A 133527-nucleotide genomic window follows, 5' to 3' on the forward strand; every position below is an offset into this window, starting at 1 on the left:
TCTGTAACTTTCTCACTCACCATTATTCATGATTAATTCAGGATTATCTGTAATCATGGTAGCATCAACATTCATGTAGAAGTGTTAAGAAACATATTCTATTCTTAATTGCAATAAAAGTGACTCCAAAATGACACAATACATTTTCTACCATTCATTTCTATCGGGCACAAATTGATTTAAAACGCAACCAAACAAACAGCAAATGCATCCAAAAAGTTTGTGGAGTCACAAGCTTGATGTAATCATTGCGTGTAAGGAATATGGGACCAAATACTACACATTTTACTACTTTCATTCACATCTAAGTGAATTTGTCCCAATACCTTTGGTCCCCTAAAATGGGGTGTGACTATGGACAAAAAGTGCTGTAATTTCGAAACGGTTCACCCGATATGGATGAAAATACCCTCAAATTAAGGTTTACATTTTGCCCCTGAACCCCAGTCATTGGGTGAGTTCAAATCAAACGGGCTGGAGTACAGAACCAATAACAACAACAAAAAGCAAGAGAACCAGTAATACCACAGAGAGAGAAACATTGAGGAGAGATGACATGAATGATAGTAGGATGATATAATAAGATGGCCTATTAGGTTGATATAGTTGTTATCAATGTGGACCAGCCTTGATGTTATGCTGTACCATCCTCTAGTCATCACAGGTACTTAACCCGGTCGTTACCGAACAACTCTCAGCCCTCCACTAAGAGATGTCATCTACCCAGCTCACCTAATGCCAAGATACCCAATCAGATATCTGGGTTAACAAAACTCCACAAAGCTTCTACATTATGCCTACAGCAGCCTGGTATAACTCAATTACCCCCCAGTACAACATTTAAACCAGCCTAACCCTATCACCGTCCTGTCAGAGTCTGGCAGTAGCAGAATAGCAGTGACACCCCACAGACAGAGGTAGTCTTAAGAGGCAGAACACATGCCTGAACAAAGGAGGCCACTTGAGTTGAGTGTGTCTCTAAGTGGAGGGGGATATTGCTATAATGTGATCCTCCAAATAGAGTCAGACGTGACAGGTAGTGATTCACCATCTTCCTTCCCTCCCAGGTAGAATCCAACTCCCAAGGATGGAGGGAGGGGGAGGAATGGGCCTCGATCTCTGTTCTTACCTGTCCGTTCCTGCAGTCGACCACCTCGGTTTGGGATCAGCTTAAACGTTCTCTCATCTCCCCTCTATCTGTCAGGCTCCAGCATACGGTCTATGGGCTCCAGACATCACCACTCAGTTCAGCTCTGAACAAACAAATCGGACTTCGACCGACAGTTAACATGACAACGCATCTCTTGCTGATAGCAAGTCAGTGAAGCTACGACTGGTTGGCTGAATTGTTTGCATATTTCTACTCTGTGGTCTGGTGACAGTTGAAAATATAAGAAAAAAAAGCATATGCCTTCATAATCTCCTTTTTGAGTTCAGTTTTTTTGACCAATGTAGCTGTCTGCAGGGGTAGACCATCAATGATGACATTTGTCATGTTGGCCATGATGTCGGCCCCATTTATTGTATGATGTGCATTACATAGAGCACCCAAAAAAACAGGAGAAAAACCAGAGAGAAACTGGACACTTGAAAAGAGATAAAAGTCAGAGTTTCCCTGCAGCTCTCCATCTCTTTGAGAGCACGACAGCCATTGCTGCCAAAGCAGTTGATCCCTGCCCAAACTGGACGGATACACAACACATGTACAGAGCATATGTAGGGAGATGCATGGAGCCATTATGTACTGATAGGCTAGCGATCACATGAAAAAAAAAACTAAGATCTTAGATGAAGCCTATTACCGTACTTGCTGGACCTTGAATAGTGCTTAGCAGATAACCAGCTGGCAATGTATGGCTCGTGTGTCTGTGTGTGTGTGTGTGTGTACCGCGGTGAAACAAAAACTTTTGATGCCTGCATCACAGCTCACTTTATGGACTGAGTTCATTGTCAGCTAGTCATTTTCTGACACTTTAACAGGAGAGTTGTAAGATGATGCACTGCCAAGCCACTGCCAGGTGAAAAGTGTGATGATTGGTTGTTGGCAGTCGCCGCGGCATCACAAGAGCTGGCCACAGACCAGAGCTCCATGTAAAGCCATTCCTCATGAGGTGTGTGTGTGTGTGTGTGTGTGTGTGTGTGTGTGTGTGTGTGTGTGTGTGTGTGTGTGTGTGTGTGTGTGTGTGTGTGTGTGTGTATACGCATGCGTGCGTGTCCATGCATGTGTGGGTGTTCATGGATGTTTTCCAATATACTGTTCTGAAATTTGCCAGTCAGAACTTCCTTCCCGGTAGGAGTGTGATATGAAAGCTGAACTAACAGTATGGTAGTCCTCCACTCCCTCCAACCCATACTAACACATACCCAGAGCTACAACTGTGTTGCAAACATCGATTAAATCGCAAACATCGACTAAATCCCAAACATCGACTAAATGGAGATTTCAACAAGTTGGTGTTACATAAATAAACCCGTATGTTTGAATTAGATTGAAGATGAGTGTGTGTCCCCACAACATGTTTCTGACATTTGAAGAGTAATGTTGCCAGGCACTACAAAGTGAGGTGTCACCCAGAGATATTGCTTCAGATCACGGAGGACTGACAGAGGGAGAGCAACCTACAAGCTGTCCTAGATATTCATCCGCTCAGGTTAACAGGGCTCAGTGTGTTCTTGCTTTGAGATGCACAGGAATCAGCGAAGCAAACAAAACCCTGCCAACATGAAGCACCAGACAAATAGCCTGTTAACCCATTTATCTCTGTAGATGGCTACATTGGAGAGAGGTTGAGATATCAAAATAGTTTGAAATTGGAGTTCTCAGTTATTCTATAGATACACAACATGACCGAAGGTATGTGGAAATCTGCTTGTCGAACATCTCCTTCCAAAATCATGAGCATTGATATGGAGTTGGTCCCCCCTTTGCTGCTATAACAGCCTCCACTCTTCTGGGAAGGCTTTCTGCTAAATGTTGGGACATTGTGAGGGGGCTTGCTTCCATTCAGCCACAAGAGCATTAGTGAAGTCGGGCACTGATGTTGGGCGATTAGGCCTGGCTCGGCATTCCAATTCATCCTAAAGGTGTTCAATGGGGTTGAGGTCAAAGCTCTGTGCAAGCCAGTCAAGTTCTTCCACACTGATCTCAACAAACCATCTGTATGGGCCCCGCTTTGTGCACGGGGGCATTGTCATGCTTAAACAGGAAAGGGCCTGCTCCAAACTGTTGCCACAAAGTTGGAAGCACAGAATCATCTAGAATATCATTGCTTGCTGTAACATTAAGATTTCCCTTCACTGGAACTAAGGGGCCTAGCCCGAATCATGAAAAACAGCCCCAGACCCTTATTCCTCCTCCACCAAACTTTACAGTCGGCACTATGCATTCGGACAGGTAGCGTTCTCCTAGCATACGCCAAACCCAGATTCGTCCGTTGGCCTGCCAGATGGTGAAGCGTGATTCATCACTCCAGAGAAAGCTTTTCCACTCAGTCCGATGGGGGCGAGCTTTACACCACTCCAACCGACGGTTGGCATTGCGCATGGTGATCTTAGGCTTGTGTGAGGCTGCTTGGCCATGGAAACCCATTCCATGAAGCACCCGACAAACAGTTCTTGTGTTGACGTTACTTCCAGGGGCAGTTTGGAACGCTTAGAGTTGACCGGGGCAGCTCTACCAGGGCAGAAATTTGACAAACTAGCATGTTGAAAGTCACTTCAGCAATGCCATTCTACTGTCAATGTGTGTCTATTGAGATTGCATGGCCGTGTGCTCAGTTTTACACTCCTGTCAGCAACAGGTGTGGTTGACATAGCTGAATCCACTCATTTGTAGGGCTGTCCACATACTTTTGTATGTATAGTGTGATTGTATGATGGACACGCTCCATTTTAATGTTCTGCGCTTGGTCTTTTAACGCAAACAGAGAGGACTGTGTGTAGTTCTAATGAGCTGTCTGGGAGTCTATTTTCCGTTGACAATTACACCAATCTCCATTTAATCTGCTTAGAGAGCAACCAAATCAAACAATAGGCGTGCTCTACCGAGACCTTTTTATCGATTTAGTTTCCATTTTAAGTTTCAAGTTACATTTGTCACATGCACAAGTACAGTGAAATGCTTAACTTGGAAGCCCTAACCAACAGTTCAGTATTCAACATCGAATAGTATTACTAATATTTGTATTGTTGAAAAAAGAAAAACAGGATAAATAAGAAATGAGAGAGTACGCTAAACACAGAGTCAGTACCACATGTACAATGTGCAAGGATACTGGAGTACTGAGGTAGGTATGTACACGTAGGCAGGGATTAGGAGATAGTAACTGGTAGCAGGATAAAAAGTATTACAAATAGAAAACAGTATGGCAGCAGCGTAAGTGGTGGGTGAGTGTGTGTAAGTGTGTCAGTGTAGGCGGATATACAGTGCATTCGGAAAGTACCCCGACCCCTTCAATTTTTCCACATTTTGTTATGTTACAGCCTTGTTCTAAAATGGATTCAATTGATGAGGAAAACAATGAATCTACACAGAATAACCCATAATGACAATGTGAAAGCAGTTTTTTTTTATGTTTGCCATTTTTTTTAAAGAAATACCTTATTTACATAAGTATTCAGACCATTTGTTATGAGACTCGAAATTGATCTCAGGTGCATCCTGTTTCCATTGATCATTCTTGAGATGTTTCCACAACTTGACTGGAGCCTACCTGTGGTAAATTCAACTGATTGGACATGATTTGGAAAGGCACACAGTTGACAGTGCATGTGGGGAGCATCTGGGGAGCACAAAAAAAATTCTGCAGCATTGAAGGTCCCAAAGAACACAGTGTCCTCAATCATTCTTAAATGAAAGAAGTTTGGAACCACCAAGACTCTTCCTAGAGCTGGCCACCCGGCCAAACTGAGCAATCAGGGGAGAAGGGCCTTGTCAGGGAGGTGACCAAGAACCTGATGGTCACTCTGACAGAGTTCTTCTGTGGAGATGGGAGAACCTTCCAGATGGACAACCATCTCTACAGCACCCCACCAATCAGGCCTTTATGGTAGAGTGGCCAGAAGGAAGCCACTCCTCAGTAAAAGGCACATGAAAGCCCGCTTGGCACCTAAAAGACTCTCAGACCATGAGAAGCAAGATTCTCTGGTCTGATGAAACCAAGATTGAACTCTTTGACCTGAATGCCAAACGTCACGTCTGGAGGAAACCAGACATCATTCCTATGGTGAAGCATGGTGGTGGCAGCAGCATCATGCTGTGAACAGATGAGCAGAGAAAAGTACAGAGAGATCCTTGATGAAAACCTGCTCCATAGCACTCAGGACCTCAGACTGGGGGCGAAGGTTCACCTTTCAACAGGACAACGATCCTAAGCACACAGCCAAGACAACGCAGGAGTGGCTTTGGGACAAGTCTCTGAATGTCCATGAGTGGCCCAGCCAGAGCCCGGACTTGAACCCGATCAAACATCTTTTATTTATTTTTATTTTACCTTTAGATTTTCTGGATTTTTGTTTTAGATTCCGTCTCTCACAGTTGAAGTGTACCTATGATAAAAATGACAGACCTCTACATGCTTTGTAAGTAGGAAAACCTGCAAAATCGGCAGTGTATCAAATACTTGCTCTCCCCACTGTAGATACTAATAGTAATGGCAATCAATAGTCAATGAACAGCAGCGTAATGGTAAGCATTTCAGTGTTAGTCTACACCTGTTATTTACGAATCGTGACAAATACAATTTGATTTGGTAATAATGAACCTAATCAATAATCATTTTAGCAGCAGCATAGGTGTGAGGGGGAGCAGTAGTTGTTAATCATTTACTAGTCTTATAGCCAGGGGATAGAAGCTGTTTAGGGGTCTGTTGGTCTGAGCCTTGATGCACCGGTACCATCTGCCAGACGGGAGCATGGAGAACAGTCCATGTCTCAGGAGGCTGGATCCTTCTGCAATTTTTCGGTCCTTTCACAGACACCGACTGGCATGTATGGGGCGACAGGTAATAATAATACATTTTAGTACGCCTTTCAGGGTACTCAAGGACATCTTGCATTAAAAGATGGCCTATATAAAAGCAAGTGCAGCACATAAGATCATAAAATCAATTGCATCAATCAAAGTAACATTTCAATCAAAGGACAAGACGAAACAGGACAGATAAAAAGAGGATGGAGGGGTTGGGTAGAGTAGAGTATACAAACCTGGTTTAGGGTAAGGTTGTGGGTTCACATAGGTATACTGAGACTGCACAGAGGGGGGGGGGGGTAGGAAAGAGTCAATTATAGAACACGGGCTATAGGTTTTCGGCATCCTTGAAGAAGTCTGTTTTTAGGAGGTTTTTGAAAGTGTCTGCATGTTGTATGTGTGGGGAGAGTGCATTCCAGAGCCTGGCTGGGCACCTATGGTGGAGAGGCGTAATGGGGGGGGGGGGGGGGGGGGGGGGGGGGGGACAAGGAGACCATCGTCGGAGGAGCGGAGGGAGAGGGAAGCTGCTTAGACAGGGAGAAGGTCTGAGAGGTAGGAGGGTGCCAGGTTGTGAAGGGCTTTGTAGGTGAGGAGTGTCTTAAAGTTAATAAGGGATTGCACATGGAGCTATTGTAGATTGATGAGGATTAGTGTGATGTGTAGGTGTGGGTGAAGATTCTGGCAGCAGAGGTCTGGACCAGTTGAAGTCTGTTGGTGAGTTTGGTGGGGATACCAGTGAGCAGTGTTGCAATAGTCCAAACAGGAAGTGACGAGGGCATGGATGAGGGTTTTGGTGCTGGAGTGTGAAGGTGAGGTGCAGAGCCTGGAGATATTGCAGAGATGAAAGAACGCTGTCCTGGTGATGGTTTTTATGTGGGGTTCGAACGAGAGGGAACTGTACAGGAAGAAACAGCAGCTTGTGTTGACAGAGAGACTGGAAACTATCTATGGTGATGTTGAGCTGTTTGGAGAGAGGGGTAGCCTAGCGGTTAAGAGTGTAGGGCCAGTAACCAAAAGGTCGCTGGAATGAATCCCCGAGCTGACTATGCTATACATCAGAGTGCTGCGCTTCACAGTGCTGTATGGGTTTTGTTGCCTCTACCCCTCCCTAAATGTTTTGTTGTCTGAGTGAGGGAAATGCTACAGATTAAGATTACTATGCATTTTTAAAGAGGAGACGTCGAGGAATATTATAAGCAAGCCAAACACCTGCGAGTCCAAATGTGCACTTCACATTTCCAAATCATAAAACTCAAGTCGGCTTTGACAGAGCCAACGTTCATGATCACTATGTTTGGTAAACAGTTCCAAGATGACGTAGCGTCAAACCCTGGATTGTTCTGAACAGAAGAAAATTTGCTGCTGAACATGCACCTGACTACACTCATGACTCCTTTCGGTTCCGAACCCAAAATCTCTCTGAATTGCCTTGTGAAAGCCTAACAATGTAGGATCGTATTTTATAACTTAACTAGTCATGTTGGCAATAGAACAAGCTTTCAAATGATGCCCGCCTGACCCAGTTTGCGATTTATAATAGACCGTTTTTGGATTGCGTAAACAACAACAGTAATTGTTCCAAACGACACAACTACAAGTGGTGTGCTTGCTGTTGTTCCTCAACGGCACAACTAGGAGAGGCTCAAAAAAGTACCGTATTAGTTGAAGACTATTCTTTGAGTCATTAAAAGTGCATTGAAATTGCTTAGGAACTGTGCACACTTTGGAGAGGTGTGTGGCCACTTGAGACACCAGTTAGTCCTCTCTCACTCAAACGCTTGTAATTTTTGTTGTCTTATGTTGCACCTACCCCACATTTTCCAGGAATAGTCTTATCATGTTGCTGACTGTAGGCAGAGTATTTTCAGATTACGTTATCAAAATATGAGGCAAAAAAGTACAGTGAATGTAAAATGCACATAAAATCAACAGTTGAAATGTTTGGATTCAGTCTTGTGAACTGTTGTGTCTTCACCATTGGTCTGATCCTTTCTCCATCATCTCCAAACGGTTCCTTTTCACTTGCTACCTTATAGGCCAATTCCCGAGTGTAAAGGGTTAAGCACTTAACACTAATTGCTGCGAGTCGCTCTGTAGATACCCTTACAGGAAAAACCACATTAATTACACGTGGTCACGTGATCTTGCGTCAAGGTAACATGTTACAACCTGTAAAAGCAACGTGACAACATGAAACCGCGCATGTGAAAACATGGACTGGTCAAATAAATGTGTCAAAAATGGGGGTGCAACATTTGAACGTTTTTCACATGTAAAACTGCTAATTCAATTTTCACATGCAAATGTTTTTCAATTGAAAATACAATTCCACATGTGAGAGTTAGATTTTTACTGAAAAGTTTTTCACAAGTGCAAATTAGATTTCAACATGCCACAGAAGGTGGTGTTAACATAACAACTGACCTCACATGTGTCTCTTTTGTTTTCACATTTCAGCTCAAGATGTGAAAACAGCTATTTCACGGGTTCTTAAGGATCGGAGGGGCCATGCCAAATCATTTTAGCCTCCTGAGGGAGAAGAGGCACTGCCGTGCCTTCTTCGTGACTGTTCTGGTGTGAGAGGAGCATGCTGCTTCCTCAGGTGATGTGGACATCGAGGAACTTAAAGTTCTTGACCCTCTCCACAGAGGCCCCGACGTTGTGGATGGGAGTGTGCAACCGCCCCTGTTGAAGTCCAAATGGTGTTTGTTGTTACTATTATTTTTTTAATCTTTCTTGGTTTTTTTCTTTTCAGTGCAGCCTCTGAAAACCCTTAAGGTTTTTCTTCTTTTGGTCTTTTTGTTAGGCTTGATTGGTCCACCTGTCTGAAGAGCAGAGGAGACTCAAGACAGACCATTTTAGAGAGGTGCACATAGAGAGAGAAGAGATGGAGAGATGGAGGGATGGGAAGAGGTGGAGCGTGCAGAGCCTCAATTTGGAATTTTTCTTTTAGAGCTAATCTGATAAATGAATAATCTAGACATCAATGTGAAGCTATGGAGAACATGCCCACTCCTTGTATCGCCACCTAACCTCGACACAACCTCACCACTTTAACTCACCCTTTTGTCTTACCACCCTTCATACCCCTACTCTCTCCCCTAACCCCCCCCCCCCCCTACTTTACCCCCTGGTCTATCCTCACATCCACCTCCTCAGAGACAGAGAGAGACATGGAGACAGGGTCAGGCCCCTCCCTCTCTAAGGAAATCCCTTTTTTTTTGCCCGTTGTAAGTGGGTAGCTGCCCGACTGACAGACGTGACGTCTAGCTGGCCTGTCACTGCGAGTGTGTGTGTATATTTGTGTGTGATTTCTGACATGAATTACACTGTTAATATAAACATGGCTGCTTTCTAGTCGCTGGCGAAAGGAGGGCAAGATTTTAAGAGATTACACGCCAGGTGCTGAACAGGAGGACAAGACAGAGCCAGTTACAGCCAGGGCAGAGCTCTCCTGTCAGTGTTGAAGTTAGTTAAAGTGGATGTAACTGATATATGAAATGAAAATATAAGGACATGTCTCATGTCTGGATGAGTCCCATTTCACGAGTCAGTTGTCATACAATGTTAGCCTACCATGTTAGCCTACGGATTAGCTTGGCAAATGAGATATGCTCACTAACAGGGATGTAAACACATTTTTAGAGCAATAAGCTTTTTATGCGTATGGAAAATGTTTGGGATTTTTTTTTTTATAGCTCATGACACATGGGATCGACACTTTACATGTTGCGTTTATATTTTTTTCAGTGTATATAATATAGATTGAATTAATCATATCCCCATGAACATCAATCTCCAGCTTCCTTTCAAAGTCTGCTATCCAGAGCCTGTTTTCAGCCTTTCACTAAGGGCAGTGTATTGAGTCATGAAGTGTCCTCTTCACTCCCAGTGATGTGACCTTTGGGTCATTTTATGATCTGCCTCTGCTCTCTCGTTCTCTCTCTCTCTGCCCTGTCCCTCTCCTCTATGCCTGCAGTGACCTGTGACCTCTGGGATGAGTTCTGCTGTCATGACTTCCTGTCACCTGTGAGGTATGCCAGGGGACGTGGTCAGGTTAGGGCATGGCCCCACAGGTGGATCCCCTTCCTGAACAAAGATCACTCTGCTCTTGTCAGGAATGTGACATGGAGGACGACCCGGTCTCTTCTGCCATCCCTCTCTCAACAGCAGTACCATTCAGAAGAGGTGAGGCATGGTGAGCCGTGGACACTGCGCTGGTGTCATTAGCCCTGAGCTAAACGCAGGTTAGCATTTATTGTCATGAATCTTGCCCTGAAGGCAGCTCTGCAGAGTGGTCACTAGCTAGCACAGCCACAAAGTCGTAACATCTGATTTTAAACCTTAACCACACCGCTAACCCTAATGCCGAACCCTAAATTATTTTTTGTTTTCATGAATTTTTACAATATAACCAACTTTTTCTTTGCAGCCTCCAGGGCAAGATTTGTGACAACAAATGTCAACCTGCGCGCTAAGCTGTCCTGCTATGACAACAAAAATATGAAATTGATTTGTCTCCCTCAGGCAGCCTTTATTGGATATGAATTCATTTGGTTAATGTTACATCAAACATATTTAATAAGGTAGGATATGCCTCCAACCCATTTCCACTTGTTGAATTTAAGACTTCAAGGCATCGGCGTAGTTAGGTGTGGGCTTCTAGGGCTGCAGCCCTGAGTGTTTTCAGTCCAGCCCCTAACCTTTTGATGGTCAAATAATTGTGAAATTGCGGCCTGTAAAAAATACCATGCAAACGCCTCGGAACAGGCAGGCAGGCTGTTTGACTCTGCACACAGCGGTTTCTAAAGCCAGCATGGCATGTTGTATCTGTTTTCTTCCTAGAAATTTGGCTCTAGCGTGTGAACGGCTTAGGCTCTTAGCTGTTATGACCCCAAAAATGAAAGCTAAGACCCCTAGGAACATACAGTATGTGTGCCTTCTGTTTCCCTCCACAATGTTCACAGGCTGTGCGAAAGTCGTTAGAAGGGACTTTGACAAAACCACAGAATGACTGGAGTAAATTCATTAAATTGTGATAATCTTCCTATAAATTTGGCTCCAGCCTTGGAGCGGATCGGGCTATTTGCAATTATGACCCCATTCCTGAAAGTAAAGACATATCTTGTGTTCTAAGAAAGATGAACTACACAATGATTGCCTGATGATCTTCCTTCTGCTTTCCTGAATATTCCAATACTTGTACGATGCATGTTAAGGCATACTTAATTCAGACTTAAATTTGGCATTACCTGATTTGACATATCTTTGTGTTTTTTATAAGGCCAGATTCAAAAGTGTCATCATTTTTCCTTCACAGCTTTGTTTCAGGGTCCTAACATAAAAAATAAAAAAAATGTGATGGTCCATTCTATCACTATTTGAAAAACAAATATATGTTAACAGTGCAGTAAATATAGTACAGAAAATGCACATATTAAGAGGGATGGACTGTACTTTCGGCATTGTAAAGGTCTGCCGATCTCTCCTTTGAAAGAAAACCGACATTGGATTATGATGATTTGTCTGACAACAATTGTAAGCGTGCTATTTTATTTGACTGAACTGTACACTCACCATACAGTTTATTAGGTACACCACTCCATTCACGAAACTGGATCGCTTGAGTCGCGTGGCCTGGCTTGCTATATAAATCAGGCAGACAGGTATCCAGTTACTCTTTGATTAAATGCGAGACTGGGCAACATGAGTGACCTAAGCGACTGAGTGTGGTAGGATCGTTAGATCCAGTATCTCAGAAACAGCCACCCTCCTGGGGCTTTTCACGAATGGTAGTGTCCAGGGTTTACCGAGAACGGTGGGACAAACAAAGACATCCAGCCAGCGGCAGTCCTGTGGGAGAAAACAGCTCATTGATGAGAGAGAGGTCGAAGGAGAATGGTAAGAATCATGCAAGCTAACAGGCGGGTCACAGACAGACACATAACGGCGCCGTGGGTGTGCAGAATGGCATCTTGAAACGCACACAAATCATCAATCCTTGACACGGATGGGCTATTGCAGCACACGACCACTCCAGGTTCCACTCCTATCAACTTAAAACAAGAAGGCGGCGGCTCCAGTGGGAACAATATCACCAACAACGGACAATCGAGGAGTGGAAAACAGCCTGGTCCAAAGAATCCCGGTTCCAGTTGCATCATTCTGATGGCAGAGTAAAGGATTTGGAGTAAACAGCATGAGTTCATGGACCCATCCTGCCTGGTGTCAAAGGTACAGGCTTGTGGTGGTGGCGTACTTCTGTCCAATCTGCAGCAACTGTGTGATGCCATTGCGACAGCAAGGACCAATATCCCTGTGGAACGTTTCCGACTTGTAGAATCAATGCCCCTGAGAATTCAAGCTGTTCTGGGGACAAAGGGGATCCGACCCAGTACTAGATGGGTGTACCTAATAAACTGGCCAGTGATTGTATATGAGAGAGAGAGAAAGCGAGCTTGGGTAAGAGTGTGATTCTTGAAGCAGTTTGGCTCATTGGACATGTCAGAAGCCCCGTTTATACCTGGTTCTAACATGTGTCCTTTGTCCTAATCTTGTCCCATTCTGATTGTGCTCAATTTTTTGGACATGATGATTAAATGACACATCGTGATTTGATTGTGATCAGACCTTCCTGACCACCTCCGGACGTAGTCAGTCACACATTGTTCCTGGATCTGCATAGTGAATCCATTTAAATCACAATTATCCTGTCCTCTACAATCATTGACAGGTTACGCCATTGACTTATGGCATCAATATGTGTCTTAAAATATATATATATGATTAAAATAAATAAATATGATGACTATTGATGACCATTTAGGATGTTGAAATTCCTTTTTTTCTGGGTGAGACCCCCAGACCCCCCTGCTAAGGTTCCCCATCTTTGGGCTAAGCCCCCAATTTCCTTAAATCCTAGCAATGCCGTTAACCGAATCAATGGGGTGTTCAGCAGACAAACACACTCACCCGAGGGTGCCCCGTCTCTCCGCCTCTCTCCTCTAATGCCTCTAGCTAATCAGCTCTGTTAGCAAACAAGGCAGAGAGAGAATCACCAGCCTCCACGCTCCCTGTCTCACTCCAGGCCAGTGATATTAATGAAGATGAGCTAGTGTAGTGAGGAGGGCAAATAGGAGGACAAATTAGATTAAAACACGACTACATAGCGGAGGGCAGAGGATCGCCATAGATGAGTGAGCTCACATCACCCACTACTGCAACCCAGTGGAGAAACCATGCAACTGCCTGAGACAAGAAGAGAGCAGAAAGCATACAACACTTATGAAAGTGCCTCTTGCCTTTGTGGCCAAAAAAAAAAGATACCACAGTCTGCAGGGAAGGGTAGACTATAAAGTAACTTTGGTCAGATATCTATTCTACAACAAGGTGTATTCTAATCTGTGCAGCTCTAATCGGCTGCGCTCAATCAGTGAGAAAGTCTACTGAGAAAGTCTACTACTGGAGGCACAACAGGGAGATTTGAGAAAGGAGTAATGATGACATAACAGTGAGATCTGATCTGAGGACGGCTTTCCCGCGACTGGGGTGTCTCCACTGCACCTCACATAAACAAATCAAAAGCATCAGCTCTCTGTCTCTGTCTGTCTGTGTGTGTCTGTCTCCAGATAAACGTTCCCCTGCTATCACCTGTCCTGCTGGCTCCATTGTGAGTGTAGTATGTATACATGGCTAGACTGCATGGCACTGAATGTGTGGGCAGTGGTGCCTGCCCTGCTCCACCAAACACAAGCGGAGAGGGGAGACTGGAAAAACACCATCTCACTCAGCAGCTACACACACAGAGTCAGCCAGTCCTTTCCTTGATGTCGTACCACAGTAGTGTACAGTATGTGTAGCTGTGTGTGGGCATTATCTTAATGTGTGTGGAGACAATAGGCCATAAGAGGAGGGCTGTGTTGAGAGTTGTGTTCAAAATGGAGTGGTGGATGCCTGGCAGTCACAGACTGCACTAGGCTCAGGGGCTCCAGGTACAAACCCCCAGAGAAATCATTTTCTCACGGTCTTAGGTCTTCACTGGAGATAGCAAAGTCTATGTACAACACTGTCTTCTATGGGCTCTCTTCTGTACTGGCTGATGAGCAGGGTTAGTTGGGATTCGTCACTACCGTAACATCATCTCTAAGGTAGTCTTGTTTTCTTGTTCATGTGATAAAAATATAGCCATTTATTTTTTCTATCGCTATTTGATTTGGTTAGAATAAATTCCAAAGAACATTTTTTTAAATGTCAAATTCCTTTTCTGGAGTCTTTCAATTAAAAAAAAAATCTCCCCACCGATTCCATGAATCCCTAAGGAGTCTGGTGCACAACACGCTCCCTATTTCATAAAAACATCAGTTTATGACAAATAAAATACATTTAGTTTCAAAGTGCTATTTGATGAGACATTTCTACGGTTCCCTTTGATTCTCATCGACAACCACTCGTGTTCCAAAGGTCATGTTCAGTAAATGAAAAGCTACCCAGGAAGTTCATTAAAATTACAGTTCTAAATTCCCCCACCAGTGTGTTGTTCTTTCCCCTTAGTAAGTAAATATCAGTGGAGTTCATTAGTGGTCATAACTAAGTGGATTAGAGAGTGTGAAGGAATAAAACGCAGGCTCTTGTTAGTTCTGTGTTGGATTAATCAGGGAGAAAATGGCTGTATTATACTGCACATTACATCATGTTTAATTAGCAGGCTAGTTGGAGGGCAATTTGTAATTAGAACATGGCCTCGTCAGGAAAGGTCAAAAGCTGTTGATTGCCATGGCGCAGAGTTGGACAGTCTACTATGGAAAGGGTTGTGAATATTGAGCCGTTATTGGCTTTGATACTGAGCCATGTTCTGGGGCACAAACTCTCGATCTCTCTCTACTTTGCACACACATTAGTTCTAAAAGACATTATATGGGGTATACAGTTGCCATAAAATCTAATGTTCTTTTCCATGGCCTTTCTAAATAATAGGTATATTCAAACAAGGGGAAATAGTTACAAATTCTTCCATTATGGCCTGAGGATGTGAACTACATCAAAATGCCAACCTGACAATCTAGAAATTTGCCCTCTCTCTGTTCTCTGATCCAGAATGCAAAGGGAGAGAAAGTGACTGACTTGACATTAACATGGATGGACATTGTGACAGGGGACAGAGGGATGTGCTTGACATGACACACCCCGAGTCCCTCACACACACAGAGAAATATCACAAACACGAGACACAAACTCTCTCTCACACACACACACCTACTAATTTGCCTCTAGATCTTCCCAATAACAAAGCTGCACTATAACACAAGCTGATTCTCCAACTCCCTGGGAAGCTAGTCCATTTTTCCTGTTATTACTTACTATATTTTTCATTATTTTCCGGAGACAACAATAACCCTTAAATCAGGTTACGACAATGGAAGGGAGAACAGCAGAGGATCTCTGACTTTATTAACCTGTCTCTTTCCATGAGGGAAGCAGTGACACAGAACCAACCAGCAGAGACACACACTGCTCAGAAACCCTCAGAAGGGGAGGGGGGACAATAATGATTGTCTCAGAACAGGAGGAAGGAATGAGGAAGGGACTAAGGAAGACTGGAGGAAGGGAAATGAAATAAAAGGCCTTATGTGATGGGACAAGTGCAGGCGCTTCAAAGCCGTGAGATTGTCATCGCTGCTTTGCAAATATACCAGTGATCCTGAGGGACCCATCCAACCAAATGCTCCATTTACAAGAGGAAGTGTGTGTGCCTTTGTAAATGTGCATGTGTGTGTGAGAAGCCCTGATCGTGACACTACAGATGGTAGACTAACTCAAGCGTAGTTCTGCACAATCTGAAAACCTCAATTCGGTTTCCAAGCATTGTGCAGTCAGTCACTAGACTGTACTTTCTCCCATTACTGTTAAATATTCATAACAGTTAACCCAGTAGGCTACGTACAGTACCTCAGAAACACAGAGACGTTAACAGATGGAGATGGGGAAAGAGCAGCTGAACACTAAAGAGCTCCAAGTATCTTCTGCCAGTGTCTGCATGACAAAGACTATTTCCCAAATTGCACCCTTTTCCCTATATAGTGGGCTACTTCTGTCCAGGGCCCATAGGGCTCTGGTCAAAAGAAGTGTGCCGTGTAGCGAATAAGATGCCATTTGGGACAGTGTACATCTAAAACATTCTGATTGGTGAGATTGTGGGGGGGGGGGGGGGGGAGAGAGAGAGAGAAATAAAATCAAGAATTGATAGCCACTCGCAAAACCTAGTAAGCTTACAACATAAACCAAAGACAAGACAAATGGGTCTCTGTGAAAACTCGGAATCAATATCAAACACAACGGTCTTTGAAATTAAATCAACAGCAGTCTGAAAAACAAAAACTCACAGACTGACCAAGCAATAATCTCAGGTTATATTAATTACGAATTATTTATTTATATATATATATATATATATATATATATATATATATATATATATATATATAAATAATTCGTCGAGCCTATCAGATATAAATATAGCCTTAGAGACGAGGTCGGCCGAGGACAACCAAGGTCTTGTATTGGAACTGGACACCACCTCTGGCAGGGTTATATAGAGGGAGACCGGGGATCCTCATGTCAATACAGCTATGACCTTGTCATCACATTCTACTCATGCAGCCAGGCCTAAATATATATATTTTTAAAACACGTACTGAACGGAGAAGCTCGTGTAAAGGTTTAAAGCACCTAGCGTTTGATATAGCATCTCTAGATATCAAACAAGCTAACTTGGCATGCATTTTACAATATTTTCTTTGATGTTTTTCAATTGCCAACGTTGAAGTAAATTGATTTAATGGTGGCCTACAAGACAGAATGTACTCTCTTCACTAGCAGGGCAAGAGCACAGTAGACTACAGCCCCTGTAGCTCTGAACAGAAATACATTTTTAATTTCATCCACGGCTGACTGAAAGAAAATGTGTACTGTGTGCCCTCGTGTGGCCACTAAATACTTGCACATTCTGAGATTCTGTTTACTGTTGCTAGGCAACGAGAGAACTCAAGAAGACTTGTTGCGATTGAATATTAGTTTGTATTTCGAAGGCTGGCTTGCTACGAAGTTGCACACTACGTGGTGTCTCCCGTTTTCTCTCTGGATTGCGTCCGAATTTACACGAACCACGATGGCAGCGGCTAAGCAACCAAAAGAAAAGCACCCTGTGGATATTGTTCATCAGAACGCAATTCACGTCGAGACCATAAAGAAGGAGAATAGGAGCCAACGATTGTACACGCTATTTAGCATAAACCCGTACAAAAGACGTAAGCACATTCGACCGCCGTAGAAAGGTTTGTGTATTAATGTGAACGATGAGGAATTTCATGATGAACAACTACTGTAATTGATTTTGTCCAATCTCTCCTACTGTGTCATAAACTGGTCACAAACAAGTATCACAGGAATGAAACCACTTCGAAAGCTTTAGCTATATACAAACTCAAAGTACTGGACCAATAAAATAATAATAACACCTAGCTATCACCACACTCCAATTATGAAATACAACCTCCTGAGTTGACAGCCTTTTATGCTTTACCGACACCTATCTGCTGTTTAAGATCACTCAGTTAGTAACATACTGCAAGCAAGGACAATACCAGGACGACAAGAGCTTCAACCAGAGGAGTCTGCTCAACTCAGTTTAGGGCCACCAAACTTGTCCCGAAAGTTTTTTCAGTCAGAGCGTCTGGATTATGGAACACCCTGCCAACCAGTGAGAGAGTATTTTTGCTAGCTTCAAGGTAGACCTGAAAAAGTGTCTAGTGTAAAACCAGTCATGTGAAGATTAAGGCATTATGTTACTTAAAATGTCAGATACTGTAGGACCAAAGGAATTTCAACTCTGAACTGGTATCATTATATTGTATATTTTTGCCTGTTTTGATTTGTTTTACATATAGGTATCTTAAGCGTTATATTGTAATGATGTATTGAAGTATATAGTTCTGTCCGGAACTACATATATCAGCTATCTAGCTAAATCTCTGACAAATAAACCAATAGTCATCTTTTATTTCACAGTTCATGTTTTGACTGACAAGCCTATGGCCATCCCCACCCACGACAACATAGAGGAGGATCGTAAGTATAATGGCTAGCTTTTCAATATTATCAGAGATGTTGGCCAGTCTCTTAGATTATGTCTTCCTCCCCAGCTGCTTTCCTGAAGATCATCCACAGGGCTTGTTTGGAACCAACCAAGAAATACACTCACCCCCAAACAGAGAGCCAAGAGATAGGCTGGACATCCAGACCTCTGGTAAGAACTCCCACTCTGTGAGTGATTATGAGAATATGTTTCAAAGTTGTGTCCCCTTATTTAGTGTCCTTAGCCTGCTCTGGCATTCTTACAATCAAATTTTTCCTAAAATAGCTTCTTTTTTTTTTTTTGCCCTGTCAAGATTGTTTCAGATCGCAGTGATAGGAGACTGAACTGGCCACGGCAGAACTCTGAGATCACCAAGTACATGGACGCAGCATGGCGTCTGAAAGAACAGACACAGAACCTGGGCTAGATCTCCGGCCTTACTATACAAGCCTCAATTTGGATAAACGACTGGATCATTGGCCTCTGCTGGATATCGATTGAGAAATATTAAATGGAAACATGGCTATGAAGAATATTGCTTTACTGTCCCAAGCAAACAACTGGTTGCAGACAGACCTACTGTATAATGTCAAACACCATAACGTCATTCAGAAAATAAATATTGAACTAGTACAAATCATTTGTCAAAAAGAAACAGGAGCAGGTATAGCCTGGTCCCAGGTCTGGTTTGTGCCCTTGCCATCTCCATTGTGGTCATTATTGTCAAGCCAAACATGACACCGCATGACAATGAGTGACAAGGAGTTTGTATCATACCACAGAAAGGCACTCAAATCAAATTTTATTTGTCACATGCACTGAATACAACAGGTGTAGGTAGACCTTACCATGAAATGCTTACTTACAAGCCCTTTACCAACAATGCAGTTCAAGAAAGCTTTAAGAAAATATTTACTAAATAAACAAAAGTTTAAAAAATCTTTACAAAAATCAAGAAACTTACATAAATGGCAAGGCTATATACAGGGGGTATGCATCGTTAATAGACAGTGTAAAAACAAATATAAATGGTCTGGGTAGTATTTGATTTTTTTTGTTCAGCAATCGTATGGCTTAGGGGTAGAAGCTGTTAAGGAACCTTTTGGTCCTAGATTTGGCACTCTGTTACCGCTTGCCATGCAGTAGTCTGACAATCTTTGGGGATTTCCTCTGGCACCGCCTAGTATATAGGTCCTGGATGTCAGGAAGCTTGGGCCCAGTGATGTTCTGGGCCTTACGGTCAGATGCCGAGCAGTTGCCATACCAGGCGGTGATGCAACCGGTCAGGATGCTCTCGCTGTAGCCGTAAAACTTCTTGAGGATCTGGGGACCCATGCCAAATCTTTTCAGTCTCCTGAGGGGGAAAAGTTGTTGCCGTGCCCTCTTCACAACTGTCTTAGTGTGTTTGGACCACGATAGTTTGTTTGTGATATGGACACCAAAAAACTTGAACTCCACCTGCTCCACTTCAGCCCTGTCGACGTTAATGAGGCCCTGTTCGGACCTCCTTTTCCTATTGTCCACGATCATCTCCTTGGTCTTACTGCCAGTGAGGGAGGGACTGTTGTCCTGGCACCACAATGCCAGATCTCTGACCTGTTGGTGATCAGGCCTACCATTGTTGTGTCGTCAGCAAACTTAATGATGGTGTTGGAGTTGTGCTTGGCCTCACAGTCGTGGGTGAACAGGGAGTACAGAAGGGGCCCCAGTGTTCAGGATCAGCGTGGGGACGATCCGTCAGGAAGTCCAGGATCTAGTTGCAGATGGAGGTGTTTAGTCCCAGAGACCTTAGTTTAGTGATGAGCTTTGTGGGTACTATGGTATTGAACACTGAGCTGTAGTCAATGAACAGCATTCTCACATAGGTGTTCCTTTTGTCCAGGTGGGAAAGCGCAGTGTGGAGTGCGATTGAGATTGCATCATCTGTGGATCTGTTGTGGCGGTATGCGAATTGGGTCTAAGGTTTCCGGCATGATGGTGTTGATGTGAGCCATGACCAGCCTTTCAAAGCACTTCATGGCTACCGACGTGAGTGCTACGGGGCGGTAATCATTCAGGCAGGTTATCTTCGCTTTCTGGGGCACAGGGAATATGGTGGTCTGTGTGAAACATGTAGGTATTACAGACACCGTCAGGGGAGGTTGAAAATGGCAGAGAAGACACTTGCCTGCCAGTGCATCCTTTGAGTACATATCCTGGTAATCCGTCTGGCTCCGTGACTTTGTGAATGCCGACCTGTTTATAAGGATCGGACCCTTTTTTTCAATTTTCACCTAAAAAATGACAACACACACCGATCCCATAGAGGTTGAATGTTTTCCTCACATCGGCTACGGAGAGCGTGATCACAGTCATTCGGAACAGCTGGTGCTCTCATGCATGCTTCAGTGTTTCTTGCCTAGAAGCGAGCATAAAAAGGCATTTAGCTCATCTGGAAGGCTCACTGGGCAGCTCGTGGCTGAGTTTCCCTTTATAGTCCGTATTAGTTTTCTAGCCCTACCACATCCGACGAGCATCTGACCTGGTGTCGTAGGATTCAATCTTAGTCCTGTATTGACACTTTGCCTGTTTGAGGGCACAGTGGGATTTTTTCTAAGCGTCCAGATTAGTGTCCCCTTCCTTGAAAGCGGCAGCTCTAGCCTTTAGCTCGGTGCGGATGTTGCTTCTAATCCATGGCTTCTGGTCAGGATATATACATACGGTCACGGTGAAAATCTATAAGTATTAACAAAAACTAAATGACAGCATATATTTATTGAAGTGGCTTGATCATTTTAATCAACATCAGAAAATAGCATCACAAACTTACATGCGATACAACAATGTATAAAGATTTATTTTAAAACTTTTTTTTTTTTACAGGCGGTAATAAAAGAAACAAAATGTAATTGTCTTTTAATGTCCAAATTCATGTTCGGGGTTTTAAACCACCCCTCTGCAGAGGGAGTGTAGCAGGGCAGCTATTGAATTTGGCGTATATGGTACGGTTCCGCTCAGTCAGGTTGTGCACAAGGTGACATTCCAAAGCTCACATGCAGCCAAGTCCGCATCTAGCCTCAGCGATATTCTAGGAAAGATCATTCTGAGGGCAGGATGCAAGTGGACATCTTGGGTCATAGTGACACAAATTCCTTAATATCAGTCCACTGCCCCAAGGGCTCAATAACAGTTGGTGTGTGTGATTAAGTATAGAAAGAGAGCACTTCTCTTTAATATATGCGCTGGGATGCAATGTGTGTAACCCAAGACTGATGACGAGGTGCAAACCTGGCTGATGTCATAGACCGAGGGACCAATCAAACTGCAGGACCTTCAGCACTCAACTCCTTAGGAGCGACCCTTCATCTTCTTGCGTGCATTCTTGCCCGGTCGTTTCTGAAGAATCACAAAACATATTAGAAAAGGAGCAAAATTACAAAATAACTACAATTTCAAATAACATAACAGGGAAAAATGTAATTAAACAATCAATTATTTTTTACTTTATTTCAAAATGTGATCAATGACATCTGTCAGTCACTTACAGTCCCTCCTTTGGAGGGGCCCCTTCCTCCTTTTCCTCCAGGTCCCGCTTTGCCTCCTTTCCCTCCCTTTCCTCCTTTCCCATGAGCCACCTTGGCACGAAACCCTGACACATCATTGTGACTGTCCTTGGTGTTCCACTTGGTTCCACTCTTCTTTCCGCCAAAGCCAAACCTCTGGTCCTTATACTTCCTCTTAGCATTGGGGCTGTCAAGTCAGAGGTTTGAGTCAAGGTACAGTACACACAAATGTGTTGTAAAAAGTACTGAATACAAATGAGTATAGGTAGGTAGTCGAGAATAAGCATTGGTGCACGACATTCACATCTGTGTGTGGCGTCTTACCCTTTTTTGTTCATGGCTTTTTTATCAGGTGTTTGGCCTCCTGCTGTTTTCCCTGATCCTCCTTTAGCTGGAGCTCCTCCTTTAGCCGGAGCTCCTCCTTTAGCCGTCTTCTGATCTCCTTCCAGGAAGTCCAGTTTGTCAGTCATGCCTACGAGAGAGGAGGGTGTTTAAACGTCATGAATCACATTGGGCAGTTTAAGCAGATGCTGTCAACCAGAGCAACTTACCAACGACAAGTGGGAACAAGTTGGGTCTTAGGCCACAACACGTACAACTGAGGACCTACCTTTTTGATACTTCTTCACAGCATACATCATGGCCTTCTTCTCCTTCTGTCTCTTCTGAATAACCTCCACTTGCACCTACAGGACAGATTTCATATGACCACTTGTACCAAGATGACATAATAAAAAGTTACGTGCCAGTGAGACCACCACTGCTGTCCTTTAAGGAAAAAGAGATGGGAGGAGAGGATACAGACCTTCTTGCCATACTTCCTCTGTTCTCTTAGTTTCTTGGCCTTTTCTGACTTCTCCATCATTGTCTGCTTCATGATGAGTTTCTTCCTGATCTGTGGGAAAAGACAACGGATCGCATTATTCATGTTCACACCAGTGTTTCAGTGCCAGTAAAATGTCAGAATTTGCTGGACAAATGTGAGATTCAACAGCCATACCAATAGAAACCCATTTGAATGCCTCCACGTGTAAGATAATGTTTTATTAGGAGTGCCCGCCGGTGATTTATTGACACAACACCACTATGGAAGCGATTGCACTAATAATGCATGAATGATAGCCCACCAAGGGTACGTTAGCGCCTTGCATAAAGTACGTCTCGTTCTGTCTATCTGGCTAGTCAATATCCGCTGTTTCAGTGTCAATTTATTTTTTCAACTTGTGCCTTTATCCTTGTGAAAGTAGCTAGTTAGCTTGATTTGCATTTCTTACATGTTTTCTTCTTCTTTTAAACGGCCAACTACTCGACCAGACATTAGATTAGTGGAAGAGGAGGAAATCAAAATGACTTCATCATAATACTCCTTCTTGGTGGACTTGTATGACACGTCTCACCTGTGTGCATACAGTTATGTCAGTCATAGTCTCACTGGTGCAGGAAACTTTGTGGGCCAGTACCATGATACAATGCTGCTAGTTGGCAAGCGAGAGCTCAAGACAGACTGGCAGATTAGAGATTATGCGATAACAAGACAACCTGAATCAACCTCCATGCATAACCAATGTGATTTAAAAAGGATATTGATTTTTGTCAGGATACTTTGTCAAATAATGTTTTTAAGCATTAAAATGATTATATATCTGCCATAAACAGGCAATTACGGAAAAGTAAAACAACTCTTTTTATAACAGTTTTGGTGTCAGAGATCTACCCATACCTGATGCAATTAAGTCACATAAACATGGCAACATGGATATCTCTGGGTCTAATGCTACGTCAGGACATCCTACCTTCTGCATTTGCTGGTCCGACTTGGCCATCTCTGCAAAGTAGTCCTCAGGTCTCTTGGTGGCTATCTTAAGCTTCAGGAGCCGGGGCATCGCCTCCAGAACAGCGGCTTGAGCTTGGCGGTAGCTGGAGGACATCACCATAAGAGAGGATGTGTTACAATTGCCATAGCTTAAAGAGCATATTATTACACCAAAGTCTCTCTTCAGTAAGATACGAATAGATTTTGTAATTTATTTAACTTGGCAAGTCAGTTAAGAACAAATTCTTAATTACAATGACTGCCTACACTCGCCAAACCCTAACCAGGACGACGCTGGGCCAATTGTGCACCGCCCTATGGGACTCCCGATCACGGATGGTTGTGATACAGCCCGGGATCGTACCAGGGTCTGTAGTGACGGCTCTAGCACTGTGATGCTGCGTCACTCGGGAGCCCCACACCCATGTATTCAACACCCATGTATCGGGGCAATACACTCACAAGAACATCTCTCTCTGGAAGTCGTCATCCGGGTTGAGGTCTCCACTAGCCTTGTTGTCAAGTCTGCCCTCGGACTTGGCAACGATGTCATCAGCTGGGAGATTGACCATGTCCAGCCTCTCTACCCAGGGTAGTGTGTTCTTACGGAAGTCGGCGAGGCACTGTTTCAAACCCTCCTGTACACAACCATGAAGAAAATAAGTATTAGAAAAGCCACCTGTGATTCACATACTAGACAGGGCAACACCAATTTGGTGACTTCTGGTAGATTAACAAAAATCGCAGCACGTTTTTGGACTCATTCAGCAGTTTTACCTTATTAAGTACAATACCATTGGAAACTAATGTTGGAAGTTACTTATATTCCTAAAACTTACAACAATACTAATCACGTTTTTTTTAAAGACAGTGCTGCATTTTGATTATAGTGGGTCGCCAACGCAGTAAGTGTAACACTTTTGTTAATCACTAGGGTTTCTGTTAGCCAGTAATAGCCGGCTTTTGGCAACAACAAAAAAGCCCCTAAACAAAATAAGAACTGTCGCAGGTCAATTGTCAGGGAGAAGGGAGAAAAAAATCCCATTGCAAAATAAAGCTTTTTGGCCTATTCATTGATGGAAACACCAGTCGATTAGGAGTGTAACGGTACATACAGTGGGGCAAAAAAGTATTTAGTCAGCCACCAATTGTGCAAGTTCTCCCACTTAAAAAGATGAGAGAGTCCTGTAATTTTCATCATAGGTACACTTCAACTATGACACTCATAGTAGGATTTTAATGAATTTATTTGCAAATTATGGTGGAAAATAAGTATTTGGTCACCTACAAACAAGCAAGATTTCTGGCTCTCACAGGCCTTCTTTAAGAGGCTCTTGTCCTCCACTCGTTACCTGTATTAAATGGCACCTGTTTGAACTTATCAGTATAAAAGACACCTGTACACAACCTCAAACAGTCACACTCCAAACTCCACTATGGCCAAGACCAAAGAGCTGTCAAAGGACACCAGAAACAAAATTGTAGACCTGCACCAGGCTGGGAATACTGAATCTGCAATAGGTAAGCCGCTTGGTTTGAAGAAATCCACTGTGGGAGCAATTATTAGGAAATGGAAGACATACAAGACCACAGATAATCTCCCTCGATCTGGGGCTCCACGCAAGATCTCACCCCGTGGGGTCACAATGATCACAAGAACGGTGAGCAAAAATCCCAGAATCACACGGGGGGACCTAGTGAATGACCTGCAGAAAGCCTACCATCAGTAACACACTACGCCGCCAGGGACTCAAATCCTGCAGTGCCAGACGTGTCACCCTGCTTAAGCCAGTACATGTCCAGGCCCGTCTGAAGTTTGCTAGAGAGCATTTGGATGATCCAGAAGAATGTTATATGGTCAGATGAAACCAAAATAGAACTTTTTGGTAAAAACTCAACTCGTCGTGTTTGGAGGACAAAGAATGCGCAGTTGCATCCAAAGAACACCATACCTACTGTGAAGCATGGGGGTGGAAACATCATGCTTTGGGGCTGTTTTTCTGCAAATGGACCAGGACGACTGATCCGTGTAAAGGAAAGAATGGATGGGGCCATGTATCGTGAGATTTTGAGTGAAAACCTCCTTCCATCAGCAAGGGCATTGAAGATGAAACATGGCTGGGTCTTTCAGCATGACAATGATCCCAAACACACCGCCCGGGCAACGAAGGAGTGGCTTCGTAAGAAGCATTTCAAGGTCCTGGAGTGGCCCAGCCAGTCTCCAGATCTCAACCGCATAGAAAATCTTTGGGGGGAGTTGAAAGTCCGTGTTGCCCAGCAACAGCCCCAAAACATCACTGCTCTAGAGGAGATCTGCATGGAGGAATGGGCCAAAATACCAGCAACAGTGTGTGAAAACCTTGTGATGACTTACAGAAAACTTTTGACCTCTGTCATTGCCAACAAAGGGTATATAACAAAGCATAGAGATAAACTTTTGTTATTGACCAAATACTCATTTTCCACCATAATTTGCAAATAAATTAATAAAAAAATCCTGCAATGTGATTTTCTGGAATTTCTTTTCTCATTTTGTCTGTCATAGTTGAAGTGTACCTATGATGAAAGTTACAGGCCTCTCATCTTTTTAAGTGGGAGAGCTTGCACAATTGGTGGCTGACTAAATACTTTTTGCCCCACTGTAGTTAAAGGGTCACATGATCTGTCACATTATCTCAGTATATATATATATACACACCTGTTCTGAAAGGCCCCAGAGTTTGCAACACCACTAAGCAAGAGGCACCATGAAGCAAACGACACCATGAAGATCAAGGAGTGGAGGAACCTCTTAAAGAAGAAGTTAAAGGTCTGCGAGAGCCAGAAATCTTGCTTGTTTGTAGGTGACCAAATACTTATTTTCCACCATAATTTGCCAATAAATTCATTAAAAATCCTACAATGTGATTTTCTGGATTTTTTTCTCATTTTGTCTGTCATAGTTGAAGTGTACCTATGATGAAAGTTACAGGCCTCTTTCATCTTTTTAAGTGGGAGAACTTGCACAATTGGTGGCTGACTAAATACTTTTTTGCCCCACTGTATATATAAGAACAAATACTTATTTACAATGACGGCCTACCCCGGCCAAACCCTAATGACGCTGGGCCAATTGTGCACCGCCCTATGGGACTCCCAATCACGTCCGGTTGTGATACCGCCTGGAATCGAACCAGGGTCTGTAGTGATGCCTCTAGCACTGAGATGCAGTGCCTTAGACAGCTGCACCACTTGGGAGCCCCAAAAGTAACCATAATCTCTATGGGGGTGCCACAGGGTTCAATTCTCGGGACGACTCTTTTCTCTGTATATATCAATGATGTCGCCCTTGCTGCGGGTGATTCTTTGATTTACTTCTACACAGACGACACCATTCTGTATACATCTGGCCCTTCTTTATGTTATCTTCTCGGTGTTATCAAACCTCCAAACGAGCTTCAATGCCATACAACTCTCCTTCCATGGCCTCCAACTGCTCTTAAATGCTAGTAAAACGAAATGCATGCTCTTTAACCAATTGCTGCCTGCACCCACCCGCCTAGCATCACTACTCTGGACGGTTCTGACTTAGAATATGTTGACAACTATAAATACCTAACTCTCCTTCCAGACTCACATTAAACCTGTTTAGGATAGGGAGAATTTTCACATTTGGATGAAAAGCGTGCCCAGAGTAAACTGCATGCTACTCAGTCCCAGTTGCTAATATATGCATATTATTAGTAGATTTGGACAGAAAACACTCTGAAGTTTCTAAAACTGTTTGAATGATGTATGTGAGTAAAACAGAACTCATGTCAGGCAAAAACCGGAGAAAAATCCAACCAGGAAGTGGGGAATCTGAGGTTTGTAGTTTTTCAAAGCTTGGCCTATCGAAAACACAATGTCTATGGGGTCAAATTGCACTTCCTAAGGCTTCCACTAGATGTCAAACGTCTTTAGAAACTTGAGGCTTCTCCTGTAAAGGAGGGGCTCATAAGGGCTCATTGAGTCAGTGGTCTGCAAGAGAGCCACATACTCGTGATGCTCGTTCACGTGAGAGGTAGCCCTCGTTCCATTGCTTTTCTACAGACAAAGGAATTCTCCGGTTGGAACATTATTGAACATTTATGTAAAAACATCCTAAAGATTGATTCTATACATCGTTTGACATGTTTCTACGGACTCAAATGGAACTTTTGGACTTTGTCTGGACCTAGTGCTCGCGTCTCATGAAGATGGATTACTGGGCTGAACGCGCTAACAACAAGGAGGAATTTGGATATAAATGATCCATTTTATTGAACAAATCAAGCATTTATTGTGGAACTGGGATTCCTGGGAGTGCATCATGATGAATATCAAAGGTAAGTGAATATTTATAATGCTATTTCTGACTAATGTTGACTACAACATGGTGGAGATTTCTTTGGCTGATTTGGTCTCTGAGCACCGTACTCAGATTATTGCATGGTGTGGTTTTTCCGTAAAGTTTTTTTGAAATCTGACAGTGGTTGCATTAAGGAGAAGTCTATCTTTAATTCTGTGAATAACACTTCTATCTTTTATTAATGTTTTATGAGTATTTCTGGAAATTGATGTGGCTCGCTGCAAAATCACAGGATGTTTTGGAAGCCAAACATTACTGAACGTAACGTGCCAATGTAAACTGAGATTTTTGGATAAAAATATGCATTTTATTGAACAAAACATACATGTATTGTGTAACATTATGTCCTTTGAGTGTAATCCGATGAAGATCATCAAAGGTTAGTGATTCATTTTATCTATATTTCTGCTTTTTGTGACTCCTATCTTTGTCTGGAAAAATGGCTGTGTGTGTTTTTGTGACTTGACTCTGACCTAACATAATCATATGTTGTGCTTTCACTGTAAAGCCTTTTTGAAATCGGACACGATGGGTAGATTAACAAGAAGTTTCTTTCATTTGGTGTATTGCACTTGTTAAGCATCTCCAATCCCAAATTAAATCTAGAATCGTCTTCCTATTTCCCAACAAAGCCTCCTTCACCCATGCTGCCAAACATACCCTCGTAAAACTGCCTATCCTACCGATCCTTGACTTTGGCAATGTCATTTACAAAATAGCCTCCAACACTCTACTCACAAACTGGGTGAAGTGTATCACAGTGCCATCCGTTTTGGCACCAAAGCCCCATATACTACCCACCACTGCGACCTGTATGCTCTCATTGGCTGGCCCTCGCTACATATCCGTCGCCAAACCCACTGGTTCCAGGTCATCTATAAGTCTTTGCTAGGTAAAGCTCCGCCTTATCTCAGCTCACTGTTCACCATAGCAACACACACCCGTAGCACACGCTCCAGCAGGTATATCTCACTGGTCATCTCCAAAGCACAAACCTAATTTGGCCACCTTTCCTTTACAGTTCTCTGCTGCCAATGACGAACGTGTGTGTATATATATATATATATATATATATATTTTAAATCACTTTAGTTGGGGACTTGTATCTCCCTCACTAACTTTAAGCGTCAGCCATCAGAGCAGCTTACTGATCACTGCAGCTGTACACAGCCATCATCCAACCAACTACCTACCTCATCCCCATATTTGTTCTTGTTTTTCTGCTCTTTTGCACACCAGTATTTCTACTTGCACATCCTCATCTGCACATATATCACTCCAGTGTAAATTGCTAAATTGTGATTACTTCACCACTATTGGCCTATTTATTGCCTTACCTTCTTAATTTCCTCACACTGTATACATGTTTTTCTATTGTGTTATTGACTGTATGTTTGTTTATCCCATGTGTAACTGCGTTGTTGTTTTTGTCACACTGTTTTGCTTTATCTTGGCCAGGTCGCAATTGTAAATGAGAACTTGTTCTCAACTGGCCTACCTGGTTAAAATAATGGTGAAATAAATAAAAAATAGAATACAAACAGTGACAACGGTTGGCTGTTATCAAAGTGATACATTTGACAGTCAAATTTGTGTATTGGTGTGTGGCAAATTTTATGGAGAGACCTACCCGAATTATTCGCGCCATTTGAGAAAGAAAATTATAGCTGCATTCTAAGTCCTGCAACCCCAGGGGTGTATGACACAAATCAAAGACATTTATCCGTTTAAGCAATTGATGTTAAACCTATAAACCTCTATAATAATAGTATGTAATCCCCCCCCCCCCCCCCCCCCCATATAAACGAGACAGTAAAACAATTCAATAACTTAAATTAGGATGATAGTAAAAATGAAGCAAACTCAGACTTTTCCAATAATCGTATATCTCACTAGTTTAACCATTTAGAGAAAGAAAAAATTATCCCGAACAGTTTAACCAGGCTTAACGATTATAGCCTACATAGGACGTAAGTCTTTGGAAACAATGTTGGGTTGCGCATGTCAACACTCACCACACTGTTGACAATCTTCTTCGGTTCTTGTGTTGTAAAGTTCAATCCAGGCTTTAACAAACCCTTTGCAAATGCATCTTGAAGCTAATGAAAAAGAAACACAGCAAATGAAAGCTTTTTATAACCTAGCTAAAGTCAAGTTAGCAAAGACATCGCTAACTAACGTTAACTACTATTTAACTTCGCTAATGTTAGCTAGCTACCAAGCACCACGCTATAGAATATCCAGTTACCTCTCCGTCAGATAATTCGCTGTCATCCTCCTCAGACGTCTCACCTAATTGCTCGTCATCTTCGTTAATATCCATGGTATTGTTAACGAGAATCATTGGATACAAACAGTTATTTGATGTAAAAGCGGTGCTCACATGGAGCGGTTCACGTGGGAAGGAAGTGGCGGCTTTAACAGTCCTCCGAAAATATCTTCCGGGGAAACACTCAGCCCGAATAGATCAAAGGTTCCTACGCGACGTTTTTTTTTGCAGTATTTACAGTTTTCCTGGATTACAACTCGTGGAGAAAAAAAAGACCAGAAGAGTCAGGACAAAAAAAACATATTCAATTTATATTGATATGGGTGTATATGCTTTAATCATTTATATTCTTTGTTTATTATGTAATTACGCATTGTATGAATGCTTTTCCATAGTGATAGAATGTAACAATAACATTCTATTCATATTATATTATATCCCACGCCTCGGAAAAAACATAGAATGTTAGTCTCTGAATGTATCAATGATTTAAAAATAAATAATGAATAAGGAGTTGTGAGGAATCAACCATTTTTCCCCCAATAAAGGTAAGTAGTTTAGTTAAATAAGAATAATTACTTTTCAAAGTTGAATGTATGGTTCCAGGTAAGGCTATAAAAATGTGCCTATTGTAGATAAGGAGTTGTAAATGTACAGGTCCAATAGCGCAATTTCAGATCAAAGTGAAAAGGATCAATATGGTCTTAAATAATTTAATTAGTTAATGAGTTTTGCTTGCCATATTTTAAAGATCAAAACCCTTCTGAATTAGTTTTTTCTTCTTCTGTCCTTTCACTGGCAGATTTTAGTCTGCAGCTTTGATTTGACAACACTCTGATGTCTGCAGTGGTGGCCCAGTGCCACTACAGCTTTGGTTTGCAGAGGGGCGTGGCCAATAACCTGTTCTACTTTGATGAGCAGACTGTCATCTTCCCATCTGGGAACAACTGTGTTCGTTATAACATTGATCAGAAATGGCAGAGGTTCATCCCAGGTATCTGCATGCTCACATCTCAGGAGTACAACAATATGGCTAGGGTCAGGGTGTGTTATAGTTGTTTAGTGTCTCTGACACTACATCACCTTCTCTGAAATCTATTCATAGACAAATTTAAACCTGGCATACTTTTTGTTGTTGTTGCTGTTAACAACCTGTTAAAGATATCCAACTTCCAGTTATGTTGTCTTTGTGATTAATCTTTGATTTTGCTCCTTAGGTTTGGAGAGGAGTCAGGGAATGTATGCCCTGGCTATCAGCTCAAACCGCCGCTACCTGGCGGTGTCGGAGCGTGGAGAGAGGGCCACCATTACGGTGTACGACCTGCAGCACGAGCAGAGCCGGAAGAGGAAGGTGCTGAATGGAGGGGATATCCATGTCCAGGAGTTTGTCTCCATGGCCTTCTCCACCGACTCCAAGTACTTCATTGGCCAATCAGGAGCGCCAGACTACACCCTCTTCTACTGGATGTGGGAGAAGCAGAAGGTCATGGCCATGGTGAAGACCACTGTGGCCACTAATCCAGTCAACCAGGTGATGTCGGACTGCTCTCTTGTTATTGGGGCCAGGGAAGAGTCCTTGGCAAGGAAATGGTGATGTGGAATGATCCGCGTGTTCATTCAAAATTGCAGTGTTATTTTTCCATAGATAAGGCAGGGTTTCCCAACATGCATTTTTTTTCTCCCCTAGCACTGCACAGCTGATTCAAATAACAAACTTATTGTCGAGCTTTGATTATTTGAATCAGATGTGTAGTGCTAGGGCAAAAAACAAAACGTGCACCCAGGGAGGGCCCCAGCACCGACATTGGGAAACCCTAAGGTAAGGCAACAAATCACATTCCGGGTCCTTGCTCCTTACTCTGTTATAGTATTCACTCTGTAGCTGATCACACACATACTTATTTACTTTCAAAAGCTATATTATGATGGCACTGTCTCACACTCAACACTCTTAGAAATGAGGGTGAAGGTGCTATGGAAACATAATACACTCTTTGGAAAAAGGGTTCCTAAAGGGTTCCTACCTGGAACCAAAACGGGTTCTACCTGGAACCAAAAAGGGTTCTCCCATGGGGGCAGCCGATGAACCCTTTTTTAACCCTTTTTTCAAAGAGTGTATTATGTTTCCAGGTCAGCTTGAACCCATACGACAACACCCAGATCTGTGTAAGTGGGAATGGGGTCTTCAAGCTGTTCCGCTATGCAGAGGGGGTTCTGAAGCAGTCCACCTTTCATAAGCAAGAGACCCATAACTTCCTATCCCATGCCTGGATGTCTGAGGAGAGGGTGATTGCAGGGACAGAAGCTGGGAGGCTGATGGTGTTTGAGTCTGGAGACCTCCGATGGGACATGAGTGTGACCACCAAGACCACCATGTCACAGGACCCAGACAGGTGGGCATAAGGAGAGAGGCTTGTGCTGACACAGTAATAACCTACTTATCTACCATGAAATATAATGTTACCAAATTAGCTGTTTTGGAAAGTTAGACCAATCTAAAGTGCTCTTGGATATCATACCACAGAGGCAGTTAGAGTCCAGTTTGAGCAACTTCTTTCATTGCACAGGGCACAGAACAGATGTCACACAATTTCCATGCCTGCTTCTGTTTCTTTTTACCTGCACACCTAAGAAGGTGAAAGCTGAAACGTCTTTGTATGTTACCATCCTAATGCCGTAATAATAATAATACAAATAAAATGTTTTACAGTGCAGAGGGAAATGATGAAGAGACCCCTCAGTTGCCACGGGTTACAGTCATCACAGCTTACTCGAAAGGCTTTGCCTGCTCGGCCGGTCCTGGGACTGTGTATCTGTTTGAGAGAACCGACGACAAGGACAACTACAGGAAGACCAGGGAGATCAGGGTGACAGAATTTATTTCACCACACTATAACAATCACTCAAGCGAGCTGTATACTGCAAATCTACGCACGTTCTGTACAAATATACTATTTGTAAAGAGGTTTCTGATAAGGTCTCTGCCTTTGTACTTATGCTTGTGTGTTTTGTATTAATGTAACTGTGTTGGGTGTGCATGTATATGTGTGTGTGTGTTCATGTATGTGTTCCATTCAGATCCCCCCAGACCAGTGCAGTCACGAGCCCAGCCATGCAGAGCAGCAGCAGATCGTCTCTCTGGTCATCAGTCCATCAGAGGAGACAGTAGTGACCAGCACAGATCGTGGTCAGCTCTACAGTATCACCCTGTCCTCTGCTGAGATGAGCAAGGGGGAGCAGGTCCAGTTTGAGTTCCTGTCCCACTCTTTCCACTCTGGGCCTATCACCGGCCTGTCCGTCTGCATCCGCAAGCCCATCATCGCCACCTGCTCCCTGGACCAGTCTGTACGCATTTGGAACGTTGAGACCAAGTAAGAGCTGCGGGTTTGACAATCCCTTTTAATACAGATTTTCTGGAGTTTATGTCAAGTCTATACAGTGTCCCAGCCTGTGATGATTAACTCAGCTCCTTTGTTGTTTTAGACACTGAATGGTAGTTACAGTATGTCTGAGAAAAAATAATATTGGCTGGCTGTTATTAGAGCCTATATTAGGTCTGTTTTTAGAGCCTATATTAGGTCTGTTTTTAGAGCCTATATTAGGTCTGTTTTTAGAGCCTATATTAGGTCTGTTTTTTAAAGCCTATATTAGGTCTGTTTTTTTTAAGCCTATATTAGCTCTGTTTTTAGAGCCTATATTAGATCTGTTTTTAGAGTCTATATTAGGTCTGTTTTTTAAAGCCTATATTAGGTCTGTTTTTAGAGTATATTAGGTCTGTTTTTAGAGTATATTAGGTCTGTTTTTTAAAAGTCTATATTAGCCCTGTTTTTAGAGTATATTAGGTCTGTTTTTAGAGTCTATATTATATCTGTTTTTAGAGTCTATATTAGATCTGTTTTTAGAGTCTATATTAGGTCTGTTTTTTAAAGCCTATATTAGGTCTGTTTTTTAAAGCCTATATTATGTCTGTTTTTTAAAGCCTATATTAGGTTTGTTTTTTAAAGCCTTTATTAGGTCTGTTTTTTAAAGCCTATATTAGGTTTGTTTTTTAAAGCCTTTATTAGCTCTGTTTTTAGAGCCTATATTAGATCTGTTTTTAGAGTCTATATTAGGTCTGTTTTTTAAAGCCTATATTAGGTCTGTTTTTTAAAGCCTATATTATGTCTGTTTTTTAAAGCCTATATTAGGTTTGTTTTTTAAAGCCTTTATTAGGTCTGTTTTTTAAAGCCTATATTAGGTCTGTTCTTTAAAGCCTATATTAGGTCTGTTCTTTAAAGCCTATATTAGGTCTGTTCTTTAAAGCCTATATTAGGTCTGTTTTTTAAAGCCTATATTAGGTCTGTTTTTTAAAGCCTTTATTAGGTCTGTTTTTTAAAGCCTTTATTAGGTTTGTTTTTTAAAGCCTTTATTAGGTCTGTTTTTTAAAGCCTATATTAGGTCTGTTCTTTAAAGCCTTTATTAGGTTTGTTTTTTAAAGCCTTTATTAGGTCTGTTTTTTAAAGCCTTTATTAGGTTTGTTTTTTAAAGCCTTTATTAGGTCTGTTTTTTAAAGCCTTTGTTAGGTCTGTCTCCTTTCCGTTCCCCCCCAGCACCCTCGAGCTGTATAAGGAGTTCCAGGAGGAGGCGTTCAGCATCGCCCTCCACCCGTTTGGCCTGTTTGTCATGGTGGGCTTCTCTGACAAGCTGCGACTCATGAACCTACTCATAGACGACATCAGGACCTTCAAGGAGTTCACCGTGCGAGCCTGTAGAGAGGTCAGAATGAAGAGTTCTCAGTGCCAACAGTGCCTCATTGTCGATAGCTGAACATCACTTGTACTCAAACATTGATTTCTAGCTATTCCAGCTCTTGCAGTGTACTGTATGCTTTTTCCTTTTAGTGTGCCTTCAGTCACGGAGGACACCTGTTTGCTGCGGTCAATGGAAACATCATCCACATCTACTCCACCACCACGTTCGAGAACGTCCTCAACCTCAAAGGACACAATGGGAAGGTTAGGAATGGTACACCGTGGGAGGGCACTGATGGTTTACCGTGTGATTCATCATCAGAGAGTAAGACCCTAGCTAGCAAGCTCCAACTAGCCCACTAGCAGCATATTGTCTCGCCCACATCTGGCAGCCGCTTGACCAACCACAGTTCCAGTAGGCCTCGCCTCAGGCCAACAGTTCCTGGCCATGTGACCTGACCAGGAAGAACATTTTGGCCCTAGTTATAGCTTTAGGGTCGCAGAGATAACGTGACCGCAAGTGGGTATTTTGTCTGAGGCTCGCCTGTCTCCATCTACAGGTGCGCTCCATAGCCTGGAGTGGTGATGACAGCAGGCTGGTGTCGTGTGGTATGGAGGGGGCTGTGTACGAGTGGAACACCCTGACCAGCAAGCGGGAGTCGGAGAGCGTCCTCAAGTCCTGCAGCTACAACAGCGTCACCATCTCTCCTGACGCCAAGACTATCTTCGCCGTGGGGACCGACTGTACCCTGAAAGAGATCCAGGCCTGTCATGTGAGACCCCCAAAAAAGTTACATGCTTCTTCCCTCTAGGGAGTTTTTCCTGCATGTTGCTTCTGCTTTGCTTGCTCTTTGGGGTCTAGGCTGGGTTACTGTAAAGCTTCTCTTGACAACTGCTGATGTAAAACATTAGATTTAAATTGATTTGAAATGTCAGATACTCTGACAACTGCGTATTAGTTTTGAGATATAGTCAGTTATAATGATGCTATAAAATTATATCAGGTTTGTCTTGTAATCAAATCAACAACTAAAAAATTCACATGCGCCGAATACGACAGGTGTACTCCTGATCTACTTACCGTGAAATGCTTACTTACAAGCCCTTATCCAACAATGCAGTTCAAGAAATAGAGTTAAGAAAATATTTATTAAATAACCTAAAGTAAAAATAAAAAAAAGAATCAAGAAGTAACACAAGAAAATTAAATAACAATAACAAGGCTATATACAGGGGGTACCGGTACCGAGTCAATGTGCAGGGGTACAGGTTAGTCGAGGTAATTTGTAAAGTGACTGCGTAGATAATAAACAGTGAGTAGTAGCAGTGTAAAAACAAAGGTGGGGTGGGGGGTGGGGGTGGGGGTTGTCAATGTAAATAGTCCAGGTGGCCATTTGATACATTTTTCAGCAGTCTTATGGCTTGGGGGTAGAAGCTGTTAAGGAGCCTTTTGTTCCTAGACTTGGCGCTCCAGTACCGCTTGCCGGGACTGGAGTCTTTGACTTTTTTGGGGGCCTTTCTCTGACACCACCAGGTATATAGGTCCTGGATGTCTGTAGCGCCTTTACGGTCAGATGCCAAGCAGTTGCCATACCAGGCGGTGATGCAACCAGTCAGGATGCTCTCGATGGTGCAGCTGTAGAACATTTTGAGGATCTGGCTATAATAATAGCTATAAGATGGTTTTAATAATTGAGGGGTGCAGTTACAACTTATTAGCCAGTTCTTATTCTTAGTATGCAGAAGTTTCCTTCGAGAGCGGTACTATGCTGACTGTTTTGAGTTCATATTTTATTTCCCTTAACTCTTCATTACATTGTTTTGATGGTGTCAGTTTCCAGCTGTGTGAAGTGAAGTTCTGAAAGGGAAATAAATAGTGTTTCCCTCTCCGTCATAATGACTGGGGCCAGCGAGTTGACGGCCATCTTTCTGACAGTCTGTGAAAATAATCAGGGAAGAGGATACAGTCCGTCAAATAGAGGCCCTTTGAGTTATTCTGGGCTGCTGGAGCTTGGAGAGAAGAACCCACAACAATCATAAACATCTCAATTTGGAAGAGTTTTATCCAGTCCTGAATAGATCAGTGGTTTTGTTGGATGTTGGATGCCTTCATCCTTCCCCATTAGGCTATTTGCATTCCAAGTGTTGGTGAAGTAAACAACTTTCACTGACAGAATATCCACTTCAATAAATGAGTCCCTCGGGGTAACTTAGTTCTACTTAAAAATGTACATGTACACTCCTGGGTGAGGCTGGCATAATAACGCTAATGTTATGCATGAATGTTCACAACACTTTACCTCTGCTGCATTTGTTTCTCGCCATCCCTTGATAGTACCCTTTATATGGTAGTCTTTATATGGTAGCCTTTATATGGGCTTTTCCTGGTTAAATAAAGGTTAAATAAATACAAAATTGGTAGCCTTTATATGCACATCCACTGTGTCCTCATCCCCTGGCTGTCCCTTCTTTCTCTCTGTCAGATCCTACGTGAAGTGCCCGCTGAAGATGTGGCTTACACCACCATCGCTATGTCCCGTTCTGGGCGCACGCTCTTCACTGGGACCTCCATCGGAACCATCAGGGCCATCAAGTACCCCCTGTCCAACCAGAAGGACTGGATCGAGTACCAGGCCCACTCTTCACCTGTCACCAAGGTAAGACTTGCAATACTTTCACAAAACAGTAAAATACTGTGCATTGCAATGGAACACTACACAACGCATCACAATTTGAGCGATTACAGTGTAATGAACCCACAACAACACAAAAACAGACACAACCTGTTTTACAAGCATTTCGCTACACCCGCAATAACATCTGCTAAATAGGTGTATGTGACCAATAAAATTTGACTTGATTTGATTTTTGATGACGCGCTGAATTCAAGATTGATGACAAAGGCCATTGATTTGAGTGCATTCGGGAAACTATTCAGACGCCTTGACTTTGTCCACATTTTGTTACGTTACAGCCTTATTCTAAAAATGATTCTAATAGTTTTTCCCTCATCAATCTACACACAATACCCCATCATGACAAAGCAAAAACTGTTTTTTTGAATTTTTTGCAAGTGTATAAAAAATGTAACACTGAAATATCACAGTTACGTAAGTATTCAGACCCTTTACTCAGTACTTTGTTGAAACACCTTTAGCAGCGATTCCAGCCTTGAGTCTTCTTGGGTATGACCCTACAAGCTTGGCACACCTGTATTTGGCGAGTTTCTCCCATTCTTCTCTCATTCTTCTTCTCAAGCTCTGTCAGGTTGGATGGGGCGCGTAGCGACACAGCTATTTTTAGGTCTTTCCAGAAATGTTACAACGTTTTCAAATCCGGGCTCTAACTGGGCCATTCAAGGACATTCAGAGACTTGTCCCGAAGCCACTCCTGCGTTGTCTTGGCTGTGTGCTTAGGGTCATTGTCCTGTTGGAAGGTGAACCTTCACTCCAGTCTGAGGTCCTGAGCGCTCTGGAGTAGGTTTTCATTAAAGATCTCTCTGTACTTAGCTCTGTTCATCTTTCCCTCGATCCTGACTAGTCTCCCAGTCCCTGCCGCTGAAAAACATCCCCACAGCATGATGCTGCCACCACCATGCTTCACCCTAGGGATGGTGCCAGGTTTCCTCCAGATGTGACGCTTGGCATTCAGTTCAAAGAGTTCAGTCTTGGTTTCATCAGACCAGAGAATCTTGTTTCTCACGGTCTGAAAGTCTTTAGGTGCCTTTTGGCAAACTCTAAGCGGGCTGTCATGTACATTTTCCTGAGGAGTGGCTTCCGTCTGGCTACTCTACCATAAAGACCTGATTGGTGGAGTGCTGCAGAGATGGTTGTCCTTCTGGAAGGTTCTCCCATCTTCACAGAGGAACTCTGGAGCTCTGTTGGTTCTTGGTCACCTACCTGACCAAGACCCTTCTCCCCTGATTGCTCAGTTTGGCCGGGCGGCCAGCTCTAGGATGAGTCTTGGTGGTTCCAAACTTCTTCCATTTAAGAATGATGGAGACCACTGTGTTCTTGGGGACCTTCAATGCTGTAAAAATGTTTTGGTACCCTTCCCCAGATCTGTGCCTCGAAACAATCCTGTCTCGGAGCTCTATTGACAATTACTTCAATCTCATGGCTAGGTTTTTGCTCTGACATGCACTGTCTACTGTGGGACCTTATATAGACAGATGTGTGCCTTTTCCAAATATTGTCAAATCAATTGAATTTACTACAGGTGGACTTCAATCAAGTTGTAGAAACATCTTAAGGATGATCAATGGAAACAAGATTTTCCTGAGCTCAATTTCAGCTTTGTCATAATGAGGTATTGTGTGTAGACTGATGAGGAAAAGTTGTATTTAGTCCATTTAAGAATAAGGCTGTAACGTAACATAATGTGGAAAAAGTCAAGGTGTCTGAATACTTTCCGAATGCACTGAACGGAGGTGTTGAAGTGTGTGTCCTCTCTGTGTTCAGATGGTGATCACTTTTGATGACCAGTACCTACTGACGGTTTCTGAGGACGGCTGTCTGCTCATCTGGAAGATCATAGACAAGGAGGGCCGCGGCCTGAAGAGAGACAAGGAGATCACCTACGCTGAGGAGATCCTCATCACCAAGTCAGACCTGGAGGAGAAGGTAGCCCACCATGGGGATTTTTGTAGCATTAAACTGACTTGATACATGGGTTGGGTGTGTTCCATTATTGTAGGTTTGCGAGGGCCATGGTCACTCCTACTCTAACCTGATTAATCACATTATCCCTGTCCTCCTGTCCTCTCGTCCTCTCCTCTTCCTCCCCCTCTCCTCCCCTGCTCTCATGACTCCTTTTCTCTCTTCTCCCACTCACTTCACTTCACTTCACTGCTACTACTCTTCTTCTCTCTCTACCTTGTCCCTCGCTCATTCTCTCCCTCACTACCACCTCTCCTCCTATAACAGAACCAGGTGATGTTAGAGCTGAAGACACGTGTGGAGGAGCTGAAGATGGAGAATGAGTACCAGCTCCGTCTGAAGGACATGAACTACAACGAAAAGACCAAGGAGCTGTCAACTACGTTTGTTCGGCAGATGGAGTCGCTCAAGACCGACATACAGGTGAGACAGACAGGGCTTCAAACATAATCAGTTACCTACCTCAAACAACTTAACTAAATAAAGTACTTCATTTTAATAAATAACCGACATGAAACAAACAAGGACAGCGTCTGGACAGGGGAAACATAACGAAAGTAATGCTGACACCGCAATCAAACTGACAGATATAGGATGTGGCATTCAACAAAGTAATGGTGTACAGATGAGTCCAAAGAAGTGCTGATCAAACTATCGTCATTTTCATCACTATATGTTGGCTAAACATTGACATTGAAATGTTTGACATGTCACTATTGTTGTCCCTTGCTAGGCACATGAGATTTTGTCATTGCTACTGGGTTGGTGGCAATTGTAATGCAGTGTTAAAATAAACCCTAGCCAAGCAGCCAATGATGAAAAAAGGTTATATTAACTTTAGGATTGTACCAATTACACATTAATTATATGTGACGATTGTCTGAAGAAGTAGACCAAGGTGAAGCGTGGTAAGTGTTCATGATCTTCAATACTCAGAACACCAAACAAAAACATGGCGGCTCCGGGCCATGGATTATCACTGGAGGCTTTCGTGCCATGGATCATCACTGGAGGCTTCGTGCCATGGATCATCACTGGAGGCTTTGTGCCATGGATCATCACTGGAGGCTTCGTGCCATGGATCATCACTGGAGGCTTCGTGCCATGGATCATCACTGGAGGCTTCGTGCCATGGATCATCACTGGAGGCTTCGTGCCATGGATCATCACTGGAGGCTTCGTGCCATGGATCATCACTGGAGGCGTCGGGCCATGGATCATCACTGGAGGCTTCGGGCCATGGATCATCATTGGAGGCTTCGTGCCTCGGATCATCACTGGAGGTTGGGTTCGTGGAGCTGGCACAGGATATACTGGGCCGTGGAGCCGCACTGGAGGTCTGGAGCGCAGAGATGGCGCAGAGATGCTCACCCTAGCCCCGCAACTGTGGGGCGCTGGCACAGGACGTACTGGGCTGTGGAGACGCACCGGAAACACAGTGTGCAGAGCCCGCGCAGGATATCCTGGACCGAAGAGACGCACTGGAGGCTAGATGCACTGAGCCGGCACCATCCGTCCTGGCTGAATGCCCACTCTAGCTCGACAAATGCAAGGAGCTGGCACAGAGCACACCGGGCTGTGCATGCAAACCTGTGACACACGGCGCAGAGCCGCATAACATGGTGCCGGTCTAGTCACTCTCTCCCCACGGCATTCATGATGAGTTGGCTCAGGTCTATAACCTGACTCCGCCAATCTCCCCGTGTGCCTCCCCCAAAAGATTGCCTTTGCCTCTCGTGCATGCTTTGTTGTGCCAACTGCTCGTATCTTCACCGTTCCGCCTTTGCTGCTTCTAGCTCCTCCTTAGGACGGCGATATTCTCCAGCCTGTGCCCAGGGTCCCTTGCCTTCCAGTATCTCCTCCCATGTCCATTCCTCCAGATAACGCTGCTTGGTCTTTTTGTGGTGGGATCTTCTGTGACGATCGTCTGAAGAAGTAGACGAAGGTGCAGCGTGGAAAGTGTTCATGATCTCTAATACTCAGAACACCAAACAAAAACAACAAACGGAATAATGAACGTCACGTTCTGCTGGCTTCACAGAGCTAAAAAAAAACAAGATCCCACAACATAGGTGGGAAAACAGGCTACCTAAGTATGATTCCCAATCAGAGACAACGATAGACAGCTGCCTCTGATTGGGAACCACACTCGGCCAAAACCAAAGAAATACAAAACATAGAATGCCCACCCCACATCACACCCTCACCAAATAGAGAAATAAAACGTCTCTCTAAGGTCTGGGCGTGACATTAAATAAATAAATAAACTTTAAATAGCCTTGGAGTACTATAGATTGCCAAAGAGGTGATAAACATATATTTCCATTTAACCAGGCAAGTCAGTTAAGAACAAATTCTTATTTTCATTGACAGTCTACAGCGGCCAAACCTGGGCCAATTGTGCACCGCCCTATGGGACTCCCTATCACAGCCGGATGTGATACAGCTTGGATTCGAACCAGGGTGTCTGTAGTGACACTTCTAGCACTGACATGCAGTGCCTTAGACTGCTGTGCCACTTGAGAGCCCAATATCAGTTGGGCACCATCAGACTATTCAAATGTTTTGAGAGGAACAGAATGACCATGCGGAAATAAGGATGTTACTGTAAATATTGGTTACACTCACATGAAAAAAATACTATAGTATATTATGGTATAAATACTATAGTATTCACTGTTTTTATAGTCCCGTGCCTCAACCTCCAGCTGCGTACCCCCTCTAGCACCAGGGTCAGCACACTCTCAAATGTTGTTTTTTGCCATCATTGTAAGCCTGCCACACACACACACACTATACGATACATTTATTAAATATAAGAATGAGTGTAAGTTTCTCCTCAAGGAGAAAGCCTCCACTTCTATGTCGAAGATAATATAACAAAAATACTATTGTAAATACTACAGTAATGTCTGCAAAAACGCTACAGTAAATAGTACAGTAATATTATAATAATAATAAATAATTTTGCTCTTTATTTAGCCATCTTACATCTAAAACCATATTTGTTAATCAAAAATTGTGAATAACTCACCACAGGTTAATGAGAGGGGTGTGCTTGAGAGGATGCACATAACTCGTAACTGGTGGCAGGGAAGTCAGATGCAGGAGAGCAGAACTAGGTATAGCCGGAGCAGTTTAGTTCCAAAACCAACAGCATCAAGAAAATAACAGCTTGGGTACAAAACCTGACGCGCACCAGTCAACATGTGCACAAGTACTTACAAACAAACAATACCACACAAAGACATGGGGGGAACAGAGAGTTAAATACACAACACGTAATGTGGGAAATGAAAACCAGGTGTGTGGGAAAACAAGACAAAACAAATGGAAAAGTGGATCGGCGATGGCTAGAAGACCGGTGACGTCTACCGCCGAACACTGCCCGAACAAGGAGAGGAACTGACTTTGGTAGAAGTCGTGACAGTACCCCCCCTTGACGCGCGGCTCCAGCAGCGCACTGACATCGGCCTCGGGGACGACCCGGAGGGTGAGGCGCAGGGGCGATCCGGACGGAGACGGTGGAACTCCCGCAGCATTGAAGGGTCCAACACGTCCTCCACCGGAACCCAGCATCTCTCCTCCGGACCATACCCCTCCCAGTCCACAAGGTACTGAAGTCCCCTTGCCCGACGCCTCAAATCCAGTATGGAACGAACGGAGTACGCCGGGGCCCCCTCAGAGAAACCTCCCGCACCTCAGACTCCTGGAGCGGGCCAGCCACCAGGAGGGGGGAGGGGGGGGGGCTGTAACCTGTAACTCACCTCACCACCTCAGGACTTTAAATGGCCCCACAAACCGCGGACCCAGTTTCGGGCAGGACAGGCGGAGGGGCAGGTTTCGGGTCGAGAGCCAGACCCGGTCCCCCGGTGTGAATACTTAGCCAAAGTGAGCCACCAGTACTTCCCACTCAGACGAAGGTGAGGGTGGTATCCCTGTAGGCCAACTCCCGACAGACATCCTCGCGCAGACTGCAACGGCAGTGGTCGATAAGGGCCCTGTCGTTCCATCCCGCTCCGGCAGCCAGGGTCCGAAATTCCAGGGCGAACTCCTGTGCGCTCCTCGTCCCCTGCCTCAGGTGGAAAATAAGTTCACCTGCCGCTCTACCCTCGGGCGGGTGGTCGAAGACTGCCCGGAAGTGGCGGGTGGACTCCGTGAAGTCGTCCAACACCGCATCTCCTTCTCCCCACACGATGTTAGCCCACTCCAACAGAAAAGAGCTCCAACTTCTCAATCATAGCCTCAATTTTGTCCCGCACATTGAATATAGTTGCGGAGAGTCCCTGTAATCCTAGATTCAGATCATTCAGGTGAGAAAAAACATCACTCAGATAGGTCAGTCATGTGAGAAACTCATCATCATGCAAGCGGTCAGACAAGTGAAAATTATAGTCAGGAAAGAAAACTTTCATCTCGTCTCTCAATAAAAAAAAAACATGTCAATACTTTGCCCCTTGATAACCAGCGCAATTCTGTATGTTGTAAAAACATGGTTGCTGCCCATATCATTGCATAATGCAGAAAATACACGAGAGTGCAGGTGCCTTGCTTTAACAAAGTTAACCATTTTCACTGTAGTGTCCAAAACATCTTTCAAGCTGTCAGGCATTCCCTTGGCAGCAAGAGCCTTTCAGTGGATGCTGCCGCGTCAGGAGCAACTGCTTGCACGTGCGTTACCACTCCACTATGTCTCCCTGTGAAGGCTTTTGAACCATCAGTACAGATACCAACACATCTTGACCACCAATGTCCATTTGATGTCACAAAGGTGTCCAGTACTTAAAAAATATCCTATCATGTTGTCTTGATTTCCAGAAGAGGATGTCTTCCTTAATTGAGCCCCCATGAATGCAACGAACATATACCAGGAGCTGTACCAGGCCCGCCGTCTGTTGACTCATCCAGCTGTAACGCATATAATTCACTGGCTCATATAATTCACTGGCTCGTTTACGAAGCAGTAATTGTTTCAAAACATCTCCTGCCATATCACTGATGCATTGTGAAACAGTGTTGTTTGATGAAGGCATTGTCTGTATAGTTTTTTTGGGCCTTTTTCCCCCAGCATTGTTCCAGCTATATCCGTGGTAGCAGGAAGAATTAAGTTCTCCACAATAGTATGGGGCTTGCCTGTCCTAGCCACTCGGTAGCTCACCATATAAGACGCTTCTAACCCCTTCTTATTAATGGTATCTGTTGCTTTTATACATGTCTTACTATTCAAAAAACTCCCGTGTCTTATTTTTCAAATTGTCATGTTTCGTTTCTAAATTTCTGCGAAAGAGTAACGGTTAATGTGATTGGATGTTAATTATTTGACTTGGCTTCCTGTATTTGACATTGTGTTGTTATTTCGCTGAACACTTGATGGTTTCATTTGATTTTTGGCAGTGAAACGAGGCTACTCTGGCAAGAAAAATAACTCACCCAAATGTATAGCCCTGTTGGAAAGTGTAAATGTACTCCCCAGTTTGGGAATACCTGCTCTACAGTATACTACAACATTCTGTTGTTAGTACTACACATGATCCACAGGAGGTTGGTGGTAACTTAATTGGGGAGAACGGGCTCGTGGTAACGACTGGAGAGTTATCAGTGGAATGGTATCAAATACTGTACATCAAACACATGGTTTCCAGATGTTTGATGCCATTCCGTTTGCTCCATTCCGGACATTATTATGAGCTGTTGTCCACTCAGCACCCTCCACTTACATGATTGAGGGATATTGCAGGGTGTAGTATATTATTCTACAGTTTACTAAAGATTTCTATTGTAAGTACTGTAGTATTCTATAGTAAACTGTAGTATTTTTGTGGGCGTATATATAAATAATAATATTTATTTCAAAAGCATTACTTATGTCTATGATAATTCATAAACATTATTTTTTTTTTTAAGTTAAGTGAATGTATTTGGTTTATTTTTTAGGAGTTACATTTGACCCCAGCTACTGTTACTGAAACAGATGTATTGTACGTTCCTTATATATATATATATTTTTTTTAAGTGATCGGCCTAGTTCAAGTGGTCTCAATTGCCCCTGGTCTCCCCAACATTTGATTTACCTTGTACCAAATAACTCTGAGTCTGTTTACTGTACTGTACTGTCTTCGAAAAAAAAGGGTCCCAAAAGGGTTCTTTGTTGGGGGATAGGGTTCTACCTAGAACCTTTAACATCTTTGTAAGGCATATATTTCACAGCATGCGCTAATGAAGGGTGATTTTCAGAATAGTTTGTTTAAATATCTATGTTTTTCCATGTACAATGATTGGTTGATTATAAAGAACATTCTAGGTAGAACCTTCTGCAAATGGTTCTACCTAGCACCAAAAAGGAACAAAACGAAGAACCCTTTATGGTTCTACTTAGCACCTTTTTTTCTAAGCGTGTAGCTCAGTATAATACTTTTAACACGGTTTAACTTTCAAAAGTGTTCTACTCTCATTATGGTATGCACTGAGTGTACTTTGCCTTGTAAGAGTCGGCCTTGATAAGAGCTACTGCTAGATCGATACATGGAAATGAGAATTGAAAGTGGCTCTGGCTGGGCTGGCGTAAGGTGAACACCTCAGTGAGGTGCATGTGCAGAGGTATCCCTCTCCACCTTTCTTCATCCCTCTCTCCATCTCTCCCGTCAGATCCTGAAGACAGAGAGAGACAATATGGAGGTAGTTAATCAGGAGACCATGTTCGAGGTCATGGAGAAACACTCCAAAGAGCTGCAGGATATGGGTAAGTTCTGTTCTATTCTGTTCTATTCTATGCTATTCTCAGTTCTTGTCCATCTTTCAGAAGAAAACAAAAGTGACCTTTAAGTTTGTAGTTAAGAGACTTGAATGAGACTTGAATGACTCCCATTGCAGTGTGTACATTGACAGCAGCACATGATAGCATTGACTGTGTTTGATCCAGGGTCCTCATTGGATATCCTCTCTGTCTCTCTCTGCGTTCCCTTAGAATCGGCCAACAGTCAGAAGCTGATGCTGGAATATGAGAAGTACCAGGAGCTGCAGTTCAAGTCTCAGCAGATGCAGCAGGACTACGAAAAGCAGCTGCAGCAGATGGACGAGAGCAGGACTGCTGCCCTGGAGGAGCTCACCCTCTACTACGAGGGAAAGATGCAGGAGAAACTACTGGTGCTGGAGCAGGTAGTGGATACTAGGATGTCAAGGGGTTGTATGGGGACGTTTGGAGGTGGGATTTGCGGCTTTATATAGAGTCCTCACAGATAGGGTCCTGTTTTTTCCCCTCACCAGGAATAACCTGGGGTTTAGCGCCTAGAGTTCTCCCTGGTCAGATCATGTGGTCCGGAAAAACTCCTGGCTTTACTTCAAGGCGATGTAGTCTAGTCAGGCATTTAGCGGCAACCTTCACCCTCCTTTCTGTCCTCCCTTTCTCCTCTCCTCCCTGCTGTGACACTGATTGGAAGCGAAGAGACAAATGAATATCGGAGCACCAGGTTCTCCAATCGAGGATGTCTACGGAATCTTTAAGGAAATATGACGTCAACTCCCATCCTTGCTAATGGGGATGTGAGTGGTGGGGTGGGGTATGTGGGGGGCGCAACACTGGGCCTACATAACCACCTCATTATTTCATTCTGAGAGAGAGAGAGAGAGAGAGAGAGAGAGAGAGAGAGAGAGAGAGAGAGAATATTTTAAGATCCCCTTTATTGGGTAAAGACCCCACACTACAATACATCACATTACCATTTAGCCCTCAGATGTCATACTCAAGAAATAACCACGAAAGCACAGCAAGTTGACAAGACACTGGAAGAGAACCCTCCTGGAAGGATTCACAGAACACTTCATTCCCCCCCCACCCAATACATTCCCAGAAACGTTTGTAAAAAGTCTGATGGCAAACCATGAATACCAGGGAGGCCAGAGGAGATCTGTATAACTGCAGTGGACAGCTCCTGCAGAGTAATGTCCGAGTCCAAAGCAGCTCTCTGCTCAGGGCCCAGTTTAGGAAGTCCTTGTAGGAACTGTGCAGTGCACACAGAGTCACAGTCTTCCGCCCTGTAGAGAGCAGAATAGAAATCCCCGGCATGGATTTGCGCTGAGATACCGACCACTCTAGATTAAAAAAGAAAGTGCAAAGATAGGCCATATCCCCGAGAGAGAGTAGCAAAACGGGACTTCTCATGTAAGAATGACCCCAGTTAATGTATTTCCCCCAGTAAAGTTATGTCTAGAACAGAGCCATTCTGAGTGAGCAGTTTCAGTTCAATAGTTTATATTCTGCTCAAGTACTTTTGTCCATCATCCCTTGTGGCTCAGTTGGTAGGGCACAGCGTTTGCAATTCCCACGGGGGGGCAGTATAGAAATGTATGGCCTCACTCTATACTGTAAATCACTCTGGATAAGAGCATCTGCTGAAATGTACAAAAAAAGAATCTAAATAGTACATGGAGAAGTATACTGTTGACGAAACACACATAATTGGGCCTTCCCAACCTTCCACCATTGACTCTAAGTTCCCCTTTGTAGCTCTCCACAGGGCCTGCATAATCACCTTAATATTTAACTCTGTAGAGAGAGAGAGAGGCACACATGGAAAGCAGAGCATCTCAGTAGCCTAGTCCTGACTGGGGTAATTGAGGATGTACTAAAGGTGCATAAACAAACACCCAACAATGGGATTATCCATCTTCACAGATGCCATGCTAGGATGGCCTAACCTCTGTCTGTGTTGTGAGGCAGAGCTCCCGTTCCTACCATCTTTATCGCTCTCTCCTTCTGCCCTTCGATCTCGTGCCCCCTCGGTCTCTTTTTCTTATCCTCACTCTCTGTCCTTTCACCTCTCTCTTTCTCTGTGTCTCATTCCTTCTCTTCCACTTAACTCTTCCCATTATACCTTGCCTTGTTATTTGCTACCTCTTTCACCTTCCCTTTTTCTTTCTCGATCACATTTTTCTTTTTAAATACAGAGCGACTAACTGTTAGTGCGTTCATCTTAAGATACACCACATGAACAAAAGTATGTGGACACTTGCTCGTCAAAAGATCTCTTTCCAAAATCATGGGCATTAATATAGAGTTGGTCCCCCCCTTTGCTGCTATAACAGCCTTCACTCTTCTGGGAAGCATTTGAACTAGATGTTGGAACATTGCAGCTGGGGCTTGCTTCCATTCAGCTACAAGAGCATTAGTGAGGTCGGGCACTGATTGTTGGGAGATTAGGCCTGGCTCGCAGTCGGCGTTCCAATTCATCCCAAAGGTGTTCGATGGGGTTGTGGTCAGGGCTCTGTGCAGGCCAGTCTTCCACACCGATCTCTACAAACCATTTCGGTATGGACCTCGCTTTGTGCACGGGGGCATTGTCATGTTTAAACAGGAAAGGGCCTTTCCCAAACTGTTGCCACATAGTTGGAAGCACAGAACCGTTGAATGTCATTGTATGCTGTAGCGTTAAGATTTCCATTCACTGGACCTAAGGTGCCTAGCCTGAACCATAAAAACAGCCACAGACCATTATTCGTCCTCCACCAAACTTTACATTTGGCACTATGCATTAGGGCAGTTAGCGTTCTCCTGGCATCTGCCAAACCCAGATTCGCCCGTCGGACTGCCAGAAGATTCATCACTGCAGATTCATCACTGCAGAGAATGTGTCTCCACTGCTCCAGAGTCTAATGGAGGCGAGCTTTACACCACTCCAGCCAACGCTTGGCATTGCGCATGGTGATCTTAGGGTTGTGTGTGGCTGCTCGGCCATGGAAACCCATTTCATGAAGCTCCCGACGAACAGTTTTTGTGCTGATATTGCTTCCAGTGGCAGTTTTGAACTCGGTAGTGAGTGTTGCAACCAAGGACAGACGAGGTACACACTACACGCTTCAGCACTCAGCGGTCCCATCCTGTGAGCTTGTGTTACCACTTCGCTTCGTTTCTCCTAGATGTTTCCACTTCACAATAACAGCACTTACAGTTGACGGGGGCAGCTCTAGCAGGGCAGAAATTTGACGAACTGACTTGTTGGAAAGGTGGCATCCTATGACGGTGCCACGTTGAAATTCACTGAGCTCTTCAGTAAGACCATTATACTGCCACTGTTTGTCTATGGAGATTGCATGGCTGTGTGCTCAATTTTATACACCTATCAGCAGCGGGTGTGGCTGAAATAGCCAAATCCACTAATTTGAAGCGGTGTCTACATGCGTGTATATATACTGTATAGTGTAGCTAGGTGAGACATCCACATCTCAGTATTTTTTTTAAATAAAGTAGCTATCAGCAAAACCAGTACTGCTGGAACAAAGTTAAGTATTAGTACACGAAAGGGTGTTGTTTATTTTTTGTGGGGGGTGAGGGGTGGTTGCTGTGGGAATATTTAAGTTACTCTTTGAAGAGGGTAGGGTTTCAGATGTTTTCGAAAGATGGACAGGGACTCTGCTGTCCTAGTGTCAGAGGGAAGCTTGTTCTACCATCTCCCACTTATTTCTCGCTCCCTCCCTACCCTCTGTAGTGCCAGGAGGAGTCTCGTATCCAGGCGAGGGAGTTTGAGGAGAGCAGGAAGCAGATGGAGGAGGATGGGGACAGGGAGATCCAGGACATCAGGGTCCGCTACGAGAGGTGGCTGAGGGACGAGAGGGAGACCAACATGCGCATGAAGAGAGACACCGGCATCATGAAGAAGAAGGTAGAGACATGATCTTCTCGCTCCCACTCCTCCAATCTCTCTCAAAAGTTTCCTTGATTCCTTTTGTCCTTTTGTCCTCTTGCCTTCTTCTCAGAACATCAGAGGGATAAGAGGAGAGCAATTGGAGGAGAAGATCAGAGGCTCCTCTCCAATGCTCTCCTCGCTTTCCTCTGATAATTTGAGAAGGAAGTGGGGAGAGAACGGGAGGATGCAAGATTCACCCCTACTTTGCTTCCAAGTCCCATCCCATCCTACACACCCCACTCAACCCTCTCCCACCTAGCCCCTGCCTGCCTTTTCATCACACCTCCCAGTCAGCTCTTCTCTCCCAGCCTGCAGTGTGGTAGATCATAATTACAGCCAATCAGACTGCAAGCAGGGCATGGCCGTCTGTCCACAGTTAGGCTCTAATGCGCTCCCTCTGCATGCTCACTCAATATCACAGGGATCACTTTAATGGAAAGGGATGACGTTGAATCAGATCCTCTGCACATTCAGCCGTCCTATACACCCGGTCCCACTCTGTCTATATGTTGTCTTTTCTCGTCTTCTCTCTGTCTTTTTTTGTCTCCTTCTCTTTCTTCCTAGATCAAGTCTGGCCATGTTTACTATCCAATATGGTTTTGGATGTGGAGGCCTTGTTATGGGTTATGGAAGCTAAAAAGAATATGACCGTTGTGTAAGGGACAATGAGTTATGAGGACTGGTGACTGATGACATTTTCCTCCTCTACCCCTCCCTCCCTCCCTCACACACACACACACACACACACACACTGCAGTTCAGCAGCCTCCAGAAGGATATAGACAACAGCAACGTGGAGATGGAGAGGATGAAGTTGGAGCAGCAGAAGCTTCAGGCCATCGTCAAGTCCTTGGAAAAGGACATCCTGGCTCTGAAGAAAGCGATCCAGGAGAGGGACGAGACCATCCAAGACAAGGTGAGTGAGTGGCTGGGGTGAGGGGTTCAAGAGGTGCAGGGGGTACAGCAAGATGCCGAGGAAAGGAGAGGGTTAGTTTTGTTCCAAAAGCAGCGAGGCAGAAATGATTGGTTTGCCTCCAAGGTATGCAGAAACATGGAAGGTATAGGTGACTGGACGTCACTGAAACTGTCAAAACACTGAGGAAGGAACAACAGTCCGTTTTGTATAATGGAGATCTACTCGTATGATTGTGTTCCAGTTCAATTTGTTCTAATGCCCCTCTCTCAGAATCAAACACAGTCAACTCATACTCTGTTATAGATTGTCCATCAAAACGTTTCCTCTCCCCCAGCCAGCCATTCATCCTGACTGAGTCCCAGTGCCATGCATCACACCAGGCGAGGTGACTGTAAGACTCCCCCCCCCCCCCGGCGCAAAACAGCACTGAGCCTTGAGAAGTGAAGGTCCACTAATGACTAAACCCACTCAGACACCTGCTCTGTGAGCACGAACTCACATACGCACACACGCGTACGTGCATAGGTGCACACACGTGCACGCAGGCATGCACAACATGTGCCAACGCGTAAAACCTCCTTGACAACACGCATGCTGCTGTTAGCGCTATTGATGTGTGAGACACTGTAGCGTGTTATTTCCCTTAAAGAGCATGTACATATTTTACCATCAGTGTTATGAGGGGTAGACAGGGGAGAAAGGCATTTGCATCTCTCTCTGTTGGCTCTTTGTGCATACAGGGAAACTTAATTAGTGTGTAAATGTCACAGATGCTGTCCTATGAAAAGATCACCCCCCCCCCCTACACGCACGCACACACACACACACACACAAGATTAAACGGTTTCAAACAGCTAATTGGACAGGGAGTAAATTCAAACAAAATGGTTCTGCATCAAAAGAGGATCCCCTCAGTTCATTTGAAACACCTTCCTCTTCATGAATAAAGATTCACACTCAGCAGCAATAACCTTGGCATCTGTTGTTCCTATGCTCTCTTGTCTGGTTTGCTTGCTTGTCTCTAACGATAATACATTTGAACATTAAGAGGCGCTGCCCAGAAGTTAAGCCGAACATTTAGATTTGGATCAGGGCTTTTATTGTTGAACTACCTATACAAAATTACATTTCCTATCAATTTCATGGGATCAAAGTTTGGAAGAGGACCATGAACATAATTGAACTTGAAAAAAGTGACTATAAAAACCTCATGGCTGTTAAATGTGTAGTCTGTTAGTGTGAATACAAACTTAACTTTATACAGAGATCTGAAGTCTATTTATGCTTTCTTACCAACTCCTATTGTTGTTTCGTGACAATGAGTTTGCAAGACAGCACAAACAGATCTGGGACCAGGCTAAAGTCTTGTCCTGTTCCTGTGTTCTGTAGGAGAAACGCATCTATGATCTGAAGAAGAAGAACCAGGAGCTGGAGAAGTTTAAATTTGTCCTGGACTACAAGATCAAAGAGCTGAAGAAACAAATAGAGCCCAGAGAGAATGATATCAAGGAGATGAAGGAGCAGATCCACGAGGTGAAACAAGATGGCTTCTCTTCTTCCTCCTTTATCAGCTCTTTAACGGTTGAAAACCGGTTGAAAACCATCACTGAAATGTCCCTTGAATACATGCATTCTATCGGCGGTTGTCCACAGTAGGCTAACTGAAAGGTCTCTTTGATTAGAATGAGAATTCAATATTCACAGAAAAAAAAAATCTGTTCCTACTTTTGCACTTGTCACCATTGATATTTTTTGAAAGAGCCTTTCAGGCCCTTTTCATCAACATGGAAATGAGCACTGGGGTCCATATCGATTTAGGGTTGATCAGGGTTTAGATGAGTCCTATAGATCAGTTGTGTGAGATAGAGGGAGGTGGGAGAGAGTGGAGAATATGGAGATCAAAGCTATGCCCCCCTGCCCCCCCCCCCCCCACACACACACTCTATCTACACTCACACTTGTATTTTCCTACTAGCACTGACTTCACACATAACTACTTAATGCGAAAAAAAAAAAAACTTACCATGACTGTGATAATGTGGCTGTCTCGCCTAGCTGTCATTAGATGACTGCACTAACTGAGTTGCTCTGGATAAGAGTGTCTGCTAAATGTATTTTTAAAAACGATGTAAAAAGTCTATTGGCTTCCGGTGACTTGTAGATGGAGGAGGAGCTGGATACCTTCCACAAGAAGAACACTCAGGGGGAGCTGGACATCGCTGAGCTGAAGCTCAAACTCACCACCACTGACAAGGAAATGCACAAGGGCCTGCAGAAGGTGTGTACTATATATGTAGCAAGAGAGAGAGAGAGAGAGAGAGAGGTCCATACGTTTATATTTGTGCCTTTATCTTTGTCTGAAGATCAGTGTCACCCAATGTGTCTGACAAGTTCACGATCTTCACCCACAGTCTCACCTCCATCCCTCACTTTTCCTCTCTTCTCCACAATCTTCACCCACAGTCTCACCTCCATCCCTCACTTTTCCTTTCTTCTCCTTCTCAGGTGAGAGATGTGGAGGCCCTGGTACGCAGGTTCAAGACGGACCTCCATAACTGTGTGGGGTTCATCCAAGAGCCCAAGAGGCTGAAGGAGAGCATCAGAGACCTGTACGACCGCTACGCACAGCAGAGTGATGTGGTGAGACAGCGTTGGCTACTGTGTGTTCCTGTTAAGAAGTAGTGAATGAATACACATCTTTAAATGGCTGCTCTTCATGTCTCTCAGCTGGATAAAGTTAGTGTGGACCCAAACGTCCAGAGGGAGTACGCTAGGCAAAGGGACCACCTGGAGAGGAACGTGGCGTCCCTGAAGAGGAAGCTGGCCCAAGACAGCGTGGTCCACCATGCTGACAACGTCAAGATCATGCAGGTGACAGAGACGAGACTTCTCAGAAAGGACTATTGGGTTAGGTGGATAAGTGTGTCTGTGTTCCCAAAACTATTTTCATATGATTTGTGGATTTGGTTTCATTCCCATTTATAATGACACCCTAAAGCTAGGCTTGTCGTTTTAATGTCGTAGTCCTTGACTGGCTGTCAGACAGACGGACGGACGGACTAATTGACTGACTGGATTACTTGATTGCTTAATTGGATAATTGATTGGTTGCTACAGGAGAACGTGACTCTGATCAGTGAGGTCAACGACCTGCGGCGGCAGCTGCATCTGGCGCGCTCCCAGGTCCATGACTACAAGAGTCTGATGGGAAAGAAGGGCCTGAAGCAGACCAACACACTCAAAGGTGACCTCTTTCTCTTCTCATCTCTCTGATCTACAGGAAAGAGAATAGAGTGCAGCTTTCTACTCATTGGAAAGATTGGTTGAGTTAAGTTCCCTGAACTTTTCTTTGAAGTAAGAGCGTTCATATTTCAAGCCACTGTGTGTCACTGTGTGTATAGTCTGTATAATAACTTTTATATTCATATACAGTTGAATCCAGAAGTTTACATAGTCATTAAAACTAGTTCTTCAACCACTCCACAGATTTCTTGTTAACAAACTACAGTTTTGGCAACTCGGTTGGACATCTACTTTGTGCATGATACAAGTCATTTTTCCAACAATTGTTTACAGACAGATTTATTTCACTTATAATTCACTGTATCACAATTCCAGTGGGTCAGAAGTTTACATACATTAAGTTGACTGTGCCTTTAAACATCTTGGAAAATTCCAGATAATTATGTCATGGCTTTAGAAGCTTCTGATAGGCTAATTGACATAATTGAGTCAATTGGAGGTGTACCTGTGGATGTATTCCAAGGCCTACCTCAGTGCATCTTTGCTTGACATCATGGGAAAATCAAAAGAAATCAGCCAACACCCCAGAAAGACAATTGTATACCTTCACAAGTCTGGTTCATCCTTGGGAGCAATTTCCAAACGCCTGACGGTACCACGTTCATCTGTACAAACAATAGTTTGCAAGTATAAACACCATGGGAACACGCAGCCGTCATACTGCTCAGGAAGGAGACGCGTTCTGTCTCCTAGAGATTACTTTGGTGCGAAAAGTGCAAACCAATCCCAGAACAACAGCAAAGGACCTTGTGAAGATGCTAGAGGAAAGGGGTACAAAAGTATCGATATCCACAGTAAAACGAGTCCTATATCGACATAACCTGAAAGGCTGCTCAGCAAGGAAGAAGCCACTGCTCCAAAACCGCCATAAAAAAGCCAGACGGTTGCAACTGCACGTGAGGACAAAGATCATACTTTTTGGAGAAATGTCCTCTGGTCTGATGAAACAAAAATAGAACTGTTTGGCCATAATGACCATTGTTATGTTTGGAGGAAAAAGGGGGAGGCTTGCAAGCTGAAGAACACCATCCCAACTGTGAAGCACAGGGGTGGCAGCATCATGTTGTGGGGGTGCTTTGCTGCAGGAGCGACATGTGCACTTCACAAAATAGAAGGCATCATGAGGTATTATTGTGGGAAGCTTGTGGAAGGCTACCTGAAACGTTTGACCCAAGTTAAACAATTTAAAGGCAATGCTACCAAATACTAATTGAGTGTATGTAAACTTCTGACCCACTGGGAATGTGATGAAAGAAATAAAAGCTGAAATAAATCATTCTCTCTACTATTATTCTGACATTTCACACTCTTAAAATAAAGTGGTGATCCTAACTGACCTAAGACAGGGAATTTGTACGAAGATAAAATGTCAGGAATTGTGAAAAACTGAGTTTAAAATGTATTTGGCCAAAGTGTATGTAAACTTCCGACTTGGGTGTATGTAACTTCCAACTGTAAGTGCTTAAGAAATGGGTGTCTGGTCACTGTTTCATCCCAAGAAGGCATACGTTGTCCTATTGGTCTACTTCTACTTCCCAATAAAGTAACTCCTGCATGATCTCACTCTGTATTTGGTCCCTATACCCAGCCCTGCTGTCTCCCAGGGCCAACCCCAGTAACATGGTGGTCCGTCTGAATGAGGAGGACGAAGGGGACCGCATCATCCAGCTGCAGCGCCTAGAGATCCAGAGACTGAGAGAGGAGATACAGGTCCTGATGAAGATACACCCCTACAGACCCCCCTCCACCGCCAAGCTACCCTCCCTCCAAACCAACACATAACCACCACCACCCCTACAGACCCCCCTCCACCGCCAAGCTACCCTCCCTCCAAACCAACACATAACCACCACCACCCCTACAGACCCACCTCCACCGCCAAGCTACCCTCCCTCCAAACCAACACATAACCACCACCACCCCTACAGACCCACCTCCATTGCCAAGCTACCCTCCCTCCAAACCAACACATAACCACCACCACCCCTACAGACCCCCCTCCACTGCCAAGCTACCCTCCCTCCAAACCAACACATAACCACCACCACCCCTACAGACCCCACTCCACTGCCAAGCTACCCTCCCTCCAAACCAACACATAACCACCACCACCACCCCTACAGACCCCACTCCACTGCCAAGCTACCCTCCAAACCAACACAACCACCATCACCACCCCTACAGACCCCATCCACTGCCAAGCTACCCTCCCTCCAAACCAATACATAACCACCACCACCACCCTCTCTCCAAACCAATACATAACCTCCTCACCACCACTCCCCCAACACACAGACCCATGCAGTATAAGACCTCCACATCATAGTAAAAATAATTTAAAGAAAATGTTTACATATTTAAAGTGCCTTTTAGCAGAAGTAATCATTAATGGCATTTTTTTTTAAAGCAACTTGGAAATAAAAAGTAGAACAATTCCTATTTGAGTTTTTATATATATATTTTTTTAATGAGATGGGGCCCATTGGAATTTTCAAAAGTGAATGGAGGCTTTTCTTGTCAGGGTGGATCAAATCAATAAGCCATTGTGTCTGACTGGAAATGATGAACGTTTTATGACAAGCTATTCATTAACAAGAACATTGACATTGTTGGGTATTGTTCATCAAAAAACGTTTTCACCATATTGATTCTATATTTTATAGGCTTGTCAGTAGCCTTTTTGTGTTTTGATTGATGCATGTGGTGTGCATATTTAACGGGTCTGCTCGGTGAAAGGGTATTCCTTTTTACGTTACTGTAAAAATCAACACATAACCACCCCTACAGATTCCCCTCCACCGCCAACCTACCTTCCCTCCAAACCAACACATACCCACCACCACCCCTACAGACCCCCGTCCCCCGCCAAGATACCCTCTCTCCAAAGCAATACATAACCTCCTCACCACCACTACCACTCACCCAACACACAGACCCATGCAGTATAAGACCTCCACATCATAATAAACAGAATATAAAGAACAATATAACAGAATAAAAAGAACAATATGAACGTTTTTATGACAAACGATTCATTAACAAGACCAATTGACATGGTTGTTTATTGTTAATCCCAAACAGTCTACACCATATTGATTCAATATTTTATAGGCTTGTCAGTAGCCTATTTGTGTTTTGATTGATGCATGTGGTGTGCATATTTAACGGGGCTGCCCGGTGAAATGGTATTCCTTCTTATTACAGCCATAATAATGGGATATGGCAAAAACGATATGCCTGTCATTCTCTGGCCCTGAAAAAGTATTGGGAAAATCCTATTTTGTCTGTTTGCTCCGTGCTATCTCAACCGTGCACACCCCCCTTCATGAGATGTGGTTATAATTCCAGCCTAGAGCGCGGGCTTTCCTCGTGGGACGTCGGCGAAAGGTCGCGCGCTGCACTGTAGCCCAACTGCATACGTGGAGTGTGTCTGAAAGTGTAGCCCGATCAGCTCTCGCCTCCCAAACGGAGTCGCTGCGGCGTCTTGTGACCAGACCTGCAACAGGGATAGTCCACTCAACCTGAGCACTGTTCCGGGAGCGAGAGGCACACACTTTCATCACCCTCAGTGGCTCCACAACGCAGAAAGGTAGTCTAGTCAGAGTTGTGCGTTGATTATCGAGACGAGACGGTTTCAAACAGTTTCGGCACGCACCAGATTAGCCGCGGCATATGGTTGGGAATTGGAAATAGCTCCCGGCGCACGAGCGCAGATCTGTGTGTGGAGCGGTTCCGTTTCACGCCACTGAGAAACGGGGATTAAGAGCGACAGGGAACGTGTCAGCAGCACGGACAGGTAAATAACGTACTGAATATAAATGCCAGACAGACGGTGAATGAATCGCACAGTCGTTTAGATCAAATTACCAGTCAAATTACCAAAAGCACGCTGTAACTTTCTATTATAATATGAATCCATCCACCTCTTTTTAGTTTCTTTCTGGGCTACTTAATTGAAGTAGGTAGTCAGACCACTGCATAGACGAGCCTATTTCCCATTTTTAAAATGTCCAGTTAGAGGTGAAGGAGTTCATCATTTGACTGTTATTTAGCTTTAATGACAGCCTAAGGAAATGTGTTACTGTATGTTTATTGAAATGTCTACCATGTCACCATTCTCATGAGACAATTATCACAGAGTCGGCTACATCGGAGAGTTGGCTCACTGCAGTTGCAACACATTGAATTCAAATAACCCGAACCCCCCCCCCCCCCATAAAGGTATTTCTAAAATATTTCATCATGGTTATTGGCTGTTTGATATAAGGTTTAATTATTAGTACATTAACAAATATGCCAGACTGGAATAGCTGAATAAATATGAACCTTTTTATTGACCGGGTGGAACAGGACTGAATTGTCTTGTGTGTTTTGACTTAAGTGAACCAGGAAGTAGCCTATACTGTAACTTGTTTCTGTCAATATCACATCCCACCCTAACCTTTGGACCACAGTGTTAGTGTTGTCCTCCAACCTCTGAACACTGTTATGATGTAGCTGTGTCATGGATGATGACTCCACTTTTATAAAGCTACCATACAAAGCAAAGGTCAATGCGTGCTTGTGTATGGCAGGGAGAAACAGAGAGAATGAGAGAGAGAATAGTAAGTGAACGGGTGATGTTTAAGAAGAGTGCGGGTCCATGTACAGTGGATGTCGGAAGTTTACGTACACCTCGGCCAAATACATTTAAACTCTGTTTTTCACAATTCCTGACATTTTATCCTAGTAAAAATTCCCTGTCTTAGGTCAGTTAGGATCACCACTTTATTTTAAGAATGTGAAATGTCAGAATAATAGTAGAGTGATTTATTTCCGCTTTTATTTCTTTCATCACATTCCCAGTGGGTCAGAAGTTTACATACACTCAATTAGTATTTGGTAGCATTGCCTTTAAATGGTTTAACTTGGGTCAAATGTTTTGGGTAGCCTTCCACAAGCTTCCCACAATAAGTTGGGTGAATTTTGGCCCATTCCTCCTGACAGAGCTGGTGTAACTGAGTCAGGTTTGTGGGCCTCCTTGCTCATGTTTTTTCAGTTCTGCCCACAAATTTTCTATGGGATTGAGGTCAGGGCTTTGTGATGGCCACTCCAATACTTTGACTTTGTTGTCCATAAGCCATTTTGCCACGACTTTGGAAGTATGCTTGGGGTCATTGTTTGGGGTCATTTTGAAGACCCATTTGTGAGCAAGCTTTAACTTCCTGACTAATGTCTTGAGATGTTGCTTCAATATATCCACATAATTTTCCTTCTCATGATGCCATCTATTTTGTGAAGTGCACCAGGTCCTCCTGCAGCAAAGCACCCCCACAACATGATGCTGCCACCCCCGCGCTTCACAATTGGGATGGTGTTTTTCGGCTTGCAAGCCTCCCCTTTTTCCTCCAAACATAACAATGGTCATTATGGCCAAACAGTTCTATTTTTGTTTCATCAGACCAGAGGACATTTCTCCAAAAAGTACGATCTTTGTCCCCATGTGCAGTTACAAACCGTAGTCTGTCTTTTTTAATGGCGGTTTTGGAGCAGTGGCTTCTTCCTTGCTGAACGGCCTTTCAGGTTAAGTCGATATAGGACTTGTTTTACTGTGGCTAAAGATACTTTTGTACCTCTTTTGCACTTTTCGCAACAAAGTACGTTCATCTCTAGGAGACAGAACGCGTCTCCTTCCTGAGCGGTATAGTGGCTGTGTGGTCCCATGGTGTTTATACTTGCGTACTATTGTTTGTACAGATGAACGTGGTACTTTCAGGTGTTTGGAAATTGCTCCCAAGGATGAACCAGACTTGTGGAGGTCTACACATTTTTTTCTGATGTGTTGGCTGATTTCTTTTTATTTTCCCATGATGTCAAGCAAAGAGGCACTGAGTTTGAAGGTAGGCCTTGGAATACATCCACAGGTACACCTCCAATTGACTCAGTTATGTCAATTAGCCTATCAGAAGCTTCTAAAGCCATGACATAATTATCTGGAATTTTCCAAGCTGTTCAAAGGTACAGTCAACTTAGTGTATGTGAACTTCTGACCCACTGGAATTGTGATACAGTGAATTATAAGTGAAATAATATGTCTGTAAACAAAAAATTACTTGTGTCATGCACAAAGTAAATGTCCTAACCGACTTGCCAAAACTATAGTTTGTTAACAAGAAATTTGTGGAGTGGTTGAAAAACAAATTTTAATGACTCCAACCTAAGTGTATGTAAACTTCCGACTTCAACTGTATGTGTGCGTGTCACAGATGTACAGTACCAGATTTGCACACTCTTGGCATTCTCCAGGTTCATGAGGCAATCACCTGGAATGTATTTCAATTAACAGGTGTGCCTTGTTAAAAGTTCATTTGTGGAATTTCTTTCCTTCTTAATGTGTTTGAGCCAATCAGTGGTACTTTGAAGAATCTCAAATATATAATACATTTATTTGTTTAACACTTTTTTTAGTTAACACATTTTGAATCATGTAGTATTTCATAGTTTTGATGTCGTCACTATAATAAAATGTAGAAAATAGTTAAAATGAACGAAAAACCCTTGAATGAGTAGGTGTGTCCAAACCGACTGGTACTATATGTGTATGACACAGATTGTGTTCTGGCTTGTGCTGTGTTAGGTAGGTTGCAGCCTGGAACCCTGTGAGGATCAGGTTGTAGGTTAGTCTCCTGTTTCCCAGAGCAGGGAGATGTAAATATGCTGAAGGCTGCCTCTAAACCCACACAGCGACACCGAGATAAAAAAAATTAAAATTAAAAAAAAGGAAAAGTTGAACAAAAAAAACCATAAGTAAACCAGTTTCCTTTCCTGCAGAGTGGAGCAAGGCAAGGGAGACAAGACGCGAGTGCATGTTAATTGGTGATTTGATTAGTGGTTTAATATTGCAGCTGTGCTCAGTACAGGCATACTGGGGCCATGGACTCAAACTCCCTGTGTTATCAGGCAGGCCGTTAGGAGAAAGCAACGCAGAAAGAGAGAGGAAACAGTCTGCATCCTAGGATAGAAATGCTGTTCAGAACACTTTTCAGAATCGGGGTAGGATTATGATGGGGCATACGGTTATCGTGTGCTTGTGTTCTGTTGTTTCTCCATCCAGTTTTGAGAAGAGCTAGAGCCAGGTGTCTGAGACCAGCAGGCTGGAAATACCAGTGTTTTATGTTTGTACGAGTCTCTTGACAGTCTCCAATTAAAATAGCATCAAAGCAAATTTGGGATGGTGAGATTAAACCTAACTGAATCGAACCTGCCCTCCCAAACCTCGCTACATCTCTCTATCGCCCTTCCTCTCTCATTGCCGACTGAAGGCATCCTGGGTCTGATGGTCTGATGTCTAAGGAGGACACAGTGACAAGGAGATCGAGACACAGGCAGTGAGTCAGCCCATTGTCCCCTCACTGTGCCTAGCCACAGAGAGGGTCCCCAGGCCCCCGACTGGAAAGTGACAGGAACAGAGACACGGCCTGAATAAAGAACCATTCACAACCTCTTTCTCCCACTCCATCTCTCTCTCTCTCCTTCCCTCTCCTTCTCTCTGTGTACTTACTAACCTCTCCCCTCCCTCTCATCTCTCCCTCACTCTCTCCCTCAAACCCTCATTGTCTCTTTTCCCCTCTCTCCACCCACCACGCCACCTCTACCCAGAACATCCCATCCTCATCCCCAGACGCCTGCCTGCCGCCAGCCCCTAGCAGCACCAGCCTCACAGCCTCCCGGCCCCCATGGCACTTGGCACTGATTCCCACCACAAGGACAGATGGTGCCAACCCTGACCCCACTCCTCGCCCGTGGGGGACCACACCGCCACAGAGAGACCGCCCATTGACAGGAACAGGAAGAGGGAGCTCCGTCGCCACGGCAACTCCTAGCCCCACATCCTCTCCAAGGGCCTCAGATAAACACATTCACACAGCAGGACCTCGGTGAGTTCCCTGTTTTGTTTGTCTCCGGCTAATTTGTGCCTTTGAGATTTCACCACCATCAGACTTCTTCTTTAGGCGTTCCATTCCATGCCTGTTTAGACTGTATGAGAATGTGCTCATGGACCAGGACCAGTGCAGGAGTACGACATTAGTTTGCTGAAAGCCAGTGAAACTTCATCCTGTCTGGGACTTCTCCTCTTTCCCTCCTGGCTGGCCTGGCCTCTCAGGCCTGGATGAATTATTAAACAGACTCCACAGCCAAGCTCAGGCTCAGTGCTGCTGGGAGCTCTATAGGCCTCTTTAAACCCTTGCTGATTGAAGGGATCGGAGTCACGGGGTCATAGGTCAAACGACACTGCAAAGAGAAAAGAGGTAGAAGCAGTTTCTGCCGTTTAACTGCAGATCAAAGCAAAACCTCTGCAACTCTCTGGCTCCCTTGACTCTCCTCTTCTCCAGACAGAAGTCAAACAACCACAATTCTGTTTATTCTTTACTGGACATTATTATTATATTGAACCCATTAATACTTGATCTACAGACTGATTACCATATAATGGCCGACTCCTATATTAAAAAAATAAAAAAGGGAATAGCACTTCAACATAAAATTAGACACTAATGGCTTGGTGGGATGAATTCAGCAGGGCCAAATAACAGAGGAGGGAATACGGTGTCCCTAAAGCATAGCAGGTAATTGGAGAAAAGCACAGCTTCTCTGTCGAGCCGACCGACAGACTGACCTTCAGGCGAAAACTCGGAACCAAAAAGGCATGAACTGACTGATTTTTCAAGGCTTACGGTTATCTCTGGGATTTCATTATCACAGAGAACATTTGCATAACTGAAATATGCTGCACTGCACTCAACTACCATCAACATTGTTGGATGCAGACGTTTGGGAGAAGCCATTGTCTGCACCTGTCTGCTAGACTATACGGAAGAGAGACTACAGTAGAGCGCAGGGAGAGAAAACAGAGGAGCAGATGATAAAGGTATTTATATTGAGGTCAGTGTAATCTGGGTGATATGATGGAGAGGTCAGCTGTGATAAGAGAGAAGGCAGAAAGGCTTAGAGAGAGGGGGGGGGGGGGTAGAATGTGTACAGGTGTGTGAGTGAGTGCATGCGAGAGAGAGAGCGGTGTGTGAGGTGTAGGTGTATTGTTTTTGTCCAGCTCATATTCTACCTTAATTACTGCCTTCTATTCCTGTTCTGTCAGTTGCATCAGATCCAAACCTGCTGGGATTTAATTAGTGACTCAACAACACTCACACACACTGTACACCTCTCTCCCACACACTGCACACCATGTTCTCACACAGTACACACACACACACACACACACACACACACACACACACACACACACACACACACACACACACACACACACACACACTGTGTACACCCTGTACACACATCCACCTCACAGTTATGAACTGAAACCACGTCGAACATAGGGAGTCCAACACAATGCGCTCTGTGTAATTAAGTATCCCTTCACTTCACACCTCATGTGAACGCCTTGTCTCAGTATGATAGTCCCTGTGTGTTGGTGATGAGGGCTCATCACACCCTGCTGCTGTTCAGCTCCGGCAGACCGGTCGTGTTTGTGTAAGCAGGCCTGCCGCTCTGCGCTCGCCTCGCGCTCCTGACTTTGATAGTAAACACGCTGACAGGCTTTTAAAGACAAGCTGTCTGCGGCGTAACCTTGAGAGTCGCTGGGACTACAGGGACAGCTTATTGATGAAGGGATGAATACTTCGGCCCCTTTGTCGCTTGCGCCGCTATCTTAGAAACATCACCCCCAGGGGGAATAAACAAGAGGTTGCTTTGCTCACAACACGGAGGACGAGACCTGGGTTACTACACATAGCTACAGGGTGCTGGTCTGCATGCACAGGAGGAGTGAACTGTAAAGATGACAGGCCATGGTATGAGAGGGAGAGAAAGGTGCGGAATAGAAAGTGTGTGTGTTGTTTGTTCGATTAGCCTCTGATAGTGGTCTCACCTGATTGCCTCTGTACACATTTGCGGAGTGAGAATGAGGGGGTTTCAGGTTGCCATTTCAGCAGTATGGTTTCAGTCAGTCCAAACACCTCTCTCTGCAGGCTACCTCTGTTTATATGGCAGGAGCTCTACTGTTTACAGCTGCTGTAAAGATGGCATATGCCGCAGTGTGTGTGTGCGTGCATGTTAGCAGGTGGCTCTTATCTTCCCTGTCTCTCCTCTCCCCAGGTATCTATCAGGCTCCATCCTGGTCCCATAGCTCTGAGGGTTCAGTGACGGGCTGTCCTCTCAGGCTGCAGTGGATTACATGAGGGAACCTGTGATCCACAAATAATACCTGTAATCCAGTGAGAAGGAACTGTGATCCGGAGAGAGGCCCAGTGATCGATCCACCAAGGGCTGCTGTGATTCACTGAGGACTGAGAGCTTCAGAGAGAAGGAACTATGACCCGGCACTGAGCGTACCAGTGGTCCAGGTTGTGTTCTGCCGTGCCGAGCGTGGCCGTCAGGCTGGGAGAATCAGGATGCCAGAGCTGGAGGACTTCCCCCCGATGCGGGATGACCAGCCGGCTGGTCCTGACCCGGACCAGATCCAGCGCAGCATACTGGACGAGCAGGTCGAGCTGTGGTGGTTCCGCGACCCGGCCAAGTCTCTGCTGTGCTACGCCGTCGCCGTCCTACTCATCCTGGGCTGCGGCCTGGGAGGCATACTCCTCCTCTCCACCACGACCAGCTTCTCTAGTGACTGGCGCATGGGAGCGGGCATGGCTCTGTGTCTCTTAGCCCTGGCCGTCCTCCTCAAACAGCTTCTGAGCTCCGCCGTGCAGGACATGAACTGCGTCCGCAGCCGGAGGCGGATCGATATCCTGAAGAGCGGAGGGCTGTCGGATCTGCTAGTGGTTCTCATCACAGGGCTGTGTCTGGTGGTCTGTGGGGCCGTACTGCTGAAGCTGGCACTAGGACACCACATGCCCAAGCCCGGTGTAGCCCTTAATGATATGTACATCTCTGGGGTGGTGTTGTTAGCTGGAGGGGGGTCAGCGGTGGTGGGGGTGGGAGTGTACACGGGGGTGGTGTTCCTGTTGGAGAGGACGTGGCCAGGACAGAGGTTCAGGGATAGGGCCATGGGGGTGTTCACTATCTCTGGACGACACATGGACCAGGGTAGGAGGGAGACCACCTCTAGCTTGGCTAACCTCATCTGACCTGACCACCAGAGACATGGCATGGGATAGGTAGCCCGAAACAGCAGATGACCGCAACACTCATATGGCCCAGATCTTATCCATATATGGGCACTGGGGAGGGTTGGAATTTATTGGTCCACTCTGGCTTGAGATAGGTGGGCTTAGTTGCTGGGCCCCATTTGGTGTGAACGTGGGCCACATCCACCTTGCTGTCTGGGAGGGACCAATGGACATCACATATGAAGATGGAATTTGAGCAAAGTGGCTGCCTTTGGAGCAACTAAGTATCAATTCAATTTTGCAGGTCCATGAATTGCAATATGGGATAGAGAGCTGTGTCTACACAACATGTGCTATTTTAATGATTCAAGCATTGGCCATCCTTGGATAATTACTTATGAGATGGAACCCCAGCAGAGCACTACTCTCTATAATGTGAAATAAACAGAATGACAGTGACACAGACACTGGTCCCGGACACAGAACAAAGATTAAGATTCATAATGTGTCTAATCTAATAGTATCATCCACTACAAAGCAGTTGGTGAAAAAGCTGCTGTATGGAATAATCATATCATAGAATAATGTAAACAGGTTACTCTATGAAGTGATTTCCTGATAAATGTCACATTTTGTCACCTTTTTATGTCACAGGTTTACAGCTGTGATGGGTAGTCAAAGACCTTGCAACTCTACGAAGAATCTGAAGAGAATGCCATTGTCGCCTGGTTGAATGGTACAATATGGTTTAATTGAACAAAGCATCTGTGTGTTTGCGTGTGTGTCTGGCCCTCGCAACTCCTTATCAGGCAGTACATGTGAGCTGCCTGTCGCTCAGAGACAATAGGGGTCACTGAGGCGGCCATTGTTGTTGTACCGACGGCCGGCCAGGCCAATGGACAATGGGCAGGCTGTGGATCGTAAGGGGTTGGCGTCGCCCAGTACGGCTTTCCCTTACCCCACCCTCTAACACACACACACACACACAGCAGCGGCGGCAGCGACTGTGGCTGTAATCCCTCATTGACAAGGGACTGTTCTCTGACCTGAAGTCTCTCTCTGTCTCTGCTGTGCAATGCTATGCAGAACATGCTCTTTAGGTGGTGGTGCCAAGTAGGTTTGTGCATTCATGACAGAGAGTGTGAGAGATGACCACCATGAAACAGTGATGGGAGAGGAAGCGAGAAAGAGAAAACAGTACAATATAGTGACACGAGAGAAACCGGACGAGAAAGAGAGACCGAGCTAAACCCTCAGGTGCAGTCCACCTTTTAGGCCATAGGGGGTTCATACTCACAAACGTGTACTTAAACTGGCAGTTTAGACCTTAGGTTTAAAATGTCTATCTGCTAGCTTTTCTCATAGGCAAACCTGGCACAATTGGCCATCTGGCTACCATGAGTCATTTGTATAGTGAACAAAAATATAAAACGCAACATGTAAAGTGAAATAAAAATAAAAGATGACCCCAAGTTTTCCATACACATAGAAAGCTTATTTCTCTCAAAGTTTGTGCACAAATTTGTTTACATCCCTGTTAGTGACCATTTCTCCAGGTGAGGCATATCAAGAAGCTGTTAATTTAGCATGATAATTACACAGGTGCACTTTTTGCTGGGGACAACAAAAGGCAACTCTAAAATGTGCAGTTTTGTCACACAACACAATGCCACGGATGTCTCAAGTTTTGAGGGAGTGTGCAATTGCCATGCTGACTGTAGGAATGTCCACCAGAGAAGTTGCCAGATCATTTAATGTTCATTTCTCTACCATAAGCTGCCTTTAATGTCGTTTTAGAGAATATGGCAGTAAGCCTAACTGGCCTTACAACCGCAGACCGTGTGTAACCACGCCAGCCCAGGACCTCCACATCCAGCTTCTTCACCTGCGCGATTGTCTGAGACCAGCCACCCGGGACAGCTGATGGGTTTGCACAACCAAATAATTTCTGCACAAACTGTCAGAAAACGTCTCAGGGAAGCTCATCTGCATGCTCGTTGTCCTCACCAGGGTCTTGACCAAATTGCAGTTCAGCGTCGTAACCGACGTCAGTGGACAAATGTTCACCTTCGATGGCTACTGGCACGCTGGAGAAGTGTGCTCTTCACGGATGAATCCCAGTTTCAACTGTACTGGACAGATGTCATACAGCGTGTACGGCGTCGTGTGGGCGATTGGTTTGCCGATGTCAGGATTTTTTTCTCTCCCGGTGCTAAGGGGGGGGGGGGGCTTGACCAATACGTGGGGGTGCTAAGAACATTTTCAGGACTATTTACAAGTGCATTTATTCCTGACAATTGTGCATTGGTAATAATGTTTCGGATGAAATGGCTATCACAAGGTCAGAAATGAAATGACGAATATCAAAAGTGCAGCCACAACGAGAAGTGCAATGCATTTTGCCGATGCCTGTTAACTGTGCACACACTTGTAAAACGAACTGCCTATCAGCACAATCTTAGTGATTATATTTCTATTGCAAACAAAAATAACTTGTAGGCCGATGACATACATGCGTCCGGCTGTGCATTGGTTATAATGTTACCAATTAAATGAAAGGAAGAATATACACACTGCAGCCACAATGAGAAGTGTGTTGACCCTATGCCTGTCAACTTTGCCCACATGGTGTAAAACGAGCTGGTTGTCATCACAATCTTAGCTATTTCTATTGCAAACATACTTGTAGGCCGACTGGCCGACAATATGCATGCATCTTCTTGTTCCATCCAGATCCAGATCAGCGCGGTTCCCACCACCGGACAGGCGCGCTCTGTCAATGAATAAAAGGTCTTTCAGTTACTCCCCAAGTGTTTGTTCTATAGAAGGACGATACGACGATACGTTGTTGAGTCTATAATCTTCTGCACATCCAGGGCCTTGGTTCTTTCTGCGTGTATGGACAGGCAGGCAAGCTTGCTGAGTCAAGGGTTTGCCCAGTATTTCATTCTGTATATCATGATGCGTGTACTTAGCATTTCTAGGATTATCTGAGATTTTCTTTGTTGAATTTGCCTCTGACCTGTGAAAGATCAAAGAAGTTTCCCTCTCTGTGAAAGTCCCTGGTATGCAGTAAAACGCAATGACTCCACAACTGCTCTCATATATTCTCTGTTCTCTGACTATTTTCGAACGGCCATCACTTAGAGCATGGCATATTGTTGAGCCAGACTCTTTCTGAATAGTCCACTCATTCCCATGCTGTCATTCCATATTTATGCTCCAAACTAGCATTGTGTGTCTTGAACAAACTTGTGGCCTTCTTCCAGTTCTGGTAGCCATCGTGGGTAAATGCTGTCTTCTCTCCACCATAGTTTCCTGGATGTTTAAAATGGCGGCATGCAAAGCAGAAAGAGAATATTCCAGCCATTTGTAATCCTCACACCATCTACGATTTGAAGTAGCGATCCTGCTGTCCAACTTTTGTGGCTGGATAATGCCGAAGAAGAGGGCACCTTGGTTCTTCAACAGGTGGAGGGAGCGGTGGCTGTGCTAACAGTGCAGCTAACGGTGGCATTGGAGCAGCTAGCAGTGACAAACTGCTCTGGTGCTCCCTCACGTCGTGGCTCACAATTTTTTTCTCTTTTCTTATCCCCCTCTTCTTCAGCCCCCTCAGACAGGGTCTGGATTTTCATTTTCTATCCGCACTCTTCTCTTGATCAGAAAACAGTCCATCGCAACAGGGCGAGATGGGTGACTAGCTAGCTAGCTAGAAGTTAGCACACACCAGACACACGTCATAGGGGACACGAGCACACACCCAGGGATCGGATTGGAACAGAATCTCTGGTTATTAACTTTGACATATTTCTTTATTTAAAAAAATGTAATAAATACTAATGCTTTTGAGGGAGCTTAACTGGGACTATGCAGATTTGTGATGTAGCTATAACCTCCCCTAGCCCCGGTGTAGCTCCGTGCTTGGTCAACATCGTGAACGGAGTTTCTCTTGGTGGGGTTATGGTATGGGCAAACATAAACTACGGACAATGAATACAATTGCATTTTATCGATGGCAATTTGAGTGCACAGAGATACCGCGACGAGATCCTGAGGTTCATTGTCGTGCCATTCATATGCCGCCATCACCTCATATTTCAGCATTATAATGCACTGCCCCATGTTGCAAGGATCTGTACACAATTCCTGGAAGCTGAAAATGTCCCAGTTTTTCCATGGCCTGCATACTCACCAGATAAGTGAGCATGTTTGGGATGCTCTGGATCGATCTATACGACAGAGTGTTCTCACCAATATCCAGCAAATTCACACAGCCATTGAAGAGGAGTGGGACGACATTCCACAGGCCACAATCAACAGCCTGATCAACTCTATGCGAAGGAGATGTGTTGTGCTGCATGAGGCAAATGGTGGTCACACCAGATACTGACTGGTCTTCTGATCCATGCCCCTACTTTTTTTAAAGGTACAGTATCTGTGACCAACAGATGCATATCTGTATTCCCAGTAATGTGAAATCCATAAATTAGGGCCTAATGAATTTATTTGAATTGACTGATTCCCTTATGAACTGAAACTTTGAAATTGTTGCATGTTGCATTTATATTTTTGTTCAGTGTTTGTTCGGTAACAAAATAAATAATCTAAAAATGGTAGAGACACGATCCAATTGCATTTCTTATTAAACTAGGTCAACTTGGCCACGTTCCCCTTGGTCTGTTTTTATTTTTAAATTTTTTATTTCACCTTTATTTAACCAGGTAGGCTAGTTGAGAACAAGTTCTCATTTACAACTGCGACCTGGCCAAGATAAAGCATAGCAGTGTGAACAGACAACACAGAGTTACACATGGTAAACAATTAACAAGTCAATAACACAGTAGAAAAAAAAGAGTCTATATACATTGTGTGCAAAAGGCATGAGGAGGTAGGCGAATAATTACAATTTCGCAGATTAACACTGGAGTGATAAATGATCAGATGGTCATGTACAGGTAGAGATACTGGTGTGCAAAAGAGAAGAAAAGTAAATAAATATAAACAGTATGGGGATGAGGTAGGTAAATTGGGTGGGCTATTTACCGATAGACTATGTACAGCTGCAGCGATCGGTTCGCTGCTCAGATAGCAGATGTTTGAAGTTGGTGAGGGAGATAAGTCTCCAACTTCAGCAATTTTTGCAATTCGTTCCAGTCACAGGCAGCAGAGAACTGGAATGAAAGGCGGCCAAATGAGGTGTTGGCTTTAGGGATGATCAGTGAGATACACCTGCTGGAGCGTGTGCTACGGGTGGGTTTTGCCATCGTGACCAGTGAACTGAGATAAGGCGGAGCTTTACCTAGCATGGACTTGTAGATGACCTGGAGCCAGTGGTAACAAGTAAAGTGTGCCAGTATTTGCATGATGCATCTTTGACTTGGCTATTGACTTTTTTTTTACAGAAAGAAATATGTAGGAGGATTATACGTTTATATTCGTAGCTATTTTGTTTAAAAAAAGGTTGGTTTTGTCAAATACTGTACCTCTATTTTATGCTTTCACTGACTGGTGGTGCAGTCTGCTAAGGTGGTATGCTCAAAGTTTGGAGGATGAGACTGCTGAGAGTTCATATTTCACTGGTGGCAACAACAACAAAACAATGGGGGTGGGGGATAACGCTTCACTACTGGTCATCAAGTCAAATAACGTATATTTCACAAATTAATCATTATAAATTGTATATTAAACATTGTAGGTCTACATTTAGGCGTACATGTCCATGTAATGTAATATGATTATTAGGTCCTTGCAGTGTGTTTGTCTACTAGGCTGAAGAAAGATGTGGCTCCTTATTAAATTAATTCTTCATCTTAATATTCAAGGTGTTGTCTGCACTTCTACTCTCAACACACTACCACAAATGTAATTCTACATTTCAAAGGGACTTTTTTAAATGTGGGATTCTATAACCTTTGCTGCAAACTGGGTCAACTATCAGGAGGTAGATTTCCTACACTGAGATATTTGACCAGTCACTCACATACCAAGTTCCGTTGGACTTCTGTTAAAGGGATAGTTTGGGATTTTCCAATGAGGTCCTTCCCCAGAGTCAGATGCACTTCTGGATACCATGTCTGTCTGTGTGTGCAGTTTTGAAGGAAGTTGCGCACTTGCTAACTAGTTTTGGTGCAACGACAAAGTCTAGCTGTTCCTGTAAACTTCCGGTCATTGTGCTAAGCTAGTTAGCATTTTCTCGCGAAACTACCTCTAACTTTATACTGGACGCAGATACATAAAAATGGTATCCACACATTCACCTGACCCTGGGTAAGTAGATAAAGGGCTTCATGACCAAAATCGTGAACTACCCCTTTTAAGGACGCTTTTATGAAAAAGTGTTGGATCATGTCGAACTGCATCGACAATTTGAATTGGCTGATACGGAATTTGTTACCGGACATAATCATGCTGGTCATACTTAGCATAGTGGCTAATTGTGCCAGGTTTGCCTATGAGAATAGCTAATACCGAGACATTTTAAACCAAAGGTCTAAACCTCGGTTTAAGCAAAAGTTTAAGTATGGACCCAGGGGGTTCAGCTCGTCTGTCCCCATCTTTCAATTGATAAAATACAAATCTCACTGATAGACAAAAATAACTAGAAGAAAAAGTACAAAGACATTTATTTATTTATACATAGGTCCTTTTGCCTCCTATTGACTTACATATGGTTAATAAATAAGATATTGAGAGATTTGAAAAACACATGTACTAATCATTAAAACCCCACTGGAGAGAATATCTGAAAGAAAATCGTCATATTTGTTCTGTTCCTCAAACAACTATTTTACAAGGAAAGTGTAATATGGGATTTCATACAGTAGGGCCTACACACCGCAAACTCATGCACATAACAAATTGACTGTAGCGTCTAGTCTGGGCTGAACCTTTCAACTATATTCCTCTGGCAGAGGCCCAAGGCTGATATGAGGGGTTGGTGCCCAACAGACTACAGTAACTATACCAAACAACACCTGCTTTGGAAAAGTTGGGCGTTTTTTTTTTTTATGGAGAAAAATAAATAGAATATAAAACCATTAATTTTAACACATTTTGGCATACGATAGCCAGGCAAGGTCTTGTTCATACTGGTCCACCTGTATTTCTGGAGGGTTATTTATTTCTTTCATGTATTTTCCTCAAGTGATCTGTTCCCGCCAGGTAGATAAACTACTTCCTTGTCAGTAAAGCAAAAAGAAAAATAATTCCTTCAGTCTTTTCCATATAGTTAGTTGTAAGCTGAGTGCAAATACAAAGATGGCAATATTGTTTATTTTGTATTACTTAGTAATCGGTGATCTGACCAGCTCGGTGTTCATTTCATGAGACTGAATGCTGTTACAGAACTGACCCCACGATAACATCAACTGACAACCACACCCACCAAATACAAGTTTATCAGTGCTGTGTAAAAGCCACGTTTCAATATTCACAGACTTTCAACCATGTCTCACACCCTGAATTCTTACGGTAAATTAAACACACTGTGCCTTGAGAATAAACAAACTATACAATTTTTACAACACGACCAATAGGGAAAAAACCCTACATTCATTACTCTATAAACTGAGAAAACATGTCTCCAGATGCTGTAAAACTTTTGCCATAGGTGACACATCAGTCGAGTTCTGAAGGGGAAACTATGGGAAGGTCTCAATTGCCTACTCCTCATGTCGTCTCTCCTTGTCTCCTTCTCAAACCCATTGGAGGAGATGGTCAGAGGGGTGGGACCTCTGGCTTCCTCATCCAATGGGGTTTGAGGAAATGACAGAGAGAGGACGAGAGGAGTATGCAATTGAGATCGTCACAGAGTCTTTACGGTACTCAATGTCTGCAGATCAGGGGCATGATGGCTGCCTGGTCCTTTTGGAGAGTGGTGAAAATTGTTACCCTTTCCTTGTCCTCTGCTGTCCCTCACTCCCAGGGAGCCAGAGAGAGGGGGAGGGAGTGAAGATCCATTCGTCTGGCAGCAGGCTTGCCCTTAGTTTGTCCGAAGTTGGTAATCTGCCAAAAGAGGGAGATGTAACAGTAATACATTAACACTGTTCTATGTATCATCACTTTGCCCCTGTACTGTGGCTGATCACATTAACGCTGTTAGCATCTAAACCCACAAAACTGGGGCTCGGCGTGCCTGTGGCTTCTGGAAATAAAAAGACAGCCTTTGACATGACTTCCGCTTTTGGATGTGAACAAGGCGACACATCTTAACTCCTCCAAATTTACTGGATTGGTTCAACAGTCAGAAAAGAACCTCCCCCTACATTTAAAAAAAAAATGGCGTCAAGACCAGTATGTCGGGGATCTCGTTTCATGCATTTGCTACGTTAGGTTAGAGTGACAGTGATCACATTGGGGTCAGTGGAGCAGTTATAAATGGCATTACAATAACCGCTTAGAACTCGCTTATGAATAAGTCAACACTGCCAGTGTAAGGTATCGGAGTGTGGTGCGCCTCTCTCTCCCTTCCTCTCACTCACTCTCCATCTCTCTCTGCCTCCATCCCTCTCTACCTCTGCTGATTACAGTGGAAAGGTGATAGTCACCTTGGCATGCAGAGCCAAGTGACACGGAGAACCTAATGGCACCAAGGCATAATTCCGATCCCCCATGCCCCAGCTTTATAAGGAGAGAGGTAATGGATATGAAAGCTGGGTTCACTACTGGGCCGTATAGTGCTGAGATAAGGAGTGTGTGTTTGTGTGTGTCTCACCTCCACTCTGTGTTATGTAGCGTACCCACGGTAACGCCTGATAGCCGCTCTTCTCAATGATCTTAAGATAGCGTACCTGAGGAGGAGCAAAGAACAGTTACATAAACGACACACACACACACACCACACATACTGGTGAGACTGCTCCTTCCAACCTGTATGCACTATTCAATGAAACTCGTGTGTCTCTACGAGGGTTCACGTTAACAGAGATAAAATGGGTTCGGTTAACTTACCTGGATACCAGATACAGTGAAATAGGGGATCTCAAAGTTGACAGTGATGGGCCTCTTCCCCTCCAACTCATCACTCTCCACACTAGGCAGCCCAAAGTGAGCCCTCATCATGTACTCCTTGCCTCCCTACACACAAAACGCACACGATGACACACTTTCATTGGGAAATTTGTGGCATTTCTCTCCAGTAGGTTTCTTTGTAACATACCTGATCTTAACAAAACAAAACTAGCTAGACTATACATACCTATACTTGTAAAACTCTCCTCACACCTGCACTGGGGCAGGATACATCTGCAGTTCACAGGACTGCCTTGTCCAATCAAGGTAAAGTAAACAACTACAGAGGTGACTTGGATGTCGTTAGTCACACATCGAACCCATTCCCCTACCACACATCACTATAACACCACTACACAGTTATTAAAACTGTCCGTGCGACTCTGTTGTTTTTCAAAGCCAGGAAGGATGTGGGTTTACAGCAGCAGAGAGAGCTGACAGTCATATGCTGAATGTAATGCTAATAGTCATGGGGTTGAGTGCAGTATCCTTATCGGTCTTTATCAATATGAAGTGTTGGGGCGTTTATATATTTCCTCTAAAGCCGTTATCAGTCATTACTTGGCTAACCTCCCCTGGGTTCGTCTGGTGGCAGTGTAAAAACATGTTATCTATAAATGTGCTGCTTCCTGTGAGAATACTGTATGTACTGCCTTCCGAGAATGGTAGGATGAGACTCTATTTTTACAATTTAGTTACCATTCAGTCGATAATTACACACAGGGTTGTTCCACTTCAAAAAGCTCACGAAAGAAAATAATGTTAGTGTTCCTCCAACATTATTTTGTTGAAATATAATTTGATCTCTAAGAAATGAAGTGAATTGATTGCATCCAAATTGGCCATTTTAATTTATAGGATTCATATAATATTTAATAAATATAGTACCTAACAGTCACTTTGGACAAAACTTTTTTTGACTAACAAAGAGTTAGATATGAGGAATCCAAAGGAATGGTCAATAGCCCCCCACGGACACCCTACGTCAATCCCACCCCAACAACGAGTAGATAGTATCAGTTCACTGTGTCTGACAGTAGTACGGAGCTGTGGCTCTGAGTATTGTTTCTTCATCCTATGTAATGTATTCCCAGTGAAATTTGTGACTTTAAAAAAAATCCTCTTTTCATTGAAGTTGTTAGGTTTATGCCCCATCCTAAATTCTGTTATTACCAGAATGTTAAAGGGATAGTTCACCCAATTTACAAAATTAAATTGGTTTCCTTACCCTTTAAGTAGTCTATTGACAAGGTATGAAAGTAACCCAGGCTTTGGTTTTGTTGGCCACTGTTTCAAATGCTAACATTTTTGCATTTGTGGCACAAATCCAATGCAAGTCAATGGTACCTATATCAGTAATTTCACGCTTCATGTTTAAATCATACTAAAGTATCTAAAAAATAAGTCAATGATGTTACTTATAGATTATTTGGAAATGAGGTGTGAAAATGCTAATATAGGTACCATTAACTTGCATTGGATTTGTCAGGAATACATACTTAGCATTTGAAACAGTGGCCAGGTAAACATAAACCAAAGCATGGGTTGCTGTTGTACCTTGTCCATAGAGGAAACCAATATGTCATTTTGTAATTTAAGCAAACTATCCCGTTAACATTAATAGTAGGAACAGCACCATCTTGTGGTCAGAACCTGGTATTATCAGGATGTAGGATGGGACATAAACCATATATACCAAATTCACTGAGAATACATTACATAGGATGAAGAAACAATATTCCAAGCTGCAGCTCCATACAACTTCTCAGACATAGAGAACTGATACTATCTACTCATTATTGGGTAGGGATTGGTGTGGGTGGGACTTTTAATAATTTCTTTGGAGTCCTCATTTTTTTTTTTTTAAGGTTTGGTCCAATCGACTGTAAGGTAATATATTTACTGAATATTATATGAACCCAATGAATGAAAATGGCCAATTTGAATGCAATCAATTCTTAATTTCTCAGAGATCAAATTATATTTCAACAAAATAATGTTGCAGGAATGCAAATCCTAACGAGAGAAACAATTTCAGAACAATCGGAGATGGTGGGTGTGATGGCTTCCTGAAAGGACATGGAATGACCCCATAGTATGGTAATGAAGAGTTACAACTGTTGTATAGCCCTTGTGTTACTCTTGGGTGAGCAAGGCTTGAACAAATAGCATCTAAAAACACATGGTGACTGTTACAATATCTATGATAATAGCAGAGGATGCATGAACAGGAATGCATCGACTGCCATCTGCAATAGGTTATTAGCATAGTAATGTTGAGTTCATCTCATGACGCTAGCTGTGTCCATGTAGGCTACTTACAGGGAAGGACTTGATGTTCCACTGCACCACGCTCTTCTCAGGAAGATACTTGCAGCTGCCTGTGCTCGTCTTGAATTTAGGCGAGTCGGCATCGCTGGGCACGGGTACCATGATGGCTACGTTGTTGGCGGTGGAGCGGCTCTTAAACTGACTCTTGGCCTGCAGGGTGGAGGGGAAAAGGTAAGGGTCACAGGGTTACCGACAAGGACGTGCAGTGACATAAAGAGGGGAAGGGGGGCAATTTATGGGGTAAAACCCGCTTTTACACTACAGCGATGATGACACAGTCATGAGGAAAGAAACACAGTCATGGACATGGAACGGAGGCTATTGTATGAAGAATTTCCTGTTCAGTTATTAACTTGCTATGAGTTTAAGGGTGAGGAAACAGTCCCAACCCAATGGTTTTCGCACATTGAAGCCAAAAATGGAAACAACATGGATCTGTGTCTATGTACTTAAGAGTCTGGGACTATGTACTTAAGAGAGGTCAGTGTTGGAGCTACTGGTGAAACACAGTAGATGTTGACAGTTTGACAGTGAATGATGGTGGACATCCTTTACCTTAACCTTGATCTCAACTCGGCTGTGGGAGAACTTCTCAATCACACTCTCGATCCATATAAGAGGCTTCACCTGTCACGGAAAGGAGAGGAGAGAGAGAAGGTCATCAGGTTAACATTGGGCAAGGGAGGGTGTGTGTGTGTGTGTGTGTGTGCATGTGTGTCACTGACCGTGGTGTTGAGGCGGTAGGACATGAGCTCACTCTCTCCGTCCGGGGGGATGAAGGAGATGGTTCGATCGTTCTCGAAGCGAGACAGACGGACACACTGATGGAACTGGACGTCTTCCAGCTCTACCGTCTTACTCTTCTCTCCTGATACGACACACAGGCAAGGAGGGGGCTATTGTACGCTATGTCCTAATACAGTCAACTCCTGAGAAGTGCAAAATCTCAACAGCAGTCCATAGCAGTTCACCAGTCCCAGTTCAAATACTGTACATTCCGCACACCTAATTTGCCTTGGATACTAACTTCAAAAAAAGGCTAATCTCCTGTATGTTCCACTGTCATCCTTCATGATTTGAAAACTCACAGTGACACTGGACACACACCACTGTGTCTTCTTCATAAGGACTCTATAAAGAGTTCCATCAATCAGCTCTTGCAAGGGAAAGCTTCGGGAGACCACTCTCTTCAGTAGTGGGCTAGAAAACAATGTCATGGCAATGTGGATGTGTGCCGTAGTGAGAAAGCCTAATGTTCTTGTTGTTTTCCCAGAGTAAATGGTCCAGCGGAGCTGCTGTTAAAAGCTCTTTATAATGAATCAGGGCCACTGGGCTTTCACTTAAATCCCCCCCATGAACCTAGAAAGAATAACCCTGTCCATACAGCAACGGCTGTATGGAAATGGACAGCCATCGACGGATGCACGTGACACCATTCATTCCTATGTGAAGACTAAACAGTGCACTGAATCCAAACTAAGTCGGTTAATAGTATGGATACAGAGAGCTAGAACACCGAGTCAAGTCTTTGGAGAGACCTGTTAAGACAGCTCAAATCCCGGCAGGTAAGCCCTTGGGAGCACTGGTCCACGACACAGGTATGATGTCCCATGTTGCATCATCACTGGGTAACTGTAGAAAGGTGAAAAAGGGAAGCATAGTCCTTTATGTTTTGGCTCGAAGGGGGTGTACACAGTCCCCTGTGGTTCAACCGAAAGGCTGTGCCACCTCCCTAACGAGGCAACAGAACACTCACGTATCCATATCAGATAGGAAATCCTGCGTTTTGATTTGTTTTCCCAATTTGAACTGTTTCAGCTCTCGTATATCTCTCATGTCTCATCTCTCCCAATCTACTTAAAATCTCTCCCTGTACGTTTCATCTGTTTGCTTTCCTCATACCCAGATTTGACTGTCCTCACTCTCCTGTCTCTTCCACAAAACTGTATGTAGTAATGGGCTCTGACCAGAAGAAGGAGATGTTTAACCCATGTCTGTTCACGCGTAGAAAGCCAGTCGCAACAGTAAACGTGACTTCACCTTGGGGGAAAAAAAACCCGCTTGTTAGTAATCAAACACACAAGCATTTGTGGTTGAAAGTTACCTTCGGTTTTGCAGTGGGGTGTCTCTTGAAAGGCATCCATACGTATGACGCGCGCAGACACAGATCAGTAAACATACAAATAAGAAAGATATTAAAGTGTGCGCCTCCTCCTCTGGTTATGGTACAATAGGGTGAGTGCAGAAGCCCACTTTAAATTCTCATGTTTATCTATTCATTGTTTGTCGGAGTAGTTTTCCTTTTCTGTTCCAGACATCCCACTCCACTTCCAGTCCGTGGGCAGCATGCACATGTGAGGAGCCGTCCAGGGGGCATCTTTCATCTGCCAACAGCAGCAGTAGCCTCGGGGAGGGATTAGCAATAGGGCTAGACCAAGGAAGAGTAATCCACCAGACGCCCCACAACCAGGGCACATGAGGGGTGAGAACAGGGACTGGGGCGGTGAAGGTGGGGGGTGTAGGTAGGGATGGGGAGCAGTGGAGTGGTGGGAGCAGGGATGGGGAGAGGAGGCAGGGGAAAGGGGGTGAGTTGGGCAGGATTGGGAGCACACTGAGATTTTGAAGGGTGAGGATTTGACCATGGGAGTGGAAGATAATTGTCCATGTTACCTATATTATGACCATCGCTCTCCAAGTCTGAAGAGTCAGATTATTTGGGTGGTGTCCGTTTACATACTTGTAGGATTGTGTTTGTACAGTTTGTGTACTTGTGTATGTGTGTGCGCACTGTAACGGAAAACAGTAATTGATATGGTATTTTTGTGTATTATCAACAGTAAAATGTTTTACAGCAGCATACTATAGATTGTGGTGCATTGTGGGAATATTTTGTGTGCGGAGAAAGAATTGCTGTATTTGGAATGATACTGTAATTCCATTCCACAAAATACAGTACTGTACCATATTTTTTGAGCTCCATAAGTGGGTGCATGGTATTGTTGTTTCTGGCTCTTTAAAATGCAGTATTTTGATGTTTCCTTTATAAGAGGCTACATTTGTTGCACGTGTTAGTGAGAATACTAATTTCAACTAGTATGTGGTAGTAGTGCCCCATCAATTTAAAATGTATGGGGGACAGATTGGAGTGTCAGCAAGTCTTAAACCTTAAATGGTGGAGCATTTTGCCATGTCCTTTTGGTCTGGTTTGCCTTGTAGTAGCCGCCAGTTTGGAAGCCTTTGTTAACCTGCCCTGTAGAAGTGCAGGTGATATAAAACACATTACCCAGCAGCCAACCTGTTTGCACCAATTCAATGTTAAAGTAAAATACTGTGAAATACAAACACCATATCCCCTCAATGAATTTCATCCATCCATCCATCCATTCATTACGAATACAGTAGTTGTAATTTTTTTTCTTTAGTATAATAGAGCCAATTCTATGGTATTGTAGTGTGTGTCCTTAATTAAACAGTATTTGATTTGATACCATATTTATATTACAGTATGTGTACTGCAATAAGAAATACAGGAACTAACTTGCCTCTTCGCTGCCTGCAAATGACTAAATAAATTAATGGCAACACCTTACAGTGTGTGTGTGGGTGTGTATTATACTGCATGTGTTTTTACTCACTTCCTGTGATCTCGAAGAGCACTTTGTCGTTGAGGCCCAGTCTGAGCTCTGGCATTCCAGACAGAACCACTTTGAGCTTGATGCTGCCCATGATCTCACTTCGCAGGACACTGCCGGTCGCACTTACCTTGCACAGGGAGACAGACAGACACGGTTACATTAAAGGGAAGCTGAAGTTAAAAATTAAAAAAATACTTCTCTGGTTGAAAAGGGCCTTGTTGCACCGATATTAGTCAGAAACGTTGATTCAAGTGTACAAATTTACTACAAAGTGTAATAGCATAATTTTTCATAAAGTCAGTATTTTCCCAAAACAGAGATTTGTGAGATTTCCTAGATACAGTGGATATTTGAGGGTTGGGTTTTGATTTCAATACTGCCCACTAACACAGCATGGTAACGCCTAGGGAGAATTGTCATGCACGGAGAAACATCTGCGCTGATTGTGCTCTATCCAATCGTTTACATAACATTGGCAACGTGTTATCTTTTATGTTGAAAGAACACTTGGCCCCTAATCCCTTTATGGAGTGACCACTTGGTGATGTGGCCACTTGCTACTAGCTAGCTCAATTGACAAACACAGAGATGGAACTTGGGCAATGATAAACAGTGTGTGGTTTGTGCTTCACTCACGATAGTTTGACAGCTTGCTGATGAGGTTGTGGATGCAGCAGCAGCTGACTCGATACGGTCTACCTAGTTTTCATGCAAATATTTTAACTTGAGAAATACTGCACCAAACACCTTTGCCTGATGTAAAATTGTGCAACTAAGAACTCCTCGGCAAAAACGTTCAAATTAATTAGAGATTTCTTCATTTATCTTCGAATAATTCAGACTATTTTGAGGGCGAAATGTTTCTACCGGGACTCAAGAGGGACAAACAACAATAACTCCCCAGGGTACAATATAGCAAACATAACACACCCCCAAGATGCAAGTCTCGCTTTTTCTTAATGAGAAGCAGAAAAACCCAGGCAGAATCGGGGAGTTCAGCCCCCCTTTAAATAGGGAGAGACAACAGCAGGACATTTACAGTTTAGATAGTCTTGCGTTACCACACTCGCAATGCGAAGTCTCCTTCATCACGAAGGAACCAAAGAAATCAGGAAACCCTGGAATTCAGTATAGAAATGACAAAATAAGTTTTAGAAAGGATGAGAGATGTATGGAAAAGAATGAGAAGGTATGTTGGAGAATGACCTAGAGACTGAAGATGAAACAATGTATTGTCAAAAAAAGGGAACTCTGGGGAAAGCCAGCTATCTAATTAAATGATCATGTGGCATGGAGAGGCCCATCAGACTTGCTCTTCCTTACAATCAGTCAGTTATTAGCCAGTTATTAGTCTCTGTCTCTGACCCCTGGGATACATAAAATGACTCAAGGGGCTGGTTACGTGTCAGAACAAAGAGCCGTGGATATCCTGGTGTAACACCGTTACAACAATCCTCCGGTTTCTGTGGTAAGGAAATCTGAAATCATTTCCTCCTACTTCTGACAATTCATTTTGGGGCTCCCGAGTAGCGGTCTACGGCACTGCATCTCAGTGCTAGATGCGTCACTACAGACCCTGGTTCGATCCCGGCTGTATCACAACCGGCCGTGATCGGGAGTCCCATAGGGCTGCGCACAATTGGCCCAGCATCGTCCGGGTTAGGGGAGGGTTTGGCCGGGGGAAGCCCATCATTGTACAATAAGAATTTGTTCTTAACTGACTTGCCTAGTCAAAAAAAGGTTAAAAAAATACAAATTCAAGGAAGTTGGAGAATGGTGTCTGGAAGCTTCTCTGACACAATGCTGATTAATACTGTAAATCTGACCTGGTTTCTTAGTCTGCACACTGCAAATGATTATCAAATCGTTAAATATACAGTAGAAGTCAGAAGTTTACATACACATTAGCCAAATGTTTAAACTCAGTTTTTCACAATTCCAGACATTTAATCCTAGTAAAAATTCCCTGTCTTAGGTCAGTTAGGATCACCACTTTATTTTAAGAATGTGAAATGTCATAATAATAATAGAGACAATGATTTATTTCAGCTTTTATTTCTTTCATCACATTCCCAGTGGGTCAGAAGATTACATACACTCAATTAGTATTTGGTAGCATTAGCTTTAAATGGTTTAACTTGGGTCAAACGTTTCTGGTAGCCTTCCACAAGCTTCCCACAATAAGTTGGGGGAATTTTGGCCCATTCCTCCTGACAGAGCCGATGTAACTGAGTCAGGTTTGTAAGGTCTCCTTGCTCGCGCACGCTTTTTCAGTTCTGCCCACAAATTGTCTGTAGGATTGAGGTCAGGGCTTTGTGATGGCCACTTCAATACCTTGGCTTTGTTGTCCTTAAGCCATTTTGTCACAACTTTGGAAGTATGCTTGGGGTCATTGTCCATTTGGAAGACCCATTTGCGACCAAGCTTTAACTTCCTGACTGATGTCTTGAGATGTTGCTTCAATATATCCACATAATTTTCCGACCTCATGATGCCATCTATTTTGTGAAGTGCACCAGGCCCTCCTGCAGCAAAGCACCCCCGTGCTTCACGGTAGGGATGGTATTCTTCGGCTTGCAAGCCTCCCCCTTTCTCCTCCAAACATAACGATGGTCATTATGGAAAACAGTTCGATTTTTGTTTCATCAGACCAGAGGACATTTCTCCAAAAAGTATGTTCTTTGTCCCCATGTACCGTTGCAAACTGCAGTCTGGATTTTTTATGGCGGTTTTGGAGTGGCATAGTCAACTTAGTGAATGTAAACTTCTGAGCCACTGGAATTGTGATACAGTGATTTAGAAGTGAAATAATCTGCCTGGAAACAAATGTTGGAAAAATGACTTGTGTCATGCACAAAGTAGATGTCCTAACCGACTTGCCAAAACCATAGTTTGTTGACAAGAAATTTGTGGAGTGGTTGAAAAACTAGTTTTAATGACTCCAACCTAAGTGTTTGTAAACTTCCGACTTCAACTGTATATCAGACTATTAGAAATCTAATTTGAACAAAAATGGATCTACCCTGGAAACAATGTTTGATGAATTTGTTACCATTCCACCAATTCCGCTCCAGTCATTACCACGAGCCCGTTCTCCCCAATTAAGATGCCACCACCATCCTGTGCCGCACGCCTGGAGTTTTTAAAAAGGCACGTGAAAGACTCAGAGAGCATAAGGAAAAAGATGCTGTGATGCAATGTTTTTTTACTGAATGCAAAGCACAATGTAGGATATAACCAGGCACAGCGTCAGAGCTTCAGAACAAGAATGTGAAACTCCTTGAGTGGCCCAGCCAAAGCCCAGACTTGAATCCCATTGAAAATCTGTGGAAAGACTTGAAGATTGCTGTTCACCGCCTCTTCCCATCTAACTTAACAGAGCTTCAGAAAATCTGGAAGGAAAAATGTGAGAAAATCCCCAAATCCAGTTGCGCAAAGCTGATACAGACATACCCAAGATGAGTCAAAGCTGTAATCGCCGACAAAGGTGCTTCTACAAAGTATTGACTCAGGGGTGTGAATACTTTTGTAAATGAGATATTTCTGTATTTCATTTTCAACAAACGTGCAAACATTTCTAAAAACCTGCTTTCACTTTGTCATTATGGGGTCTTGTGTGTCGATGGGTTTCTAAAAATATATATTTAATCCATTTTGAATTCAGGCTGTAACACAGCAAAATGTGTAATGAGTCAAGGGGTATGAATACTTTCTGAAGACACTGTAGTACAGTAGTAGATGTATATACAGTAAAGCATAGTAAAACTATATACAATAAAGCTCAGGTGTATTTTTGTCTCTGCTCATACAGGAGTAATAAAGGCTTTTTTAATCAGGGGGTGCTGGCTACTTCCTGCGGGCGGCTATGGGAAAACCTGGGACTATTTTAGACTTAGTCCCTATTAACCTAGAGCAGTTTTTTTCCAAACCTAGTCTTCGAGTACTGCCAAAAGTACACATTTTTATAGTAACCCTGGACAAGCACACATGATTCAACTTGTCAACTAATTATCAAGTCCTCGAAGAGTTGAATACATCTTTGTCCAGGGCTACGACAAAAATGTGTACTGTTGGGGGGAAACAGTGCCCTTAGAGAGACCACGTTATTAAACAAATACAATAGTCACAGACTGAAATCATAGAGCAGACCCTCACTAGCACGTTGTGGCTACTGTGTTCGTGGTATACTAGGGACCTTTTGATAGTACTCATTATTAATTACAATACTTGAGGTGTTTTTTACTGACATCCGAGTGAAAAGCCTCCTCACCAGCAGGTTAACGGACTCGATGACATCCATGAACACCTCGTTCTTCCTGTACTTGATGCCCTCTGACCTCCAGGACACTGCATTGGTGACGGTGGCGGGGGGGCGAGGGGCGCCCACATCCAGTTTGTGACCCTGCTGGGTGATGTACCTGCAGAGAGAGGGGTTGAGGGGAGAGAGGAGAGGACAGATACCATGTAAGCTTCTTTAGAGGAAAAATAATGCTGTCGTCGCTACCTCACTTTCCAACTAAGGTTCGAGAACAGAGGAGAAAGCAGAATATGAAAAATATTGAAGTAGAATCCAAGAATGTGAGGATCAGTACAAAGATGTTTGTTTTCTAGGTGATATCAATCTTTCTATATATATATATATATATATATATATTCATGATTAATGAGCTTATGATAAGATACCCCAGAATAGAAAGTTAATTATATTAAACCTCACTGGATTAGATAGATTAATGAAAGGATTTGTCTTGGGTTGTGAGCAGGTTAGTCATGGGTGTAATTGGAACAAGGGGGTTTACATTGCGATTCTATTGTGATTGTAACCAAAAGACTAAAACGGCACAAAACTAAAACACTAAGGCTCAAAAATGCATTTTGTTTTGCTCATTTAAAGGTGCAATCTGCAATAGTTCAAGTTGACCTCAGACTGTCAGGACTTGTACCCATAGCTCTTTGAGAATGATTACATGTCTCTAGCCTAGCTCCATCTCATTGTGTCTTTAAACACAGTAGACCTTGTATGTCTATTGTCTACTACTGGCTGTACTATCAATACCGTATGCTGCAGGATGATGTGATGAGACGGGGAGTGGGTAGGAGGGCGATGATATACAGTACCTATGCAAACACATGACCGTTTATTCCGTAGGTGGAACACCTGCCCGCTGCCTCTACATCTCACTGACAAACAACCAGGGTGACAGACGGCAACGCCATCTACTTCCTTAAATACACACACACACACACACACACACACACACACACACACACACACACACACACACACACACACACACACACACACACACACACACACACACACACACACACACACACACACACACACACACAGTCCTGCCGCCCGACCTGTAATCCCACCAGATAGATCTCTCCTCTGCCTGCATCTCTCCCAGCTCTCCCTGTGGTAATGACAGACTGATCCAATCTCAACCATAGATCCTTCTGATGCCTGCAGACTTTCTCTCCCCGACTACCCTTCCCTGGGCTCCTTTGAGAATCCCCTTATTGCTCAGCTTGAAAGAGGCTAGCGTGGTTCAAAATGTGTCTGCACATTGCAAAGGCACCGAAAGCCGCCCCCCAAAATTGCCCCAAAAAATGACATTACACTAGTTTGAATTCACCACTTGACACATGCTATGGTGACCTCATATAGTGTTTTATGGTAATCCCGTGTGATACAGGGAGATCATCTCGTCTCAATACCTCATCTTGACTCAAGGAGAGTGGAAAGAGGTGAAAGTCAAGTTGGAGACAATTGGGCTTGTTAGGTGTGTTGGTTTTGGTCCTGATTCTCCCCAGAAATGCTAATGATGTATCCAGCAAGAGCATCTGAGATGGTGGGAAAATCAACAGTCATACTACGAAACAACACACACAAACACACTCCTTCTCTTTCACATACACACAAACAGGGGAAGACAATTGGAATGGTAGCCAGGCCAGGGCCCAGTTTTCTCAAAAGCATTTTATGGCTAAATTCACCATTCGATCCTTCGTAAGAGCATCTTTACATTTCTGAGCCGTTTCCCAAATCTGTCTTTATTAATGTTGCACTTGAAAGCGATCGTAATCTAAACGCTCAAAATCTAAAGACCACTCGTAGAACAGCTAAATGCGTTGTTAGATCACTGTTTGCCCTCTGCCCCTCCCGCGTCACTTTACACACAGAAAGTCTTCGCTAAACATAGAATGAAGATGTTTATTTTGTCTCTGTGACCTCCAAAAACATCATAGTTTAACCAGTTAACTATAAATAGCCTAAAAAGTTTGCAATAATTCAGAGGGGTTGGGTTAAATGCGGAACACACATTTCAGTTGAAGGCATTCAGTTGTACAACTGACTAGGTATCCTTTCCCAATGTAATAAACAAGCGAAGCAAGGATATAAAAATGGAAACCGAGAACCTAATTATATGAGTGCTAGATTAGACTACATATTGACATCTCTTTCATGTAAGTGCAATCGACAGATAACTAGTATTAGGTCATTAGGCTACACCTCGGCTACATTATCTGAAAGCTCAAGCATTTCACTGTAGCCGAACCAATAACTTAAAAAGGTTATCATCATATCCTACATATCCTAAAGCTTCCATTTTTCTGCATTTTATTGGAGAGGATGCATTGGACATTTGCAACTTGACATTGACTGTGCTAATGGCTAAATTTGAGGAGTACTTTGTACCAAGCCAGAACGTTACGTTTGAGAGACAAGTTTTTCTCTCATGATCAGAAACAGGGAGTCAGTTTTGACCAGTATTTGGCTGAGCTGAACACACTGAGCAAAACGTGTGAATTTGAAAATCTGAAAGACTCACAAGTGAAAGACAGGATGGTCTGTGGCATACTTGATAATGGACTCGAGGAGAGATTGCTGCGTGAGCAAGATTTTAACTGTGGATAAAGCAGTGAATATGTGTCGAGCAGCTGAAACCACCAGAGCACAAGCTAAAGAGCTGCGCAGGGATGAGACGTCAGTGCATGCAATAACAAGAGAGGAGCAATACACACAACGCCTTACAAAACAAAAACAAGCAAAAGAGAAATCAAAACACTACATGTGGAAAATGTGGATTTATCCATAAGCCAACAAAAATGCCCTGCATATGGCAAATCATGTAACAACTGTGGGGAAAAATAATCATTTCTCAAAATGCTGCAGAGCTGAGGCTACAAAGTAAAAAGGTTCACACAGTCGAGGAGATGGACGAATTCTTTGTTGATTCTGTGGAAATATGCAATGCAGTAAATGCTGAATGGATTGTGCCATTGACTGTGAATGAAACTATAATACCATTCAAGCTTGATACTGGAGCACAGTTAAACCTGTTATCGCTGGATGACTACAAAACACTGAAGGTGAAGAGCAAAATACACCCGGTGAAAAGTAAGGTTACTGGTTATACTGGGGAGAACGTACCATTCAAAAAGGTAGCTACATAGTAACTTTACAGTACAAAGATAAACAGTTCAGAGCACAGCTGCTGATTGTGGAAAAGAGTGTACAGCCTATTCTAGGAATCAATGCATGTGAAAAGCTCCATTTGTTGAAAAGAGTGTATGTAGTGACATCACAGACTGAAAATGACCAAGAATCACTACTGGCTGAGTATGAGGATGTGTCTGAGGGTCTTGGATGTTTACCAGGAGAACACAAAATATGTACTGATGACAAAATTACTCCAGTTGTGCATGCATGCAGAAAAGTTCCATTTGCACTGAGGAAAAAACTCAAAGAGGAACTCGGACGCATGGAAAAGATGGACGTCATCGCAAAAATGGATGAACCTACAGACTGGGTAAGCTCACTGGTTATTGTGGTGAAAAAGAACGGCGATCTCAGGATATGTCTAGACCCGAGAGATCTCAACAAAGCAATCAAGAAAGAGCATTTCAAGTTGCCAACCAGAGAAGAGATAATGTCGCAGTTCGCTGGAGCAAAGTGGTTCAGTAAGCTTGGGAATGGGAATGGTCCCATGAACAGGAAAACTGCTTCAAAAACCTAAAGAAGACCATCACAGAAGATCCTGAGAAAAGCACACGGATTTCTGCAGACGCGTCAGAGTTTGGCCTGGGAGCAGTTCTTCTGCAACAGCATGACGACACATGGCAACCCGTTGCTTATGCGTCCAGAACCTTGACAGGCGCAGAGACAAAAAATAACTACTGGTGAGCACATACGCTTGCGAAAGGTTTCACCAATACGTCTACGGACGAGACTTCGAAGTAGAAACCGACCACAAACCATTGGTGTCAATCATGTCTAAGCCACTGAATGATTGTCCAATGAGAATCCAGAGAATGTTGATCAGACTGCAAAAGTATGATGGGAAGATGATCTATTCCTCGGGAAAGTTCATGTTCTCCGCCGAAACTCTTTCTCGAGCAGTCGACAAGAAGGAGAGCTTCGACACACAGAAAAATACTGAGATTCAGGCCAACGTCGACATGATTGTAGCATCACTTCCTGTGTCTTCTGAGAGAATGCAGCAGATCGAAAGAGAGACCGCAGCTGACCGAACAATGGCAGAGTTGAAAGAAACACTGATAGGATGGCCTGCACAGAAAAACAACTGTCCAAGGAGAAAACAGGATGACTGGATGTGCAGAGCAGAGCTCACCGTTGTAGATGACAGTGTTCAAAAGCAACAAGATTGTCATTACCATGACACTACGCAAAGAAATGCTACAGAAAATACACGAGGGCCACTTGGGTGAGGAAAAATGTAAACAACGAGCACGAGAAGTAATGTACTGGCCAAGAATCAACCAGGAAATCAGCTAGACCACTGTTTCATGTGAACGGACTTTCACCTGCACAAATGTTGATGGGACGTCGCATCAGAACCAACCTACCCATCCATGAGGACTTGCCAACACCCAGAGGTCCTCACAAAGTCAAACTCGCAAAGGAAAATTAGAAAGACAAACAAAAACAGCGACACGACAAAAGTCCAAGACACTTACCTGAACTGAAACCTGGAGATCATGTACGACTCTGAGACATCACAACAGGAGCCTGGATGCAGCAAGGGTGTGTGCAGAGAGAAGTTGCACCGCGATCCTATGAGATCCAAACGGAGCATGGATCACAACAGAGGAAACAGAGTGGATCTAAGGCTTCAGCCATTCACTCAAGGGACCGAGGATTATCGCGAGGATGAAGCGTCAAATGCCTTTAGAAATGGACAATTCAGTCAGAACACCCTGACTGACAATGAACGCTGTCCAACTGTTTCAGGAAGCACTTCTGCAGAACGACCAAAAAGGACTGTCAGAGCCCCTGAAAGGCTTATTGAGAACTGCAAAAAAAATCAAAAACAGGGGCATCTCGACTGAATGTTTGGTTTATGTGAAAAGAAATAGGGCCACAATAGAGTATTGTTGGACAGACTATATTTAGTTTAAAAATATATTATTTCTTTTCAGAAAAAAAAATTGGGGAATGAAATGTGTGTTATTGAAAATTGCATGTTATGCAGGTTGAGTAAACAAATGTGATGTGACATGTGTAGTTACATAGAAAAGTAGTTTTCTTTTAAAGGAAAGAAGATGTGTTGTTATGTGTTAATAACATTTAGACTACGTTACCCAGCAGGCTATGCGGGAGGCGGATGGTTAAAGAATGCCTTGCATGGCTAACATGGAGTTTTCTAGCTGAAGTATATGTTCATTAAAAGTAGTTAAACCTATGCCCCAGTTTTTCATTATATAACGAACAAACATAACATATTGATATTTTCTAAATAGCGAACAAGGCAATGAGCGACTTTGACTTTGGCCTTTATTCATTCTTTATTCCTTCTTAAGAAATGCAGGATTTAGCCTACATAATCAAACATTGCATACAAAATATCCCGGAAAAGAACACTAGCCTATATTGTCGGGAATAATTTCAGCAAGGGACAGCTCCTGCAACGGCACAGTTAAATTCCACTTTGTAATGAGTGCATCGTTAAAACAGTCATAAGCCTAAATTCCATTGCTATCGGGAAATTGCGCCCAGGTGGGCAGTATTTTAGACTAAAGGGGGGGGGGGGGGGGTTGTTGTGAAAGTGCCTGGTTGGGGGGAGATGGAGAAGCAGGGGAGGAGCATCGGGATGTGGTGGAGGGGCTCCTTGGCGAAACGAGGAGCAGAGCTGAGCTCGTCTGTCTGGGTGTCGAGTGGAGCCAGCTGACAGTGGCATTGTGTATGTGTCAATGGGAGACAGGCTAGCGATTATCAGCCCTATTCAGGCCCACATTCACAGACAACACAGACAACACACTGATAAAGACCTCATCAAAGCTCAGGGAAAAAACACATCTTCATACATCCACATCAGACAGTCACCATATTATCAAAGTAAACCATCTGTTTGAGCAATTATAAAAAGACAAAAATTATATTATATGATGTTACATACAGGCTTTCAATTAAAGTGTAAGACTAATTACAAACAGGTAATTAAGCAGACAAAATAGGCAGATTGCCATGGTAGTCTGGACTTAATTAAGTGAACACTGAACCTTCTGCCAGAACATGGCACCATTCCCAGGGGCAAGTAACAAAACAGGAAAACAAAGTCTCGTTAACGAGCTAAACCCTCTGAACCCTATAGGCTACTGTATACTGTCTGGCACTAGCCTAGATGCTAGTCTTTTATGGCATCAAACGGCAAGCCATCTAGTAGAGAGATTAGTAGACAGAGGTGTTGACTGACTCGAACCGACTCTACTCCTTAGCAGAGAAGAAAACATGACATATAAAGTCTACTTAACATGCTAAAGCAGGGTTTCCCCAAACCTTTTTGACCTACGACCCCATTTTGATATCTGAAAAATATTTTTTTCACATGGGTGGGGTCGCAATAATGTAATTAACAGCCAATGTCAACTTTTTTATTTGGGGCTATGTCCGTCAATTGAAAAACATTCTAACAGCATTTCCGATTGTGAGTTGAGAAGACAATTGTAAACTTTTAATGTGGGGCAGTCAATTGCAAATGAGTAATGTCTCTCATCTCACCACCGCCAATGAGATGTGTGTGCTTGATGCGTGTCCTTGTCCGAGCTTCTCAACATCAGGGGGCGTGGTCGACAGCGCGCACTTCATCTCCGCTGTCACATCCAATCTGGATCCTATTTGGTTTTAATACAGACGAGAGCACTGAATCCAGTTTGACATCGATATGAGCTGGCGAAGGGTTGCCTACCATGTGATTTCGAACCAACTTGGAACTCTGAAAAATACTAAGTCAAATCATGACGTCAGTGATGAAAGTCAGAGCTCTAGAAAGAGGCCCGAGTTCCCTAGTTGGAATTCGCGAGTGGGATGACCGTTCAGAACTATTTTCCCCCAGTCGGAGCTCGTTTTTTTCAGAGTTCCCAGTTGTCTTGAACGTACTGAAGTTGGAGATTTCCCAGTTCCCAGTTCTGAATTACCAGTTGTTTTGAACATGTAATTAATGCTCAGAGGGAGATGGCAGAGTATTTCCTTTGAGACAGGAACCAAGCCTCCTCCGTAGTGAAATGTAAATGCGTTGTCTGTAGCATTCGGTCACATGACAGCTTGATCAGCTGTACGATTTCATTTACCGACATGTCAACTGAGCCAGGATCACAGTCAAACGGATTGGGAAGTAGGTCAGTCCCAAAGTGCTCTTCCGAGCATGGGAGGTGAGCAGCCATCACTCGTGTGGAATACACTGATGTTGTTTTCTGTTGTTTTCTTTTCATTACACAGAAGTCAGATTTTTTACATCCATTGCGAATGACAAAAGTTACTCTCTCAGTGTGAAAAAACTTTCCAACACCCCCTCAATAACCACCAAGCCTTGGTGTGAAATAGAACAGTCATGCTCTGATCCCATGTCTCTACATAGTTTTGCGAAAAGGCGCTCGCACAATTGATGTGATTTGATGTAGTTTACAATTGAAGATACCTGCTGCAGTATATCTCCGAGTTCCGTGCTCAGCTCTTTTGCCACCTTTTTCTCTCGGTTTATCATACAATGTGTCCATATGTCAGAGGGAGACGCATTCATAACTAGTGCAGAGGCCTGCCCGCCATCCTGTGATAGATGGCGCCCCATCTGTGCAAAAGTCCACCATTCGATCCCATATGGAATCACTTTTTTGTCAATATAGCCACGCAGCAATATAGCCACGCAGAACATCCCCTATGTCGTTTCATGCTCAGGAATCGAGAGACAGAACAATATGTCCTCGTGAATAGCATCCCCCGACACGCATGGGCATCTCTGCCCTCACAGCTAACGTCAGTTTGAAGAGCATACGCTGGGGAGTTTGAGTCGTTCAGTCAGAGTTTCCTCTTGATTGCAAGCAATAGCATACATTTTTCAGTTAACAGTGCAATCTGACAAAGGTATTGATGCGAGTTTCTCTGCCTCTGCCTCCCCACACATTCTTTTCACCATATCAATTGCAGCTGGTAATATCAAAGTCTCTGCAATAGTGCGTGGTTTCATATCCGGCCTAGCCATTCACCGTGGGAATGATTCAAGTGCAACGGTCAAAGGCCTTTTTCCATGATCTAAGGGCACTCCCTTTAGATTTGAATAATTATCATTTACATTTTTATGGATACCCACATTACAATAATTTTGAGATACAAAGACGATATTATAATATATACACTGCTCAAAAAAATAAAGGGAACACTGAAATAACACATCCTAGATCTGAATGAATGAAATATTCTTATTAAATACTTTTTTCTGTACATAGTTGAATGTGCTGACAACAAAATCACACAAAATTATCAATGGAAATCAAATTTATCAACCCATTGAGGTCTGGATTAGGAGTCACAGTCAAAATTAAAGTGGAAAAACACACTACATGTTGATCCAACTTTGATGTAATGTCCATAAAACAAGTCAAAATGAGCAGTAGTGTGTGTGGCCTCCACTTGCCTGTGTGAGCTCCCTACAACGCCTGGGCATGCTCCTGATGAGGTGGCGGATGGTCTCCTGAGGGATCTCCTCCCAGACCTGGACTAAAGCATCCACCAACTCCTGGACAGTCTGTGGTGCAACGTGGCATTGTTGGATGGAGCGAGACATGTCCCAGATGTGCTCAATTGGATTCAGGTCTGGGGAATGGGCGGGCCAGTCCATAGCATCAATGCCTTCCTCTTGCAGGAACTGCTGACACACTCCAGCCACATGAGGTCTAGCATGGTCTTGCATTAGGAGGAACCCAGGGCCAACCGCACCAGCATATGGTCTCACAAGGGGTCTGAGGATCTCATCTCGGTACCTAATGGCAGTCAGGCTACCTCTGGCGAGCACATGGAGGGCTGTTTTCATCTGTGAGGAGCACAGGGCGCCAGTGGCGAATTTGTCGATCTTGGTGTTCTCTGGCAAATGCCAAACGTCCTGCACGGTGTTGGGTTGTAAAGCACAACCCCCACCTGTGGACGTCGGGCCCTCATACCACACTCATGGAGTCTGTTTCTGATCGTTTGAGCAGACACATGCACATTTGTGGCCTGCTGGAGGTTATTTTGAAGGGCTCTGGCAGTGCTCCTCCTGCTCCTCCTTGCACAAAGGCAGAGGTAGCGGTCCTGCTGCTGGGTTGTTGCCCTCCTACGGCCTCCTCCATGTCTCCTGATGTACTGGCCTGTCTCCTGGTAGCGCCTCCATGCTCTGGACACTACGCTTACAGACACAGCAGAGCTTCTTGCCACAGCTCGCATTGATGTGCCATCCTGAATGAGCTGCACTACCTGAGCCACTTGTGTGGGTTGTAGACTCCGTCTCATGCTACCACTAGAGTGAAAGCAACGCCAGCATTCAAAAGTGACCAAAATATCAGCCAGGAAGCATAGGAACTGAGAAGTGGTCGGTGGTCACCACCTGCAGAACCACCCCTTTATTGGGGGTGTCTTGCTAATTGCCTATAATTTCCACCTGTTTGGCCCTCTCCGGGGGTGTCCTCGGATGGGGCCACAGTGTCTCCTGACCCCTCCTGTCTCAGCCTCCAGTATTTATGCTGCAGTAGTTTATGTGTCGGGGGGCTAGGGTCAGTTTGTTATATCTGGAGTACTTCTCCTGTCCTATTCGGTGTCCTGTGTGAATTTAAGTGTGCTCTCTCTAATTCTCTCTTTCTTTCTCTCTCTCGGAGGACCTGAGCCCTAGGACCATACCTCAGGACTACCTGACATGATGACTCCTTGCTGTCCCTAGTCCACCTGGCCATGCTGCTGCTCCAGTTTAAACTGTTCTGCAGTATTATTATTGGACCATGCTGGTCATTTATGAACATTTGAACATCTTGGCCATGTTCTGTTATAATCTCCATCCGGCACAGCCAGAAGTGGACTGGCCACCCCACATAGCCTGGTTCCTCTCTAGGTTTCTTCCTAGGTTTTGGCCTTTCTAGGGAGTTTTTCCTAGCCCCCGTGCTTCTACACCTGCATTGCTTGCTGTTTGGGGTTTTAGGCTGGGTTTCTGTACAGCACTTTGAGATATCAGCTGATGTACGAAGGGCTATATAAATAAATTTGATTTGATTTGATTTTGACCTGTTGTCTATTCCATTTGCGCAACAGCATGTGAAAATGTATTGTCAATCAGTGTTGCTTCCTAAGTGGACAGTGTGATTTCACAGAAGTGTGATTGACTTGGAGTTACATTGTGTTGTTTAAGTGTTCCCTTTATTTTTTTGAGCAGTGTATATATATATATATTTTTTTCTTCAGGATTTTTTAAATTCTCCCGCATGCCCCATTTTCATATCAAGTGACCCCACCTGAGGTCACGACCCCTGGTTCGGGAACAGCTGAGCTAAGGCCTTTGAACCTTATACTGTAGCCTACTCAGCAATATGGTAGTCTGTTGGATGGTAGTCTGTTTTAGCATTGCCCCTGTGTTGCAGTCTAAAATGCCAAGCCTTCCAGGCCAGACAGTAGTCTTGACTGTAACCGGGTCCTCTACTCACTCTTGCAGGATCTTGCTGTCTGTGGTCTGGGGAAAGCCAAAGTCCATGACCTCGTCCATCAGCTCATACACAATCACAAAGTTGTCACGGATGCTCTCCTCCTCCAGCTCCTTAAAGTACTCCTTAAACACCTACAGATTTACATACAACTTAAATACAAGATCAATACAATACCAGAATAGTAAGCACAGTGTATTATAGTATGTATTGTCAGTGAAGCGCACACTCACCTGTACTATTTTGTAGAGGAAGGAGTATACCAGAGCAGCGTTGGCATTCTTCTTGGTCATTGCCACCACTAAAGGACGACTGTTAAGTAAGTACTACACTGTTGAACAGAAAAAGGTACTGTGCCACTGCTGTTTTAAATCTATCAAATGGAACATTGTAAATTAATGATACATACCGATTGACTCTTGAAGAATATAACTTAGAAATGCCTCATGAGCTTAGTTCAACTGCCTTAACCCAAAGTATTAGCTTGGTTTACTCCACTATTATTCTACAATGTAGAAAAGAGTAAAATAAAGAAAAACCCTTGAATGAGTACGTGTGTCCAAACTTTTGACTGGTACTGTACACAGCACGACATCATGAATCTGCATGCATGCAGTGAGGGTGTGAACTGTGAATTGTGAGATACGTCTCGTGAGCGAGACAGAGGCTGAGACAGACGGCCTGACCGGCTGAGCAGTAACAGGACTTCCTGTTTGGACAGGATACGGTAGAGGTTGCTGTGTTTGATCCACAGGAAGTGTGAGGAGCCGCTGGTCACCAGGGGCGACGTGTCTGCGTCCTCCTCCATCCTCATCATTATAGGCATGAAATGGTCGATCTCATTCATGTCCATGTTTCCCATGTAGTTACGACTTATCAACACCTACAAGGAAAACACATAACATGAAAATAGAGGGTGAAGATTTGCAACATGTCCATGTTGCTCTTGGAGTTACGACATATCAACACCTGGCCAATTAGATAACGTGACAAAGGGCATTGTAACACATTGATGTACATTCATTTTCTATTCAATTCAGTTCAGCTTCATTTAGATAGTATATTTCAATCTAAATGTTTTCCAAGGAGTCCATAGTGGAAGATATGCAACAGTACAAATGGAAAAAGATCCAAAATGGAGCCTTCCCCTCGTTCTGACGGCTCAGCGGTAAGTTGTGTAACATCATAAAATTGTCTGTCGAAATGGGCAGCAGCCTCTGCCAGGAAGACCACTGTTAAGAAACAGTAAATAACTAGTATTGTGATCACAACACTCAATAACAGCATTGTGCAATATACACTGGAGTGGCCCGAGGGAAGCATCACTTTCTCTCTCTCACTCTCTCTCTCACACCTATGTCTTATTATACTTGTGAGCAGTGGCAGAGCCCCACCTGTTTTGAGCCCCACATTTTAAGCCCCCTCCCCAAAAAATGCCTGTTTTGCATGTTATTTTGGCATTAACACGTGGCACATTTCAGTTGGTAAACAATGTAAAAAAAATAAGTAATTGCGTCAATAAATCCGTTGTTTTGCTTACTTGAGTAAGGCAGCTTCAAAATGCAGGTGTTTCAGCCTAGCTCAGTGCATTCTGTGGTGATAGGGAAGCAAGCGGAAAATACAGAGCGAAGGTGTTGGTAATGTTCTCTAGTTGCACCGTGATTGGCTCAGTGTTCCGTCACTCATGGGGACACCAAGTCTACGGGTAAAGCTAAAAGATTCAAGCCCCTTGGGTGCTGCCATTGAGTTACATTAGAAGTGCCCATCCAAGAAGCCTCAAGGTCATTGGCAACAGATAAAATGACGTCAAATCACGCTACATCTACAGTAGCTTTGATTGGACTGATGATGTCAACATCATACTTAAAATCTTAGCTAGCTGTCATCCTGATGAATCAAGTTGACAATCTACTGGCAAATCCTTTTTAATCCTTGTCATATAAAGAGAAATAATGAAGAGAAATGAAATCAAACGTATCGGTGCTAATCGGCCATAAACATTACACAACAAGTTGGAAATCGCAAATTCAACAATGAGTGGTTGGGAAGGAATCAGTGGTTAACTGCAAGTATTGCAAAGCAATCACTAGCCTGCTATTCAGTGGAGTGGCTGTGTGTGTTGCCCTAAAGGGATTAAGGGTCTCTTTTCCAATAAAAAAAACTATAAACATTCAACATTGGCCATGCTGTCAATTAAGCATGATTTGTGCCGCGCTCAAAACTGTATACTCAGAACTGCGAAATCTGACTTCAGGGAGTTCAAGACAACTGGGAACTCGGGAAAAATTTGCTCAGACTGGGAAAATAATTTTTTGTTATTTTTGTTGTAAAATAATTGAAAATCCAGAAGTCGCGCCTCTTTCTAGAGCTACGACCTGAAGATCACTGACGTCATCATGATTCAACATTGTTTTTTACAGAGTTCCCAGTTGTCTTGAAAGCATCAAAATTCCAGAGAATGCCAGACTTTGATAACAAAATTTGCCCATGAAGGAACGCCACGCCAACTTCATGTTCAAGTGAGCACAGCAAGACAAGGTGTGTCCAAAAATGTCTTGTATGCTGATGCATAAATTATGTAATATGCCAGAGATATATGTATGCTGTAGATAAAAGTAATACTAAGTATATGTTGTGTGGTAAACTGTTAGTAGCTCATGTGCCTCACCCTAATAATTTGGTCTATTTTCCCCTCTTAATTTTGCCTACTGTTCTGACTTGGTGGTGCACATTAGCCTATAACCTGTTTTAGAGAAAAGTCATCAACAAATATTGTAAGAGCTTTCATTGTCTGCTTACAAGGTACAAATCTGTCGTTCTGCCCCTGAACAGGCAGTTAACCCACTGTTCCTAGGCCATCATTGAAAATAAGGATTTGTTCTTAACTGACTTGCCTAGTTAAATAAAGGAAAAATAAAAATAAATAAATACAAATTATATGCCCCCTTTATTTATCCTTCGGTTCTGACTTGGTGTACAGGGAAAACACTGTAAGAACGTACCATGTTCTGAATTCTGTCGATGTACATTTCAAAAGTGCTGAACAAATTGTTATATTGACTACATCCGTCCTAGCTCGCTCATTAATGTCTTAATCGAAATTACAGATTGCCTCTTGTCGTCCCTTTATGCCATAGTTTGTACATCTCAATTGTCTGTAGAAACCACAATTGTTTAAGCAAGTCAACAATATCATGTTTTTTTTAAAGGCAGTAAATGAGGCTGAATGAACTGTTTTTCTGCCAAACAAGGCTCCGCTGATAGCCAGGTGTAGCAGTGGTATGGTGATGGGACAGCTGTTGGGACTCTGCTGTTGGGACAGCTTTATGTAGGCCCTAACAGTTTGTGGGCCCCGTTTGTCTTCGTTATAGTGCAATTAATGTATTGTTGAGTGTTGTGTAGTGGCTTTGCTGACATGCATCCCACAAATATAAATTTTTTTGCACCACCAAGATTTACATGATAAAATCGCCACTGCTTGTGAGGACTTTTGGGGACCAACAATTGATTCCCATTCAAAATCCTATTTTCCCTAAGCCTAACCATTACCCTAACCTCCAACCCAAACTCTAAACCTAACCATTACACTAACCTTAACTCTAAACCTAACTGCTAACCCTAAACCTAAGCCTTAAATAGCCTTTTTACATGTGAGGCCAGCAAAATGTCTTTCAATTTTAGTTGGTTTCCTATTCTTTTGAGGACTTCTGGTACTCACAAGTATAATAAATTGTGTACACACACATACTCATTTCAACACCAATAACAAGATGAGTCAGTATTGAGAGTCGCTGGGCTGGAGCCCTCACACTCTGAAATAAGTGTTGAAAGAGATCAAAGCCTATGCTTGAGGGATCTCACACACTGAAGACATGGCCTAACAACCCTCTGTACTAGAGGGGCCTCTGCGCCGGGGAGATCACACAGGGCAGAGACAACAAAAGAGGAGGAAATAACAAATAAGACAAAGGAAATACCAAAATGAAAAACTCATCACACAGTGAAAGGATATGGACAGGCGGAACCCCAGACAGACGGACGGACATTTCAAAGGTTGTTGCATATAAAAAGCAGTCTGCCCTTGCAGGAAACACAAACGCTACCTGAATGTTAAGGCCGTAGAGGAAAAAGATGGTGTTCACAATTATTACCATTTTGAGAATAAATATGGCTTTGGAGGACGTGTTTGGCTTCTGCTTAAAATGTACATTAAACTGCCATTGAGGTTCAAGGAAATAAAAAGTTAAAATATTGTTCAAAACCCATTTGTCACCAACCCTTCATCATGGCCATTGCAAGTTCCTAATTCCTGTTTTAATCCCCAGCCACTGTCTGCAGTCATCCTGAGCTAACAAACCTAACTCCAGCCACCTTTTGTTTTTCATTAAAACTAGCCTAGACTCCAGCCATGATACAGTGTTGGGGTCTGGGTACCGTGAGACTAATATTCGGATAACTTTAAAAAGGTGAACCTAAGGACACACACACACACAGCAACTCCAATGGAGTTAGCCAGTGCATCTTGCTACAGTACTGCAGAGACCAGACACAGACAGATCTGTCAGACTGCTGCAGTGATGTGAGAAGTGTTAGAGATTGAATGAGAGACATGTCTGGGAATATGAAAGCAGGCTTATGGTTCAAGTTCAGTGCCACTGTTGGCTGACAAATAGTAAAACACACTGGCCGACTATGAGGGCCCGGTTTATTCACTCACAGACACAGACACACACACCATATCCCCTTAAAAATGATGGGATGATTCAGCCAGGGGACGTTTGTTTGGTAATGGGACACTGGTTATTGTCAATGAGGCATTGTTTACAATGTGTACGATCAATGTGAACTACCGTCTCTTTATGACATCTCAGTTAAGGTAAACAGACCAGAGATCCCTCAGGTTCCATCTCAAATGGCACGCTATTCCCTACGTAGTGCACTACTTTTGAACAGGGGTCAAAAGTAGTGCACTGCATCAGGAATAGGGTACCATTGGGAAACATGCTCAGTGATTTAGAGGTAAACGTTCCATGAAAAATCTATGACGCTATCAGAGGGTCTAAAATGACTTTCCCCTCCGAGAATGACATGGTTTGACAATCAAACACACACCATGGCCACTATATTTCACCTTGAAAACAAATGTCAGGTTATATTTATGACCATGTCCCATCACATGTCAGGCTATCTGTGTTTAAGACCCCTTCCCTTTTTCCACATTTTCTAACGTTACAGCATTATTCTAGAATGGATTAAATACATGTTTTTCCTCATCAATCTACACACAATACGCCATAATGAAAAAGCGAAAACAGGTTTTTAGAAAGGTTAGCTAACGTTTTACAAATGAAAAACAGAAATACCTTATTTACATAAGAATTCAGACCCTTTGTTATGAGACTCGAAATTGAGCTTAAGTGCCTCTTGCTTCCATTGATCATTATTGAGATGTTCCTACAACTTGATTGGAGTCCACCTGTGGTAAATTCAATTGTTGGACATGATTTGGAAAATGCACACCGGTCTACATAAGGTCCCACAGTTGACAGTGCATGTCAGAGGAAAAACCATGCTATGAGGTCGAAGGAAGAGTCCGTAGAGCTCAGAGACAGGATTGTGTCGAGGCACAGATCTGGGGAAGGGTACCAAAACATTTCTGCAGCATTGAAGGTCCCCAAAATCACAGTGACCTCCATCATTCTTAAATGGAAGAAGTTTGGAACCACCAAGGCTCTTCCTAGAGCTGGCCACTCGGCCAAACTGAGCAATCGGGGTTAGAAGGGCCTTGGTCTGGGAGGTGACCAAGAACCCAATGGTCACTTAGAGCTTTAGAGTTTCTCTGTGGAGATGGGAGAACCTTCTAGAAGGAAAACATATCTGCAGCACTCCACCAATCAGGCCTTTATGGTAGAGTTGCCAAATGGAAGCCACTCCTTAGTAAAAAAGCACATGACAGCCCGCTTGGAGTTTGCCAAAGCCATCTAAAGGACTCTCAGACTATGTGAAACCAGATTCTCTGGTCTGATGAAACCAACTCTTTGGCCTGAATGCAAACCGTCATGTGTGGAGGAAACCAGGCACCATCCTTACGGTGAAGCATGGTGGTGGCAGCATCATACTCTGGGGATGTTTTTCAGCGGCAGGGACTGGGAGACTAGTCAGAATAGAGGGAAAGATGAAAGCAAAGTACAGAGATCCTTGATGAAAACCTACTCCAGAGCGCTCAGGACCTCAGACTGAGGCCAAAGACAACGCAGAAGTGGCTTCGGAACACGTCTCTGAATGTCCTTGAGTGGCCCAGCCAGAGCCCAGACTTGAACCCGATCAAACATCTCTGGAGAGACCCGAAAATAGCTGTGCAGCGACGCTCCCCATCCAACCTCACAGATCTTGAGAGGATCTCCCCAAATACACGCGTGCCAAGCTTGTAGTGTCATACAAAAGAAGACTAAAGGATGTAATCGCTGCCAAAGGTGCTTCAACAAAGTACTGAGTAAAGGGTCTGAATATGTATGTAAATGTGATATCAGTTTTTAATTTGTAATAAATTTGCAACACTTTCTAAAAAACTGTTTTTGCTTTGTAATTAAGGGGTATTGTGTGTAGACTGATGAGGGGGAAAAAAGCTTTTTTAAATCCATTTTATAATAAGACTGTAAAGTAACAAAATGTGGAAACGGTCAAGGGGTCTGAATACTTTCCGAATTCACTGTATATTACTTAAGACAGCAAACGTGAGAGTGTAGTTTAAAAGTAGCCTAGTGTACACACACCCAGAATTGCATGTGCAGGGTACACAAAGTAGAGTAATGAAATAAATGCTCCAGTTGTTTAATTCGCTCATTAAAACCGCTTGGGCTCATTCATCAGTGTGTTGGTGTAAACGTTTTATTTCAAATACATGATTGTAGTCAGTGTGAAAAACAAAGCAGCCATTTATCAGCATAACAATATATTTCAAAGAACGACACATTCAGTTGACCAATACAGCAAAAAGAAAAGTGACCTTCATAACATCTCAAACTCGAACAAGCACACAATGCGTTGATACAGCGACTGTATCCAGACACTCTAGCCTCGATCGACCGATCGATGGATAGATACATAGATAGATATCCTACAGCCCGTCTGGGTTGGTTTTAGCAGGGAGAAGGCCTGAGGGCAGAAACGGCTTTAGCACTGATAGGGATCCAGGGACCCATCCCCTTAATAACAACCTCAGGATCTCCTTCTCCACAATATTATTACCACAACCACACAAAGAAGGGAAGTCGGGTTTGGCTTGATTAGCCTATTGTCTGCTGTCTGAGTGAGCAGGTACCCCAGACTTTGTATGCAAACCTCTAACCATGAACGAGCCAATTAAACTAGGCTATTAATGCACCTTATCTTGTGTTCATAGAGTTGCCTAATAAGACATTAAACGTGACATGCCAGCCCAATGGGGGCAGATGACGCTAGTTTCTACTTGACAGTAAGGCTGTTTGAGGGACATTTATGTTTTTTCTTTCAGAAATGCTTTCTTGAACATGTTCACTTTTATGTGCCTTCATTACAAACTTGTATGGGATCCGTAAATATTCATTTTGATTTTATTTTATTATGAGCCTAGTTTAGCCAATGAGAAAGCACTTAGCTACATGTGATCCACCACCTGGATTAGGTCATATGCAGCAACATTTGAAATAGTTTTTTTTTATACATTGGACAAAAGTAGAGACTCCAGGCTAGAAAATTGTATATCGTGCACTGCAGTTGAGGAACAATGAGAAAGTCATTTTGAAAAACGTGTATCCCCACTGTTGAGAAAATGGCCTGTGAATGTTTTGGTACACCTACTGGAGACCTTTTCTTTGTCTACACCCATTCAGCATTGTTCACACCCGTCTCTTTGAGGATTCACAGTGTTGTAAACAACCAAAGATTTCAAGACTAAAAGTGGTAGCAAAAAGTAGTAGTAAAAATAAACTTCTAGTCCTTGGCCTATATCCTAATCTGACTTTGGTGCAGGTCATGTTGTTCTTCACATTAACGTCTCTGGTAAACACACACTATATCAAAATAAATCTATGTTTATTTGTCACATGCCCAGGATACAGAAGGTGTAAATGGTACAGTGAAATGGTCACTTGCAGAGTGGAGTCTTTTGTTTAGACAAGTAGCTAGCTAAACAATTAATCATAATCCCTACTCTTAATTACACGTTCAAAACAACTCAGAACTCATATGGAAAGCTATGAAAGTCTGTTTGCAGATGAAGAGAGAGGTCCCAATGAAAGTCCCAAGACTGAGACTAAAGGGTATAACCTATATCATGGATTATACAGTATGTTAGCAAATGTTGCATACAAAAATGCAGTTAAAACATCACACACAATGTGTATATACCTTCTATAACAGGAGCAGGTCAACCCTGCTGGAGGTCTGCTGGGTGTGCAGGGTTCTGTTTCAGCCCAGCAATAACACACCTGATTCAACTTGTCAAACCTACTGTAATGAGTTGATAATCAAGTGTACTATTGCTGGTCTGGAACTAACGTCTGATCACCCCGTAAAGAGCAAGGGTCAGTGGAGCAAGGTTGGCTACCTCTGGTATATAATTATTTTTGTTGTTCACCTGAAATTATGCTTTAGTAATAATAACCTACTTGTATTACTCAATTATCTATTGTTGTTTAGACTGTAAAGAACTACTGTCAATGTTGATTAATCACAAATCACAATCCTGCAATAAATAGGGGGAGGATTGATAACATTATCACGTATCTGCTGGCTGTTTATAAACTAACTGCACATCTTTATCAGTAGAATCCTATCCTGCCTTGAATGGAAGAGTTTAGTTCTTCTCCAACACCATCCATCCACGGTGAGCCTGTCCTGCACACTGCTAGTCCCTCGATTAAAAAAAAAAAAGTTTTGTCATCTGTGCTATCCACGCCTATACTGTGAGTCTCCTATCCTCCTCAATTGTTCAAGTCACCAGCCTCCAATGGCGTTGAACCATCATAACGATATTGAAATAATCTACCTAGCATTGATTAAGGTTAAAAACTGGGTCTGTGCCACCCCATTTAAAATGTTCTGGACACGCCACTGCCTACACCTGCTGAGAATGTGTATAAGTGATTGATAACTTATAACTTGTCAAGAAATTCGTTTTATTTGATGTAGGTGTAGGGTTCAGAGAGTGCTGAGGTAGATTGCTATTTCTCTGCCGACAAAAAAAACAACGGAAAATTAAGCCGATCACGAAGTTAAATAGCTGTGTTGTGAATGTAATGTGACATTGACGTATTCAGAAATAAACAACGACATTTAGTTGTAAGTAATCAAAGATAATAAACAAGTATGTAATTTTACTATAGCCTGCCCTACCGCTATCTTTCATATTTTTATCTGCGCTTATAGTTTACGCACGGATTGCTGCGCTACACTGGCAGGTGCAGCCTGTGCTCAGCGCTGTTGATCTCGATGCCTTAACAATAAACTTCTCCGCCGCGTAAACTGTCAAATCTCAACTCACCTTGCCTTTAAGATCCAGAATAAATATAGCAGACGCCGACATCCTGATAAACGAATAACGGACAATATACTGATGTTAAGACGTTCAATATCCCTTACAACATTTTATCCAGTGAACCTCCTATCTCTCTGGCTCTGTTGTCTAAACCACGCCACGGCTCTTTTCCGGGTAGTATTTCGTCGTCAGACCTGTCGAGCAGCTTTCAACCCAACAGAGCATGCAAAACCAACCCACCGTGTGGACAGTCAGTCTGTGCGCGAGTCGCTACATCAATGAATGGGTTTATATACCACGGTATCGATTATCTTCTGTTCTACTGAGGTTATGCATAAACTACTACCAGGAGTGTTTGTCTATTGTACTATATAAAACATTGTTATACCTTATTATAGATCGATGCATACCTGTGTTTCAAAATAATTTGATGGCTTTTTCTACAGAAGTGTGCTATTGAATTTAAAAACGTTTATTTGATCTACAAATGTATGAAAGTGGAGTGCAAGCCCACCCCAAAAAAACAAATTATGCCGGAACTCAAAAAAGCAAACTCAAAACAAATTGATTGATTATTTGATCCACTTTGTATAATCATTTTCAAACATATTTGTATTTCAAGTCCGTACAAAGTCAACCCTACTTGGATATCCAATGAAAGACACACATCCACAGGTACCCTATTGCAAAGCTGCATTGAGTTGGCTCTGCTCTGAGAGAGATTGCTATTGTCAGTTTTGTATTCATCTGCGACTGTTTTTTCCCTCCCAAGATGATGGAGATTGTCATGTCTTTGGCTATGCCGGATTAAGTGATATGACATGCTATTCTATAAAATTATTTCTCCATAATTAATATTACCTGATTGAGCTAATCAGTAATTAACTAGAGAGTCAGGGCACCAAAAAATTATATTTATAGAGCTGTTATCTTCAGAATAAACTTAAAGACCTAGTAATATTTTACATCAATACCAGTCAATATTAATCGTCATCTTAATTCAGTCTCATCTGAAAGTTGTAAATTATTGGTTATCTGCACGAACCCTGGCTAACAAGTTGAATCAGCAATACAAAATTGGGTTTAATTATTTATTTACTCAATACCTAACTAATCACACAGAATTACACATACACATAATTAAATCATAACTTGATTACAAATTATGTCATAAAGGAAAACGTCCCTAGCGGGCGGAACAGATATGACAGCTTGTTATACAAAATAAAAGGGTATGGGTTTGAGTGAAAGAGCGGGAAGACTGAGGAACAAAGGGCGAAGCTGTGCTATCGTAAATACAGTATCTTATGCATTCTAAATTACCGCCCATTTGGAAAAGGAAAATGCAATAAATATTTACTCTGAGCTGCGCTTCGGTAGGTTGGTGGTAGATGGAAGGCCGTGTTGCCCAACCGAGTCCTTTGAAGAATGTCTCTGCTGGTAAAGTGGATACGTTGTAGTAACGTTGTTGTGTGGTAGAAGGAATACTCTTGTTTGTTCCTTCCTAACCTGAATTTGCAGCTGCTGTTGCTAACTCAACGGCTAGGAGGTATCACTTCTGTAGTGAATAAGAGTTCAAAGTTCATACCATTCGCAACCAAAGCTCATGCTGATGTTGGCTTCGTTCTGTAGTTATTATCTGAACCATTCTGACATCAGACCGCCGTCCTCACATCCTCGGAACAGGAGGTTATATTGTCGTCAAGGCTTTATATAGGAAGGGAGAGGAGGGCGTGTTTGAAAAGTTTTATAGCCCATGTCCCTTCACAGGGGCGGGCCACTGATTGAGCAGAGCCCCTACCTTATGAAAACCCAAATCTCACATTTTAGAAGCTAAAATCACATTTCATCCCATCACGAATAATTTCATATTCAAACATTTATATTGAACAACAATTCCATGTGAATCCGATAACTCTGATGTGTAGACTTTCCACTGTAGAGTGTATGTCATCTTATCATTGATGAGAATGTCTCAGATGACAACTGAACTGACATCATATTCATTAAGTACCACTGCATATGTTCAATTGGTCAGATTACCAGAATACAGTTCATTTCCCCCCACCTTCTGATGTTCCCAGAATCTCTATGTTAACCAAGGGTTTTGCAAATGTAACATCAGTAGGGTAGAGAGAAGAAAAAGGGGGGAAGAGGTATTTATGACTGTCATAAACCTACCCCCAGGCCAACGTCATGACAACATGCATATATTTGATATCAGCATTGGCCCTAATCAAGTGTCCAAATTGGCTACAGTGACCTCTCTCTCTCTCTCTCTCTGTATGTATGTATGTATGTCTGTCTGTCTGTCTTTCTCTCTAATTTCTCTCTCCCCTCTTTCTCCCCTCCCATTCCACCTCTTCTAGCCAATGGAAAATACCATGTCATCCTCCTCCTCCTCCTGCAGTTCCAGTGCCCTCTTAGCCCTCTCCCTCTCACTGGCTTGTATGTAGTTGTCCTCTATGAAGCCATCATCATCATCCTCCTCATCCTCCATGTACATCTCTCCCTGGGGGACAGCAACAGGGTGGGGGCTCCGTGCCTGTCCCCCATGGTTGTGCATGGAGAAGCCTACCTCCAGGCTATTGGGGTCACACTGGCTGGCTGTGTCCCCCTCGATCAGCCGGGTGTGACGGTAACTGGCCAGGTAGCGGCGGACCAGCTGGCATTTGGCCAGGACAGCGATGAGGAGGGAGAGGGAGATGGCCGACACCAGTACTGCTACCAGGTACTGCCAGCTTTTGGAGAAACGGCTCTGACCACCATCATCACTGCCTGTTGGGAGAAGGGAATAGCTTTTACTGCTCAAATCATTATTATTATGTTCACTGCAAAAACAGCAAAGACCACGTGAGTAAGAGTGACAACAGATAATTGATACTAAGTAGATAGAAATGAATTGATATAATGAAGCAGATGTAAGTTATATAACTGAGATCCATACCATTAGTTGTAGTCATTGAGTTAGCTGGAGTTGGGCTGGGATGTTCAATGACCTCTAACAGTTTCCTATGGAATGGTCTTCTAATTCCTGTCGACGTATCATCAGAGCCATGGTCAAGCTCTTGGTTCCCATTGAGATCCAGGAAGGATATAGTTTGAGCAGAAACAGACAGGGGGGCTTGCAGTATGTTGTGCCCCAGAAACAGCTTCCCTAACCTGGGTAAACCCTGCAGAGCTCCAGCCTCCATGGAGATCAGTTGGCAACCACTGAGGTCTAGTATCTGCAGGAAGGGCAGGCTGCAGAAGTGGCCTTTCTCCAGCAGAGGGAGGTAGTTTCCTGAGAGATTTAGGTTAACCAGCTGATCCAACCTCTGTAGTTGTCTGAGGTGTTGAGGGTTAGTAAGGTTCAGGTGGTTATGAGAGAGGTCCAGTGCAGTTGCATTGTTCCATATCTCTGTTGGAATATGGGCCAGTTTCCTCCAACTGCAGTTAAATGATGCCTTGTGGAAGAGATGGACAAGATTGGTCAAGCCAACCCTTCCAATTTTGTGGTTGCCATTTTGCAAGAATCAAGAAGAGTTTTGAAATGAATAAATCAACTTCAGGATTTTCTCCCTAAAACCATTGTATGGGTGAATTGAAAGGCAATTATTAAAATGGTGATGTTAAAATTCATGAGGAAGGTCATTCCACCAATTCAGTACCTTTGGAGAAGTGTAACTTGGTAAGAAAAAAAGAAGAAGTTTGATTTCACCTAATTATAACATTCTGTCATAAAGAGCACATGTTCAATGTCATATTTTCCCATCTCAAGAGGTGAAATTGAAAAATAAATGGCTCTAATAAGTGTCTATTAAGTGCCTTTGTAGGACGTCATCGTAAATAAGAATTTGTTCTTAACTGAATCACCTAGTTAAATAAAGGTCAAATACATACAATTTAAAAAAAGAGCCAAATAAACAGGGTTCACTGTAACAGGGTTGACGATTTCTTCTTAAATCAGCCATAAATCCCTTTGTCATTTTTTAAAACATATCTAGCCTGTCTACCTATGGGTACCAGGGTTGACGTGTTATGCTTGATCCGCTCCGTTTTCCACCACAAAACACCAGAAAATGGCCAAAAAGAGTAGAACCAGCTCATTTGCTTTTAGTCTATGATTTGACTATTAGATGTTCAATGTTTCTTTAGAAATAAATATTTAGAAAGGAATAGTTTCACCTTATTAAAACGAGAGTTCAGTGCACATAACAGGGTTGACCATAAAACGAGGGACAGACGTAAATTAATCAACCAATCACATGAAATAAATAATCTTCAGACATGACTTTGTCAAAACAGCAAAATAACTAAAGCTCTACAATGATAGTGAAACGTGGAGAAATGTTAGGATTAAGGGGATTCAAATCTTCCTAGAGGTGACACAGGGTTGACGGAGGGACATGTCAAAATGCAGTATTTTTGCACTTTAGCAAGCCTTTATTCACATAAAATAAATCTGATTTATTGAATTGTCCATGTGGTGTATATTAAAGGGAACTTTATTTAATAAAACAGGCTTATAAAATTCAATATTTAGTGCACAATGTCTACTGAAAAAAATCAAAGGCCCTCATTTTGTGGAATGACCCAGGAGTCTTTGCAACTGTCTAGTGCTAATGACTAAATATTGAATGTAATCACTTTAAAACAGAAAGATAAAGAAAACCATCTAATATTTAACGGATCAATTTGTGAAAAACAAATAGATTTGCTGAAAGAAGCACAATCTTGACATATAATTCTAATGTTGATATCCTATAACGAAGTAGACTCCCAGAGGTAACACTAGTTTACTGTATGATAAACAACGGGAGAAGTGTAGCACAAACAGGAAATTCTCCATCGTGTCATCCTCATGTGACTCCTTAGAACTGAACAAAGGGAAGAACATGGGGAAAAGGACAAAGCTGTGTGTCTCTTTCTTACCGTGCCAGTATTGACAGTACACGGGCCAACAATGTGACCGTGAAGTGTGTTCCAACTAACTGTTCCCCAGAAACACAAAACCACACACAGACCGGGGCCCCAGGACCCCATGGTTCCCTACTTCCTGTAGAAATGACAAATAGAGAAACACAATACATATTAATAAGACTGAAAAGTAAGTCATAACTAGAATTGGACTGCATTTGTGTAGCCATTATAACCTGACTTACGGGGCATATAGGGCCTATGACCTAACTGAAATATACCTGACCAGGAAAAACTACTGGCCCTAAAAAACACCCGAATTGGGTTGAAAAACATAAACAGTTTTTGACATGTTCCATCAAAGCTGCAACCAGTGACCTCTGTGCTCTTCTGTAAGTGAATATGTTAAAAGTACATTTGTTTGCATGCGATGTTGATTCATGCTGTCATAAATGACTTATTGCACTCTGAAGATGTCTATTGGCATGTTCTCACAAAGACAACAGTCCGTCCATACCAGCTTAGTGTTCCCACCAGTTTAGTGTTGTACATTTTCTATGAAGATGTGTGTACACACTTTCTATGCACCAAAAAGTTGATTTGAAGCGTTTAGTTATAGAATGAAGAGCTTTTCACACACAATAGCAATAGCTTTTGTTCTGCAGAGTGCTCTTACGTAGTTCTTCTTAGAACCATTTGTATCTTCCTCTCTCTTTATTTTTTCACCCTGCCTCTTCTGTTTTCAGAGTCCTCTTGGCACCATGGTGATTTTTCACAGAGGGGCCAGGCTGGCTGGTCGGTCTGCCATTAGGCCTCTTCCCCTCTCCTTCTCCTGCTATTCAGCTCAGCATTGTTGGCTGTAAACACCCGAGTGGGGCTCTTTTTATCTCTTCCTGTCCTCACACAGCCAAGGCACAAAAACAACACGCCAGGCCTGGGAGCTATGGAAAGCCTAGGAGCCCACAAGGGGCTGTGTGTGTAATAGTAGGGTGTGAGTATGTGTGTGTGCGTACAACTAGCGTGTGTGCATGCTTGTCTGTGTGTCTGCATCTGCATTAGCGTTTGTGACTGCATGAGTGTGCACTGTATGTTTAAGAGTAGGCTTTGAGGGCTTCCCGGGTGGCGCAGTGGTCTAAGGCGCTGCATCGCAGTGCTAGCTGTGCCACCAGAGACTCTGGGTTTGAGCACAGGCTCTGTCGCAGCCGGCCACAACCGAGAGGTCCATGGGGCGACACACAATTGGCCCAGCGTTGTCCGGGTTAGGGAGGTTTTGGCCGGCAGGGATATCCTTGTCTCATCGCGCACTAGCGACTCCTGTGGTGGGCCGGGCACTGACCAGGTCGCCAGGTGTACGGTGTTTCCTCTGACACATTGGTGCGGCTGGCTTCCGGGTTGGATGTGCATTTTGTCAAGAAGCAGTGCGGCTAGGTTGGGTTGTGTTTCAGAGGACGCATGGCTCTCGACCTTCGCCTCTCCTGAGTCCGTACGGGAGTTGCAGCGATGAGACAAGACTGTAACTACTACCAATTGGATACCACGAAAATTGGGGAGAAAAAAGGGGTAAAAATAAATAAATATATTTAAAAAGAGTAGGCTTTGAAAGGAGTGCCAAGGAGCTCTTTTGACCACCACACTACCACACCTCCCTCTCTCTCACCCACTCCCATCCCTGCAGCCCAGTGCCACCTCTTGCTCTTCTGTAATGGGTTGCCTAGGTCCTGTCCTTCTCTTCCCTCTCCTCTCTGGGTACAGAAGTCACACACAAAGCCATCCTGCATCTGATCTCCTGGTGCCGCTGAGCAAGTCATCCTTCCACCTTCCTCCACCTCCTCAGTCCTTATTCATGGTGCCAGATATATATTTGTGTTATTTGTTTTGCGTGGGAACTAAGCGATGCCATTGTTTGTCAAGAATGAAGGACATGGTTTGATCATACAGTGATTGGAAAAACAGCTGGCAAAGAGAGAGGGAGGTTGTTTATGAGGAAGATGTTTTAGGCATGCATTAGGGTGGTATTCTTAACAATAGTTATTCTTTACTTTGAAGGAGTTTCACATCTACGACTGCAACTATGTGAATTCTACTGTTTGTCCTAAACAAAGAAAGTGGTAATGGGTACAATCCTTTCTAACATTTGCTTAAAGGCCTACACACTCTGCAATGTCATCAATAGAGCCAAGCTACTACTGCAAACAAAAGCACCATGAAACGGATATATTTAGCTTTAGAGGTTAGTCAGATAGCAGAGTAATACATTTGATGGACTAATACCTCTTACCAGTGTTGTGTTCAAGACCACCTAAAGCGAGACTGTATCAAGACTAAGACTAGTGGGGGACAAGGGGTCTGAGACCGAGTCAAGCCCGAGACCATAAAAATTAAAGTCCAATTCAAGACCACTTATGGAAACATCTGCCTTCTTGAAAGCCAACAGGTCACTGTGCAACAGCTTGCAGTAGTTTTCCCACTTGTCTAGCTAGCTAGCTTTTGTTGTCGGCTAGTTTGCAGTGGCTGCTGCAGGTGGCATAGCAGTTCAGACGTCTTTTGTCCTCGTCTTGTCGTGTCCTGTATATATATATATTTACAACTTTTTCACATACATTTTATTTTTATTTTCCATCAACTCATCTTCAAAACACTCTCCTGCAACCCGCCTCACCAATGTATATTTATAAAAAAGTATTATTTACCTCAGATCTGTAATCCTCCAAGAAGCTAGCCAGAAACTCCAAGAAGCTAGCCTGAAACTAGCCAGAAGCTAATCCAGAAGCTAGTTCAGAAGCTAGTTAGCTCCTTTACTGGCAAATCGTTAATATTCAGCTAACCACGGTTTGTGGTCATCAGCTATCCTTTAGCTCGAAAATCTATCGCCAGTTCTGTACGGCGCAGCGCGGCTCGGAACGGAACATACCGGACCAATTTTTCTCTCCATGTCCCTGGACATTCATACCCGGATCTCACAGCTAGCTAGCTGCTATCCGTGTGACCATCGGAGCTAGCAAGCTCCGTCAATCACTCCTGAGTTCCATCAATCACACCTGGGCTGCAGTCACCTATCCGGACCCGTTTTACTGCCTTCGCGGAGCCCCACCGGGCCTTCACAACTGGACTGCCGACGTTATCTACCCGAAGGAGTTATTCGGCCGGCTCCTCCGTCGCGACGTTACCTGAACGCCCATCTGCGGCCTGCTAACCGTTAGCTGTCTTACCGGCTGCTATCTGAATAGACAATCGGACAATTTTTTAATTATTATTATTTTTTAATTATTTTTTTAATTATTATTATTATATTTTCTTCTTGGGCCTCTATAACTATATCTATTGTTTTTATTTTTGTTGTTGTTGTGTGATTTGGATTAATCCCCTCTACCACACGGAACCCCACTAATCTACTGACGGAACGTAAGGGGTGGCTAACAGACCTCCATCCTATGCTAGCTTGCTACCGATGCCCTGGCTAGCTGTCTAAATCACCAACCAACCTCTCCGCTCACCGGACCCTTTTGATCACTCGACTAAGCATGCCTATCCTTAATGTCAATATGTCTTGTCCATTTCTGTTCTGGTTAGTGTTTATTGGCTTATTTCACTGTAGAGCCTCTAGTCCTGCTCACTATACCTTATCCAACCTATTAGTTCCACCACCCACACATGCAATGACATCTCCTGGTTTCAACGATGTTTCTAGAGACAATATCTCTCTCTTCATCACTCAATACCTAGGTTTACCTCCACTGTATTCACATCCTGCCATACATTTGTCTGTACATTATACCTTGATGCTATTTTATCGCCCCCAGAAACCTCCTTTTACTCTATGTTCCAGACGTTCTAGACGACCAATTCTCATAGCTTTTAGCCGTACCCTTATTCTACTCCTCCTATGTTCCTCTGGCGATGTAGAGGTGAATCCAGGCCCTGCAGTGCCTAGCTCCACTCCTATTCCCCAGGCGCTCTCTTTTGACGACTTCTGTAACCGTAATAGCCTTGGTTTCATGCATGTTAACATTAGAAGCCTCCTCCCTAAGTTTGTTCTATTCACTGCTTTAGCACACTCTGCCAACCCGGATGTTCTAGCTGTGTCTGAATCCTGGCTTAGGAAGACCACCAAAAATTCTGAAGTTTTAATTCCAAACTACAACATTTTCAGACAAGATAGAACTGCCAAAGGGGGCGGTGTTGCAATCTACTGCAAAGATAGCCTGCAGAGTTCTGTCCTACTATCCAGGTCTGTACCCAAACAATTTGAACTTCTACTTTTAAAAATCCACCTCTCTAAAAACAAGTCTCTCACCGTTGCCGCCTGCTATAGACCACCCTCTGCCCCCAGCTGTGCTCTGGACACCATATGTGAACTGATTGCCCCCCATCTATCTTCAGAGTTCGTGCTGCTAGGCGACCTAAACTGGAACATGCTTAACACCCCAGCCATCCTACAATCTAAACTTGATGCCCTCAATCTCACACAAATAATCAATGAACCTACCAGGTACCTCCCCAAAACCTTAAACACGGGCACCCTCATAGATATCATCCTAACCAACTTCCCCTCTAAATACACCTCTGCTGTCTTCAACCAAGATCTCAGCGATCACTGCCTCATTGCCTGCATCCGTAATGGGTCAGCGGTCAAACGACCTCCACTCATCACTGTAAAACGCTCCCTGAAACACTTCTGCGAGCAGGCCTTTCTAATCGACCTGGCCGGGGTATCCTGGAAGGATATTGATCTCATCCCGTCAGTAGAGGATGCCTGGATATTTTTTAAAAATGCCTTCCTAACCATCTTAAATAAACATGCCCCATTCAAGAAATTTAGAACCAGGAACAGATATAGCCCTTGGTTCTCCCCAGACCTGACTGCCCTTAACCAACACAAAAACATCCTATGGCGTTCTGCATTAGCATCGAACAGCCCCCGTGATATGCAGCTGTTCAGGGAAGCTAGAAATCATTATACACAGGCAGTTAGAAAAGCCAAGGCTAGCTTTTTCAAGCAGAAATTTGCTTCCTGCAACACTAACTCAAAAAAGTTCTGGGACACTGTAAAGTCCATGGAGAATAAGAACACCTCCTCCCAGCTGCCCACTGCACTGAAGATAGGAAACACTGTCACCACTGATAAATCCACCATAATTGAGAATTTCAATAAGCATTTTTCTACGGCTGGCCATGCTTTCCACCTGGCTACTCCTACCCCGGACAACAGCACTGCACCCCCAACAGCAACTCGCCCAAGCCTTCCCCATTTCTCCTTCTCCCAAATCCATTCAGCTGATGTTCTGAAAGAGCTGCAAAATCTGGACCCCTACAAATCAGCCGGGCTAGACAATCTGGACCCTTTCTTTCTAAAATTATCTGCCGAAATTGTTGCCACCCCTATTACTAGCCTGTTCAACCTCTCTTTCGTGTCGTCTGAGATTCCCAAAGATTGGAAAGCAGCTGCGGTCATCCCCCTCTTCAAAGGGGGGGACACTCTTGACCCAAACTGCTACAGACCTATATCTATCCTACCGTGCCTTTCTAAGGTCTTCGAAAGCCAAGTCAACAAACAGATTACCGACCATTTCGAATCTCACCATACCTTCTCTGCTATGCAATCTGGTTTCAGAGCTGGTCATGGGTGCACCTCAGCCACGCTCAAGGTCCTAAACGATATCTTAACCGCCATCGATAAGAAACATTACTGTGCAGCCGTATTCATTGATCTGGCCAAGGCTTTCGACTCTGTCAATCACCATATCCTCATCGGCAGACTCGACAGCCTTGGTTTCTCAAATGATTGCCTCGCCTGGTTCACCAACTACTTCTCTGATAGAGTTCAGTGTGTCAAGTCGGAGGGTCTGCTGTCCGGACCTCTGGCAGTCTCTATGGGGGTGCCACAGGGTTCAATTCTTGGACCGACTCTCTTCTCTGTATACATCAATGAGGTCGCTCTTGCTGCTGGTGAGTCCCTGATCCACCTCTACGCAGACGACACCATTCTGTATACTTCCGGCCCTTCTTTGGACACTGTGTTAACAACCCTCCAGGCAAGCTTCAATGCCATACAACTCTCCTTCCGTGGCCTCCAATTGCTCTTAAATACAAGTAAAACTAAATGCATGCTCTTCAACCGATCGCTACCTGCACCTAGCCGCCTGTCCAACATCACTACTCTGGACGGCTCTGACTTAGAATACGTGGACAACTACAAATACTTAGGTGTCTGGTTAGACTGTAAACTCTCCTTCCAGACCCATATCAAACATCTCCAATCCAAAGTTAAATCTAGAATTGGCTTCCTATTTCGCAACAAAGCATCCTTCACTCATGCTGCCAAACATACCCTTGTAAAACTGACCATCCTACCAATCCTCGACTTTGGCGATGTCATTTACAAAATAGCCTCCAATACCCTACTCAACAAATTGGATGCAGTCTATCACAGTGCAATCCGTTTTATCACCAAAGCCCCATATACTACCCACCATTGCGACCTGTACGCTCTCGTTGGCTGGCCCTCGCTTCATACTCGTCGCCAAACCCACTGGCTCCATGTCATCTACAAGACCCTGCTAGGTAAAGTCCCCCCTTATCTCAGCTCGCTGGTCACCATAGCATCTCCCACCTGTAGCACACGCTCCAGCAGGTATATCTCTCTAGTCACCCCCAAGACCAATTCTTTCTTTGGCCGCCTCTCCTTCCAGTTCTCTGCTGCCAATGACTGGAACGAACTACAAAAATCTCTGAAACTGGAAACACTTATCTCCCTCACTAGCTTTAAGCACCAACTGTCAGAGCAGCTCACAGATTACTGCACCTGTACATAGCCCACCTAAAATTTAGCCCAAACAACTACCTCTTTCCCAACTGTATTTAATTTTTATTTATTTATTTATTTTGCTCCTTTGCACCCCATTATTTTTTTATTTCTACTTTGCACATTCTTCCATTGCAAAACTACCATTCCAGTATTTTACTTGCTATATTGTATTTACTTTGCCATCATGGCCTTTTTTTGCCTTTACCTCCCTTCTCACCTCATTTGCTCACATTGTATATAGACTTGTTTATACTGCATTATTGACTGTATGTTTGTTTTTACTCCATGTGTAACTCTGTGTCGTTTTATCTGTCGAACTGCTTTGCTTTATCTTGGCCAGGTCGCAATTGTAAATGAGAACTTGTTCTCAACTTGCCTACCTGGTTAAATAAAGGTAAAATAAAATAAAATAAAAAAAGTTACACTTTAAATTTTAGGTCACTGATTGCTTTGTGTGCTAAACATGAAATGTTTTTTGCAATGGGAAGTAATAGTTGTACATTTCGATTGGGAAATGCTTAATGTTTTTTGTTTACTTATGATTGGGACCTACTGGCGTATTAATGTCAGAGTTTATGGACTGCTGATCCTTTACCATCATGCTGTGTGTGACTGTGTGTGACTGCTGTCTTTCCATTGGCCGGTGCCCGGAGAAGTCGGTATGCTCTAATTTAACTAAAAAGTTCCCAATGAAAAACCCTGTCTGAAAAATGATGTTTTCTTTGTGAGTTTTTCTATGGATTTTTTCATTTTTCCCATTTTTTTTTATATTGAAAAAAATAAATACACATTTGATGGTCTAAATCCACAACAATGCTTCAACCACATTAATCTGGGCCTGTAAGGGCCTGGCTCCCCAGTGGGTGGGCGTCTGTCCACCCAGGCCCATTCATGTCTATGCCCCTGATGCAAACAGCACATCATGACAATTGCACATCACAAATAGCCAACTAACCAACACTTCAGACTAAACTTTTTCAATACCTGGTTTGCATAACCATCGTTGCCTTAGTTTGTATTTACTGGTAGATATCATACGTGGAAACGTCTTTCCTACCCTACCGGCTAGCGATTTTGTGTGCTGCTCCATGCTAAAATCCAATTGATTTTACATGAGTAAACTGGTATTACGGTTGCTGTCCTTTCAGACTCACCTGTCACACACTGAAGGCGAATATGTTTGGCACTGCGCAAACATGTCTATAATAGATATAAAGACTGTTAAGATATTAATGTTTCATATTTGGCCTGTCGAAGCGGTTTTATGCGCTGACTGAATGGAAGATGATAATTAGGTTTGGGTTTTTTCTCCGCTGGTCTCGGGAAGAAATGACGAATTCTCACTGACAGAGTACACCGAGACAAGACCGAGACGCTCAATATGTAGTCTCGAGGACGGGATCGAGTACTACAACACTGCTTCTTACCTTTTTTAGCGCTCTACTTCTCCATTGTAATGTAACTGGACCTCACCACAACATCCTGCCTGAATGAACAATGGTTTACATTATTATCAACACCCTGGCTGAGAAGTCAGCGGCTGTCAAAGGATTAGCCTTATTTTGTGTGGCCATGACTGACTGGTAGAGCAGCATTGGCTTGCAATATGATATCTTACTCAGAAATGGACCCATGCGTCTATGTATTTATTTCTCTCTCTCATGAATCTACTTTCATTTGAATATATATTGCCACATCCATCCAAATGTAATTAGTGATATACAGTATACTAGTTGAGATTGTTCAAAAGGTTCTTTCCATTTGGTTATTATACTAGTAAGTTTTCATAGTAGTATATAGCTAGATACTGTAATTAGTGTATGCACTAAAATATCAACAGGTGGACCAGGGAAGTCATATGACCTCAGTGTTGACAAATGTAAACAAGGTAACACAGCCCAAAAGGGAAAGGTTTTGAGAAAGTCCACTCGTTAGAAGTGTCCTACCTGGTCAGCCTGGTCAATATGTACCTGAAACTCATGTGCGGATATGACCCTCTTCCTTATAGCTCACATTGAAGCAGCATTGTCACTGAACATTTGTTTTCACCTTTGCTATAAAATGGAGGCTGAAAAGGGTGCGTTCACCTCAATCATGTTGCGAAGGACAAGTCAATGAGTAACTTTGTAACTACATAGGTGCACTCGCCTCCTACTTTCACTAGACCTGGCCTCAGTCAATATTGCCATGCAGTATAGGAAGGTGGTTGCTTTGAAATGACATGCTTTGTCCTGCATGTCCTGCTGTTTACACACAATAGCAGTCTGTTCTACAGATAACACTTTCCAGTTATCTGAGTTCACAGCTGAGAATCCATGTTATTTACACATCAATACAAATTCATATTTACACATTACATAGGCCTACTTATCAAAACACGGTCTATCCACAGTCGGGGTGTGATATAGCACAGACAATACTGTACATTTAAAACCCGTTGTTAAATTTAACTAAATGTGATCTATGTAACCCCAAAATAAATGATTTATCATGAGAGGCGTATACAAAATAACTAGTAATTGAGCATACTCCAAGAAAGGTTCAAATCTAAACTTTTTGGTTAAAAAAAGTTAGGAATTCCTGAGGTGTAGTCCCTTTTGAGGACACAAGCTCAAGTGCACAGTACAAATATGAAAAATATTTAATATTGTATTTCCTATTCAACAAAACTGTATGGATAAGGCTTGAAATGCTTACATGCTTTCTAAATATAGCATAATCAAATTATAAAACCACTAACTATAAGATTTCACCTTCCTTATAAGTGTCAAATACATATTTGTATGTTTAGTGTTAGAGAAAATGTGCATATTTTCTAAAGGTCTCTCTTGATCAAAACGTCTGCCTCCATCGCTGTGAACTAATCACATAATTCTAGCTTGGCTTCCTGAACTCGTTAGGAACTCACCTTTCATATCATAATAATCTTGTCCGTCTATGACAAACAGCAAGTGTTTCTTTTCTTTAAAATCGATTCATTATTTGAGATTAATGGCTATATATCGATCTCTGATTGTGCTACTGTGATGAAACCGCTATCTCCTGCTGCACTACAATGTAACGATTGTAGGATTCAGCCAGGAGTCTGTGTCCGTGTGAACAAGGGCTATTGCTCAATGCAAGCCATTTCGATCTATGGTATACACAGATCGATTTATAAGCTAAAATATCGGTTGGGACTAGAACCACACAGGTCCCCTTTACGTCCCCTTTACATTTTATTAATAAATTACAAATTGGATACCCCACAGACACACCTTGCTTTGATCTCATAAAACCACCTCATCTCTGAATGTCTTGAGGTGAGAGAGGAAAACCGAAAATATATGTGTGAAACGTTTTTGTGTTTAGTTAAGCGGTTTCAGCCTTGAGGGAGAGAGCAGGCCTTCTGCAGCCCTGGAAGGAAAAGAGGAGTGACCCTGAAAACAATAGGGTCACATCCCAGCCTGCTCCAAACCTGCAGCATAAACTCCACGCCTCAGACCCTCTGTGTGCTTCTAGCAAGTTTCTAAGAGGCCTCAGTTGGTTTTAGGGCAGGCAGACGGGCAGGATAGTAGGGTCATATTTATTGGGGGGGATTCAGATTTAGGAAATGTACGGCTTTCCTACACACACAATGTACGCCATTCCTACACACGCCTGTCCTATAACCTCAGTATTTGCTATTCAGACTTACCTTATTCAGTCCTGTAATGCGCTCTACAGATGTGCAGGGGAAATGTTCAGGGGAGGACTGGGACACTAATTAGTTCCTGGCATTTTGACCCCCATCCGCACCATCCCCTTACCACCCACCCAGCTGGCCACCAACCATACACACACACACCCCATCCCCACATGTACACCCTACAACTGACCCGACACACCCTACTTAGACAAAGGCAGTAGTGCTGACACAACATTGGCAGTACAGTACAGCGTTTCTCAACTATTTCTGTACCAGTGACTGACGAGACATGGTCCTCCTCCTCTTTTTTGAACCAGCTCATGTTAAAAGCAAATACAATATGTATTTGCTGGAGATAAAACTGACCACTATAACCTTGCCTCTGCTCTAGCCATTTTGTTTTCCTCCATGTTGTGGTGTCTATCTGTCTCAGCATCTTCTCTGCTGTCACTCTGTTCTCCTTCTTTTGTTGTCTGTCTGTCTTGTTGGTTTAAGACTTATACAGTTGAAGTTGGAAGTTTACATACACCTTAGCCAAATACATTTAAACTCTGTTTTTCACAATTCCTGACATTTAATCCTTGTAAAAACACCTTTGAGCCAGTCAGTTGTGTTGTGACAAGGTACACAAGATAGCCCTATTTGGTAAAAGACCAAGTCCATATTATGGCAAGAACAGCTCAAATAAGCAGAGAGAAATGACAGTCCATCATTACTTTAAGACGTGAACGTCAGTCAATCCGGAAAATGTCAATAACTTTTAAAGTTTCTTCAAGTGCAGTCGCAGAAACCATCAAGCGCTATTATGAAACTGACTCTCATGAGGACTGCCACAGGAAAGGAAGACCCAGAGTTACCTCTGCTGCAGAGGATGAGTTCATTAGAGTTACCAACCTCAGAAATTGCAGCCCAAATAAATGCTTCACAGGGTTCAAGTAACAGACACATCTCAACATCAACTGTTCAGAGGAGACTGTGAATCAGACCTTCATGGTCTTGCTGCAAAGAAACCATTACTAAATGACACCAATAAAAAGAACAGACTTGCTTGGGGCAGGAAACATGAGCAATGGCCACCGGTGTAAATCTGTCATTTGGTCTGATGAGTCCAAATTTGAGATTTTCGGGTCCAACCGCTGTGTCCTTTTGAAATGTGGAGTAGGTGAACAGATGATCTCTGTGTGGTTCCCACCATGAAAGCATGGAGTAGGAGGTGTGATGGTGTGGGGGTGCTTTGCTTGGTAACACTGTTGGTGATTTATTTAAATTTCAAGGCACACATAACCAGCATGGCTACCACAGCATTCTGCAGCGATACGCCATCCCCTGGTTTGCGCTTAGTGGGACGATCATTTGTTTTTCAACAGGACAATGACCCAAACACACCTCCAGGCTGTGTAAGGGCTATTTGACTAAGAATGAGAGTGATGGAGTGCTGCATCAGATGACTTGGCCTCCACAATCACCCGACCTCAACCCAATTGAGATGGTTTGGAATGAGTTGGACCTCAGAGGGAAGGAAAAGCAGCCAACAATTGCTCAGCATATGTGGGAACTCCTTCAATACTGTTGGAAAAGCATTCCACTTGAAGCTGGTTGAGAGAATGCCAAGAGTGTGCAAAGCTGTCATCAAGGCAAAGGGTGGCTACTTTGAAAAATCTCAAATGTGACCTGTTTCAGGAAACCATGTGTATGTTGTGGGTCACTACTTCAAAGGAGAGCCGTTTGAATGTAAACGTTGTTTTTTTTTTATTATCAAAATGTTTTTTTTGTTGTTGCAGAAATGCCTTCTCGAACATGTGAACTTTCACGTGCCTTAATTACAAACTTGTATGCCATCTGTAAATACAAATTAAATTGTTAAATTATGAGCCTAGTTGGTTTATCCACAGAAAAAGCGAGCAACCTTCCCGCTAACCATGATTGGCTGAGATAATGAGTGGGCTGGACATGCCGAGAGATGGATTGGTCTGCCATATAGCATGCTTCTGTCTATTTGAGCTGGTCAGTATGTCTGGGTAATCCTGTCTAACGAGGCTTTTATTTTTTTTTATCGCGTAGTAAAACTACATAAGCCTAATGTCAAGTTAAAGTCTACTGTTAGCTAGCTAAAGTTACGTATATGCTCTCCACTTTCTGGAGGATTGAGTTTTGAAATCAGTGGAATTCGAGTATGATAGCTAAGGAGATGGAGAAAACACCTGTCTGCGGATTTCATCTTTAAACTAAGGGCAGCCATGGTATCCGACAGGAGACATGTCCATCCATGATGTATACAGGTAAGATAGTCTAGGTAGCTACATTTTCAGATAATACACTTTTCAAATTTTGACAGAAAGTGGCCTCATTTCATGTTAAAGTGTACTGTTAACTAGCCAACCTTAGCTGGCTGGCTCGCTAGCTAATGTTACGTGTATGATCTTATTATTCGTATCTCATAGCCATTTACTTGACTAGTTATAGCCCAATGTTAGCTAGTTAATATTGAATCTGGTTGGTTAGCTACCTGCAGATTCATGCAGGGTAGTAACGTCATGAGTTGGGATTATGGTTCATTGTTTACCTAGCTAGCTACATGTCTTAACAAAAGACTCTCGTCTGAATGTGCCAGAGCGCAGAATAACTGACGAATTTACGAATGCTCAAAACCCGTTGAACATGGCCGGAGTCAGTAAACGTCTGCAAAAAAGCATAAATAAATTGTTTCCAGCAGCACAGTTTTAGTCCCCATCGCTCTGGATAACATGAAAAATCGAACCAGCTCTGCTAGGGCGAGTAAAATGGTCAGAGTGGGGTGTTCTCTCATTATGTGTCTGGAAGTAGCTAGGAAGCCAGCCAATGTTAGCCAGTTAGCTTCGGTGCTTGAATGCTGTTGTCCGTTCGTTAATTCAGAGTTCTGACCTCACAATCTGACAGCACAGTTACAGTCACCAACAGTCTGGATAACACAACAGCCTAACAAGCTCTGCTAGGGCGAGTAATGTTCAGTGATCTGTTCTCTCATTTGTCTCTGGAAGTAGCTAGCAAGTTAGCTTGGGTGCTTGACTGCTGTTGTCTTATGGCTGCAGGGGCAGGTATTGAGTAGCTTGGATGAAAGGTGCCCAGAGTAAATGGCCTGCTCCTCAGTCCCAGTTACTAATATATGCATACTATTAGTAATATTGGATAGAACACACTCTGAATTTTCTAAAACTGTTTGAATGATGTCTGTGAGTATAACAGAACTCATATGGCAGGCAGAAACCTGAGGAGAAATCCAAACAGGAAGTGAGAAATCTGAGGTTGGTAGGTTTTCAACACAGTTCCCATTGAAATCCCCTTGAGATATGAATGAAGTTGCACTTCCTAGGGCTTCTACTAGATGTCAACCGTCTATAGAATTTTAAATGAGGCTTCTATTGTGTTGTGGGACTGAATAAGAACAGAATGAACAGGTGTCAGCCATTTTCTGGTCACGAGCATCCCACATGATCCACTTGTAATCCGTTGCTCCTCAAGACACGTAGGAATTCTCCGGTTGGAACTTTATTGAAGATATATGATAAAAACATCCTAATGATTGATTCTGTACTTAGTTTGAAATGTTTCTTCGACATGTAATATAACTTTTTGAAGTTTTTGTCCGAAGAAAAGGTCGACCAGCACCAGTGTTTGGATAGGTGTACCAAACGCGCTAATAAACGTAGCTAATTGGACATAAATAACGGACATTATCGAACAAATCAAGCATTTATTGTGGACCTGGGATTCCTGGGAGTGCATTCTGATGAAGATCATCAAAGGTAAGGGAATATTTAGCATGTCATTTATGGTTTATGTTGACTAAAACATGGCGGCTAATTTGACTTGATTGTTCTGAGGCGCCGTCTCAGATTATTGCATGGTTTTCTTTTTCCGTAAATTTTTTTTGAAATCTGACACAGCGGTTGCATTAACTACTTACACCTGCTTTCCCTGTAATGTTTTTTTAGCAATCTTTGTTGAAGAAAGCCACCAGGGACGGGTGGCCCGCGTCAAATTCATCATTGGAACCACTTGATATGATTGGTCATATAAAAGCCTTGGGACCCAAATGCATAATGAGTGCTCTAACTCCCCCTTGTGGTGATCTGAAGCAATGAAGCCATGACACTGGGTATCTCTAAGTCCTGCGGTGTAAGGTCACTACTATTAAAGGAGGAACCACGGTATGCAATTAGGCAGAGCTGGGTTGTCGCCAGCAGAACGGCAATACAGGATCAACACGAAGAGTTGTCTTTATTGCGGGACTCTTGGTCATTTTGTGTCCTCTTGTACTTTAAAAGACCAGGCTCACCGGTAGGAGCGAGTACTCTGCTGGGCCATATGGAGAACTGTTCTGCTTCCCCTTTTCATGCCATTCTGCTTTGGGGAAACCAGTCTAAATCTCTCTGGGGTCGATGAGAGCTTTTTGGATGCTACCCTGGCTTCCGAGCTGAACATCCCCACTCAGCCCCTCAGGCTCACTCATAATACCACTCCCATCAACCTACGTGTGTCAGGGAATCACAGCGAGACTATTTAATTTCTATTTATCAAGTCTCCTCAGATTCCTGTGGTTTTGGTATTCTCCTGGCTCCAGCAACACAATCCCCTCATCAACTGGTCTACTGGTGCCATCATGGGCTGGAGTCTGATCTGCCACGCCCATTATCTGAAGTCAGCGTAACCTGCCCCGGGACGTCTCCCTGGATGCTCGGAAGGTGCCTCTCCGCCATCCCTGCGGAGTACCAGGACCTCCGGGAGGTGTTCAGCAAGGGAGTGCTGGAAGTGGTGTTGGAGGGCCAGTAGGAGGCGCTCTTTCCTCTGGTCTAAAAAAATATCTAAATTCCCCAGGGCAGTGATTGGCAGTGACACTGCCCTGTGTAGGGTGCCGTCTTTCGGATGGGACGTTAAACTGGTGTCCTGACTCTCTGAGGTCATTAAAGATCCCATGGCACTTATCGTAAGAGTAGGGGTGTTAACCCTGGTGTCCTGACTAAATTCTCAATCTGGCCCTCAAACCATCACAGTCACCTAATAATCCCCAGTTTACAATTGGCTCATTCATCCCCCTCCTCTCCCCTGTAACTATTCCCCAGGTCGTTGCTGCAAATGAGAATGTGTTCTCAGTCAACTTACCTGGTAAAATAACGGATAAATAAAATGTAAAAACTGTTCAGAACCGCTATCACTAATTTCCTCGGCCTTCAAGCCGCTCCAGGGGGCCACTGTGTTTTCCAAGCTGGATCTACGGAATGCCTACCACCTGGGGCGGATACGAGAGGGGGACGAGTGGAAGACCGCCTTCAACATGGGTAGCGGCCATTACGAGTATCTGGTCATGCTTTTTGGCCTCACCAACCCCCCTGCTGTGTTCCAGGCTCTGGTAAATTATGTTCTCTGTGACATGTTGAACCAGTTCGTCTTTGTCTACATTGATGACATCCTCATCTTCTCCCGCTCTCCCCAAGAAAATGTGCTCCATGTCTGGCAGGTTCTTCAATGCCTTCTGGAGAATCAGTTGTTTGTGAAGGTGGAGAAGTGCGAGTTCCATCGCTCCATCATCCCCTTTCTGGGTTACATCATCTCTGCTGGGCGTGTCCAGATGGACCCCTGGACGGTGAGCGCCTGCAGCTGTTTCCTGGGGTTTGTCCATTTTTATCGCCACTTTATCCGGGGTTACAGCACCTTGGCTTCCCCCCTGTCTGCACTCACCTCTACCAAGGTTCCATTCACGTGGTCCTCTGCCGCTGACCGGGAGTTCCGGGACCTCAAACACTGCTTCACCACTGCTCCTATCTTGGTTCATCCTGACCCTTCCCTTCAGTTCGTGGTGGAGGCCGATACTTCAGATGTCGGAGTGGGAGTGTCCTGTCCCAACGTTCTGCCCTGGACCTTAAGCTGCATCCCTGTGCCACTTCTACTTCCACTGCCTCAGCCCCAGGAGAGGAACTACGATGTGGGGAATCGAGAGCTTCTCACAGTGAAGATGGGGCTAGAGGAATAGAGGCACTGGATGGAAGGTGCGGAACATCCGTTCATTGTGTGGACCGACCACAAAAACCTGGCAGATAACTGGATGTTTGTGCCTGACGCTGTCCTGGAGGAGGCCCATTCCTCCAGGCTTGCCTGCCTTCCGGACTCCCGTCAGAATCCTGGCCTTCGTGCGACAATGCTTTTAGTGGCCTACTATGGTTCCAGATGTCGCCGTTTTTGTCGCACTGTCTGTGCTTAGAACGTGACTCCTCAGCAAGCTCCGGCTGGTCTTCAACCACTGCCTGTCCCTCACTGTCCCTGGTCCCACATATCCCTGGATTTTGTCGCGGGTCTCCCCCCGTCTCAGGGCAACACTGCCATCCTGACTATGGTCGACCGGTTTTCCAAAGCTGCCCACTTCGTTCCTCTCCCCAAACTACCCTCGGCCAAGGAGACGGCCCAGCTCATGGTGCAGCACGTCTTCCGGATCCATGGACTGCACATGGACATGGTCTCTGACCAGGGTCCTCAGTTCTCATCCCGGTTCTAGAAGGCATTCTGCACCCTCATTGGGTCGTCGGCCAGCCTGTCCTTTGGGTTCCACCCTCAGTCCAATGGCCAGTCATAGCGAGCCGGCCAGGATCTCGAGACTACTCTGCACTGCCTTGTCTCCGCCAACCCCACCACCTGGAGCCAGCAGGAGGTGTGGGTGGAATATGCCCTCAACACCCTTCCCTGCTCTGCCACGGGCCTATCGCCATTTGAGTGTTCCATGGGGTATCAGCCCCCACTCTTCAATGAGCAGGAAGAGAAGGTCAGCATACCTTCTGCTCCAGGTGTCGTCCATCTTCCCCATTATCCCTTGTGTATTTATACCTGTGTTCTCTGTTTGTCTGTTGCCAGTTCGTCAAGCCTACCATTCTTTTCCCTCTCTGTTCTTGTCTCTCGATTGTTCCTGTTTTCTAGTTTTGACCTTTTCTGCCTGCCTGCCGTCCTGTACCTTTGCCACACCTATCTGGATTACTGACCCCTGCCTGCCCTTGACCGGTCTTTTGCCTGCCTCTGTTGGATTAATAAACATTGTCTGCATCTGGGTCTTACCTGAAACGTGATACAGCATCCAGCCCAATATCATTGTGAATAGGTTTAGAAGTTATACGGAAATAAAATGGTGATTAAATGCATCAGTGATGAGGTAATGAGGTGTCTGAATTAATTTGTTGTGGCAGAGAGGAAGAAGTAGAACCCTTCAGGATTTAGCCAGGTTATCATTTTAATCCAAAAGAGTGGTTATTTAATAATCCGATTTATTCATTCTGATTTGTCTTACACAATTATTCCTCAGTTGCTTGAAAGCTTGCCCGTCCGGGCCTAAGCCTGTGTTCCTGGCCTTGAACCAAGCATCATCGCTTTTTTGAATCACTTCTGATAATTCCGGAGTGTACCAAGCATTCAGTCTACCTTTAACCTTGTTTTTTGAAGGGAGCATGATAATCCACAAAAATATTGAAGACATTGGCAAAAAAAAAGTTCTCTTTGTGATGATGCAAGCCTTTAATTTTTGTATTCTCACATCACTAACACAAACATTTGGGGATCAATGAAAGAAAGTAATCTAAATATATGCATACTCGTCTCAATTTCAGCACCAATTGATAGATTTAAAAATACTCTGATCTTGTAGATTATTTAAGTTTAGGGAAGTATTTATAAATCATTAAAAAAAACTGGTTTTGATGGCTTTTACGCACAAAAGACAGAAAACGGTAGTTTGAGTCATTCTGAAAACTACCACATTCAGTTCTTCAACCCATGCTAATGTTCGATGATTAATGTACATAGTATTATAGTAGGGAGAATACTGTACAATAGTAGGCTCTACCCTCATCTATTACCTGCACTAACCATGGAACTGTGTGATGACACGATGTGTGATGACGCGATGCAAACGGTTTCAGGTTGGTCTGCGCTCCGCTCCATAAAGATTTAATTTAGCCTACATGTCTTTAAAAAAATATATTATCAACTGTTACTAAGGATCCTCAGCCACAACTACACGTTCATGCCAGCGATTACAGAGGAAGCAACACATATTTTCTTTATGGAATGATAATGTAGGTTGTACCAACTGTAGCGAACTAACAGTAAATTGGCAGTTGAATACGTGTGGTTATTATGCCTACTGACGGTCGATACTGATAGTGGCTAATATTTAACATGATAGGAAACAGAGAAAGTCAGGGTAACCTAAAATTAAGAAATTGTAGAGTGGCCATCCCTTGAGGTTAAAAGGCAGTACAATAAAAAAATCTGCATAATGGCACAGCAAGTTGATATGTTGATATACTTCAGTTTGCTGCCATATGACTGTTTTTTCCATTTGTCTAAAATAGTCATTGAAATTTATATTTATATTTAAAATTCCCTTATCCAAATGGATTACTCATCTACTTGCTCTTATAAATGGCTCTTATCAAGTTGTATATTGCAGTGCACGAATGGTGTTATTTAAGTGCAATATATGCTTTTTCCACTTGGAAAAGGTAGGTTGGCTAGACTTTAATCATTGTTTCCTCAATGAATAAAGGTGGTGGAATTGTTAGGGAATTAAGTCGAGGTCAGAATATGCTGTATCTGTAGAACACACCTCTGTCACACCTTCATTTATTCCACCTCCATCCCAAACGAATAGCGGGTGAATAGCATGATGATTGTGATGATATCATAATGATTGTTTGTTTTTGTCTTCCTTTGCAAAACAAAATCTGCTCCGATGTGCCCTAATTCATGTGACCTTGCAATCTGGCCACTCAGCAGTCAAGCAATCAGGTTTCTCCAGGGGTCGAGTGCTGTTTGTCCCACTGGTATGGTGGCAAATAACAACACATGTACATGTGTATAGTATATTACAATGGAGGGCTGGGGGGGGGGGGATCTAGCTGTTAGCATTTCACACTTAAAAGATTCTAATCTCATTAAGAGATTAGATTAGACCTGCAGTTTAGATTCAATACCAGAGCTGACCTTCCACTGCCTGTGCATCAACATGCATCACTATCAACACATCACACTGTTCTTAGATACCTCATCTTTAGCTTTTGGGAACTACATAGTCCCTTCTCCCTGGGCGGAGGGCTGAGCAAGCACCCAGAAGACCGAGAGGAGACCCACAGGATTTCCTGTCTCTGACCCTGCTCCAGGCTGCCCATGCCTGGTTCTATCTGACTGGGCTGCACACTGGGTGATTCCTGCCCTGCACTCCAGCCACTTCCTGAACACATATCAGCACCTGCAGCACAACGTCCTGTGCTCAAGAGCCTTCCACTGGCTAGAGCGCGAACTGACTAGCAGAGCTCATGGTTTTGTCTCTCTCACTGACATTCATGAGCTCTGTCACTCTCACTTGTTCGCTAATTTCTTCTCGCTCTTTTTTTGTCCTGAGTCAAACTTTTCTCTCATTTTTATCTCCTCCTTCCCTTTGTTCTGTGTCCTCGGGAACACATTCTGTTTCTTTGTCTCTTGTTTTATAGCCCTACTGCTATATTTACTACTCCCTCTATTTATTTTTTGCTTTCTCTCTCTTTTTCTCTCCCCCTCCCTTTTGTCTTTCAGCCAACGACTCTCCAAAGTGTTATTCAACTTCCTAATCGACTGTAATATTCCAGAGACATTTTGGCTGGATAAAGTATCACACCACTCCCCTTCCTTGTTAATAATAATATTCCGATGGGAAAGCTATTCTATTCCTGTAAGCCTAATTACAATTTCAGCCTATGAGGCTGAGAAAGCTAGAATTTTAGGAGAACTAAAAAGGGCTGATTTGATGGCTACTCATACAACACACACAGTAATACATGTTGTTATGATTAGCACTTCCTTCGTTTTATCTGCTGATTTTCCATAATCACATCAGTGGAGGTTTTGGGTGGTGTGTGTGTGGAGTTTTTGGGTGGTGTGTGTGTGTGTGTGCGCACAAATTTGTGTGTGTTTGGGAAAGTACATGCTTATGAGCGTGTATATGCAGACATTAGGTGTGGCCATTGTAGATTCAGGTTTGTGCAGTAAGAACAGTCTCCGTGCCTTGCCCCTGTTTGGTGCTCTGTTGCCCCGGAGCTATGGGTTAACCCTGTTCCAGAATGGGACCCATGTCACCCAATCCTCCTCCTTCCCCACCCTCACCCTCTCCTTAACCCCATCCTCCCCCTGCCCCACCCTCACCCCGGGGCAGCAGCTGGGGGGGCTCGCTGGGTCTAATGAGTACCATGTTGTCTTTCCAGGACAGGACAAACTAAGGGTGGGAGGGTACGGCTGGAAACATGGCGCCCGGTTTCCAAGTACATGGAGCAATAAAGTGGAGGCTATTTCCACTCAACTGTCACAGTACAGAGGACACACAGAAAGTGTCTAGAATGGTTTGTAATGAGAGAAGCCAGTATAAAAACCATTGCACTGTCTCAGTCCTTGTAGAGATCACTGAACTGTAGAGATGCACTTTCTTATTGATTGATAACTGATAAGTTGTTGGCTATGGGTTGTGGAATTACATGAATGTCATGTTCGTCATAATGATCGGACCAAGGCGCAGTGTTGTAAGCGTATATTCTTCTTTATTTAAGAACGAACACTGAACAAACGAACAAAAAAACAAAACGAACCGTGAAGCTAATATGAGTAGTGCAGTCGGGCAACTAAATATAGAACAAGAACCCACAAACACAAAAGGGAAATGGCTACCTAAATATGATCCCCAATCAGAGACAACGAAAAACAGCTGCCTCTGATTGGGAACCATATCAGGCCACCATAGATATACAAATACCTAGACCTACTAAACCCCTAGACATACAAAAACCCTAGACAATACAAAACGAGCATACCCACCATCGTCACACCCTGACCTAACCAAAATATAAAGAAAACAGAGATGTTAAAGGTCAGAGCGTGACAATGAATGCCAATTACTTAATTGGAAAAATGTGTAATTATAAGTTCACAAGAAAGCTGTCTAGTAAATCAAGCTGATGGAAAAACATAAATATGTATTGTCATTCTACACATAAAAACAACAGTTTTACTGCAGCTGGAAAAACCTGGGATTGGGCATCGGATAGGTCATAGGATAGCTGTGTGTTGTGTTGAGCATGCTGTGAGATATACCCTATCTGCATGACTCAACACATTTGTTTGGCGATAAGAAGACTGCTGAGGAACAGAGGAAATGGGAAGGATGAAGCAAAACCGAGCAGAGCATTCTTTCCATGGGCACTTCACTTGATTCATGAGGAGTGTGTAGTGTTTCAGCTGAATGTAAACTGTTTTATCACTGCACATTGTTTTAGAGTGATACTGACATGATATGATCACGGTGTGTGTGTGTTTGTGTGTGTGCAGCTTGCAGGACCCTAGACTGTTACAAGGCCTTACCCCCAATGCTGAGTGCCAAGCAGAGATGCACCTTACCATGTTTACAGTCTTCGGTATGACTCGGCCGTGGATTGAACTTGCAAACCTTCCAATCTTCCAATATACTACATACTAGCTAGCGAAGCATTTAGGATGGTGGTTCACTCTACATTATGCTTACCTTATATCCTCTTTCCACAAGACAGTGACACACGCCAACCTCACATCCCTGACTGTCACTTCACTCGGTGTCACCCCATCTGACTAACCACAACACTGTCTTCATCTCCTCTGATGATGGAGGCGGCTGGGTGGATGCTGTTTATTATTACACAGAGCTGTGGCCGGATAACTTGTCCAGAGCAGGCGTGGGATTTGCTGAGTGGTTTATTCCACTGGCTGCCCGGAGGAGCGGGAAACATGACAAGGCAGGCGAGATGACAAGTGTCATCACCATGCACCATGGTAAACACACACACACTAAACACACACACACACACACACACACACACACACACACACACACACACACACACACACACACACACACACACACACACACACACACACACACACACACACACACACACACACACACACACACACACACACACACACACACACACACACACACAGAGAGAGAGAGCACTAGAAGTCTCCTTGACTTGTTGTTCAGCCATACTGATGACAGATAGACAGCACTCTGACTATGAAAGTGTACAAAACACAGGAGCCCCACGGCTTGAGATTCCGAGCCCGGCCATAGATTTCACTTCTTTATCTCTGGGTAACTTCCTACACGTTATATACACACTGAGAGAGGTTTAATGTAATCACTGGTTGCCCTGAAGCCCCTAGGGGTCTGGGTTAGGGTCCCAGGAGTCGATTTCCTTCCCAGACTGAGGAGAGGGGGCAAGGGAGGTAGGTGGTCTCAAGGGGCCAGAGAGGTGTACACTGCACCCCTACCCCAGTTCACAGGGGCTTGCGCGAGTGAGTCAGTGCATGTGGAATTCTGCCAGCTCTTCCCACAATGGGTGGAAATGGGAATTTAATACAAAAGTTCTCACAGTCTCAAGGACCTTACCCCCTCCCTCCTCCTCCCCCTCCTCCTCACTTTCACCCCCACTCCCGACACCACTAAAACCACAACTAAATGTCCAAAACTATAAATTCACCTCTACGGTTTGAGATTTATTCACAGACCAGCTTTTGTCCACTAGATTTTGAGGTTTGGTGTTTTCAATTCAGATGACCTTTAAGTAATAAGACTGTAATACAGTTACAGTGCAATATGCACGATAATGGATGCTGCTGTCCAGCATATCCTACACTCTTTTCCGGCTGTCCCAGTGGGAGAACCCTTTGAGTTCAAAAGAGCTCCACCTAGAACCAAAAAGGTTTCACCTATAGGGGACATCCCGAGAAGCCTTTTTGGAACCCTTTTTCTAAGAGTGTATTGCTCTTTACAATAACAGTAACAGAATACAATCGTCATGTGATATGAGCCAATGTAAACTCCATAAACTTGATTGTTTGCTCTCCCACTGATGACCTTGTGCGAGGCAAGCGGAGAGACGGGGCGCTTTGCCTTTTGTCTGGCGGTGCCATCTAAAGCAAACCCGAAGTAATCAGCAGAAATCGCTCTTACAACAAACACTACTGATAATTACCTCAGGACAACAAAAGAGCTCGCTGAACAATGGACCATGTCTGAGGAGGGCCTGGGTTCCACCCTTTATATCCCCCTAAAACACATCCACGCAGGAAAGCACACACGTACATGCGCACCACACATCCATGTAAATGTATGGGTGCGCGCACACACACACACAC

General features: G+C 43.6%; 6 protein-coding genes across 13 annotated transcripts; 3 read left to right on the top strand and 3 right to left on the bottom strand.

Annotated features, from left to right (window-relative positions):
* Positions 1-16897: 16897 nt before the first annotated feature.
* LOC109897538 (protein FAM183A) lies at positions 16898-18735 on the top strand. 2 transcript variants are annotated; one of them, XM_031833693.1, is made up of 4 exons: positions 16898-17271; positions 18032-18091; positions 18166-18269; positions 18412-18735. In XM_031833693.1, exons 1-4 carry the CDS (start codon positions 16926-16928, stop codon positions 18523-18525), a joined length of 624 nt encoding a protein of 207 aa, XP_031689553.1. In that variant the 5' UTR covers positions 16898-16925; the 3' UTR covers positions 18526-18735. The 2 variants fall into 2 exon arrangements, with proteins under 2 accessions (XP_031689553.1, XP_020347633.1); XM_020492044.2 differs by having other exon boundaries at positions 17210-17298.
* Positions 18736-20833: 2098 nt separating this feature from the next.
* On the bottom strand, positions 20834-30296 carry ebna1bp2 (EBNA1 binding protein 2). The gene is made up of 9 exons (XM_020492972.2): positions 30071-30296; positions 29838-29921; positions 23916-24091; positions 23434-23557; positions 22446-22535; positions 22251-22326; positions 21965-22112; positions 21623-21827; positions 20834-21473 (listed from the first exon to the last, which is right to left on the bottom strand). Exons 1-9 carry the CDS (start codon positions 30164-30166, stop codon positions 21426-21428), a joined length of 1047 nt encoding a protein of 348 aa, XP_020348561.1. The 5' UTR covers positions 30167-30296; the 3' UTR covers positions 20834-21425.
* Positions 30297-31322: 1026 nt separating this feature from the next.
* On the top strand, positions 31323-56879 carry LOC109897223 (cilia- and flagella-associated protein 57). The gene is given in 20 exon segments (XM_031833694.1): positions 31323-31622; positions 32222-32517; positions 32802-32958; positions 33170-33462; positions 34681-34846; positions 34972-35085; positions 35382-35594; positions 37305-37478; positions 39282-39443; positions 39747-39902; positions 46125-46218; positions 46444-46634; positions 49961-50134; positions 50916-51074; positions 52464-52607; positions 53236-53352; positions 53580-53714; positions 53802-53945; positions 54192-54318; positions 55966-56879. Coding segments are annotated over 20 exon segments (3504 nt in total). The 5' UTR covers positions 31323-31328; the 3' UTR covers positions 56160-56879.
* An 825-nt stretch (positions 56880-57704) lies between these two features.
* LOC109898147 (transmembrane protein 125-like) lies at positions 57705-70156 on the top strand. 3 transcript variants are annotated; one of them, XM_020492973.2, is made up of 3 exons: positions 57705-58173; positions 62016-62293; positions 64530-70156. In XM_020492973.2, the coding sequence occupies exon 3, from the start codon at positions 64826-64828 to the stop codon at positions 65504-65506; it is 681 nt and encodes a 226-aa protein (XP_020348562.1). In that variant the 5' UTR covers positions 57705-58173; positions 62016-62293; positions 64530-64825; the 3' UTR covers positions 65507-70156. The 3 variants fall into 3 exon arrangements, with proteins under 3 accessions (XP_020348562.1, XP_020348563.1, XP_031689555.1); XM_020492974.2 differs by lacking the exon at positions 62016-62293; XM_031833695.1 differs by lacking the exons at positions 57705-58173; positions 62016-62293 and adding an exon at positions 62300-63285.
* A 1938-nt stretch (positions 70157-72094) lies between these two features.
* LOC109898148 (AP-1 complex subunit mu-1-like) lies at positions 72095-105208 on the bottom strand. The gene is made up of 12 exons (XM_020492976.2): positions 104951-105208; positions 96154-96310; positions 95661-95728; positions 95431-95561; positions 84734-84881; positions 80464-80590; positions 77554-77696; positions 77384-77455; positions 76820-76978; positions 74438-74563; positions 74202-74277; positions 72095-73492 (listed from the first exon to the last, which is right to left on the bottom strand). The coding sequence occupies exons 1-12, from the start codon at positions 104990-104992 to the stop codon at positions 73470-73472; spliced, it is 1272 nt and encodes a 423-aa protein (XP_020348565.1). The 5' UTR covers positions 104993-105208; the 3' UTR covers positions 72095-73469.
* Positions 105209-107047: 1839 nt separating this feature from the next.
* LOC109898149 (leucine-rich repeat-containing protein 19) lies at positions 107048-118876 on the bottom strand. Of its 5 annotated transcripts, none has more exons than XM_020492980.2 (5): positions 118619-118788; positions 118076-118134; positions 109859-109982; positions 107892-108390; positions 107048-107722 (listed from the first exon to the last, which is right to left on the bottom strand). In XM_020492980.2, the coding sequence occupies exons 3-5, from the start codon at positions 109967-109969 to the stop codon at positions 107310-107312; spliced, it is 1023 nt and encodes a 340-aa protein (XP_020348569.1). In that variant the 5' UTR covers positions 109970-109982; positions 118076-118134; positions 118619-118788; the 3' UTR covers positions 107048-107309. The 5 variants fall into 5 exon arrangements, with proteins under 5 accessions (XP_020348569.1, XP_020348567.1, XP_020348566.1 ...); XM_020492978.2 differs by having other exon boundaries at positions 118595-118788; XM_020492977.2 differs by lacking the exon at positions 118076-118134 and having other exon boundaries at positions 118595-118876.
* Between the last annotated feature and the right edge of the window lie 14651 nt (positions 118877-133527).

This window comes from Oncorhynchus kisutch, linkage group LG10, assembly GCF_002021735.2.
Source record: "Oncorhynchus kisutch isolate 150728-3 linkage group LG10, Okis_V2, whole genome shotgun sequence".
Lineage (NCBI taxonomy): Eukaryota > Metazoa > Chordata > Actinopteri > Salmoniformes > Salmonidae > Oncorhynchus > Oncorhynchus kisutch.

Excerpts from the sequence above, each read along its gene's own strand:
- ebna1bp2 (XM_020492972.2), bottom strand. The coding sequence starts at position 30,166 with ATGATTCTCGTTAACAATACCATGGATATTAACGAAGATGACGAGCAA. Across the intron at positions 29,922-30,070 it reads GCGAATTATCTGACGGAGAG|CTTCAAGATGCATTTGCAAA; the intron begins GTAACTGGATAT and ends CTTTTTCATTAG. Across the intron at positions 23,558-23,915 it reads TTCCAGAGAGAGATGTTCTT|CTACCGCCAAGCTCAAGCCG; the intron begins GTGAGTGTATTG and ends GATGTCCTCCAG.
- LOC109898147 (XM_020492973.2), top strand. The coding sequence starts at position 64,826 with ATGCCAGAGCTGGAGGACTTCCCCCCGATGCGGGATGACCAGCCGGCT.
- LOC109898149 (XM_020492977.2), bottom strand. The coding sequence starts at position 109,969 with ATGGGGTCCTGGGGCCCCGGTCTGTGTGTGGTTTTGTGTTTCTGGGGA. Across the intron at positions 108,391-109,858 it reads GTACTGTCAATACTGGCACG|GCATCATTTAACTGCAGTTG; the intron begins GTAAGAAAGAGA and ends CTCTTCCACAAG. Across the intron at positions 107,723-107,891 it reads CTCAATGACTACAACTAATG|GCAGTGATGATGGTGGTCAG; the intron begins GTATGGATCTCA and ends TTCTCCCAACAG.
- LOC109897538 (XM_031833693.1), top strand. The coding sequence starts at position 16,926 with ATGTGTACTGTGTGCCCTCGTGTGGCCACTAAATACTTGCACATTCTG. Across the intron at positions 17,272-18,031 it reads CATAAACCCGTACAAAAGAC|TTCATGTTTTGACTGACAAG; the intron begins GTAAGCACATTC and ends TTTATTTCACAG. Across the intron at positions 18,092-18,165 it reads CGACAACATAGAGGAGGATC|CTGCTTTCCTGAAGATCATC; the intron begins GTAAGTATAATG and ends CTTCCTCCCCAG.
- LOC109898148 (XM_020492976.2), bottom strand. The coding sequence starts at position 104,992 with ATGTCGGCGTCTGCTATATTTATTCTGGATCTTAAAGGCAAG. Across the intron at positions 95,729-96,153 it reads CAAACACAGCAACCTCTACC|TGGTGGCAATGACCAAGAAG; the intron begins GTATCCTGTCCA and ends GTCGTCCTTTAG. Across the intron at positions 73,493-74,201 it reads CTACATAACACAGAGTGGAG|ATTACCAACTTCGGACAAAC; the intron begins GTGAGACACACA and ends CTCTTTTGGCAG.